Here is a 125,997-nt window from a genome sequence, read left to right as displayed (position 1 = left end):
GGCAGCAATTCGAGCCCACCTGGGAATAGATGGGTTGCTCATTCCAGGAGGCAGGGGTCGGACTGTCAAGTTGGCTCAGTATACAGACAGTCCTGTTTGCGTGTTCCGCATGCTCACTCGCCCAAGTGCTGCACCTGACTCAGATGTTCGGTAGGGCCTCGGGTTCAGTGCTCAAGCTCTGGAAGACAGAAGTAAAGTATTTTAGATTCTGGGGAGCGCGGTCCCCTCAGAGTGCTGGGTGTGGGTTTTCTTTCAGAACGAGCGACCCGGGTCAACTGGGAGGAGCGTCTTGCGATAGCCAGGTGGAAGATGGGGCTGTGGAAGGCGAGGTTCCTTTCCTTCCTGCATAAGGTATTGATTTTGAAAGTCGACGTCCTCCTTTACCTTACTCTATTTGGCTCATGTCAACCCCATGCCTCGTAACTTAAGGAAAGGGTTTTTAAAGACGTGTTTGGTTAGGTATGGGGTGGGAGGCATGAATTTGTGAGGAGGGAGGTGATGTACACAGGAAAGGGCAGGGGTGGGAGGGGGGTTCCTGATGGTGAGATGGCATTGACTTTTGATGATATCATGAAGGGACTGTCTCCCAAGGTACACAAAGCAACCTCTGGTAGGAAATGGTTGATTGTGTACATTCCACAATTCTTTGTCGAACTCACAATCTTGTCCGAAAGGGGTTGAAAATGGGAGCCTATGGTGTCTTTTTGAAAATCCGAGCTGAACTGAAGTTCAGGATAAAGCGGGATGTGATTGCCCGGGGCTACTGTGAGGCAAAGGACAGATGGAAAGGCCTCGCGGAAAAATGTGTCTGAAGCTCTGAGGATGGATATCTACTTTATGGAACTGCATTCTTTTAAAACATATTGTACTTTCTTGTATCCTACCCCTTGTATTTTTATTTCCTTTTATAATTATTTAATTTGTGTGAATTTTATCTGTAATCTTCAGATTTTAGTAGTTTTGTTTTGTTAGGTTTGTGCACTTTTAACTAACTCTTTAATTCATGTGGTTTTTATCTGTATAGCATTTTATTCACAGCTTTTAATGGCCTTGTTTTATGAGGTTATTTTGTGCACTTCTAACTTTTTATATTGATTAATTTATTATGTGTATGTCTGCTTTGTCTGATTTTAGGTTTTAGGCGGTATGGTAAAGTTTTTTTTGTATTGTAATTATGAAGTATTTTATGTGTTTTGGAAGATGCATGTATGTGATACGATGACTCAGGTTAATCTATTGGGTATGTTGGTGTGGGGAAGATGTGGGTCAGTTTTATATTTTGAAGCCAGGGAGGGGGTTGTTATGGGAAAGATATTACTGTCTTGACAAGTCATTTAATGTAATGACTTTTTAGTAAGCTTTGTTGACCAAGGGTAGGAAATGTGGTTTTGAATTTGTTTGATATATTTGTTGATGTTTGTGTATTGTATGTGGTGATCAGTTGTTTCTGTTGTTACTTATAGGGCAGAAGTGTACGGTAGGGACAAGGATACCTAGGCAGGAAGGATTTGGATTTTGCCGGGGAATACTAAAAAAGTATATGGTTGTGAAAACCCAAGGTGAACATTTAAGAGGCTAGACGCCAGTTAGCAAAATCATTGTGTTTGAGTAAACAACATTGTATTAACTTCATTTAATAAAATTTAAGGGGAAGAAAGTCTCTCAGACATAACAGTACCGCAAAGCGCAATTACACGGAAGTCCTGCAAAAAAAAAAAAAACCCCGCTCGGAGGGGGAGAAACTTTGGTAACCCTGAACGAGAAGGTGATTGGCGCCCAGTTTAAGAGTCATTTAAATTTGATTGGAGGGGGGCACTAGGCGGCAACGATTTTTTTCCATTGCATGTCTCAATCAGGTCCTCTTTCTTCCCATAACTTGTGGTTGTTGGGTGCTCTTGTATTGCTTGTTTCGGTTACTGTGTAAGTGAGTTGCTTGTCTAACAATGTCTGGTCGCGGTAAAGGTGGGAAAGGTCTCGGCAAGGGAGGTGCTAAGCGCCACAGGAAGGTTCTTCGCGATAACATCCAGGGAATCACAAAGCCCGCTATTCGCCGCTTGGCTCGCCGTGGTGGTGTAAAGCGTATCTCTGGCCTGATCTACGAGGAGACTCGCGGTGTCCTGAAGGTGTTCCTGGAGAACGTTATTCGTGATGCCGTTACCTATACCGAACACGCTAAGAGGAAGACGGTCACCGCCATGGATGTCGTTTATGCACTGAAGCGTCAGGGTCGCACTCTGTACGGCTTCGGAGGCTAAAGTTTGCGCTGACCTGTAAAACCAAGAACCAAAGGCTCTTCTAAGAGCCACCCACTTTCTTGGAAAAAGAGCAATTTCTTCTATGTAGCATTCTAATTCAGGTGTTTTGAAACAGCTGCAGTACAACTTGCTCCTTCACTTCTACGAACGTACTTAACGCGTTGTAAGAACTTACATTATCACGTTCTTCTCTACCTTCATTTAATCTCTGAATTTATACTGTCCCAGTATCCGTTGAACCTTTTACAAAGGAAAAATATTCCTTTAAAGTACTAAGACATAACTACTCCGCTGGTCTCTCAGCAGTTATATGGTACCTTAGAGAAAACATGGGATGTTTGCTAGAGACTGGGACTAGTGCAGTTAACCTTTTAAATCCTGGGGAGAGAAAGGACTATTAAGATACTTTAATTGCATTTTTCTTTTGGTCTATTTCGTATAAGCTCACATGATGTGTTTATTGAGAGATAGCTGCTCTGGGTGTTTTACGAAGCCTGATAGTGGACAAATTGCACGCCTGTAAGCTTATAACAGAACTTCAATTTCGTGGTTCCCCACACACAACACGGAAGAGTTATCAATGTCGGCTTCCACAAAAAGGTAACATAAGCGCTTGCTTATTAAATATATATTGTACTTAAACTAAAAATATGTAAAGTCTAAACACGTGGGCGCACAAGAAAACATTTCTTTGTTAGTCAACTTTGAAAACAATACTGTTTATCCTGAGATTTGAGAAATATCAAGATGCTGATGGGGTGACCTGTGAAAGGGGTCATTTGATGTGTGTTTGGGAGGGGCTTTTGAACTATATTGAATAAAACTTTATTAAATGCTCAGGAAACTGCTTGCAACAGCAGAATATACACAAATAGATGCAAATAAAGACAGGACAAATTATAAAGATGAATGACAGACGCACGTGTGTTAACATGCCAAGCAGCTCAGTGCCCATCAGGCAAGAAGGTCCTTAACCACCATAGCATCGCGACCACCCATCGTAAGGACTCGTGTCGGGATGTAGTGCAGCTGGACATGTGGTAGTTCGGCATGGTTCACAAAGCGTTACAAATGCGTTGGAAACGTCCAGTAAATTGGGTTTGTTTGATTGTGGATTTTAATGTATTCTTTTGGTTGTGTATTACTGATAACTTTATTAAATAGTCTATAATAAAAAAAATGTAATTCAGAAGTTTATTCACAGATTTTAGTAGTTTTGTGTTGGGTTTGTGCACTTTTAACTAACATTCTTTTAACTTGTGTGGGTTTTATTTGTATAGTGTTTTATCTACAGATTTTAATGGTCTTGTTTTGGTCTTGTGCACAGGTAATTCTGTGCACTTTGAGCTTTTATATTGATGACTACCCATGTGGATGTTTGTTTTGTATTTGTTTTTAGGGGTATGATCAAGTTTTATACTATAATTTAGAAATATTTTGTGTTTTGAAGGAAGCATGTATATGATATTATGACTTCGGTTGACTTGCTATTGGGGGACAGTCCTTTTGTGGGTATGTTGGTGTGGGGAAGGCATGGGTCAGTTATATTTTTTGACGCCAGAAAGGGGGATTGTTATGGGAAAGACTTTGTCTTGACAATGTATTTTATGTAATGGTTGTTTAGTAATTTTGTTGACCAACTGTAGGAAAATGGTTTTGGGTTTGTTTGATTGTGGATTTTGATGTTTGCTTTGGTTGTGTATTACTGATAACTTTATTAATAAAGATTGTTAAACAAAAAAAAAAATGTAATTCAGAAGAGGCGTAGGAGGGAGGCTGGGCTGATCTCTGATACTACACTGGGGGGGTGCCGGTCTTGACTGCGACCCCTCAAAAGGGTCGAGAAGATGCTCCCTCCTCCATAGCGGTACACGATCATTCGGGCTTATTAGTTATTGATCTGTCTCGGATGGGGTCTTCCCCTAGATTCAGTTCATCAGGGCCAGGGGAAGAGTCCCACCTGACAGCTTCGGGGAAGGAGATTTTTGTTTAGAAAAACTGTTTCAATAATTGATTTTAATTTGTAGATTTTATGGTATTTTAGATTTTTAAAAATGTGCTTGTATGAATGTTTAATGTTTTTAATGATGGAGCTAAAACAGAATGTGGCATTTTCTGGCATGGGTTCCTGGGTACTTTTCTTGTTGGTCGGTACAGATGTTTTAAACTTTATATTTAAACCACTTTTTGATAAAGGGTTTTAAAGTCCCAGGTTCTTTTTCTCATAATAGATTTTTATATTTGCTTTAAATTCTGATCTTTATTTTTTTTATTAGTGATCCAAGATGTTTGGAGAAGTGAGCACACTCTGTCATGTTTATGTTGAGAGAGGGTTTTATAATGAAATGTGAGGATGTGTTATGTTTGTGATTTTTGATGTGGACTGTTGGAAGTTTCATTTTGTTCTTATGGTATTGAATGAAGTATGGAAAAAAATGTAATTCACTGTGTTTGAATGGAATAAAACTTTGTTCCGTGTAAACAATGTGTGAGCATGTGTTTGATACTTAGATAAAAACTCAATATCAAACGTTAACAGATGCTTTACAAAACCTTTTTCTTTTACACGAAGAAACTTTGCCATTGCTTTAATTGGAATGGGATTATTATTAGATGGTGTCTCGTTCGATTTGTAAACGATATGATGAAACTAAGCATTTACAGCGTTGTATGACCTCCGAGGGCACCTTTTTGCGGCATATCAAAGGCAAACAGCAGGAAGTACGGATGGCAGCAAGAACATGAATGAAACGTGAAGCCTGTCACCTAATTTCACGTGTTTTGTGGTCTGTAGCAAATATCATTACAGAATTTTGGAAGAATCTCGAGGAGAAGAAAACACAAGTGGAGAACTCGCTCGGAGCTCGAGAGGAACGGCGACGGGCTGCTTGAGTCTACAAGGTTCTCATTCAATGTTTAAGGACCGCCTCCGGGCGTGTGCTCAGCTCTCAGAACAACTCCGCTCTCGGTGTGAAGAGAAAGAAGACGCAAATGGCAGAAGTCGCTCCAGCTCCGGCAGCCGCCGCTGCCGCCGCTCCGGCCAAAGCTTCCAAGAAGAAGGCTGCTTCCAAGCCTAAGAAGGCGGGTCCCAGCGTCGGTGACCTGATCGTGAAAGCCGTCTCGGCCTCCAAGGAGCGAAACGGCGTGTCTCTGGCCGCCCTGAAAAAGGCTCTGGCGGCAGCAGGCTACGATGTGGAGAAGAACAACTCCCGCGTCAAGCTGGCAATCAAAAGCCTGGTGACCAAAGGCATTCTGGTCCAGACCAAAGGGACCGGCGCCTCTGGCTCGTTCAAGCTGAACAAGAAGCAGGCGGAGGCCACCAAGAAGAAGCCGGCCAAGAAGGAGGCTCCGAAAGCCAAGAAGCCAGCCGCAAAGAAGCCTGCCGCGGCCAAGAAGCCCAAGAAGGTGGCTGCGAAGAAAGCCGCCTCCTCCGCCAAGAAGTCCCCGAAGAAGGCGAAGAAGCCCGCTGCGGCAGCTAAAAAGGCGACCCCTAAGAAAGCTAAGAAGCCGGCAGCGGCCAAGAAGGCGACCAAGAGCCCCAAGAAGGCAAAGGCGGCAGCCAAGCCCAAAGTGGCAAAGCCCAAGAGCAGCAAGGCTAAGAAAGCGGCTCCTAAAAAGAAGTGAACACGCTCTTTTCGCAGTATTCATAAAAGGCTCTTTTAAGAGCCACCACGTGGTTAATATGGAGAGAAATTTTCCTGCATATTACTTTCGGTATCATAAAAATATGTTGCTACAATATATATGTTGTTACACGCTGACGCATGCATACACGTTTTCGCTCACTTAATTCACTATAAAATGCTACACATCACCCTCTTTGAAAGCATGCTTGTCGCTATAAGGGGAGGGGGGGAAACTGTCAATAAGAAAATAGTCAATCGGTTGAATAATATTTTGGCCAGTTTTAAGAGATTAATTTATTCCCTCAATATTTGGTATAACGTTTTATCATCGACTATTAAAATTCAAAGTAACACCAACTATATTTTAAAAAAAAAACCATCTTCACAAATGGCTTATTTCCGCAAACTATGAAGTACTCAGCAACTGCTCATTTCTGTTCGTAAAGCGCAAAGGATGGGAGGGGTTTGAGCGCCAAAATTGTTCTTCATGCTGATTGGATGCCGTAGTTTCATACTTCTGTCCAATGAGAAAAAGGGTCGTCCATATAAATATGGGCTTAGGCGCGCTCACTTACTACTTTGTTCGACTTTCCATGTGAAGAGGAGGAACAACATACTGTACGACAATGAGCGGACGTGGCAAAACCGGTGGCAAAGCTAGAGCTAAGGCTAAGACTCGCTCATCCAGAGCTGGACTGCAGTTTCCAGTCGGCCGTGTTCACAGGTTGCTGCGCAAAGGCAACTATGCTGAGCGTGTTGGTGCTGGAGCCCCAGTTTACTTGGCTGCTGTGCTCGAGTACCTGACTGCTGAAATCCTCGAGTTGGCTGGCAATGCTGCCCGGGACAACAAGAAAACGCGCATCATTCCCCGCCACTTGCAGCTTGCTGTCCGCAACGACGAGGAGCTGAACAAGTTGCTGGGAGGCGTCACGATCGCCCAGGGTGGCGTACTTCCTAATATTCAGGCCGTTCTTCTGCCCAAGAAAACGGAGAAGACCGTCAAGACCAAGTAGATCTTCTTTAAAAGCTGTCCGAGCGCAAAGGCTCTTTTAAGAGCCACCTACATTGCTATCAAAAGAGCAGATGTCTGTATAAACAAATGTATGTATAGCGATGACCATAAGTACATGTGAGTCTTAATCTTTCTGAGCAACTCCTATCGTCACAGGTTGCTTGGATATTATTAAGTGGATATAATGCTCAAGCTTCAAGAAGTTTCTAAGAGCCGAGATGACTACAAAACACGCACTAGTCCTAGTAACGCAAGCTATTCTGCGTTTCATAGAGTATCCTGGGGATTTCTTTTCCACTGTACAAGTAGTGAGGCGAACTAATGAATCTAACACAAAATTCTTCGCTGCTGAACACCTATGTAGCAATACGGATGGGCGCTACCCACCAAATTCTCTTGTTTCAAACGGGTTTTGGTGTAAACGTGCTAAATGAAATGTGAATACGAAATCATGTAGAATTACGGTAATAACAAAAATGGTACGTTTAAAACAAAGAATATTTCTCATGTAGCTGTGCAGTGCAGCTGTGTTCCATTACTGATTTTATCTTGTATATAGTGATTAAAGCATCGAATATCGGATTTTGTTTTATTTAAATTTTTTTTTTTATTTTGCGCGGCAAAAGTTCACCAATGAGAACCGTGTTTTGTTCAGCATGCGACCAATAGCAAAGTAGGATGAATCTATCCAATCAGAGTAGGTCTGGTGTGCTTATAAGAGTACGCTCCAGAGAGCCTTGAGTTTAAGGAAAGCTCACTTGCCTAGTTGTCGTGATGGCTCGTACCAAGCAAACCGCTCGTAAATCTACCGGCGGCAAAGCTCCCAGGAAGCAGCTTGCCACCAAGGCTGCACGCAAAAGTGCCCCGGCTACGGGCGGCGTGAAGAAACCTCACCGTTACAGGCCCGGCACGGTGGCTCTGAGAGAGATCCGCCGCTACCAGAAATCCACGGAGCTGCTGATCCGCAAGCTGCCGTTCCAGCGCCTGGTGCGAGAAATCGCCCAGGACTTCAAGACTGATCTGCGTTTCCAGAGCTCCGCTGTCATGGCTCTGCAGGAGGCTAGCGAGGCTTACCTGGTTGGCCTGTTTGAAGACACCAACTTGTGCGCTATTCACGCCAAGAGGGTGACCATCATGCCCAAAGACATCCAGCTAGCCCGTCGTATCCGGGGAGAGCGCGCTTGAAGTTCTCCTTGTAGACACTTGTCACAAAACCCAAAGGCTCTTTTAAGAGCCACTTCAATTCTGCCTCAAAAGAGCATTTTATATGGATAGTAATGTGGGTTTTTTTTTTCTCTCCTCTCGTCTTGTGTGGCTGTCAAACTGCTGCTTTTCAACAGCTTACACAGGGCTCTTGCTGTTGTTTGAGTTAAAATATAGTGCTAAGCGACTTTGATTATATAAGGGGAAGTTAGACAGCCTCCTATTGGGAAGAGGGTAACTTACTCATTACTTAAATGAGGGAAACAATGGCGTAAAACTATTAGGAGCATGTATATTCTTAACAGGTGGTGGGAGTGAAATTGTGCAAATGGGCTTGAAGTTTTTAAACTGGATGCAAACACAACTAGAGAACTATTCTTTGTGCCTTTAAGAAGTGAAGGTCGTGCTCCTGTTTCTATCAAAACATAAGGATAGCTACTGATGCTTGATAAAGTTTATAAATCTGATGTTCCACACAACCATTTCAGGGGTATGATTACCTGTTTCAGCTTTAATGCATTCTGTAGTCTGTTCTTTGGAGCTAAAATGAAAGGTCACATTTTAAGTATTTACAAAACTTTATAAAAGATTTGATTGGCTATTATGCATGATGTATACCTCTCACCCCTTGAACATCCATTCCCAGAGAATAACCAATTTGTCTATTTGTTGAAGGGCATTTGGGTTAAAGGCCATGTTACCAAAATAATGGTCTTGTTAACTCACTTTCCACTGATAAAATTCAATTCAGGAATAAGCTTTACTGTAATTTTACAGAACAGCATTTTGACAATGACTTCCAAATTTATCAGGCCCATTGCAGCAATTTATTTTTAATTAAATATGTACTTAATGCATTTGCTATATTCTCTGCTGGCATTTATAAAGTACAATCTTCTAATATCTGGGTTCAGAAAACCAGAAAAAAATGAAAGAAGACAAACAGAAAGGGGACATTTAACTGATCAAATCTCGAAAATTGAAGAAAAACTGTCTCTATTCCCTGATGTTGTGACCTTATGTTCATTGTTTAACGCACGTGCACAGGCAGTTTGTTCCTCATGGTTTCAATCAGGTCGTCTTAGTTCAGATATTTAACTGTTGGTTTGCTTGCTGCCGTATTGTGTTTGGTGTTCAAGTACACACTCAAGCTGCGCGATGTCTGGGCGTGGAAAGGGAGGAAAAGGTCTTGGTAAAGGAGGTGCTAAGCGCCATAGGAAGGTTCTTCGTGACAACATCCAAGGTATTACGAAGCCTGCTATTCGCCGCTTGGCTCGCCGTGGGGGTGTAAAGCGTATTTCTGGCCTCATCTACGAGGAGACGCGCGGTGTCCTGAAGGTGTTCCTGGAGAACGTTATTCGTGATGCCGTTACCTATACCGAACACGCCAAGAGGAAGACGGTCACCGCCATGGATGTCGTGTATGCACTGAAGCGTCAGGGTCGCACTCTGTACGGCTTTGGTGGCTGAAGTTCTCGCCGATTTGAAAAACACAAAAACCAAAAGGCTCTTTTAAGAGCCACTCACAAAACTGAAAAGGGCTCTTAAATTTACCATTTTATGTGCTATCTAGATATTCCCCGTATAATACAGTATATAATTATGCTTCAGAAAACTTCATTAGCTAGAGGGGCTGAGGTGCATAAGGTCAGGGGGGGGCGGATCGATACTTTAGTTTAAGTTTCAGTTCTCTATGTTCAGTATATTACTCCCGTTTTATCAAAAAGTAGACTTATCTGTGTGTGCATACGCTGCTCCTGTTCCGCTGTGTTTTGTTGTCTTGCTATCACATGACTCTGCGGTGCCAAGCGCAAGCAGAGTTTTGGCTGCAATGAGTGAGAGATAGCATGGTAGAAAGAAAGAGGAGCGCTGTGTAGAGTTAATTTACGGCTCTAAATGAAAACATTGCAAACTGCTACGTGTGTAGGAAGGCTATTCGCTACTGTGGCAGCACCACCAACTTACACAAACACATTAAAAAAACACGAAAAAGAGAAAAGAGCTCCAAAAGAAACGAAAAGAGAGGGGAGGAGGAGGAGAGAAATCCTTCAGACAGACCTCCAGTAGTGCCGTCACTGAGACAGAAGTCACTGGCAGAGTCCTTCTGAGCTGAAGGGTAGACAGGAGCACACCAATGATTCTCTTAACTGTGTTGCCTGTCCTTTGTAGCCTATTTCTGTCTGATTTGGTATCTCAAACTGGATAGTTATAGCAGTGCACAGAACAGACTCAATGAGAGTTGAGTAGAACTGGATCAGTAATTCCTGTGGGAATTGGGAAGCCTGGTAAAGAGGGTCAACAACTCAATTCTTCCATTCTTGAATGTCCTATTCATAAATTAGTTGTATTAGTAGAGAGCAACTAAAATGTGAGTTCAGTAGAAATGACCTCTGAAGCCTAAAGTCAAGGATTTCAGTATTTGACTTAATAGATTGCAGATAGAGTAAACAGACAGTTATTTAGTTCTGAAATTTAGTTTAAGAAATTACTAGATTTATTCAACAGTAATTTGGGAGTGTAACTGTCTCAAAGACAGATTTCATATTAAAAGTTTTGTTTTGTGGAGCCTCGGAACTCGAACTCTTTGGACTCGGCCAAGCCTGCTGCGGCACCACACCCCCGTGCAATAAATAGATTTCTGTTTTATAAAAAATGTCACATTTTTTCCAAGAACTTAAACGTCTATACATTGCAGCCTATTTATAATATACAGTACAGTATATGACAACTATAATGGAGCCTCGGAACTCGAATGCTTCGAAACTCGAACTCTTCGAACCCGGTCAAGCCCACTGAGGCACCATGCCCCCGTGTTGTAAATACGGTGAAAGAAATATGTTGAATTTACTCAATTTTATTATGTCAAAGGGATGCACAAAATAAACGTGTCTAAATCCAGACATTTTTAAGTTGACTGTACTTAATGTTTTTAAGTAAGCTCTGCTCTATTTTATTTGTATTTTTAGCTTAACCATTTTAAGTACGGTTTACTCTAATTCAAAGCAATTGTTAGATTTTTACATACTGAAATTATATTTAATCTAATTAAACATTTCTAGCCATTATTAGCTTAACTTTCAATAAACTAAATATTCAGACAAATAAAGGAAAGAAGATATTTTAACAGCTGTGGCATTTGAATTAAGCAATTCAGAAACATCTGTCAGAGTGAAGTCTAATAAACCAAGACTGCAGAAAACATACAGTATAATTTCTTCAACAAGTATAACTTGCATTAACTGAAACCCTTAGCTGACTTACATAAAAGCTTCTACAGAAAATAAAAGAATCTTTTACAGTGGAGAAAAATGAAATATGATGCTCAGATTCTACTAAGCAACGGAAACATAAAAATAAATTACTCCCTGACAAATCCAAAAGCTTTAGTCAGTCATGATCTGTGACCAGACATAACACAAGTTTTGTTCTCAGAAACAAGAGTGCCTGTAATGCAAGTCACTTTCTCAAACCTTGATTGGCTTAAGATCTTAAAACAAAATGGACCAGTATCATTAACAAAAAGTAACAGCACCATTCCTGACCACTACCAAGAGAAACAACACAAATTTTCATTTCTAATGAAGAGTCCTCAAAATCCCTTGGACATCTTTAAATATTTTCTTCCAATTTGTTCTTCAGTTTACAAGATCTTCTGAAACTGCATTTCACATCATTGTACATGTTCTCTCTCACCCCCCGGGAAAAAAAAAAAAAAACATAAATACCACTGCAGCTTTACAGGGTGCGGCTGACAAAATCTACACTCCAGCACTGATTTTGTTCTTTAAACCAAGGATTTTGGGGGACCGCCTTTCACTACCCATCCGAAAGAGCACTTTTTGAATAAATTCATAGTAGTACTTCAGATGTTTGGGGTAAGCCATGTTCAGTGCATAGATGACTCCAAGCATCGTTGCAGAAGCTCAGGGTACAGATCCAGTGTTCTCCAGAATGACAGCTCTTTCAACATAAATGCCAATATCATCATAATGTCCAGTTTCTGCACCCTTCTTGTTGATGACATATATGCCCATTGTAGATTTTTGCAGGTCTCTTAGGATGTCATCTCCATTAATGTCCTGTAGATTTCAATATAACAGGAGAAAAAAGAAAGCATGTATTCATGCAATTATTTTAATGTTAATAACATACACTTTCTCAAATACCTATCAATCCCTAAAGATAAGTCTGGTGATATTGTGTATATCTCTTCCTATCAAGTCTTTTTGCAGAGCCAAACTGATAAAGAATGTCTCCTACTAACAAGTATTATGTATGTACCAAAGCCTTATATATACACTCAGTTGTCAGTTTCTTTGGTACATTTAGCTAAAAGCAATGCAGTTTAATACAATGGTTATGAAATACTATTTTCATTATGGTTATAATGTTTAATTTTTATTCAAACTTTCAAAGAGGTGGTAATTCAGCTGTATCATAATTTTGGAGGCTGCAGTTCATGGTGCTGTTAAATTATACTGGATTTACTTACATGCGTTTCTATTATTTTGACCACCCCACTTATATCAATGAAGCTAGGCTAAATAACAGAAGCACCTCTCTTTATGACACTGTGAAAGCTATTTTTTCTACCTATTCAAGAGTTTTGAACCAAAGTTATTGGTGCTGACACAACAGCTTGTAATGATTAGTGGGCAAGTGACATTAAATCATAAAACATTTTCTTAATAGAAAACATGTACATGTGACACTGACTTACCACATACTCCTGAACAAGATGCCCATCATCCTCACCTGAATAGATGCAAAGTGCTTTGAGGACTGCTGTCCTTTTACGGTTAATGTAATGTAAGCTGTGCTTACAACTTTTATGCGACTTGAATGTGCTGTACACGTTGGATTTGTGTTGACAGCCTTTAAACATACAAGTGACTACCTCATTGTTTTTCAGATGATGACTTAGGTGCACAAAATAGTCACGTTCTGTTCCAAATTCACTACGGCCACATACATGACAGGAGAATGTTGTAACTATATCAGAGTGCGTTAAGGTATTGGTGTGATTCCTCAACAAGCGTGTCAAGAGTGAATTCCAAGTCTTATAAATACATGAACAATCAGGATATACACATTTAATACGATGGCCTTTTCCAAAACGACCACATTTTAGTCTGTAATGTTTAAGAAGTTCTGATCGCCTAGGCCCTAGACACTTCAGTGCCACAGTCTTTAACTGCCACATAAACTAGACAAACAACAAAGAGAGAAAAGGGACAAAAAATGAAACATTAGTGATGATCTCTGGGGCACGGAGATCCGCATCACCTTTGATTACATAAAGCTGTACACAGTGAAATAAATACAATCTGTTCAGTGTAACATATACTTTTGATCATGATGGAATCTCATATGATGCTGAGTAAACAGAACTAAAATCCCAACAGTTCACTCAAAACATGAAGAGTTAGGCTGTCTATGCATGACCTGTGGCAGGTTGACTCTGTGCTGCAATTAGTCATTATTATACTATAGGAAAACCAAAGACACAGAACCACATCTAGCAAGAAGCTGAAAGATGAAGAAAGTGAAAGAAATGTGTACCAGTACTTTTTTCAGGATGAATGTAACAGCTCTTCATTGTGAATTATAAGATGACAACCTACCGGTGTTAAGCTCCTCCTTCTTCCCTATATATTTTCCCTTGAGCTTAGCTTTTTTGCATGGTCATTTACCGTACCATAATCATGGTACCAGTAAAGAAAGGAAAAATGGATACCACATAATTAGCTGTTGCAGATCTGTGCAGTTGTGGTTTAAATCATTGTTTAAATTGAATGACTGTTGAAATACTGCTGCCATCAGTATAGCTTTTAAGCATTTGTTAAAGGCACTTACCAAAACAATATGGGGTCCAAAAAGTTCTGTTCCACACCACACCAAGATCAGACATGAGAAGAACCTGCAGTTAAAATAAATTAAAAATGAACAGGAATTAGCTAAATGGCAAGCCTGTTGGCAAAGAAATTGTAGTTGTCCAATAATGACCAAAACTTGTATCTACACAGAACACGTGCCTGTGGCTCAGATCAGATCACTACAAACTTATTTGTGAAGATGTTAAGTGCAAATTTTCATTATTTTACATATTAAATATGCAACAAATGCCAGTTTAGGAGAGAACAGACTTAATTTTCAGTAATAATTTAACAACTTATTTCTTAATTCACTGGTGGAATATTTTCTAGAGAGTGTGATATTTCTCTGATGAGTGATTATGAAATCACGTTGCAGCATTCAGAAATTATGCTTTCAAAGCTGAGCTAATCACAAAGACAAAATACTCGTAGTACTCCGGTTTCATAGTACATTAGAATTTCTGATGAAAGCAGAGCACAAAACAGAACTAAAAAATGTTAGCCTACTAACTGATTTAGGATTAACTTATCCCTGTTTTATTCTGCCTTGACTGGTGTTTCCACTTGACTCAGTGTCTGTGCTTCTCAATCCATTCAGAGCTGCCTCTCCTCAACGTGGCAGAACTAGTTACTATGAACTGAGAAATTTTTCTCACTCATTTCAACAGACTTAGTTTCTCTGAGCCTTTTGGCCTCGCCTTCACGTTTTGAGCTTTGCTATTCATCATGACATGTTGCAACAAGTGCATCGCAGCGCTTACATTAAGTTAACCCGGCCTTGGTACCAGAGAGAGCATCCTAAGCAACACGTCATGATGATGATGATATACTGTTAACGGCGCTGAGCTGAGGGGAGTCAGTTGTACCAGCGTCCGTCTTGTAAACAGTTGATATTAGTTAGTGTTCATGTGTGTACATAGTTGCGTGTGTTTTGTATTGTCTGGAGCGTCTTTGTTAAGACTGCTAGCGAAAGACACAATCACGTACGCGTCGAATATTAGAAGAGCACGTTCCTTTTACCCCGCAGTGCCTGCCTCCCGCACCAGTTTGATTCTAGTAGTAGCTCCATGGAGGGGGGACGCTACAAAATATACCAAGATCATTCATTTCGCATCATGTTAGCTATTTTTTGTGATAATGCTGCATGCCTAACTGACATCATCTGAACCACTTGTCCCATACGGGGTCGCGGGTAGCCGGAGCCTAACCCGGCAACACAGGGCGTAAGGCTGGATGTGGCATTCATAGTGTGGTGAGGAGTGGGGAGGCTTTCAGTGCATCAGGTATTGTATGTATATAGGTTTAAATAGGCAATCATTTCGGGGTCTGGAACGGATTAATCCAGTCTACATTATTTCTTATGGGAAAAATTGATTCAGAACTCGAACTCTCTTGTGGAACGATTTAAGTTCGAATTCCAAGCTTCCACTGTAATTGTTTTTGAACACGTAGACTTGTGTTCACAGTGGCTTCCTATACTTTTTCAATATGTATATTTTACAGTTTTATTAGAGTTGTCAGTTATTACTCAAGTATTTTCCTATGCATATCTTCCAGTTGGTTACTTCCCTATTAAATATTTGAATGATTCGGTAAATACAGAAGCTAAGTGTGGGAGTGTTCTTGTGCTTTGATGTTTTGCCACGTGATTTTTGATTGACGGTGACAACGGGCCAATTAGAGTGGAAAATGGGAAGCCGCGGGAAAGTTTTCAGTTTGAAACACACTCTGCGAATGTATCACTGTTCTTCAGGTACGTCTTATGTTAAAAAAAAATTTATAGAGGAATTAACAAGAACAATAGTTAGTGGTCTCTTAAGAAATTAGGTTTGTTAATACGTTAGTGTATTATTTTTTCCCAGGTCTGCATCATCATGGGTAAGAAGACAAGTAAGATTGTGAGGGCCACTATTGGGATATATAAAAAAAAAAAACACAAATTATTGAGAAGTATGAGAGACAGAGAGGTTGTCGCACAGCTGGTCTTGTCCTTGAATATAGAATGCCAAAATCGACCATCTATACAATTTTGGTCAGGAAAGGATTAAAGCGGCAGATGTTGCAACAGGCATAAAATCTATTAGTCGAGCCGAAGACCTGAGGTGACTGAGAAAGTAGAAAAAACTCCTTTTAACGTGGTTTAACTAGAAACAGTTAGAGGGCGTATTTGTAACACAGGCAACAATTTGTGAGAAGGTACGAGCTTTTTATGAGGAAGTCGTTAAAGACGCCCCTGGAACGAGTGATCCTATTTAGTGAGCCTTTCAAGGCCAGTAGGGGATGGTTTGAGACATTTAAATGCCAAAGTGGCATTCATAGTGTGGTGAGCCGTGGGAGGCTTCCACTGTATGTATGTATGTATGTATGTGTTTAAATAGGCAATCATTGGGGGTCTGGATCGGATTAATCCCCATTATTTCTTCTTATGGGAAAAATTTATTCAGAACTCAAACACCTTTTCTGGAATTAATTAAGTTTGAGTTTTGAGCTTTCCGTAATTGTTTTTCAGCACGTGTAGAATTGTGTATTACAGTCACAGTGACTTCCTATACTTTTTCAATATGTATGTCTTAGTTTTTTTTAGAGTTAATTATTGCTAATGTTTTTATCTTATTATTAAGCCTGTCTAATAGACTAATGTATCAAGAGATTTCAGATTAAGGTAGTAAACACACCTGCCCCTCAGAGCTCTGCATTTCCTGTCTTCTACTAGGTCCCTTCTCCAACAGCAACAGAATGAATGAAGAGGTTGGTGTTTTCTGCATTCTCCTAATAAATCTCTTTATTATAAAGGGAATTTGTCCATTTAAATTTACCCATTTGATTGCAGAGTGACTCAGTGATATTGACTGACTGATTAGTTTTGTTTTAGTGTTTCTGATGATTAACTGATTTACATTTATTCAGCAGATGCTTTTCTCCAAAGTGACTTCCAGTGAACTCTATGTAGTGTTATGAGCCCACCCCCCCCCCTTATTTGCAAAGGTGACTTACACTGCTAGATACACTACTTACAATGGGTCACTCATCCATACATCAGTGGAACACGAACACACACTCTGTTACTCACACACTATGGGGGAACTTGAACCACATGTCTTTGGACTGTGGGAGGTAACCCACGCAGATACAGGGAGAACATGTAATCTCTACGCAGACTGAGTTGGGCTCAAACCCATGTCCTCTCGCACCACTCAGGTGCTGTGACACATTAGCGCTATTCGCTGTGTCACTGTGCTGCTATAGCTGGTGTTAATTTTTCATGAGAGGAAGTTTATCAGGAGGTATCTTTCTTGATTAAAACTGTGTAAATCATGTTTTTATATTCTCGGAATTCATCGTGCCTCCCTGTGTTCTCTGTGAAGATGACTCTCGCCAGCAACACTGAGAGCAGCGCGAGCAGCGCCGAGCAGCCTGCACAGGTGAGTTTCGATCGGCTCCATGTCTTGTTGGAATGGTACACCAGAAGCAGTGACATCTGTCACAGTAGAGCCATGTTCACATCCTCTGTCACTCTTGTGTGAAAGAAACTGCGGAAAATTGATGTGGACCCTGGTAAAAGGAAGCAGGCAATCAGCATGGTTGGGACACGCCAGCGTCCAGCAGCTGTGTCTGAATGGGGTGCAAGTGAGTCCAATTATTTTCTTTCCTAATTGTTGCCTATTGAATGATACTTGACAGTTGTTGTGTGGATCAGTCTGGAATTTGATGATTGCGTTTTCCCTTTTTTCTTAAGATCAGTTATTCAAGTACTACAATTCTTGTTTTCTATCTGTTAATTAAACCCTTTCAGGCGACTGGAGCAGCAGCTGTAGCCGCTGGATGTTCAAGAGCGAGTTGCTTTGGACACATTTGTTAATCAGACTTTAAAATTGCCTTCTGATGAAGTGTTCCATCCAAGGTGTACTCTACTTCATGCCCTGTGGTTCTAGGATGGATTCTGAACTGCTGTGGTCCTGCATTGTAGGTGTAGCTATTGAGAATGGATGTATGGAATTTTGAGTAACTTGGTCTTCCATTTGATTTATTCTTTTCTTTTTGAATTGTATTGGCTGCAAAGCATCCAATTGCCTCTGTCCCAGGTAACTTGTGATGTGGAACCTTCTGGTTCTAAATGTATAAGGCATTGTGAGACTATTATTAACCATTATTTTGCTGACTTTCAGTGTATGTTAGTGTAACATTACCTGGAAGTAATTAACCTGCAAGGGGGGCATGGTGGCGCAGTGGGTAGGACCGGGTCCTGCTCTCCGGTGGGTCTGGGGTTCAAGTCCTGCTTGGGGTGCCTTGTGATGGACTGGCATCCCGTTCTGGGTGTGTTCCCTCCCCGCGGCTCTGGCTCCCCGCGACCCCCGTATGGGACCAGCGGTTCAGACTGTGTGTGTGTGTGTGTGTGTGTGTGTGTGTGTGTGTGTGTGTGTGTGTGAGATTAACCCGCTTCAACCAAGTGTCAGTCTTGTGTAATAGAAGAATGTATAAATTGAAGAAGTAAAGGAACTAGACATTGAAAAAGGTTGTTTATGCTCCAGATTCTTCTGGAGTAGTTTAAATGTGTCTGGCACTTGATTGCAAATGCTGTCTTCAGCACCCGCAGCAGGAAAAACGGGCTCACGACGGCCAACTTAGGATCTAAAGGGCAGAGTGAGCGACATGAAGAACAAGGTCCAAGCCTATCAGAACTGCCTGAAAACAACCACTCAGGAGAACCAGAACCTGAAAGACTCGTTGGCCAGAGCTCAGGAGCGGGAGCAGAAGTTAGATGTAGAGGTCTACACGTTGAAACAACTGAGGTGTGAAGATGGTTATTTATTTCTTGGCTCCTGTTTCCATCTAATAACTTTCTATATGATTTGAAAGGCTCACATTAAAGTTACACATTTTAAAGTCCATATTTACAATTTCAGAGCATGCTTGCTTTATGTTGCAGCCAATATGTGGCTGATCTGTCCAGAGTAAGAGAACAACTAGAAGAGATCGCCAGTGAGAAGAACTCGCTCACAAGGAAATTCAACACTTTGCGTGAGGAGCATGACACGTTGCTTAGCCTGAAGCAGAGCTTGGAATCTGAACTCCAAAATGTACAGGTAATGGTCACGCTTGGATGCTGTTAAGAATTTGGCAAGGGAACAAACTGGAGTAGTAGCTTGTTGTCAGAACAAAATCACTTGTCTTTGGATACATTTTGAGTCATGTAGGCTGCATGAAGCAAAGCTCTGCAGTGCTTCATCATCTTCATTATACACTTGTTCTGATTTTTATTTTTTTCCTCCCCTCTCTGTGTCAGACTGAGCTCTCTGTCCAGGGCTCCATACTGTCTTGCTATCAGGCCAGTCTAAATGAGGCAAAGGTGTCCCACCAGTCAGAACAACTGTACAGGGGTGAGATGGCGCGCAGGAGCTCAACGTGAGTTATAGCCTTGCCAGTGTCTACAAGTAAGCTAAATGGGTATTGGTTGTGATTTGAAGAAGAAACTAATTCCTCCTGTCTTTGTAGGGTAACATTCGAGTTTTCTGTAGAGTACGTCCCCTACTGACTCCTGATCAGTCAACCATGGCACACATTGAGCTCCCTGCTCATGATTAGAGCCTTAAACTGGCTAAAACTGAAGTAATTATTTCTTTTTACATTGTGCATGTTTTTGCTTTAAAGCTCAAATCACTTAAGTTTTTGTAAATATTGTACATTGTGTTTTAATTATGTTAATGCACAGTCTCGCACAGGTCAGAAGAATGACACCCAGAAGAGCTATAACTTCAGTTTTGACAAGGTGTTTGGGCCACATGCCACTCAGAAGGAAGTCTTCAAGGAGATCTCCTTGCTCATCCAGTCTGCTCTGGATGTCTACAATGTCTGCTGCTTTGCCTATTGCCAAGCGGGAAGTAGGAAGACATACACAATGGAGGGTGGAGAGTTGGAGACATGGGGAGTTATCCATAGAGCAGTCCAGCGATTTTTTTATTTATTTTTTTTTTCCCAGAACAGCCAGTGTTCTCAAAGAACAGGGCTGGCAGGTACTCTATTCATCAGGCGCTCTTAAAATATGATTTAAAATCTGCACAGGCATTTTGATACCAATTTTATAACAATACACCTGAAGATTAATATGTACGGATGCAGAGTGCTTTAAAGTGCAATTCTTTTCAATTCCAGATTGATTGAATGCGCCCCCCCCCCCCCCCCCCCTTTTTCTCCTTATCATTACACATTTGTTGCAAGCTTTGTGGAGATCTACAATGAGATGCTCAGGGATCTTCTGTACATGGGCAAGCCTAACAAGAGGCCAGAGCATGAGATCAAGAAAATCTCTGCAACCGAAATCACTGTCACCAATCTGACCTACCAGAAAGTGACAACTGAGGATGAGGTTTACTTTGTATACTTTGCTAAGAATTTGTTGAAACACTGTTTAATTTGTGTATCAGTGAATTTTTTCACTAATATGTGTACACTTTGTTCCATGCGTCACCTCTCCTAGGTGCGCACCCTCATCGAGCTGGCCAACAGGAACCGTTCCACTGCTCGTACCAACATGAACGATTACTCCTCCCGCTCTCATTGTGTTTCAGTTGGACATCGAGGGCGAAAATGCTGACAGAGGTCTAAAGAGCAAATGTGAGGCTTGTTCTTCTGGACTTTGTAATACCAAATACGTACCTTTGATTACATATCTGTCTGTGGAAAGGTTTTATGTATAAAGTTTTCAGTTCTTTAAATATGCTGGCTCTTCCACTTACAAACACAAAGTTTATTCTGATGCCAGTCTGTTGCAGAGTATTGTTTTTATGTTTTATTTTCAAGCTACATTTAAATTATTGAAGATTATTTCTGCCCAGAGTATTCAGTTCTAATTGTTCGCCAATTCATCCCATAAACGTACAGCATGTGGAAAATTATTTTAATATTTGTAAATGGAATTCATGTTCAACTGGTTGTCTTCAGCCTCCCTGTGCCTGATTGACCTGGCTGGCAGTGAGAGGGTCCAGAAATCTCAGTCCCAAGGAGAGAGGTTTAAGGAGATGATTGCCATTAATAACTCCCTCACCAGTCTTGGGATGGTGATCACTGCACTTGCTAACAAAGTGGGTGTCTGTTCAGTTTTACTGTATTGGCTGTGTTTGACAACAGGCTGTTTGTGACCATCATTACTCACTGTGTCTGATGGTAGAATTCCATTAACATCCTTACTACTATTTGATTATAGGACAGCTTCATACCTTATAGAAACTCAAAGCTTACATACTTGCTGCAGCATTACTTGGGAGGAAATGGCAAGATGTAAGTTGTCTTCCAGTTGTCTGAACTTAAGTTTTGAAAGTATTGTTTGAAAAGAGCAAAGTCTGTCACACCAGTAAATGTTGTCTAAACTAAATGAGTACACCTTGCAGCCCATCTGTTTCACGGGTAGTTTGAGCAGGAAAAATAACATCATGGAACTTCTGACTACATGTCAGTACTCGGATTACCTCTTGCAAATTAATGCACAAAAATGCATTTTGGACATTACTAGTAACACCACTAATAACTTTTGATGTTCATTCTTCATTCAATTGTTGACCTTTTATTATTTTAGTTTTTTTTATTTTTTATTTTTTTTTTTATACATTTGGGTTTAATAGTATTTATAAAGTACATTCTTTTTCTTTTAGGCTCATGTTCGTCAACATTTCCCCTGAGGAAGACAGCTTTGGGGAGTCTTTAAACTCCTTTCGATTTGCCAGCAAGGTCAGTATTTTACTGTGTTAAACTGCAGTTTCATTCACTGCACTTTCAATACTGGTGTGTCATGTTAATCAGTATGAGTTGGAATTGGAGGATAACTATTTTTAAATTAAATGAGAACTTCACATGCATATCTATGTGGTACTTACTTTAAATATATAAATGATAGTTGTTTTTAAGAGAAAATGTGGTTTATATTACTTTCTTGCAGGTGAATGAATGTGTCATCGGTACAGCATCTGTCAACAGAAAATTAGCACTGGCATTTACAGAGGAGAAAAGTATGCTGAAATGCAACGCTCCTTAAAATATTTGCCTACTTAGCACATTGATGGCTTTTTATAGTTAATGAATAACAGGCAAATAGGTTAATCATTTGTCTTTTTTGATTATTGGAATGCTTAAATTTTTCTTGTAGCTCCTTGTGCCCTTTTATGTACTGCAGACTCATTTTTAAATAAAATAGAAATCTTAACCTGTTCTCAATTATTTGGTAGATAGTTATCTAGACTGAATTAAAACAGGTGCTTTGTACCTACTAGATGGGGTAAAGGTGCACTTAAATATACATAATGTCCACAAGATTCACGATTTGGTAATGCACACAAAGATTTTAAAATATTTCCAGTTCATCAGGTTGTGCCACACAGGCTCTAGAGACTAACTAAACAATTCCACCTGCTGCAGGTTATTTCCACAGAAAAGCCACATGGGTTTAAACTGACAATAAGTTAACAAAAAATACAACAATAAAGCAGAAAATGCTGAGTGGGGGGGGGGCTACGACACCGGGGATTCGGACCCCAGACAGTCACATCCGTACTACAAGTAAGTTAATTTATTTGTGCGTGTTAATCACTTAGTAATTAACAGAAATGTAATTGAAAACAGGCTGTGACAAATATCCAGATGCGCACTTGGACTCCTGTGGTGTGGGACAGGAGTCCAAGTCCCCTCCCCCTCCAGCCTTACACCCTGTGTTTCTGGGTTGGGCTCTGGCTCCCCGGGACCCCGTATGGGACGAGTCCTAAGCCATCCTGTCCCCGTGCCTTTTCCAGCCCTGATGTCTGTGTCGGTGGAGCAAGGCTGCAGTAGCAGCAGTGTCTCTAGTGCCCCTGCCTGCTCGGTGGTGCAGGTGTCTTTTCCCAGCGTACACACGACTGTGCTGGAAAGTCTGAACTGGCAGCGTGAGGAGGGACAGATGTGTGACCTGTCCATCCAGGTGCAGGGCCAAGTTTTCTGGGCACACAGATGTGTGCTGGCTGCTTCGTCACCCTACTGTCGTGACCAGGTCTGTAAAAGATTGTTTCAGGGTTTTTACTTCTCTTATGTTAACACCTTACACAGATTGCACTCTGGTTTTTCTGTATTAAATGGCCAAAATTTCACTTTAATAGACATTTAGTGCTGCACACTCTTATGTACATTTTTCAAAGAAAAAAAAAAAAAACTTTTTCCAGGTGCTGCTGAAAAACATGTCTACTGTATCCATCCCAGCCGTTGTGGACCCCCGGGCCTTTGAGAGTGTTCTAAGCTGTGCCTACACTGATCAGCTGCGCATGCTACGAGAGGACATCGTCAACTACCTCACCATGGGGAGTGTGCTGCAGATGTGGCACATCGTGGACAAGTGCACCGAGCTCCCTAAGGAAGGTTGGGGGGGACTACTGGAACACAGGGTGGAGGTGCTCAGTGCAATCCCGGGTGCAGCAGCAGCAGTGGGCGAGAGCCTGGGGCAGGAGCACAATCCGGTGAAGCCCACTCTGAAGTCCTGCCCCCAGCCGCCCCGTTCTGAATGAGAGCCAGTCCCCCAGCAGCACCAACTATTTCAGCCCCAGAGAGGACTATGACCAAGGTGAATTCCTGAGGAAGGTAGAAAGGACGACATTTGATGATCAGAAGTTCCAGGTTGTCTGTGCAGGAGCAAGTGTAGCAATGCTTGTATTGTCGCACCAGCTGCTGTTCACCATTAAATACACTCCCCCTCTCCTTGACTTCCCCGACTCCAGTGTTCTGTCCATGTAGTAAACCGTGAACTCGTCTGGTACCGCTGGGGTCAGCCATGTCTCCATGAAGCAGAGGAGGTTGCAGTCTGGAATATCTCTCTGGAACTTAACCCGGGCTCTGAGGTCGTCAAGCTTGTTGTCCAGAGGCTGGACGTTGGCTAGCAGGATACTAGGCAGGGGAGTGCGGTGTGCGCGAGCCCTCAGCCTGTTTCTGACACCGGCTCGTTTTTCCTGGGGGGTCTCCGCCGCAGGTCACGTCCTTTGTTCGTTCTCTGAATCTCAGCTGGCCAGCTGGGATCTGGTGTTACAAAAGTCATATGGTGAGTGGCGTGGGTACCAATAGAAATAAGAGTATTTCTATCGTAGCTGATAGTGCCCATGATAATGTGAAAAGGTGGTTAAAGTAAGATAAAGTACTAAAATAAGTAAAAACAAAGAAAGTATAGTCGGCGCAGCCATGGTTCAGTTATTAGTGTGGCCTTGCAGCCTCAACACTGGGTGTATTACATATTCTTGCAAGCAATTACTACACACAATCCCTTATTCATAGTTAAAGGTGAATAAAGAGCCTTACAAAAAAGTCAAATGAACAATTGATGAAATTTTCTCACATTAGCTGCATAGTAGTGTCCATCTTAGCCATGATGGCATCTGGCTAAATGGCAAATAACAGACCTGGACAAAAAATAAAATGCTAACGTACTAACAAACCCAATTTCTTAAGAGGACACTAAATATCGTTTAGGCTTGAGCAAACCGATTTGTCTCTCCCCGGCCTACTGCTAGCAAATCTCCAATCCCTCAAACAAACTGGACTAACTCAGAACCAGGATCACATCACAACGTGAAAGGCTCACTACAATCACCACTCGTTCCAGGGGTGTCTAACAACGTCATCATATAGAACTCCTGCCTTTTTGCAGATTGTTGCCTGTGACATATTTTCTCCAGCTAATCGTTTTTCATTTAGCCATACTAAAAGCAGTTTTTCAACCTAACTGGGGTCTTTTCTTTTTACATGTGTTTTGTGGACTTGGAAAAGGCCTATGACCGTGTTCCCCGGGAAATTCTGTGGGAGGTGCTTCAGGAGTATGGGGTACCGGGGCCACTACTGCGGGCCATTCGGTCCTTGTACATACGGAGCGAAAGCTGTGTCCGCATACTTGGCATTAAGTCAGGCCTGTTCAGTGTGGGTGTTGGACTCCGCCAAGGTTGTCCCTTGTCTCTACTCCTGTTTGTGGTTTTCATGGAAAGGATATCAAGGCGTAGTCGAGGTCAGGAGGGCATTCTGTGTGGGAGTCGGAAGGTGACGTCTCTGCTTTTTGCAGATGACATTGTCCTTTTGGCACCGTCACATGGCTGCCTCCAGCACGCACTGGAACAATTTGCAGCTGAGTGTGAAGCGGTGGGGATGAGGATCAGCACCTCAAAGTCTGAGTCCATGGTTCTCTCATGGAAAAGGATGGTATGCCCCCTCCAGGTAAGGGGAGAGTTTTTACCCCAGGTGGAGGAGTTCAAGTATCTTGGGGTCTTGTTCACAAGTGAAGGAAGAAGGGAGCGTGAGATCGGCCACAGACTGGGAGCAGCAGCAGCAGTAATGTGGTCGCTGTACCAGACTGTAGTGGTGAAGGGGGAGCTGAGCCATAAGGCGAAGCTCTCCATTTACCGGTTGATCTGCGTCCCTACCCTCACCTATGGTCATCAACTCTGGGTAATGACCGAAAGAATAAGATCGTGGATACAAGTGGCTGAAATTTTTTTTCTCTGGAGGGTGCTGGGACTCACTCTCCGTGACAGGGTGAGGAGTTCGGACATCCGGGAGGAACTCGGAGTAGAGCTGCTACTCCTCCACATTGAGAGGAGCCAGTTGAGGTGGTTTGGGCATCTGATAAGGATGCCCCCTGGGCACCTCCCTTTGGAGGTATACGGAGCACGGCCAACTGGGACCAGGCCCCGAGGTCGGCCTAGGACCCGCTGGAGGGATTATATCTCACAGTTGGCCTGGGAACGGCTGGGGATCCCCCAGGTTGAGCTGGAGGAAGTTGCAGGGGACAGGGGTGGCTGGGTCTCTCTGCTCTCCCTGCTGCCACCACGACCCTTTTAGGACAAGTGGGACAGAAGATGGATGCATGGATGGATGGATGAGTACAGTATATGACAACTATAGCTGCACAGGTTCAACAAAAGGATAGCCACGCTTCATACTGATATCTAAATGTGTGATAACATTTATCGCACTCTCTCGACAGCCACCGTGAAAACTACAAAAAACAAAGACATAAAAATATTCAAGCATACATCTTTCACACAATTTAAATTCTCTCATATTAGCCTCTGTTAACACACCAGCATGACCACGTTGTTACAACAGAAATATAATTAACATGATAAATATGCACAAAACAATCACATTTTTCCACATAAAGCAAATCAAGTCATAATAACACAATATAAACTAAAGTGACAATTACCATGTGGGCCCTTTGAACCTTCTGCAGAAAATGTTTCAGAAGTTATATTTTGCTGCTGCATGTCCTTCCTCTGCATCCATAACACCTTACCCAGAATTCAACATTCCCTCTTGCAATTAAACTCAGATCACGTGACCCATTAAACTAAAATGACCCATTTTCAAAGAGTTACATTCTTAACGTCACACAATATTTATTACCTTTTAATAATTTGAAAAACTAACCAAACTCTAATGAAAGAAAGTTATAACAAAAAAATGGAAGTACATCCAGTGTTGGGCCTTTTTCATCATGGAGTCAATAGAGGTGTCCTACATCATGTCCTGGGAAATTGTAGGACCCAGGAACCTCAAGGATTCCAGGGCTGATGTGGTGCTGTTGAGAATGGCGGGGAGAGTTCCTCCTGAAGTCCACAATCATTTCCACTGTTTTGAGCGTGTTCAGCTCCAGGTTGTTTCGACTGCACCAGCCAGCTCAACTTCCCTCCTGTATGCAGGTTCATCATTGTCCTGGATGAAGCCGATAACTGTTGTGTTACCTGCAAACTTCAGTAGGTCGTTGGAGGTGCAGTCATACATGTTCTTTCAAAATATAACTACCTTGAGCGTACTCAAATAAAGGTTATATCACAGCAGAGGAGAAGATTCTTAATGACAGTTACTCTACTAACATTTGCACCGGTCTACATAAAATCCTACTTAATATGGCTTAACGTGTGCCTGGACCAGCTCCCTTCAATATTTCAGGAGAGCTCAGGTGTGCTTATAAGCTAAGAATCCTGTAATACATTTTATAGCTCAGGTACAGTCTTGTTTTTTGGTTTTCAGTGACCGAAATACTGTGGTTTAGTATGACCATCTGTGCTTCATGGACAAAAATAAAAGTTTTAACAAATCAGTTCTGGAAGCAATAGCAAGTATCTCGTGAAGTGTAGTAAGAAAAAACAAAAATGCTGATGTAATGCACTCATTGTTTTTTTCTCCGAGATGTACGTCGCTTTGGAGAAAAGAGCCTGCTAAATAAATTAATGCAAAGGTAAAATTCAGCAACGACAAGGGCCAGGCACTGCAGGAAGATTTGTTCCTTCCTGAAAGGCTTTTTATGCGCCTCAAAGGTTTAACCAATAGAATGTCAATGTTGTCGGGCAGACTTTACTTCTGCCAATGATAAAGCTGCTTAACCGGGGAGCTTATTTGCATAGAACTAGGATAAATAGAGCTGTGTTAGCGCGTTTGGCTTTATTGTTCTTTCTACCAGTTGTGGAGCTATGCCTGAACCTGCTAAGTCAGCACCCAAGAAGGGGTCGAAGAAAGCCGTGACGAAGACGGCAGGCAAAGGAGGGAAGAAGCGCAGAAAGTCCAGGAAGGAGAGCTACGCTATCTACGTGTACAAGGTGCTGAAGCAGGTCCATCCCGACACCGGCATCTCTTCTAAGGCTATGGGCATCATGAACTCGTTTGTGAACGACATTTTTGAGCGCATCGCTGGTGAGGCTTCACGTTTGGCTCACTACAACAAGCGTTCGACTATCACTTCCCGAGAGATTCAGACTGCCGTGCGCCTTCTGTTGCCTGGTGAGCTGGCCAAGCACGCGGTGTCTGAGGGCACCAAGGCTGTCACTAAATACACGAGCTCGAAGTAAAGTCACTCAGATAAACCAAAGGCTCTTTTAAGAGCCACCTATCTATTCATTTAAAAAGCAAAATTTCTTTCATTCAGCTGTTTCATATGGCTAGTAAATATGCGTTATTACTTGAATGTGTCTCGTGTTCTTATACAGTTAACTTATTCTTTCAGCGAAAGCTTAGATTCAAAGCGACATACCACTCAAAAGTTTAACGGCTTTACGCGTCTCCGCGCGGGATCAGGTGTCTTATTGTGAAGATTTGCAAAGGGGAAACCGCGCAGTCGTACTCCTCAGGATTACATGAGTAAAAGCGGGAGGGGAGCTTTCCGTAGGAGGCTGACATGGAGAGGTCGTGCATACCGTTGGATAGAGGAACACCACGTCACACGACAATATGAACAGTCGCTGCTGGTTGAGCCTGAGTAAGCGGGAAACGTTGCGAGAATGTCCCACGTTTGGCTCGTTATGGGTATGTTGTAAGGAAGGTGTAGATGAGTTATATTTTGAAGCCAAGAAGGGGGATTGTTATGGGAAAGAGACTTTGTCTTGACAATGCGTTTTATGTAATAGCTTTGTTGACCAGCTGTAGGAAATGTGGTTTCGGATTTGTTTGGTTGTAAATTTGTCGATTGTTTTTGTGTATTGTATTAACTTTATTAAAGTTTAAAAAAAAAAAAAAAAAGCTTATGGAGTTGCCACGTGTTGTGCTACATGTCACCACGTTTGAACCACATGTCAAGCAGTCCACCTTTGCCCCTGTCCTGAAGAAACCGCAGCCTGCCTACCTCAGTGACTATTGCCTAGTAGCCCTGACTTCAGTTGTGATAAAGTGCTTTGAGAGACTGGTCAGAGACTTCATCACCTCTGCATTATCTGACACACTAGACCCACTTCAGTTTGCAAACTGTTCCACAGAGGATGCCATCATGTACCCCCTTCACACAGCACTGAGTCATCTGGACACCAGGAAGGGAAATTATGTTGAAATGCTGTTTGACTACAGTTCAGCATTTAACACCATAATTTCCTCCAAGCTGGAGGACCTGGGACTGATCTCATCTCTGTGCCAGTGGATGTCCAACTTTCTCATGGACAGACCACAAGCAGTTTGGATGAGCAGGCATGTCTCACCCACCCTCCCGCTCAGCACTGGAGCCCCACAGGGTTGTGTTCTGAGCCCCCTGCTGTACTTGCTGTACACATGACTACGTGGCTACTTCGAACTCCACCGCCATAATCAAATTTGCTGACACTGTTGTGGTGGGCCTGACCTCTGACAACAATGAGAAGGCCTACATGGAGGAGATAACATGTCTGGAGCACTGGTGCTAGGAAAACAACCTCCTCATGAACGTCAGAAAGACTAAGGAGTTGATTGTGGACTTCAGCACAAAGCAAGAGAGAAGCTACCAACCTCTCATGATCAATGGAACTCCAGTGGAGAGAGTGGACAGTTTCCAGTACCTGGGTGTTCACGTCACACAGGACTTGTCATGGTCCTGTCATGTTAACACCTTGGTGAAGAAGGCCCGGCAGCGTCTCTACCACCTTAGACGCCTGAGAAACTTCAGACTGCCTTCTAAGGTGCTAAGGAACTTTTACACCTGCACCATTGAGAGTATCCTGACAGGAAGCATCACAGCTTGGTTTGGGAACAGCACCCAGCAGGACAGAAGGGCTCTACAGAGGGTGGTGCGCTCAGCTGAAAATACCATCCGAATGGAGCTCCCTGACCTGCAGACTATCTACTGCAAGCGATGCTGGAACAAGGTCAGGAAAATAGTGAAAGACCTCAGCCATCTGAACAACAGACTCTTCTCTCTGTTGCGGTCAGGGAAGCGTTTTCATTCCCTAAAGGCCAACACAAAGAGGATGAAGAGGAGCTTCTTCCTTCAGGCTGTTCGGGCCCTCAACCAATACAACACCAAGGACCACTCCATCTCTGCTATTTGAAGTTCTTAGATGTTTAGCAGGTGTTTTTGAGAGTAAGCGGCAAGTTGTTAATTCTCTGCCTGTTGGCAGGTTAGCTAGAGCAACTGGTTTTGTGTGGGCAGGAGAGAGTAGTGTTATGCAAGGGCAGATGTGCCCCGGTAAGTGGGGTAACACACAGGACTAGAAGCTATTGACTGATGTGGGCAAGCAGCTCCAGGTTCCGCAGGTCATTGCTGTTACTACACTGAAGCTGGACATGGTGTTATATTCAGAGGATGAGCGTACTGTGTACTTTGTACAGTGCTGTTCCAGGATGCTATTGGGGAGGCATATGAACAGAAACTGTTAAAGTATGCTGATCTGGTGGCATCATAACAGGTGTTAGAGCTACTGGACGATAGTTGTTGAGGAAGGCAGGCTGGGGTTTCTTCAGGACAGGAACGATAATGGACTGTTTGAAGCATGTGGGGATGACCGACAGGGAAAGGGAGAGATTGAATATCCCCGTGAACACTGGTGCTAGCTGCTCAGCACAGGCTCTAAGGACTGGACCTGAGGTGCTGTCTGGTCCTGCAGCCTTTCTGGTGCTTATGCTTCTGAAGGCTTTCCTCATGTCATGCTCCTAGATGGTGAATACCTTAGCCACTGACTTGCTATACTTCACCAATACTTATGTCACATTTCACTGTAATAAAAATTCTCCCCCATAAGAAATATTGTGACTAGAACCTGATGAATTATGGATAAACCTTTATGCCACTAGTGGTGTGGGAAATATAGTTATTTACCCAAACTTCGTACGAAGGGAGAATCAAAATCAATTATTTTAAACTTTAGCACAGCAAGGTAAAAAAAAAAAAAATCTAATGCCGAAATTGAAACGGAGCAACTTCGCTTTTTCAGAGATAAAAATGAGGTGGCTCTTAAAAGAGCCTTTGGATTTTGTGACGAGTGTCTACAAGGAGAACTTCAAGCGCGCTCTCCGCGAATACGACGGGCCAGCTGGATGTCTTTGGGCATAATGGTCACCCTCTTGGCGTGAATAGCGCACAAGTTGGTGTCTTCAAACAGGCCAACCAGGTAAGCCTCGCTAGCCTCCTGCAGAGCCATGACAGCGGAGCTCTGGAAACGCAGATCAGTCTTGAAGTCCTGGGCGATTTCTCGCACCAGGCGCTGGAACGGCAGCTTGCGGATCAGCAGCTCCGTGGATTTCTGGTAGCGGCGGATCTCTCTCAGAGCCACCGTGCCGGGCCTGTAACGGTGAGGTTTCTTCACGCCGCCTGTAGCCGGGGCACTTTTGCGTGCAGCCTTGGTGGCAAGCTGCTTCCTGGGAGCTTTGCCACCAGTAGATTTACGAGCGGTTTGCTTGGTACGAGCCATCGCGACAACTAGGCAAGTGAGCTTTCCTTAAACTCAAGGCTCTCTGGAGCGTACTCTTATAAGCACACCAGACCTACTCTGATTGGATAGATTCATCCTACTTTGCTATTGGTCGCATGCTGAACAAAACACGGTTCTCATTGGTGAACTTTTGCCGCGCAAAATAAAAAAAAAATTTAAATAAAACAAAATCCGATATTCGATGCTTTAATCACTATATACAAGATAAAATCAGTAATGGAACACAGCTGCACTGCACAGCTACATGAGAAATATGCTTTGTTTTAAACGTACCATTTTTGTTATTACCGTAATTCTACATGATTTCGTATTCACATTTCATTTAGCACGTTTACACCAAAACCCGTTTGAAACAAGAGAATTTGGTGGGTAGCGCCCATCCGTATTGCTACATAGGTGTTCAGCAGCGAAGAATTTTGTGTTAGATTCATTAGTTCGCCTCACTACTTGTACAGTGGAAAAGAAATCCCCAGGGTACTCTATGAAACGCAGAATAGCTTGCGTTACTAGGACTAGTGCGTGTTTTGTAGTCATCTCGGCTCTTAGAAACTTCTTGAAGCTTGAGCATTATATCCACTTAATATCCAAGCAACCTGTGACGATAGGAGTTGCTCAGAAAGATTAAGACTCACATGTACTTATGGTCATCGCTATACATACATTTGTTTATACAGACACCTGCTCTTTTGATAGCAATGTAGGTGGCTCTTAAAAGAGCCTTTGCGCTCGGACAGCTTTTAAAGAAGATCTACTTGGTCTTGACGGTCTTCTCCGTTTTCTTGGGCAGAAGAACGGCCTGAATGTTAGGAAGCACGCCACCCTGGGCGATCGTGACGCCTCCCAGCAACTTGTTCAGCTCCTCGTCGTTGCGGACAGCGAGCTGCAAGTGGCGGGGAATGATGCGCGTTTTCTTATTGTCCCGGGCAGCATTGCCAGCCAACTCGAGGATTTCAGCAGTCAGGTACTCGAGCACAGCAGCCAAGTAAACTGGGGCTCCAGCACCAACACGCTCAGCATAGTTGCCTTTGCGCAGCAACCTGTGAACACGGCCGACTGGAAACTGCAGTCCAGCTCTAGATGAGCGAGTCTTGGCCTTAGCTCTAGCTTTGCCACCGGTTTTTCCACGTCCGCTCATTGTCGTACAGTATGTTGTTCTTCCTCTTCACATGGAAAGTCGAACGAAGTAGTAAGTGAGCGCGCCTAAGCCCATATTTATATAGACGACCCTTTTTCTCATTGGACAGAAGTATGAAACTACGGCATCCAATCAGCATGAAGAACAATTTTGGCGCTCAAACCCCTCCCATCCTTTGCGCTTTACGAACAGAAATGAGCAGTTGCTGAGTACTTTATAGTTTGCGGAAATAAGCCATTTGTGAAGATGGTTTTTTTTTTTTAAATATAGTTGGTGTTACTTTGAATTTTAATAGTCGATGATAAAACGTTATACCAAATATTGAGGGAATAAATTAATCTCTTAAAACTGGCCAAAATATTATTCAACCGATTGACTATTTTCTTATTGACAGTTTCCCCCCCTCCCCTTATAGCGACAAGTATGCTTTCAAAGAGGGTGATGTGTAGCATTTTATAGTGAATTAAGTGAGCGAAAACGTGTATGCATGCGTCAGCGTGTAACAACATATATATTGTAGCAACATATTTTTATGATACCGAAAGTTTTATGCAGGAAAATTTCTCTCCTTATTAACCACGTGGTGGCTCTTAAAAGAGCCTTTTATGAATACTGCGAAAAGAGCGTGTTCACTTCTTTTTAGGAGCCGCTTTCTTAGCCTTGCTGCTCTTGGGCTTTGCCACTTTGGGCTTGGCTGCCGCCTTTGCCTTCTTGGGGCTCTTGGTCGCCTTCTTGGCCGCTGCCGGCTTCTTAGCTTTCTTAGGGGTCGCCTTTTTAGCTGCCGCAGCGGGCTTCTTCGCCTTCTTCGGGGACTTCTTGGCGGAGGAGGCGGCTTTCTTCGCAGCCACCTTCTTGGGCTTCTTGGCCGCGGCAGGCTTCTTTGCGGCTGGCTTCTTGGCTTTCGGAGCCTCCTTCTTGGCCGGCTTCTTCTTGGTGGCCTCCGCCTGCTTCTTGTTCAGCTTGAACGAGCCAGAGGCGCCGGTCCCTTTGGTCTGGACCAGAATGCCTTTGGTCACCAGGCTTTTGATTGCCAGCTTGACGCGGGAGTTGTTCTTCTCCACATCGTAGCCTGCTGCCGCCAGAGCCTTTTTCAGGGCGGCCAGAGACACGCCGTTTCGCTCCTTGGAGGCCGAGACGGCTTTCACGATCAGGTCCCCGACGCTGGGACCCGCCTTCTTAGGCTTGGACGCAGCCTTCTTCTTGGAAGTCTTGGCGGCGGCGGCTGAAGCTGGAGCGACTTCTGCCATCGTTCAGCTTTTCCCTCTGCAATGAGTCGAGTAACATCGGTCCGCACCTTCAGCTCGAGCTCTTAAATGTCACATGAGAACCGTGTAGACTCAACTCAACCGGCACATTTCGTTTCAAGTAGCATGTAGTCGCTACTTCTGTCTTTTCTTGTCTAAATCGAGTAAATAATAGATTGTCTGCACCAAAGCCAAAAAGACGGAGGAAGTGATTTGGTGGATAACTTCAACTTTTCTCTTCGGGTATTCCGTTATTTTGTTCTGACAAGTCATAAATAACAACGCTTGCACCATTTTCTCAAATTGTTTCCAAATTAGACAGAGGAAAATTACAGTATTGCCCCGTCTATTATCCCAACCTCTTAAGCGTTTAATCAAATAAGATTTTTTCAGCCGCTTAGTCTAAAATGAGACCTTTCCAAAATAACAATCCTTAACTTTTTCCCCAAATTTCCATGATATAGCTTGAAAGTAAAACCAGTGGATCGCGTGCTCTTCAATAACACTGACGGAGAAATTACTATTAGTAATTTAATTAACCTCAATTTTAAATGTTTTCGCATGAAAATATAAAAGTGAATTTCCTTTTAAACATTCAAAGTGGGCAGAGCCTTATGGAAAACATTCACAAACCTTGAATGCGTGGTTAAATTAAAAGCTAGTCTTTTAGCTGAATTTATGGTTTTACAAGTGTGAGTTTAACAGCGAACATACATGTGCAGAGATTTATGAGCCAAAGTTCACTGTGCTTATAGTACCGGCCAGAGCTGGTTAGTCGTTTCGACAGTCAAAAGGAGGAAACGAACTTCTACTTGATGGTTTGGGGGGGGGGGGGGATTCGGAAGCTTTAAGGTATAATCACTGCTATCCCTTCTAAATAAAGAATGACGCTTGGTTGTCAAGCTACCTTATATAGACTGTAATTTGCAAAGAGAACCCCTGAGGTAAGAAATGTTTTGATTGGAGGAAAGTAGCCCGCCCCTGACATTCGAATGCTATTGGTCGCCTTAATTTTACGTCTCAAACACTCGGAAAAAAGAAACGCATTACGATGTGTGAACTGCTGCGCAATGAACCGCTACAATATCATCAAAAGACCATTACATTTACATCGACCACAGATTTCCTAAATATCCTTTTGGGACCTTTTAAAAGAGCTTCTTTACCTTGTGCTATTGGCGCCTGCGGCTAGGGTCGTGACACCACGAGACTGTCGTGGATTTCTATTTAACACAACACTATTGAGCAGTTTACCGAACAGCAGTTAAGCACTTAAATCAACCCTGGGGAGACGAGGCTCTTCAGACAAAAGCAATACACTTAAATACATTTGGAGTGGATGTAAACTACTAACAACTTCTTACTGCTCATATTCCCCATATTTTTACAAAAGATAACTTAGTTACTAAATAGACTTGGCAGTTTCAGATCACATGTGTATTAGGAGAGAAGAAAGACAAAACACGGTATATGATAAGAATAAGGGACATAAGGAACCGAACATGGGGGGCTGCGGTGGCACAGTGGGCTTGGCCGGGTCCTGCTCTCTGGCGGGTCTGGGGTTCGACTCCTGCTTGGGGTGCCTTGCGACGGACTGGCACCCTGTCCTGGGTGTGTCTCCTCCCCTTCCGGCCCTGTGCTGCTAGGTTAGGCTCCGGTTCGCAGCAACCCCGCTCGGGACAAGTGGCTTCAGCCACTGTGTGTGTGTGCCCAACGAGATGGGCCAAGGGTGCCTCGGAGCTGGAGGCTCAAGGTAGCCGTGTGTGTGTGTGACCTCCAGAGTCCAAAACTACAAAAAACATGCTGTACAACCTATTCTCTCACACCTCAGCCTAACTGAGCAACTGTGAAATGACTTAAAAAGAGCTGGTCACAAACTGTCCCAGTCTAAGCTGATGGAGCTTGAAAAATTTTGCCAAGATTAGGCAAAGATTCCAGGGCCAGGATGTGCAATGCTAATAGAGACTAAATCTGAGGCTTACGGCTACAATTGCTGCTAAAGGTGGTCCTACAACTCTGGTGGGTGTATTCAATTTTTTTCTATTTTAATGTTCAATTGATTTATTAAATTGTTTGAATTTCATCTATCTATGCAAGTTTTTCACTTTGATGTTATAGATTACTTCATGAGTGGCAAAAATGGTCAGCTAAATACATCATGGTTTCATGCAGTAACACAACGGAATGTGAAGAAGTCCAATGTGGGGTGAATACTTGCACAAACGTGTGTATGTTTGCATGTGTGTACATGATTTAAGAGTAGATGGAAATATTTAACAAATTAAACTTTTATTTACTTATTTTGAATGAAAAATAGAAGAATCAAGAATAGTCCAACCAGTTCCAGAGCTGAACTGGAGTATCTCAGTGTCTTTGGATTAAATCAATTTTACAACAGCATGCACTGAAACATTGAGGACCAAAATACTACATTAAACACAGCTCAGTACACAACATTCACAGGTGCTGCTTTTTATATAGACACAAAAATAAAGTGCAAAGGTGATCGCATTGCAATTTCCACTGTACTGAAATAAGTACTTCCCTTCATAATACACTTATGCTGGGGCCTATTAGTAAATGCATACTGGCTAAAACTATAATCATTCTTTATTAAAATGCAACTGTGTTATCACAAAAATCATTATGTGGACTAGAAAGCATCTTAAAGTGATTTACCTTTGTATACTGACAGTGTCAGTCATAGAAAATCAATAAAATATTATACTGCAAATTACACTTACTGCTTGTGGAAAGCACAGTTCTTTGGATATCAGACACCTTGTTATACTTCAAATTTAAGTTTAGAATGTAATAGAGATACCATTAGAGAGACTCAAACAATTACACTTATCCTTATATTGCCTTAATTGTCAAAAATTGAGAATTATTATCTCCTGTAATATTAGACAGGCCCCATAAAAATACTGAAAAAGGAATAGAATAGAATATACACACTCTATAATGTTTAATGCAATACTTTGTCTGTGGGGAGAGGAAACATGTGGTTCAGTGGTCAGCACCACCATCTTGAACTCAGAGCACACCTGTGTTCGAATCCTTCTAAAGCGCACTTGATCTGGGTACCAAAATCACATGGTTCCAGTAAATATTGCGTAACTGTTCTAATGAGTTTATATATGCAAGCACCATAGTACTGGATCCTAACAGTGTAAGTTGCCTTGGAAAGAAATGTCTGATAAAATAATGAAAAGCAGCTTCCTCTCAAACAACCTTCTCTCAGATATACATTGATTTGGAGAAAAGCATCTGATAAATGTGTCTGTCTATGTGTATTCATGCTCTATAAAATGTGCTGTGGTCTATTTCTAAAAGAGCTACACTTGGCATTAAGAGAGAGAAAATTTGTAAAGTACAAATGGTGGGTTGACACTGCAGAAAGGGAATGTGTATAATAAAGCATGACATTTGCTTACAAATGAAAATACTGTTCTTTAACAAGATTGACTTTCTAATAATGATACATGCAGTTTTACAATTTCTACATTCGTGTTGATCCCGGTGGGGTGAATGTGTCCACTTTTAATACACCAAGCTATATTTTCAGGACTATTCCCAGGGAGTAGTCGTCTGGCTTTATGTACTCTGTCTGGATATTCAGAGGTTAGGGGGATAAGCAAAGTTGAGACACTATTTAATGTTTTGAGTGCACTGCAAATACTTCCAGTTTGTTGATGGATATCAATAATGTCATTTTACAGTTACATTTATTCATATGGGAGATGCTTTTCTCCAAAGCGACATACAAATCCAAGAACAATTTTATGGGTTGTCCTGCCTTCTTGTGCACATCTTGAGGCAGCAGCCTTCAGCTATGTTGCAAAGTAGCACACAAGGCAAATACAAGATAAATTATTCATTTCATCTAGCAAAAAGGTACAGTGATTGAGTGTAGGTGGGGAAGAGAGAAGGTCAACCACCCCAGAGCTGGTTCATGAAAGTACATGGTGTCTCTATGATGAAGGCACAGACACTTCCAGAAGTCGATTGTTCTTGCGCTTACATGCAGCACTGTTGCCATTTTTGGAACTCCCCTGTATGAACTTCACACACACCTTGTCCTGCTTGAAATGTACTACAAACCTGTTGGGAAATGAGACTTAGGCCAGTAGTGAAAACACAAAAAACATTCCAGTCGATCCAATTCTCTTATTTGTGGTGTCACAAGTCAAAACAGTTCACTTTTATAATGTATTAATAAGCAATGAGCCTAAATAACTTCAAACTGTACTTGTCAGTGATTATTGTACATCCTATGGTTGTGGTAAATATAAAGGAGAAAGCAAAGACTGTATAATTAAATGATAGATAAATTTACTTACTCATCTGAGATGTCAACGTTTATTTCACTCCTCTCGGCAGTATGTGTTCCTGCTCGGAGCAGTTTGGTGATAATCTCAATGAGCCGTTCACTGCTCAGTAAGAAGTCACCTTTGGCTGCTGAAGCAGAGCCCTGTGAGACAATAAGTACAACCTTATTTACCGTGCCTTTTACGGACAAGATCCCAATGCTGACAAGTAGCTACAAGAAATATAACGGCTGGGCAAGTTTTTTTGTGTGTGTAGAGAGCCGAACTCCGCAGTTGCAATAAACAGTTTTAACACCGTGCACACGCAGAGAAGGAGCAAAAGGGTTAAGAAGAAAGGTGGGGACTTTGTTCTACATGTTTGTGGAATATCTGTATGTCTCTGTATTGGCTGCTGTATGCAACAGAATTTCTACCTGGGAATCAATAAAGTATCTATCTATCTATATATACTCCTTCATATGCCAGGGCACGATGTACTCATTATTTAGAATTGGAAGCAAAGTATATATAAATAAAGTGCAAGACTAATGTGACGTAAGTAGGGTAAATTACTCAGTCAATTCTTCATTTCTGATGACTGGAGATCTATTTGTAAACTTGGAATTCTTTGTAAATACGTGTTATTTGCAAGCAACGTGAATATACAACAGTGCAGTATTAATTTATTCAGACATCTGAACAATCTGTGTAAAACCACACATTATGTTTGCAAGTTTCTCACTTTTCATTTGAAAGGAAAAAAATGTAATAATTTCTTTTCAGTGGTAATTGTGCCCTTTTTCCAAGCGCTTCAGACACACCATATTGGGTTAATAACAATGGTGCCAACAATGCATGTCGCAACATAGTTAGGGAATGCTTTTTGGACTTGAACTCTAACTCTAAAATCAACATTGTTCACCTCCTTGATTTTGAGAGCGAAGAAGCCGTCACTTTGGCTGCTGACTGCCACACTGGCAAGGTCGGGTAGTGGCACAGTGGCCTTGATCTGGACACTCTTCAGATCCGCCAGAACAAAGTGCTTCTTAGTCAGGAGAAAGAGCCGTGCTGTTCCCTAGAAAAAGCACAATAATAATCTGGTCACAATTCATAAGAATTTTCTCGACAAAATGAAACCAGTTTTTTTTCTTCTGAAGGTACAAAAATTGCATACTTATACGTTGGTATAACAGTTCATTGTCATGAATTGAAATAAAATAAATTACTGCTGGGTTTCGCTTTGAAGGCTTAGGGTATGAAACGTAAACAAATGCAGGGTGGCTTCAGACCCAAAAAACACCAGACCACAGATAGTAAGAGCAGTAAGAGAATGATGCAGGTTCTAATTACAAAGGCAAAACAATGAAGACAGATAGGGAAGCAGCAATTACTGGACTAGTCCATGCATTATGAACTTCTCCTACTTCTACTTCATACAGTTCTTATATCTTTATAAGGGATAAATAAACCATATGCTCTGTAAGACAGCATGGTGTGTTCATGTGTGCAGAAATGATTCACTTGTTGTGAAAAAATCTAACTGCTTCACTTCACATGTTGGTCCATTAAGCTTTTGCACATTTGACAAACACACTCCAATTACAAAGGGAACAGTTAAGACCTGCCTTGCCATTGGCCCTGTTGATTTTGTGAACCACGTCAGCAAGGATGACCTTTTCCTCCAACAATCCTTTCAGTTTACTGTATTTGGGGTTTTGGTTGATTTCAAGATAGTCCCCTTTGAATGGCTGGCTGACACTGGAACAAATCCGCAAATGAGTTAATAATACAATTTAACAGTGATATGGAAATGAAGTTTATATGTAATAAGACGTTGAACATTTCTGTAAAGTTTTCACATGTAAAACATTGCTGGATATGTCGTGACCTTTTCCATTTACCTGCCAGGGTACAGAGCCTTCTTGTCCTTGAAGATCGTACTGGCATCCAGTTTCTCCTCATAGATGGCCTTCTTTTGTTCTGTAAACTGGTCTCTGTATTTCTTACACTGGTAGTGTGAGAAAAACGTGTATAAAACAGACAAATTACATACTATTAAAATGCTTGACATTGTGAAAACAAGTACGTTCACAAATATAAACCAGCTCATAAAATTTTGGGATATTATTGGTTCAGTGTCATGTTTTCCTCCTGGAACACAGATGCCAGACTCAAGTGCGGCGCTCAGGGTGAATTAAGGGAGATCCAAACTCGTCATAGAAAAAACCATGCAAAGGGTCACCGAGGTGCGAACGTAGGCAAAAGGAGAATCTGAGAGGCGTAATCCAAAAAGACAGGCTGGAGGTCGAAGAGATACTGGGAGGACTTATAGACACGGGACAAGGGTTCGGGAACAAGGAAAAGGAAAGGGAGACCAGGGTAGGTGGGAGACTAGATTTTGGTACATGAGCAAGGAGCAAGGCTGAACGGAGGTTCCGCATCTTGCTGTGCTCTGAGCTCCCCTTTTATGCGGGCGTCCTGTAATCCGCCGCAGGTGTTCCCTGTTGCGTGACAGTGGAGGGCGTGACAGTCAGTAGATTTTGATCAGAATGAACCAGTAAGAATGCTCTGTGGGAACACAAACTGGTTGCGGTGAACTAACAGTTTTGTCCCTGCCACAGATCTATTATCGACTAGGTTACTGAAGAAAAAAAAAAACAGAAAAACAGAGATACTATATTTTGACTGATGTAAAATTTTTGATATCTTTATATATTATATGGTATATGTTAATAACAGGTAATGCAGGGGCTACAGCTGTCATAATTTCAGGGTAACCAGTTGTCATGTTGTTGTCTGGGAATGTGCATACCCTAAACTGCTTCAGTATGAAAACCCTGCTATATAAATTGGACAATAGGTATAAATTACTTCCAGTAAAGGGTTTCAACTAAACAACAAGTAATAACAACAGTAATATATAATAGAAAATTTGGAATGGTAGGAGGCAGGAATATACTACACAGCTTTGTTTAAAATCCCCTGCTGGCCTCCTCCACCATGAAACTTTGTGAACTGACCCTCCAGAGATGGAAGATTCTACCAAGTTCTTTATGAGTTCCCTCCAGGAACTGGTAAGGTTGGGGTGGCCACGTCTTGTCAATAGGTGACATGGAGGGTATTTTCTTCTTCAAGTCCAGGAAATATTTTTGGATCTGAAAAACATAATTTGTTGTGATGGAATACGGAAAGTTTGGAATACTTTTTTTTTGTCTTAAATTAACCGTAATTTAGTGCTCATTTTATGAGCACATTTTCAGATACAAATTGCACTTGATATGTCAGGGAAACATGCTCTGTATCTACAAATTATAAAAACATATAGATTAGTCATCAGCTCTGCCGTGCGTGTCATTCTCGTGTGTGTAAGCCTTGGAATTAAATCCGTGGGCTACAAGACAAAATGCAAGAAAATCCCCCCACTCTCCAGTTCCAGCCTGGCTATTAAGAAATAATTATTATACTGTTATTACTAACACGATTTATGGGAACAATTTACAGACTGTATAAAGTCACATTTTTTTAATGACTGTAATTAAAATAGCCACTAAACTTGGAAACATTTTTAGGTACATGCATTATAAATAAATAAGTCTTTCTGCGAGAAATAGCAGACTAGCTTCCAATATTCTCCTTACAGTTCTCTTCACAGTGAAGTCATAGATCTTCTTTCCAGCACTGGCTCTGAAGTATTTGCGGTACTCACGGCGGACCTTCAAAATACACACACACACACACACACACACATAATATATAACATATTCATGTGCTTTACACTCTGTGTTGCCAGGTTAGGCTCCAGTCCCCCGCGACCCCATATGGGACAAGCAGTTTCAGATGATGTGTGTGACATTTGTGTGCTCATAACCCACCTGTTTCTAGAACTGATTTCTGTAATTAGATGTTTACCTGTAACTCCCCAGTAGCGTTAAATTACTTAAATATATTTAATTACTTTTAAATAATTAAAATACTTTAGACAAATAACACTGACTATTTAAAAAAAATACTAAAAAATACACTGAATGAAATTGTGCTCTACAGCTGTGCGACACTACGTTCAAAGTTATGTCGGGAGCTGTGAGGCACTGGCAGTATCCACTACACCACTGTGCCACTATTCCATGTTTTAGAAATGGAAAAGCAGGGCATTAAGAACATCTGTCAAAAGTTGCAAGTTGTTCAACATTACAAAGCGGCAAATGAGGAGGACGTCTGCTCCTCAATCCAAGAAAGTTCAGCCTTGCTGCTGGGGAGGCAAAGTATGGTGACAGGCTTCCAAAATGCTCTCGTTCCAACAGAGTCAAACGACATGTCTGTTCTGTAGTTCCTACTTTACACGGTGCATTTCTCTCCTTGTCTGTTGGAGATAGAAGCTGGGCAGACAGAATGTGGTGACCATGCAAAGATGAATATTCAAAGCAGGAAGAGAGAGGAATGAAGTGCTGGGTTCTTCAATCTACCAGCAAGCCAAAGGGAGTAGTAGTAGCTAGCAGCTTTCCAGCAGCCCAGAATCCTACAGAAAGTCTACATAAAAAAATCTAGCACAATAAATCGACATGTCCACATCCAGAAAGGAACAAATATTTTATGCTCAGCACTATACTATACTTATAGCAGTTAACTGGAAACAGGCATTACATTTATGTTTCACTCAGTCCCCTGCATTTCAGTCAAAGAGTTTGTTTTTTTTTTTTTGCCACAGAGAACAAATCAAATTAATTCCTATTCACCAATCAATGAATGAACAAGACTGAGCTGCTGACCTTTTGATCCTAAGAGCCTAGTTAGGATAGAGATCAATTTTTCAGTGCTCCTTGCTGACACTTAATACACTAAGCATAGTGGAGAAAAAATACCTTACTCTAAGTGTATCAAAAAATATTAAACAATTTCACTGATTGTGCTCTCCACATTCGAGCCATATTAGGAGAACAAAAGCAACCATGGTAACACATGGAAGACAGCCAGATTTGAGGTAATTCATAAAAACTGACAGCATCGAACTTACCTTTGTTCCATGCCAGTATGCTGAAATGGTGGTCGCTGCTTCAATGCATTGCTTTTGGTGTTTCAGCTCACGGAGAATCTTACGAGACTGCAAAAAGAAATGGGATGTTGTGAGTTCATTATGTTGCTCATCTTGTTTATGAGAACCTTTATGATGAAGTTTTCTTCATAAAATTACAATTTCACCGAGACACAGATATAGACACACAATCCCTCTTTTTTTAGTTTTACTTCAGTTAATTTTGAGATGAGTGATTGAGTCATTTTCTTTCAGAAGAAATAGTGCTTTTACTAAAGTACTGTTGCTGAGTACTCTACTCACCTCTCAGTCAGCCCTGCTGAACAGTGCCCCTACTGGAAAGATTCTGAATACACACACACACACACACACACACACACACACACACACTTTCAAAACCGCTTGTCCCATACAGGGTCGCGGGGAACCAGAGCCTAACCCAGCAACACAGGGCGTAACGGGAGGGGACACACCCAGGACGGGATGCCAGTCCGTCACAAGGCACCCCAAGTGGGACTCGAACCCCAGACCCACCGGAGAGCAGGACTGTGGTTCAACCCACTGCACCACCGCCCCCCCGATTCTGAATATATCTACCTTATCTTTTAGGGAACCTACCTTCCACCGCCTGATCAAAGACTGTACTATGATGGCACAGATCCTGATCTTCTGGAATTTCTTTTGTTGCTGGAATAAGAGAGTTTTCTTTAAGAAACAATGGAAAACTGGAAAATTCTGAATCTGCCATTTAAAGGGATTTTTTTCCCTGTATATTTCACCCTCGTATGATTTCTGGAAATCCAGCTAATCTCTGTTTGATTAATGGAACAAATTAAAAAGTTCTTCAGCTATTAGATGGTTATGATTGTATAACCAACACTGCATTTTGACAAAAAAAAAATTAATCAGAACATCACTGACTCCTACCACCTACAGTAGTTATTTTGTATGCATGATAGAAATTCTAATAATTAACATGACTCACGCTGTATCTACGGTACCAGGCTGCCACCACAACCTGGCTCTTTTTCATCAGCAAGAAGTGCTTTCGCTGCTTCCATCCACGGTAGATCTTCTGGATGACGGCTGCCAGTACCTCCAGGCATTCGCGCCGCTTCTTCTCGAGGGCAAAGAGCTGTAAACATAATGTGTGTAATTGTGAAACTGTAACAGGGATAAAAACTGATTACAGAGTTGTGACCTCACTTTGTCCCACTGTGAGTTCCATTTTACATAAAAGAAAGTGTTACAGAAAATGTTCAGAATATGTTTTCTGTTCATCCAATGACAAAAACTGAAGTAGCATCTAGAAACACTTTCTACTTGGAATTGTAATTCCTCAGTTTCTTTCTCTGTCAAATTCATATTGCTTGTAGAAATGCAATAACTTAACTGGCTATTTAGAATGCTACAAAAGGACATAATGAATATGATAAATTCTCAGCACATCACAAACAAAACCTTTAATCATTCTGCGACAAGGCAGAAGAAATCAAGGCACAAAAAGTTAAGGCTTATGATACTTGTGCTTTGTTTTTTCAGATGATTTTACAGGCCCATCAGATTAGTGGTTATGCTTTCTCCTGCAATCATGGAAATCTATCTTTCAACAGAGTTTGTGAAGATATTACCGTTTTGGGGTTCCTAATAAAAATTTTGGAACACCCATAGCAAAATTCCTCCTTTGGAACCTGCAAGCTATTGAGCAGCATCTCCACTCCTTCCCTGTAGAAAGATAAATCCGTCACTGAAAATCTCATCAAACCCTGGGATTAGGGATTATTAAAGATTATAAAGTGTACTTTGACCGTGATATCTTTCACGGTGAGACTGGTGCATGAATTGAAGAGGATAAACAGACAAGACTTAATGTAATGATATAATGTTCAGTCAGATGCCCCATTATCCCAATCTAATGCTTTTCTAAAAACCTGTCAGTAAGGCAAATGTTCCAGTAACACAGAATCTAGCCCCATTAGTTTCCATTGGAAAAACTGAATCTATTCTCAGACTAGCACAAATTCACTTGAATATAACCCAAAACATGTATAATCATTATTAACATTGCTTTCAGCTTCATGAAGGAAATTATAATATAATGATAAAATGACTCCCATATGGAAATCTCCCACCTAACAGAACAGTTTCATAGCAAAGATTGGCTCACAATTCAGAGGAAACCTACATGAAAGTGCCCAACAAAGAAAAGATTATAGACAGTGTGAAAGAGGTTTTTGGCTCTGCAAGCCATTATACCTAGCAGGACCCCTCCAGTGTGGCCAGGTCTGCTGACAGAGCATCTTGTAGCGCTCCAGGCATGGTTTGTATAGCTGGCGGAATGCATAGCCGGCACGCCGAACACGTACATTTTCCATTAGTCCTAGGTAGCGCACCTGGTGGCGCACCAACGTCTCCGTAAAGATGCGAGCTGCCTTCTTGTCATTGGGTTTGATACATCTAAGCAAAAAAAAAAATGATGATGGAAAATATTTTTACAAATTGGCAATCACTCTTTGGCTCTGCTAAAAAAAGAGATGATAAATAAAACTTCTCCTTCTTACTACTACTACTACTACTACTACTACTATTATTATTATTATTATTATTATTAATAGGGGATGTGGTAGCATGGCAGCGTGGCGGGTTTGACCACTGCCTGCTGTGTGGCGGGTCTGGAGTTTGAGCCCTGGTTGGGGTGCCTTGTGACAGGCTGGTGTCCTGTCCTGGATATGTTCCCTCCCCCTTCGGCCCTGTGTTGCCGAGTAGGCCCCAACTCACCGCGACCCCGCTCAGGACAAGCGACATTGGTTGGTTGGTATTATTATTATTATTATTATTATTATTATTATTACATAATTTAGATTCCCTGAGTTGCCTGAAAGCCGTATCTTTGGATTATAGGAGGAAACCAGAGCACCCAGAGGAAACCCAAGTGAACATGGAGAAACATTGAAACTCCACTGACAGAATTGGATACAAACTCACAATAAAGCATTATTCACTGTGCCACCATTCTGCCTTAAACATTAAGTGCAATTTAAACATTGCATACTCCATTTTCCAGCCACAGGGAAATAGCCTCACCTGATATAGTTGGGGTTTTTGGTTTGTAAATTCTTCATAAGTGTTCCTACAGATGCCCGGAACTGGAAGCCAGCAGTGGGAGGCCTCTTAAGGTTCATTTTGCTGGGGTCACCCTCAGGGAATAGAAGCTTTATCAGAGGGTGTCTGGCCTTGTACATGGCCTGGGACAGGTCGCGGTACAACAGGTCATTGTTCTTGTCAACAAAGCCCTCTACACAATAAAGCACCTACAAAGAGAATGAAGGCCACCATTTGTGACATGACATGACATCTTGGTCAAATGCAACTTGGATTATGCACAATTAGTGAAAGATGAATTGAGTTTGGGGGCACTTTACTTATTTAGTTACATACATAAATACATACATTCTCACGCACATACATGGATGGACAGAGAAATTACATTTTAAATACAATACTTATGGGTCTCCATGTCATACTCTTTCCAGACCATTCTCTGAGCCTGCCTCTGGCTCAATTTACTAGTGGGTCTTGAAGGTAGAAGTACCTTGCCAGCATAATGCTGAATGCGGAAGCAGTTGTGAGGCAGAGTATGGTCAGTGAGGAACTGGGAGTTTGTGCAGTGCCGGCTCTCAAAGTGATGGTGCCCTGCACAGACAGTGTTGAGCTTGTCCAGGAAGGTCTCATCGGTGACAGTGCCAGGTCTCAGGCATTCGTCATCCAGCATGGCCAAAATGCCCTTGTTGTTCTGCATGAACAGAATTGTGCATAACAGGTGAGATCTATTATCTCCTGACTAATTTGAGATGTCAAGGCAATTTCTCAAAACAATACATATGTACTGATTGAAGATGACACTGAAATTAAAGAACAGTTTCAAAAAGTGTACAACTCCATCTTTAACACCAACAGGTATCCTTCAAAACATAACATTGTTTGTAGTTCTACACACACACTGGCTGAAGCCGCCTGTCCCAAGCAGGGTCACGGCAAGCCGGAGCCTAAGCCGGCAACACAGGGCGTAGGGCTGGAGGGGGAGGGGACACACCCAGGACAGGACGCCAATCCCAAGTGGGACTCGAACTCCAGCCCCACCAGAGAGCAGGGCCCAGCCAAGTCCACTGCGCCACCATGCACCCCTGTAGTTTTACATAATACATGTAATAACCCTCAGGTACTCATTTATTAGTGACACTAATTGTATAGATGGTTCATATCAAAGGTGAATTACCAGTTTTTATAAACATTGCAATGCCTTTTGGAGCATCATGCTTTGAAGAATTAAAGGCACCGTTTTCAGAAAGTCATTGAGCTAAATTAATCTGTAACCACATATAGAGGATAAAAAATTTTTCCATCTCACATTTTCAATGAGGTCACAGATGACAGCATTGTTGAAGTACTCAATATTCTTCCATTCAATACCCTGTATCAAAGAAACATGGGAAACTTTTCAGCAGTTTGCAATTACCTGTTTTATTCTCAGTACATTTCCAACACCTGTCAGACTGATAAACAGTGATTTAATAAGTGAACTTTATGTTTTGGTCAGATGCTGAGAAGTATAAATGGTCATACCAGTTCTGAAGAGAATATTATTGTCAGAGTACATCCATAACTGTACGAGCTGCAATCTTGTATCCTGGGCAGTTTTGGCCAATAATCCCACCCAGTGTCCCTAATCCTAACCTGATGTCTCTTAATGCCTAGGAAGATTGATAATGTCATTCCTTAGTGATTTCTGCCTTCATCTGAAGATCACTGTATTTCTAAATAAAAAAAAGTGTCTCATTGTCAATTATATGCTAAAATTCTCTAAAAAACTGCTTGTTTCATTTGTATAGCTATCAGAAAGGGAAAAATGACAAGCAGATTCAACAGTAATTTCCTGGTTGACTGTGTTACTACCAGAATGGGAAAAGAAATAAAACTAAACAATTCTCATTTGAGAGAGGTCACTGGGATTAGACTGGGATTACAGTGGGATTATAGTAAGGCAAGCACAGGCCCTGTCACTCCAAAGTGAAGAATTTCTGTCTGTCCCATAGACAGACAGATAGTAAGAATTAACAGACTCCAAAAATGGTGTCGTAGCACCATGTGACTTGTTCTCACTTCTCGAATATACTCCTCCTGCTCTTCATGGAGTGTAAGATCAATGAAGATCTGCTGTAACTTCTCATTGCAGTAGTTGATGATGAACTGCTCAAAGCTGTTGTTCTGCAGTAGAGAAGAGACGTTCAGCATTATGTGTTTGTTTTTTTCTTTTTTAATAACACTACTGCTGATTGACTGCAAACATCAAGGTTCTTCAGGTCACTCAGCAGCTTCTCAAGAAAAAAAAACTTCTTCCTTTCTATTTTTCTGGCAACTAAACTGATCATTTTCAAAACATCTTATTGAAATAGAGGCAGCACAGACTTTAAAGAAGAAATAAGACACACACACACACATTTTCAGAACCGCTTGTCCCATACGGGGTCGCGGGGAACCGGAGCCTAACCCGGCAACACAGGGCGTAAGGCCAGAGGGGGAGGGGACACACCCAGGACAGGACGCCAGTCCATCGCAAGGCACCCCAAGCGAGACTCGAACCCCAGACCCACCGGAGAGCAGGACTGTGGTCCAACCCACTGCGCCACCGCACCGAGATAAGACATACCACACAAATTTCAAAAATGAAACGTTGTGGTCAGTCTAAGCAGCAAACCTAGTAATTATGAGTAAATGCAATTTGTACCCTTAAATCTGTATAATTAGCTGTTACTCGCACTTATGAAAAGTGCAGCAAGAGAACAGAAATTTCAATTTAAAATCAAGTCTTGGTGACTTTGAGCAACAAATAAGAATAGCAGCCTCCTCCTTCATGAATGACATGTGTATCTGCTGTTTTACAGCCTGTCTTAGAGTGTGCGCCTGCTCAGAAGCATTTCTCAACAATCGTATGACTTTTTATCACAATGTGAAACCATCAGCTGTCATTATAATGGACACTAAAGCAAAGCTTAAAGTTAAGGTGAACTGCATTGATTTATATTGATTTCTTATTCTTTTGTTTAGAATGACACTTTATGAATAGTTGAGCAGCAGGGATAGTTATTGGCCTTATATCTGATTATCTGTGATTAGAATTGTAGTAAATATACTCATACAGCATTGTTAGCTTACTGGGTCTGTGATTCAATACAAGTACATTCTTTAGTAATTAGTAAAGGGAAATGCCCTCGTAATGTTGTGCTATGACAACTGTTGAACTGTGCTGAAGTCATGAGGATTGACCTTACAAACGGTCCAATTTTCATTACATCCATCCGAGAAAAGCTGGAATATCCCCATAGGTATGTAAACACATATGCATAGTATATGGAAATATCTAAGTATGACACATACCTCAAAAATTTCAAAGCCATAGATATCAAGCACCCCCATCACTTTTTTGGACTGTTTGGTTTGAGCCTGAAGACAGAGAACACTGAGTGAGTGTTGACAGCAGTGTTGAACTATACACTTCACTTCAGAAATATGATAGATAGATAGATAAAAAAAAAAGTCTTCACAAACACCTGTTCAGTGCAGCTGTTACCTGATTCATCCCATAAATATGTACAACACTGATCATATTGTCATTGATCCACTACATTCACAGACACCACACAGAAATTGTAAAGATTATGTAGGGAAGAAGAATTAAGGTGGTCCAATAGAGATTTTATGTGGTGTATGTTGCTAACATTTACCAGATGTTGGGTAAACACAAGTCAAAACAAACATACATTTTAGAAAGTAGATTAGTGAAAAGAATTCAGTTAAAACAAACTTGAAAAATATTTGTGTCTTTTAAAATTTAACTCGATAATCCATAATACAAACAGCCAGTGTACCTTGATGCTTTCATTTATCCGAGTCACGAGCCAACTGAAGAGCCGACTATACAGATTTTTGGCCAGGGCGTCACGGGCATAGTAAGCCTATACGTCAGGGAAAAAACAGCTTTTAATAAATTTCAGTGAAAAAGTGCCACAGACAATCTAAGCAATATTGCTGTATGTATGTGAGTGTGTGTGTGTGTTTTTACTTGGTCTTTACTTCTTCTTGGTGACAGAATACATTAAATACATTTGGACTCTAGTGTAGCTTCCCCCTTCAAGGAATCTGAACTGATGGTCTCAGAGTGCATGCAAGCCTTTGGATGTCTGACCTGAGCTACGTTGAGGGTGGTGGACACCTTCTCCTGCTTGGCCTCCAGTGTACGAGAGCTGAAAGCCCTCTCCAGAACTATCTGTTCAATCCCCAACAGCTCACAAATCTCCTTCAGGTCTGTCCAATAAAAGGAACCCACAAGAACAATAATCTCATCTATGGATCTGTCCATCCGTCAATCTGTCTGTATTGTCATGGATGTCTCCACTGTATCTCCATCTCACACAAACTGAACCAAAAGGTGGCAGCAGAGGCTGGTTGTGAAAGACTACAGTAAGATTGTGAAATCAACAGGGCAAAGTTTATACAGCAGGCACACGCATACATATATGTATGAATAACATGATAATAATATACCAGGTCCAGTGACTTAAGAAAGCCTTCTAAATACTGTTTTATACCTTTCAAATAAATAAGGGTTGGAGCCAAAAAAAAAAAAAAAAAGAAAAATATTAACAATTTGAAGATGGTCGACTTTTGACAATGTTAAAATTATGATTGTAGGGTGCTTTAAAACACTGCTAGTACGTGTGTGAAAACACTTCCAAAACTCTACAACCAAATTATCTCTTTTGTGGCTTGAATGACCGTGAAATGATGTGTGTACAAACCATTGTTGTCCTCCACCCGGCTCTCGTCAAAGCCATTGACACGTGACTCGGACTTGAACTCGATGTTGCCCAGCTTCATCACAGCGGCCACCAGTTCCAACACTGACTGAACCTCATTATCCATGAAGCACACAGTTTTCATGGCATCCTGGAAGACATAGAGGAGGTATGATTATACATAAAAGCTGCCAAAGCATTGAATACAGTTTGAGTGTTTTGTGTGTGTTGGGATGTAAAAGACATGAACAAAGAATATGTGAAAATGAAGTAAGTACATGTACACAATGAAGTAAGTAGACTACACAACTAAAAGGACTAATTTGGAGCCCTTTGACAGGCTCCTTTGTCAAGTCTTCATAATTTCAACTTGTTTTCCTTCCATCCATCCATCCAATTTCAATAACCATTTGTTCAGAGCAGGGTCACAGTGAACCGGAGCCTATCCCAAAGGCATTGGGAGCCAGGCTGAGGGGAAAGCAGCCAGAATGGAACACTTGTCCATCGCAAAGTAGGCACACACATACACAGTCACTCTCTAACCCATTTATACACTAAGGGCAATTTAGAGTCACCAACTGGCCTGAATTGCATGTCTTTGCACTGTGGGATGAAACCAGAGCAACCAGAGGAAACCATGCAGACACGGGGAGAATATGGAAACTCCACACAGCACAACACTACTTGCTGTGCCACCATTCCACCCCAAATAAAAATATTATTATTATTATTATAAGCTGCTTTCTCCCCACTCTTCCTGTCTCAGTGTATTGTAGGAAGACCAGTGCCACTTTGAAGAGTTCTTTCTGTCATGCAGCAATAGGTCATGGGTGTATTGCAGAGAGGAAGAGGAAGCAACGGTAGAAACAGCCACAATTCCAGGTTTCTGGCCCTTACGGGAAGACAGGATCTGGGCCACAGGTGGCTCATTGTTTCTGAGCAAGGGACTCCCATTGTCCCGGCTACTGCATCACAAGCTGTGTTTGTTTGCCTGAGTCACCAGCAGCGCTGGGACTGCTTAAAGAGGAAAGCTTGCAGAACTTCGTCAATATTGTTGCCTTTCTTGTGTTGCAGCCATACGTCACATCCGAGTAATGACAGAGAAACAGTGTGTGATATATATTGTATTCCTCAATGAAGAATGCAGACACGTTGCTAGTGGTAGTGAAGCTGGAAGTGAGGGGGTCAACGAAACTCGACTCTGGAAGGAAACAGCAGCTGCTATTTATTGTTCCGTCGTCCCACATAAAGAGAATTGTTCCAGAATACTGTCCAGTATAGTTGTATTTTTTATAACATATGACCAGCTGCAAGATGCAAATGATAGACTTAGAAATAATCCCTTTAAATACATACACAGACTGCAGCTGATTCTTGCAGATGTAGTTGAGTCTTGCAAATTGAAAGCACATTCAACTAATTTTGTATCCCAAATGCTAGAGTTAGTTGTCCTTGTTTTGATCTTGATTTGGAAATATTTACTTTGAAAATGTAAGTACCCAACACACATTTTTCAAATTTTTCTACTGCCAGTCTTGGCTTTGGAACTGTCAGGCCTATGCAGAATCTACAGTCCTGGCCTGTGAGAAGAGTAGTGTAATAAAATCAAAGAATCAAAATGCTACAGTCACCAATGATTCTGGATGGGATATACCTGATGATGATGATGATGACGACGATAATAATTTAATTATAATAAGAATTTAATAAATATGGATAGGATATGTATGATAATAATTGCATGTAAACAATATGTTATTTAGCCACTGGAGTTTTTTTGCATGGAAAGCTTTTGACCAATTGACACATACCATGATGATCCGAAAATTGGCTCCATCATCCAGATCGCTGACCACTGCAGAGTCGAGGCTTAAGTAGTTGTATTTGCTAACATCTCTCTCCAGCTTTAGCCTTTCTAACAAGCAGAGACACAAACATACCCATGTAAGGATGCGATGACACCGTTTGAGCTGAAGATACTGTAGATGTACCTGCTAACGCATGATATGCCACTATCATTTGTATGACCATTTGTATTATATGTCACTATCATAACATTTTCTTAGTTTGAATCAACAGTGGCAACTGGAAACACAGGACGCATAAAATACAATGCAACAGCATTTGCATATTCCAGTATGTCACAAAAATTATTACCTCATAGCATACTAATTTAATACATACTAACTATAATCTCACACACACACACACACACACACTTTCAGAACTGCTCGTCCCATACGGGGTCACGGAGCCTACCCGGTAACACAGGGCGTAAGGCCGGAGGGGGAGGGGACACACCCAGGACGGGACGCCAGTCCGTCGCAAGGCACCCCAAGCGGGACTCGAACCCCAGACCCACTAGAGAGCAGGACTGTGGTCCAACCCACTGCGCCACCGCACCCCACTAACTATAATATAAAATCAAAATGTATTAATACTGCTTCATCAGTAACCAATTTCACTCTTAATTAGGAATTAAGAGTAATACTATGGACAACACATTCAATTCAAAAATGTCAAGTTTAAATCTGGATGCTGAAGTCTTTATAGAGAAGTAATAGAGATAGCAAAGGACAACAGACGAGAACAATTGAATTTTTCTAAAACTTTTGTTTAAAAACAATAAATAACTACATTTTAATATGTCTTTTGTCTACTTCATATTTTAAAGTAGATTATTACATTTCTGACTAATTTGGCCATAAACAAGCAATCTCTACAAAACACGGATGCCAGAATTTCACAAAGAGTGTATAAAAACTACGGATGTAACTCAAAGTGGGTAATGTGATTAGTAGGGACTCATGGGTGGCTACTCACTAAGCAGGTCATCTGAGGCTCCAGAGAGAAGCTGATAGAAAATGTGGAAGTTCCTCTCTCCTCTGGGTTGCTTGACCACCCGGGACTTCTCCAAGAGGTCTGAGAGACGATGTTTAAAGACATACAAACATCTCATTGATAGACTTGGACTGGATTTATTGCAGTCTCTATATCCTGGACCCCCCTCCACAAACACACACACACACACACACACAATTTTATTTATATATATATATTTTTTTTATTAATATTATTTTCTTCTTCTTTTTATTATTATTATGCTCTCAATTTCACCTCCAGAGATTGTGTGTGTGTGTGTGTGCATGTCTGTGTCAAGGTGAGTACATAGGGAGAAACTACAAAAATAAATTACCAAATGATCTAAGACCTGGAGCGGAACTTGTCCATAATGATGAAAGGTCAGCAGTTATAGATGACTTGTACAGGTCACAGTTACAGATGTGAAATGCCTAATAAAAAGTTGCTTCATCAACTGTTTATGACATTTATTCCATAACTCAGGCTTTATCAAGGTATATGAAACCCAGAGAATTCTTTGACACTGCAGCTGACAAAGTAACAAAGCTACCTTAAACTAGTGCAGTATGTGTGCTTTTATCTAAGGTAAAGGACTGATCCAAGAAATTACAATTACTGGTTTAAATCTGAGCTGCTGCTGTATTCAGTGTGTTCTATGCTGTTCTAAGAACTTAGAACTAGGGTAATCATTTTATGCAATACATACAGTATATGAGATAAACTATAAAGGCAATGTTGTGCAATGGCAAAGTTTAAGCAAATCTGGCACTTAACTTCATTCAGAGAATCTACAAAATGAACACAAATATACTTTTTAACTTTTCCCAGTAAGATGCCACCCAGTACTCCACCGCACCGCAAAAGAACAACTTTGAGAGGGTCAGAAGGCACAGCAGACCCCTTTAATGAGCCAGAGTGAGAAGGTAGTGTATCGCTACTCATTACTGTCCATCATCTTACATTCCAGCACTCGAAATTATGACCACAGACCTCTTTGTCTGGAACTCAACTACAGTTCAGTGCCTTTAGAAGAGTAGCCCTCAGTTTGTTGTTCAAGGCTAGAATATCAAAAAAATAAAAATAAACAGGTTACAGGCTAATTGTATGTATGCTTAACACCGCCAGAAACGTTTTATCAGTGCTTACCCTACTTTATGTGATGAGGTGGAAGGTTGCACTGCTAAAACACTGTGAAAAACATGGTTAGGGAGGGAACAAAAGTGGTTACCTTCATCTGTGCCTTTGAACATGTAAACTCTGCACACGATGAGCTATAATTCAACCTACTCCTGAACAGAGCTGTGAGGCACCTGTGTTACTCACTCTGCCATTTACATTGATTAATTTAGCTTATGGTTATTGTAAAGAACTTACGGTGACAAACTACTTACAATTATTTGCCCACTTATACAACCAGGTAATTTTCACTTAAGCAATTTAAGGTATGTGCCTTGCTCAGAGATATGACAGAGGGAGCGGGATTCAAACCTGCAACCTCTAAGTCGAAAAGCAGTGGCCCTATCCATGATGCCAATTGCTGCCCCCTCCTCCCCCCACCACTGTCATGCTTCCTCATGACAAAACCTGCTACAGAAGTGCAAAATGAGAACAATAGCTTCATAGGTGTGGGTACTGAGTGGAACAAAGTCCTCCCCAGAGTTGAAGAGAATCAGTATCCTGGACACGGTTTTAATAGTAACACTGGGAGTGTTTCTGCAATAGTTTCCAAAAATTGTACTAAAGGAAGACAGTGTAGTAGGATGATACTGTCTCTGCTGCACCACTGAAAGGAAATATGTCAATACTTTCTTAAATAACCACTTTCTAAAACAAGTGTAAACTATTGCATAGGTGTTGCATACTCACAGTTGCTAATGACTCCACCCAAAGGGTCTCCCTTGAAGTCAAACTCAATGTCCATGTACTTTCCCTGTGAAGAAAATGAAGCAAGAGTTAATTAAATATTTCTGGATCAACAGACATATAACATGGAGCAGTTCTGTAGGTGAGTGTGGCTTTTTTGTTTTTCTTGTACTTCTTTCTCCGATTTTACACCACATTTAAATAGAGAAGTGCTGAAGCCTAACTGAACATTCCATTACCATGAAACTCTACAAAATATGCTTTTTAAAATGGTATAAAAACTGTAAGACTTCAGAGGCAAGGATCACTGACAATATCATCAAAAAACAAATCACTATCCTGGAAAATTATATTCTTTTCCAGCTTCATGAATATTTTCCGGTGAAATATTAGACCACTGGGACAGTATTCAGTAGATACAGGAAGAAGTCTATAAGCTAACAGTAAAAAGCAAGCCAGGTTTCACAGGCCCTCAACAATAAAGTAACACCTGCCACATACTGAATACAGCAGGGGCTGGTAAGAAAGAGAAGGAAAATAAAATAACTTTCAGGAATGAACACTCACAAATCGAGATGAGTTATCGTTTCTCACTGTTTTTGCATTCCCAAAGGCTGCAGGAAAAGGAAATGAGTAAATTAGTACCAGTTATGGGAATCCATTTTTAAATTTTTTGCAGGAAGCAAAGACATTCACGTATTTAACCAATCGGTGCAACTGAAAATTAGTCCAAGTACTAAACAAATTTCAATTGCAACAGAAAAAATGACTGCGAGAGGCAACAAAAAAGAAACAAGACAAATTGCAGTTTTAATCATAAAGACTCTTTTGCTTTGCCAGTTGACTTAGCTGTGAAAAGTACGCAAACCAATTTTCTACATTTATTGTCTTTTTTTTTTTCTTTTATCCCTACTTATGTGTCACTGAATGGGCTGAATTGTTCAGTGTTCTGTGTCACTTTCCTGAGTAGAGTATTTTATAAGAATGAATGGAAGTGAATGGAAATAGCAACCATTATTAACATTAAAATCAGGGCAGCGTAAAGTCTTTCGTTCTCTTCATCACTTCATCACACAGCTTTGAGTAACAGCTGGTTAAGCTATTTATGAGGCACCCCATGCAGGACTGATCTCTGACCTGCTCTGCCATGAGTAACTGGGGACACTGAATGGGACAATTAAAGCCAGGTAGCAGCCAGGGGAGGGGGGGGGGGGAGCAGAGCAGGAAGAGCAATTTGTCTCCAGCCTCTGTTGAGAACAATTCTTATCATAAAAGACAGCAAAGTGCATTTCCCACTGTTTAGATCAAATTGTCAAATTGTAAGTAATGCGTCATAGAAAATGAAAAATTGTTATCAAGTTTGTCTGACTGAGTTGTATCAGCGAAAATCACAGTAAAGTGAACATTCCAGAAAAATCTGTTTGGTTCCCTATAAGGTAAGTAAACTTGGTCCTGCTAAGCCTAAAGACCATATATGAATAAGGCGGAGTAAGAACTCTAAATCCATAGTGCATCCATGCAAGTTGCCAAGTCAGAGCCGACCCATAGCAACCACTCGCATGGTGTCCAGAGCAAGTCAAGGGAGGAACAGAACTGGGTTGCCAGGTCCTTCCTCTGTATGGTGGAGGAGGCAAACACAGGGAGGAAGACAAGACCACTGCACACCCCAAGCAGGACTCAAACTCCAGACCCGCCACACAGCAAGGCACCAGCCAAACCTGCTGCACCACCGTGCCCTCAAGTCCATAGTACAAGGACCTTAATTTACAAAGTAATACCAATGACAGCAGGAAGGTCTGCAGACTTTATCTTGTATGTGTGCAAGAGTGATGCTACATACCCTCCAACACAGGATTGGACTGCAGCAGCTGCTCCTTCACCTTATTCACTTCCTGGCCTTTCCCACACACGGCGGCCACATACGACATTACCAGCTTGCTGGCCTCTGGAACACATTATGTAAAGAAACAAACACACTTGGATCTCAGCAATACTCCTCTAGACTGGGTGGGAGGTTACAGCCCCTCACATCCCTCCCATTACACATCCACATCCATATGGAGTAAACAACCTTGTCTCTTTATTCTACTAGCACCAACAAAGAGGTTGTGGTGACAATAGTACAGAAACTTGCACTCAGGTAAAGCCTTGCTTTGTGTACTTGTGTCTAAAGTAACCATGACAGACCCTGAGGACATGCTTTGACAAATGTTTCAACTGATTTTACAATAGGTTTCAGATTAGTAGTCAAGAAGAAAAGCCTGATACCACAGATATAGTTTGCAATATTGATTTGCGCAACTGAATTAATACTTAACAATTGTCTGTACATGTTCCAAGAAAAACTTCATAGGTCTGCAGACAGTTATATAGTGGTTAGTTTTGTAACAAACTAATACACACACACACACACACACACACACACACACACATTTTCAGAACCGCTTGTCCCTTACGGGGTCACGGGGAACCGGAGCCTAACCCGGCAACACAGGGCGTAAGGCCAGAGGGGGAAGGGGACACACCCAGGACGGGACGCCAGTCCGCCGCAAGGCACCCCAAGCGGGACTTGAACCCCAGACCCACCGGAGAGCAGGACTGCAGTCCAACCCACTGCGCTACTGCACCCCCAACAAACTAATAATGACTCCCAATGGCATTACTGAGGAGTCATGATACTGAAAGCCAAGCAAGGGAGGTGCAAGATTCTGAACAATATACAGCTTCACTTCATTAACGCTGAACATTGTAGCAATGTTTTATGATCACTAAACTCTGAACTAAAACCATAAAATACACTGGAGCTGATAATGTTCCCAGGATACTAAGTGGCCAGTACTGTGGTAGATAGAACAACTAGTCTACATCTTGTTCCTGAAGTGAACCACACAAAGTGAAAGCTAGTATGAAATACAGTATAATCAGGGCATTACTGCCACAGCTGTGACCTCATTAAAGGAAAAAGGGGATTCAGGTGAAGTAGTTTAAAGTCCAGCAGTACAGTATAAGCTAAAGTCTGTTGTTTCTGCCTGTGCCAGCTTGTTCACACTTACACATCAAGCATGCAGAACTGCTGCCTTCACTTTCAAACGCCAACAAAATCTAATTCAAAACTCTCTCTATAAAGTCAGAGCTGCTGTGAGCAGCATGAAATCCAAGCTTAAAACCCACGTCATATTAACATCTTTACTTTTTATATCTTTCCTTCTCATTTATCTTTACTAGTTTCACGTTATAAGATTTTATGCACCATCTAGGAATTGTCAAGGGTCATGCTGGCTTCATCTTACAATTTTGATAATATTCTATTCATTTTATAGTATTATTCTTCCACAAGGTTACTTTAAGACAAAATACTCCACAAGACTAGATTTCAGCACCTGTCTTTCCTGCTCCGCTCTCGCCAGTGATGAGGATGCATTGGTCTTTGTCTTGGTCCCTCAGTGACCGGTAGGCCTCATCCGCCAAGGCATAGCTGAAACACGGGACAAGAGCAAATTATTTCAGTCACATCCTTGGAGTGCCTAAACCCCCATAAACACAGGGAGAGCATGCAAACTCCACACAGTGAGAGACTTAAACTCACATCTGATACCACAGCTCATTTGCTATGAGGCAGTAGCACTGGCCATTGTCCCATCCAATGTAGGATCCAGACACAGCCCCGGATTTTTGCTCAGGGCCAAAAGAACTCACATGTGAGGGTTGAGCTCATAGAAGTTTCTGTTGCGATATTCCTCCACCTTGTCAGCTGTGTAGATTGGCAACGATTGGTAGGGGTTTATGGAGATCACCACAGTGCCAATGTAGGTCTGCAGAGAAAAGTGCAGATGCAATGTCAGCCAACTAAAGCTTGATGGCAAATGCCTGTTAGAGCACACCGAATCACTTCCCACCTACAAAGATGAAAGTTCATTCCTGCTACAAACACGGTAGTTAATAGTTAAAAAATGTGAGAACTAATTAAGTCCACAAAGAAAAACCACCACCAGTTACAAATACAGCTGCATAATGAGGAGTTTGGGAAAGTCTAGATGCAAGTTCAGAGGTATTGCATGATGTGGTGGGTCTCAAAAATCTAGAAACATATCTGGAATCTCAGAGGGTGGAAAATCACACCTATTAGTGATAGTAAGCAACAAACACATAATAAAGCCAACAACAAAATAAACAAACAGCAATAGCAATAACTACAATAATGTTTTATTCAAATAATAAAAGTAAAATATATGCCCTGAGAAAAGCAAGAATGGGGAGTATTACGGCCTGGAATCAAGCGACACAGGGACAACAAGGCCAAAAAGACAAAACAAAATTAAGCAGCCCCACCAAGGAGGCTCCTGTACTAACAAGTTTGCTATTTTCCATCTAACCCTCCACTGCCCAACCCTCACGGAAGCCTCTTTGCCATCTTGCCCATCAGCTACAGCAGTGCAAAATACAGGAAGGGTGGAGAAATGAGGAAGGAAGAAGCAGAAGGTGTCAAGACCCAGCAATAACATCATATCCTTGTTGTGTCTCCACTCATCTGTGTTTAAGGAAGAGCTGTGTAGTCTCCAACACACCTGCAATTACTACTCTCACTTCTTCCTGATGGTTAGAAGGAAAGGTGTCACAGAAAGACACATCTTGCATTTAAGGTCTCTGTGGGTGTCACAGACAGTTGAGGCAATGTAAACTGATTTACAACTGGAGATGTGTATATATGCATGGTCGTCATGTGTGAAACCAATGGCCTAGATGGTGTGGAAATGCAGCAGAGCTGTTATAGTTGGACTAGGGCAGAAAGTCAAACAACATGCTGAAAAGTAGGAAATTATCTGACATCTTTGTCCAAGGCATCTTGTGCAGTGTTTTATGAAAAGCTTTAAAAACTTTATAGTGTTTTACCCATTTATCCAGCATGATAAGAAGTTTGAGTACTACAGACACACAGACACACACACACACACACACACACACTCTGAACCGCTTGTCCCATACGGGGTCGTGGGGAACCGGAGCCTAACCCGGCAACTTGGGGCGTAAGGCCGGAGGGGGAGGGGACACACCTAGGACAGGACGCCAGTCCGTTGCAAGGCACCCCAAGTGGGACTCGAACCCCAGACCTACCGCAGAGCAGGACCCGGTCCAACCCACTGCACCCCCCCAGTACTACAGTTATTAAAATCTTATTCATATTTTTGTTTAAACTGTTTCAACTAAATTCTGTGAGGGAAGAAAGGTTTCTCACATATATTTCATCATGGTCAAAGCGGTTCTTCAGGTTCTGAATGAAGGAGTTTTCGCTTAGGGGCTCCAGTAGCACCATGTCCCCCACTCCTATCATGTTGTCCAGAAGAGATGTCTTCACTTCGCTTTTGGACATGTTACCTCTCTGAAAGATAGGCAAAGATAAAGATAAATACACAGACACAAAATGATCGTTTTAAATTTCTTCAAAGACTTGTAACTCAATCATTTGTAGCACAACAAGCATGTGGGAAAAAGTAGGGCTCCTTATTTCTCATATAGCCTTTGAATTCTGGACTCAGACAAAGTGAGAACCAGAGCCTTTCAAGACTATGATATAATGCTTCAGTGGTGGTGGAAAAAGGAAGCTATGATCTAAACATCCAAACATACATAGTGCTTTTAAAGGTTTTCTTCGTTAAACTATAATTTCTTACAATTCCTCTTATGACACTAACAGTCCCTGTTATTTTCATTTTATTGATACTATAAAAAATAACATTAACACCAAAACAATATTCCGGGCAAAATTCTAAGGTAACAGAGGAGACAAGATGAGAAAGAGGTCTTATTCTGATCTGGCTGCAGATGAAGGAAACAACGTCCCACCCTTTGTTGTACTATCCGTTTCGCAAAGGTTATGAGCCTGTGGACATTTACAGCAGGCTCAACAAGCACTCTGCTCTCCTTGACCGCTTAGGCCCTTCCCATCAATAAATATATAAATTACTATCTGATTCAAAAACCTAGATAAGAGCTTTTTATGAGCAGTCATTCTCCATTTGTTTGTCATAAAGTGTACCTATAATGTAAAAAGTCATCAGAGTTACACCGCGTATCTCTACACTGCTTGTCAGACTTTGTTCTGTTTCAGCCACCTTTTGCAACTGCCCTTGTGTGGGGTAAAAAAAGACTATTCCTGATTATCTTTCTGATAGGAGACAGCCAGAAAGCATGCAAGACAATATTAAAAGCCTGAAGAGTCCATTTCCAACATGCAGAAGTCAGTCAGATTGAGAAGTTTATTTAACATTTGCTGTTATTTTTACAGTGTCCACATGTACACACTGGGGGAAAAATAAAAAGTTTGGTTTGAATCCTGCTGAAACTTGCCTGTTCTAAGTATTATATGTTTAGCTGCATGCATTTCTGACCACTGTTTCCTTGATACTTACATTGGAGATGGTAGGGGTATAACTAGATCAGTCCATTTGGAATGATTATGGCTTCAAAAGATAACATTTTCTGCTCTGATGACAGCAGCACTGCCTGCATATATCTCAGAAAGTAACATAATTCAGTGATGCATGTATTATATGCCGCATATTAAGCAGGGTCATGGGTCTGCAGCCTACCCAGGAGACAGGGGACAGAGGACTAGCAGTAGAACACAGAGTGGATGCCAGTCCATCACAGGGTAACCACACACAGTTGCACACACTATGGGTAATTCAGAGTCACTTGAGCCTCACTATGTAGAAGTGCAAAATGTTGTCAGTGTTTCTGTTATAAATATTGTCACTTCTACTTTATTACTATGACTTAGATTAAGATCACATTTTAGGAGCCATTCATGCAGAAATCCAGATAATTCCAATGGATCACATTTTTTTTTTCTCTCACAGCTGGAGTGCTTCTTAAAAGTATGTGAACCCCTTTGTGTCCCTTAGTTTTACCACAAAATTGTTATTTAATCAGAGCCAGTCTTTCTCATGTGATATGATTGCATACGTTGGTTTAGAGGAAACTCTGTGTGGAGCAGGAAAACAGGGGTAGTGCAGGTGCAAAGCTAAGCAAACTCTAAGTTGGTGTACATTTCAGAGAAAAATGTGATTTCCACACCTGATTGCACTTATCTACTTAGTTTATCCTCCACTGCCGTCTCGCTACAAAACCACAGAGAGCTCCGACCCAATCCAGCATTCAGTTATCTCACATTTTAGCCACTGCACTGGGACTGTAAACTGAGACAAACTGCACCTTCTGTCTTTGTCAGTTTACACACCCACAAACTCGCATTATTATATAAGCCTCAAAAACAATAAGTACTGTTGCTTACACAAGAGTTGTGACAAACGGATGAAATAATCTGCCATATTTCATGTCTCCATTTCTCACTTTAATCATGAAATTCCAGGATCACACATCCTGCAGGTCGTTCTTGATTGCAACCCATTTAAAACCACAGGGACCATTATGTCACCCACTTTTACAGTGTGACAGTAAATGGTCGAAGGGCTTATTTTCCTGCTGGTGTGTACTTTACTCACCAGTAGTAGCTCTCTGGCCAGATGATCAACAGAACAATAAAAATTCTGTTTTAAAAATTATGTCTCCACATCCGTGTGTGTCTGCCAATGTGGAAAACTGTGGGTACGAGAAATTATTAAAAAGGTATGAGAAGCTGTATTATTAATCGTAGTGATAAGTACAATGCTCCTCAATCAATACACTTTCAAGTTTCATCAAAGCAGCATCCAAGTTTACCCATTTTCACCCACTGTACCATATTACTGTTTGAACCTGAAAGTGCCTGCATTCCAAATGCACTTTAAGATGCAAGTTTCAGTGAAGAATTAAGTGAAGAAAAGAAGGAATACAGGCGCTTCTGACCACACTCGACATACGCACTTTTTCTTACTGTGACAATGTGTGACAAAAGATGGGCTTCAAAGAGAATCTCACACACACTACGGGATAGTTTAAACTTAAAGGAGTTACTTGGAATGTACTGAATTTCTGAAGCCGACTGAACTGGACAGTTAAGGTGAAATCAAGTGTGTGAAAGATGAGCGGATACAAAACACACTGCAGGGAGTTTACATTTACAGTAAAATTCACAGTTACATTTAGAGTAACATTTATTTAGAGTTAGATTTTACATTTATATTTATTCATTTAACGGACGCCTTTTCTCAAGCCACGCACATCTCACAGAAAACACAATGCTTCCATCACGAACGAACACACACTTACCTGCTCCACACACACCTGTGTGTGTGATCTGGTGATGAGATTGAGAAGAAAAGAGAGAGAGAGAGAAGATGAGAGAAGCGTCTCCGCCACCAGTTCCTGGAGCTCCGCGGTGTCCGACGTGTCGGCTGCGTGTCGGAAGCCCGCGTATGACTGATAGGGAGGGGCCTGCAGTGACCGGGACCGGGACCTGGACCGGCACCGTGAGCGGCGATGCAGCGGCACGTAGCGAAGGAAATGCGCCCTCGCGCGGCTCCCCTCACGTAGCGAAGGAAAGGCGCCCTCGCGCGGCCCTTCTCACGTAGCGAAGGAAATGCGCCCTCGCGCGGCTCCCCTCACGTAGCGAAGGAAATGCGCCCTCGCGCGGCTCCCCTCACGTAGCGAAGGAAGGGCGCCCTCGCGCGGCTCCTCTCTCATTGAGTCAGTGTGTGAAGGCGCACAGTTCGGAGTAGACGTTCACAGCGCGCCGCTCTGTCACTTCCAACGAAATAAGAGCAAATTCCTTCACTTCGTAATGTGACACACGGCTTCGGAGAAAATATCTACAAATTCGCTTTCCGTTCTTTTATTTGTTCCCGCCAAAGAAATACTTTAATGTGCCCGATCAGAGGCTGAGTAACGGGACATTACTCCGAAATTTCAATAATAAAATGTTAAAATGTATCTGCCAGAGTGGGTTGGACCGGGTCCTGCTCTCCAATGGGTCTGGGGTTCGAGTCCCGCTTGGGGTGCCTTGCGACGGACTGGCGTCCCGTCCTGGGTGTGTCCCCTCCCCCTCCAGCCTTACGCCCTCTGTTACCGGGTAGGCTCCGGTTCCCCGTGACCCTGTATGGGACAAGCGGTTCCGAAAATGTGTGTGTGTATCTGACAGATTTATGATTGTAAAATACTGTAGCACGGAGGTTAGGAAAACCTTTTGTTATTTATTTTGCTTGCCTGCTTGCTTGTTTGTTACTTTATGGCTACGGCTCCGTTGTGGTGGAATGAGCTCCCCCTCTCAGAACTGCTGAAACTCTGTCTACATTTAAGAAGGGTCTGAAAACTCACCTTTTTCGGACTCACTTTACCCAAGAGCTCTCAAGCTCATGTATGGTGTAAATGTTCATGCAGCGTGACTTTATGATCATGCTCAGATAAACCTTTACACAGTTGCTACTCCTGTATTGTATGTAAATGTTTGTGCAGCTTTAAAAAAAAAAAAAAATGTGAGAAGGTGATCAGGATTAGTCTGTCCTGAGTTTTGTGCACCTGCTCGAGCGATGAACATCGGTGCATAAACTAGTGGAAAGAAACAAACTAGGTTTACCTAAGAATCACACGTGTGCAACTATGTCTCTCTCTTTCTCCTAATAATGTAATGTACAAATTGTATTTTCTCTGAGATGTACGTCACTTTGGAGAAAAGCGTCTGCTAAATGAATAAATGTAAATTTAAATGTACTTAGGTGACGTGGGTTATTCTTCTTGATTTGAAAGGTGGATGGACAGCTGCCTCTGAAGGGCACCTCAGTAAGTATTTTAAAAACTATAATATTTTACACTTCTTCTGTCTATTGATGTATCTGCATCTTAATTCATTGGCTTGATCATGTAATTCTATGATGAATTGTGTCTGTCCATCCATCCATTCATAACTGATCAAACGGACTTTCTGTTAAATTACATCTGTTTGCATAATGCCACCATTAGATCTCCTAAGATTGTATTCCATACGCACACTATCCTGACAAGCATATATGTGAATCAGGTATTTCAAAACTGTAAGCAATGTGTTGATTGCATAACTGTTGATTACTTAAGTGGCCTGCACACACGTACTGTATCTCCAATCTGCATCTCTCACTGTTGGCTTTCTTGTAGCTGCCCGCACCAAAGTTCAACATTGGTGACTCTGTTTAAGGCCATCAGCAGATCTGCTGCTTGACGCCTACAGACCCTGATCACTCCCTAGACTGCTATGTTCCTCCTACTCTGAACACTTGGTGCTCCCATATATGAGACTCAAAATTAAAAGCCTGAAGGTTTTCTGTTCTGTCCACATCGTACAAAGATCCTGGACCAGGCCATGGTGATATTGATCCCTGACTTCTGGAACTCTGTCTTACCTGGCCTTTCAACATGTGCCATAAAGCCTGTTCAGCTTATCTAGACTGCTGCGGTATGAGTTATGTTTGTCTTGTGAATGGGTTTTCATGTATCTCCCTTCCCTCATTTTTCTGTGGCAGCCAAAGATCAAGACTCTGATTATCTCTAACAAAACCATCAAACAACCCACCCAGATACCAACAAGACATGATGATTCCCTTTCTTTGAGAGCATTTCATTCCACCACCTCTGGCTGTCTGGTGGTCCAACTCATGAAAGGTCCAAAATCAAAAGTTTGCAGGGTTTTGGTTTTGATTCTGAGCAGGAATGAGTTTCCGCCTTCCCTCAGAGCTGCTGAATCCCTCTTAGTGCTCAGAAAGAGTCTCAAAACACATCTCTTTCAGAGCCATTCTATTTCTTGTTTCCTACAGACTCATCTCTGTAGGCAACACCTTATATGTATTTTCAAAAATTATGGCATCAAACAAACTAACTGTCTGTTGACAATTGCGTGTCTGCATCTAAAGCCTGCTTGCCTGTGTATTGAACCTTTGTTTACTCACCACTGTGTGTTGCTTTGGTATCTGTAAAATGAATAGATTTAAGTGTAATAGAAAATGTAGACGATACAGCCAAATTCACTTTTATCTATCCGGTGATATAGTCCTTAGTTCGCCTTGTTAGGGTTTTTTTCTGGATTTGAAAATGTAAATTGTCAGAAACAGGTGCTTATACAGAAAAGAAAAATAAAATGGGAAGTAAGGATAGCACTGCGAAAGAGGTTTCTGTTAGTATTACTTCTCTGTTTTCAGTGAAGAAAAGTAGAAAAGCAGATGACTTGCTGCTGATGGAAAGCAGTTGTCATGACCCACAGAGAAAAAAACCTCTAGTGACCAGAGGAGGCGCTACTCAGTTCCATTGGTCCAGACCGGATCATCTGTTCACAATTTGTTAATCAGTCAGTATAAAAGGAGCAAACAATCCTTCAGTGTAGTTAATGGGCCATCTAGTGGGATTTAGTGAACTTTAGTTACTGGTTTCCTAGGTCTTGTTCCACAGCTGTTTCTGTTCCAGTGCCGAGTACTTGTCCTGTCTACTCCTGTCCCTCGTGCTCCAGTCCAGGTCCGGAGTGCCACACCCCTGTATTCCAGTTCCACCTGAAAGAGACGAAATATTTACTGTATGTAGGAGGAGGTAAATGTACTATAAGACTGAAAGAATTAAATGGCATGCAAGTGTCACGTGGTTGGGTGTAGCGCTCATGTCACAACATTATGGCAGAAACCTTCAATGAAAGAAAAATGGAGAAACTTCCTTTTCACCAGCAGTGGAAAAGACACCTATATTAAGAAATTCTTGGTTTATTTCTGGAATTTGTCCTGTGTATTTATTTACTGTCTTGTGATATGTTCAGTGTTGTACCATGGTCTCCGAAGAAACGACATTTCGTTCCACTGTATGCAAGCTGTAGAGGAATGACAATAAAAACAAGATTCTAGGTTTTAACTAAATCCACCTGGTCAGCAAAAGTGTTGTATCAAAACTCAGTTTGCAACAAATATGTTCTTTTTGATGAATATACAACTGGTTTGTTTTTTTAATCCCTTCCCAGGTTTCTGAATAATGAATACATTTGTTTTAAGAATTCAGCTATTGATTCTTTAGCTCATATTATTCCAGTGCAATTTCACTTGAAAATGAATCAGGTTCAAGACCAGGGCCATATCTAGAGGGGTGGTACTGTCCTCCCCTGAAATGATTGCCCCCCCCCCCCCCGCAAGACCATTGGGCCAAAGTACTGTCAATCTGGCAATGGTCAACATCACTGGATCAGAGCGCTGTCCGTCACTGCCTGATTTGCAATGCGAAATCACAGTACCGCATTTTTCAAAAAGGAAAAGAGACACGAGTCGATTATAGACCACATCTCTGTTAATGGTATGAACACACTCAATTATATATCTTGAAAGATGTGGTGGGGGGGTGTGGTGATGTGGTGGTGCAGCAGGTTTAGCCTGGGCCTGCTCTCTGGTGGGTCTGGGGTTTGAGTCCTGCTTGGGGTGCCTTGTGATGGACTGGCATCTCATTCTGGGTGTGTGTGTCCCCCACCCTCCAGCCTTATGCCCTGTGTTGCCGGGTTAGGCTCTGGTTTGCTGTGACCCCGCTCGGGACAAGCAGTTTTAGCAGTGTGTTTGTGTAAAATATATGGACTGGGGTGTTGTTCTCTGCAGCAATACTATGCATATGTGAACTTCAGATCACAGTGACAGTACTGGAACTCGATTGTCTTAGTAAAGACGACTTGGGTATAACCGCTGCAAGCTCCCAGAGTCCCATTCTTAGCTAACGTCCCGTCCTTCCGTCCATCCGTCCGTCTATCCACGGGTCTCCCAGACTGGTTCTTATTACCCCCCGTGCCACCTCATTTTAAAAATGCTGGAATAGCCCCTGCTCAGGAGTACAACTATTTACGGCTTGTAGCACTTGAAAACGTTGCCTGTTTCTGTTGTCATCTTATTTTCAATTCAATAAGTTTTTTCAGTGCAGAGATATGGTGGTCTGGAGCATTTCTGAGAGTGTTGGGGCACAAAGTAAGGTAAACCCATGGCAGGACACCCGTTCACGCACCCATGTTACAGGCCATTTGTCACTGATTCACCTGAAATATGTATTTGGGCTGTGGGAGGAAACCCACTTAGTTCAACCGTATGTTTCTTGGAGCCGTGAAAATATAGTTCCATTTAGTCCATGAATAAATAGAAAATATAAAAAAATACTGCAGTGTAAAAGGACAAAGATTAGCAGAATGGGAAAAAGGTTTTTATTTTTTCTCGCGCATTTTCCCACAACCAAAAAATTGACATTGGTAATAAATACAGAATGTGTATAATCTCACCGTCTGCTATATGCACAAATGTAAAGTGTGTCAGTGTAAATTCATCTGTTTGGAGAGATTTGTTGCGCAACTTCAATTTGCTGAAAACAAATTATATGACACACATCCCATGACATTATCTCATTCATATTTCACAGCTCACAATCCCAGCTGGCACGTCATGGAAAATATCTTTTTCTGCATGTTCCTGTAAAGACTGGTTTGACACACCTGCGGTCTGGATTGAAAAAACGAAATGTTTGTTAAGATGCTGCGCGTTCACTCATCGATATTTCAATCATGCTGATAAATGCGTACAACAGTAACAAAAACGTAGTAACCATTTTTTCCCAAAAAGTCCACTGCTCCGTTGAATAATACGGACCTATATACTTATGATGAAAATTTTGTATGAAAGGAAAATCCAAAAATATTTAGAAGTCAGTCTAAAATGCGTTGCAATTGCAGCTGAAACCAATACTAATGCGAGACAGCAGCGCTACTCGCTATGCCGCCCAGTTTATTCACTGCTTGATCTAGTCAGGGTCCGAATGGTCCGGAGCCCATTCCGGAATCACTGGGCGTAAGGTTCTTTATTTTCGAGCGTCTTTTCTCTTTGTATTTAACAAAATCCACCTTTTTCCCTAGTTTGCTAGTCTTGATTCAAAGAAGATGTTAAATGCAGCAACACCACATAATGATAATAATAGTAATGACGGGACAGCTGGTAGCGCAGTGGTTAGAGCTGCTGCCTTTGGACCCAGAGGTTCGATTCCCCCCTCCGGCTGTAGTACCCTTGAGGTAAATATCTACATTTTCCCAGTAAAAAAAGACCCAATTGTATAAATGGGTAAATAATTTAAAACACCTTGATATTGTCAGTCACAAATGATAGAAATAGTAGCTGTTATGAATTATACTGATTTATAGTGAGGTGGCATAAGGCTGTGAATCACCCAAAGTCATCTTCTCAGAAATTCCGAATGTATGTGTGCTCTTTCATCATGGCTCCTGGGGAAACTGGTGTGACCGCATTGCGGCATTGCCTTCCAATGCGTAGGCATGTGCAAGTGTGTAGGTAGGTACGATTATCTATCAGTTCGGCACGAACTCTCTGAAAACATTGGACTTTGTTCATGTGGAACCTACACGTGAATGTCTAACTCTTCCTACGTTTCGATTTTGCAGTCCGCCCAAGTAAATGCATTTGTGCATAATTTATTGATAATTCATAACAGGGGATGTATATTATAGGGCGTATATAATAATAGCATGAATAAATGATAAATGAGCAGTTTACCGCAACAGAAACACTCTGTTTCCTGTTCCAACATTATTGCACCATCACAAGTTAAACAGTTGACTCACTCATATACCGCTTGTCCAGTTCAGGGTCATGATGGTGTGGAGCCTATGAGACAATCACTGTGCGCTAGTAGGAGGTAGAAGAGGTGCACGGAGGGTGGGACACCAGTCGATCCCAGCGTAGCCTCTCAGACACATGTTCATTTCCTAAGGGCTGTGGGAGGCAACCGGAGCAGCCAGAGGAAACCAAGCGGAACAGTGGAGATCACGCAAATGTTACAGGTCTCATGTGCTAGTCGCCGTGCTTGAGAGGAGGTGGAGACACTGTTTTACCAGCCACCTCAGCTTCTCTAACAATCATTAACAGCACTATTTATATTTCAGAACAATCTTTCACCACCATTAGGACCCAGCATTGAAAGTTGCCTGTAATAATGGTCTTCCCTCAAATTACAAACAATAAGAAAACAAAAGTATCCACATTACGGTTTACAACATCTGAAAAAGTGACAGAGAAGCTGATAAACCGATCAGTATTGATGTGAAAAACAAGTAAAACATTTTCCCAAACTGAGAGGAAACATCCGCATGACAGATTTTAATTTTTTTTCCCACTTTATTAGATACCATAAGAATAAAAATAAAATCTTTCAGTATTTCACATCACAAAACACAATCACAAAATAACATCCAAACACACACATTTTCTGAACCGCTTGTCCCATACATTTCATCATAAAAACATTTCTCAACAAAAACATGACAGATCGTGGACCAGTTAATATTTCCCTTTGGGTCTCTATAGATACATTTAATTCATGATGTTTATCATGATCCTTATTTCACCATGTGATGGTGGGACTTACAGTATGTTTTGTCGGGCACAAGCCGCTGTTTGACTGGGGAAAAGAGAAGAGACACTGATTTAATGGCCACCTCCGCTCCTCCTTAATGATGAGAACAGTGTCATAGTGGATATTATGGGCTTTTTCCCCAGCGTGCGGCCCTACTGGACCTCGTCTGGCCAGGTAACATCCAAATTGTTCCGAGAATGAATGTATTAATTCATAATAAAGTAAAGATAAAAGACAGGGAAAAGATAATTATAGCAAATAACTTTTTTCTTGACCACATTTCTTGGGTGTCACACAAGCTCCACACACACACTATCAGATTTCACGATAAACTACGCCGGTAAAGCGCGGATTTTGTGTTCTTGTGGATTTACTTCACTGTCCGTTATGAGTTATTTCAAACGCTAGACCCACTGCACATCCTTTAGGTGGATGATGTTTTTTTTTTTTGTTTTTTCCCCAAATAATACATGAACCATAAGGTGCCCTTTGTCATCATCTACACTTAATTATTAAAATAAATTTACATTTAGCATTTGCATTTATTTAGGAGACGCTTTTCTGCAAAGCGACTTGAACTCTGTGTAGTGTTTTCAGCAAACACACCTTATATTCACCAAAGTGATTTACACTGCTAGATACACTACCTACACTGGGTCACTCATCCATACATCACACACACACACACATTTTCAGAACCGCTTGTCCCATACGGGGTCACGGGGAACCGGAGCCTACCCGGGAACACAGGGGCGTAAGGCCGGAGGGGGAGGGGACACACCCAGGACGGGACGCCAGTCCATCACAAGGCACCCCAAGCGGGACTTGAACCCCAGACCCACCTGACAGCAGGATTGTGGTCCAACCCACTGCGCCACCGCACCCCCTATATGTCCATACATCAAATTACCATAAATTAATTACTCTTGTGGAGGTTAATACTAGTGCTATATGACATCACTGGTAATGTTCTTTAATAACATTATCCCTCTTAAAACACTGTAACGACCCCCGGTACCGAAAGCGATCCGTTAGAGCGGGAACGCGTGTTTATTGTAAATAGTCGCAAATGAAGGGAACTGTGGGAAATGTAAAATAGCTGTAAAGGACTATAGGAGCGAGTGTCTGTAGGGGTGTATACGACTGTCTTGGGGTTGAGGTGCTTGAAGGAAAAGGGTCCACGGTCAACTCAACGTCTTCAAAATCCACCAACGCAACGGTCGTAATTACTGTGTTCTTGTGTCCTTCCTTTCGGACCCAACCACGGCACCCAGAGCGGCGCGCGCTGCCCCACTAAGAGTCAGTAATCTAATACAGAGGCTGAAGGTGCTGCGGCTCGTCCCACGCAGGCAGGGTCACGGCAAGCCGGAACCTAACACGGCAACGCAGGGCGCAAGGCTAGAGAGGGGAGGAGACACACCCAGGGCGGGACGCTAGTCCGTCACAGGGCACCGCAAGTAGGACTCGAACTCCAGACCCACCAGAGACCCGGGCCCGGCCAAACTCGCTGTGCCACCGCGACCCCCGTAATCTCCTCGTTGGCCCTTATTTATCTATGCAGTTCTCCGGAAGTTTCGAATTAGTGCACGCGCAACGACGTTGATGTTTATTGCAGTCTCGTGTGAGAAAGTGGTGCCGTGATACACTTGCGGGAAGGAGCGACACGCCCACAGCTTTCGCGTCGCCGCCTTCGCGTAACTCGAATAAACCGGCGGTAAGAACGGAACGGTGCGGGACAAACTCGAGTCACTTGGAGGCAGGCAGCGAAGTCTGAGAACCTACATCTATATTAAATATTGTTTTCTTTTCTCTTTCTTGTGTGGTTTTTTGGAGGGGGAGAGGGCTGTTGTACGGAGCTCCGGCGCACTAGCGCTTAAAGTAAGTCGCGTCGGGGGTCGAATGGTTTCCTTTTTTCGAGGACAAATCCAAAGAGTAACGAACACAACTTTCTGTACCGATCCTGTGTCTCAACTTCTACAGGTGTACAGAACTACGTGTCGTTCTGGCTCTTACTAATAATTATTACAATTATTATAACCCGCCTATAATGTTCTCTGTCATTCACCGCCGATACATTTCTCCTTCAATGGACTGTGGAGAAAATATAATATTATATATGAACAAGTTCATCTTTCCGGAAAAAGGACGGTTGTATTTCGTACCCCAACAGTTCAGTTCACAATCAGGAAGAGAAGCGGGGAAAATGTTTTCATGTTAAAAGTTGACCGGACATCTTTCTCAAATATCAAATTACCTGTTTCTCACATCTAATGAGGTCACATTGTTCAAAAGAAAAAAAAAAAAAAATCCTAAAGAATTAAGCCCTTGCTATTCCATTATTGAGACATATTTCTTAATTATTTTACACATTAGTGTACGTGGTCAGACTTGAGTTTTTTTTTTTTTGTTGTTTTTTCTTTCTTTTTTTCTGTCTCACTTTTGTCTTTATTCTCTACAGATGGCATCATTTCTACATCAGCTGCGACTTCTGCTGTGGAAAAACGCGCTGAGTGCCTATAGACAGCCAGTAAGTAAGGAATAAGAGCTGAAGTTTGTGCTCAAACACACTCCATAAATAATTATTAATAAATCCCCTAAGCGACACACTGCATTTAAATGATGCTTTATGGTTAATAAATTACTTTCCTTTGCTGGGATTTACATCAGATTTTTTTTTTGTATTGTTTTCAAACTGGCTACGGCGCACTGGTGCCAAAACTATTTTAAAATGTTGCAGGAAAACATGTTATAACTTTACTTTTTTGCTTTCAGGTATGGTCACTGGCCCTTGTAATATGGCCCTTAGTAATATTTATCATTCTGGCTGTAACCAGATCACAGTTCCCTCCTCAGCTCAAAGGCTCATGTAAGTATTATTGGAAAGTACTTTCTTTATCTGAGAAATTACTCATATTTGTGCATTTTTCCACAGTCCTCAGGTTAAGCAACAGAGTGTTTCATGTTGGCGGCACTCCAACTTTTGTGTGTGGAATCAGTCCTTTTATATTTTGCAAAGGTAAAATTTTTCAGTGAAGGAAAAACAGATTGAAAAAGTGTATATTACAATAAGACTATGCAGTTGGGTAGGTCTTCCATTCATCCAGTCATTCTTTTTTTCTTTGTTTTTATACAATAGCCCAGATTAATTATATAAATTCATGACTTGAGAGATTTTTCTTTCTCCATGAGACAATACTGGGGGGGGGGGGGTGATGTTGCAGTGGGTTGGACTGGGTCCTGCTCTCCGGTGGGTCTGGGGTTCAAGTCCCCCTTGGGGTGCCCTGCGACAGACTGGTGTCCCATCCTGGGTGTGTCCCCTCCCCTTCCAGCCTTACGCCCTGTGTTGCTGGGTTAGGCTCCGGCTCCCTGTGTCCCTGTATGGGACAAGTGGTTCAGATGGTGTGTGTGTGTGTGTGCATTAGACAATACAACCTTAAAATTAACAATTCATCTTACGATCAATATTTTTTTTTTGGTCTTTTTTGGTTATGTAAATTTTCCTTTAATATTCATAGTTGAATGGGTGGCGCAGTGGGTTGGACCACAGTCCTGCTCTTCAGTGGGTCTGGGGTTCGAGTCCTGCGCGGGGTGCCTTGTGACGGACTGGCGTCCCGTCCTGGGTATGTCCCCTCCCCCTCCAGCCTTACGCCCTGAGTTGCCGGGTTAGGCTCCGGTTCCCCGTGACCCCCGTATGGGACAAGCGGTTCTGAAAATGTGTGTGTGTGTGTGTGTGTATTCACAGTTGAACCAAAGAGGTAGGCAACCTGGCTGTTTGAAGGGTCATTGGCCTTGCAGTATACCCAGCTCTTAGGAAGCAATATTACTCACTTTTTAAAGGGTTGCTGTCATGCAGGATTGGTTAGAAAATGGGAAAATTGCCTAGTTATGCAAGAGACAGTTGCCATTTGAAATAAATGGACCTCTTTTGTCTTGAACTGTATAAATGACGTGCTGTATAGACTGTACAAACATACCTAAACGCACAGAGAGGAAACTTGGATTGAGTGAAGAGAGGGAAACAGAGCAGGTCCTTCGTATTGTTCCGAACTTGTTCAGCAGCAGACATATCACAAAGCCTGAACACACTCCCAAAGTAACTAAATACAGTAAAAGGAGATAGGGTGTGTGTGTGTGTGTGTGTGTGTGTGTGCGCAAAGCTGTGAATATTTCTACCTTTTTTTGATTACTTACTAAGACATCTGCTATGTTTCACTTAGAAGGGGCTACGTTGTTTCAAGGTTTGTAATAATAATAATAATAATAATAATGTTTTCCATTGTTGTTTTTACATTTGCATGTTTTCCTTTCCTTTTTAAATCTCCCTCTGCCTCTACAGGCTATGTGGCCCCCAGAAACCTTCCCAGTGCAGGACTTTTCCCCTTCCTGCAGACCCTCATGTGCAGCACTGACAGCTCTTGTAGCAACCATTCATACACGGTGGCGTCACGGTTAGCGAATCCCCCGCACTTATCCTGGGGTCAGGCTGATGCTGAGAGGTATAATAGTCTTTGAACTCATCGTTGATCTTGAATGTCATCACTGCCTGAATCCTCACGCGCCACTTAACATATCACATATGACTTGTGAATCAACTGCTGTCCTGTATGATGGCTACACAGCTAAACATTTCATTACTAAGAGATGTGAGTTCTTTTCAAGACACTGTAGTGTAGAAATGCAGACAAAATTACTTGTTTACTACATACTTAGAGTTTTTTGTCAAAGATTTTTTTTTTTTACATTCTGAAACTGATATGAAGGGGGGCACGGTGGCACAGCGGGTTTGGCCTGTGCCTGCTGGGTCTGGGGTTCGAGTCCTGCTTGGGGTGCCTTGCAACGGACTGGCGTCCCATCCTGGATGTGTCCCTTGTGCCCTGTGTTGCCGGGTTAGGCTCTGATTCGCCACAACCCCGCTTGGGACAAGTGGTGTCGGGCTGTGTGTGTGTGTGTAAAACTGATATGTCCTATTTTTTTAATGGGGTAATAAGGTGTAGCTTTGTATCTGTCTATTGCAAAGAGTTAATTTAGTGTACTTTTCTATTTTATTATTGGCAACGTGGTATTAGACACGTTAGACAGGTTTGATATCTTTACTAATGTTGTACTGACCTTTAGTTACCTCTCATCTCACTCATTCTGTTTAGGTGTGACTGTCGCTTCTTACACATCGATTTAATAAGACTGAAAGAAAGTCCTTTCTCTGAAGCTATTATTATAATTAATTTGTCAAACGGACACCAGTAATTGTAGTCTTGTGTTGTGCAAGTGCTGTTCGTAACTATCGCTAATTAATTATAATTCATTTTCGTTAAGTGACTACACTTCTGCATATGGATCCTTAGACATAAGTTGAGGATTGTCAAGGCAAACATTCTAAAGACATTTTTCTATTAAACTTGATGCCACAGAATTTGAAACAATGCACTTGGTGTAGGTGTGTGTATCAATGACTAAAACTTGTACTCCTTCTTATCATCATTGCAGCATCTGGCTTATCCTCTTTTCATTGCTTGTTTTGTCACTATCACGTTTTCTCAGAAAATCCATCTGTATAGGCTTTTAGAAAGTCTTTAAACCTGTTTGTTCATTACAAACTGAGTGACTCCTGTGGAATGTTTTCAGAACCTCTTACCAAGTACGTTGTGATTTTGTCATTCGCATGCCAAAACTCGTCTTGTGAAAACATTGAAATTGCAAAGGCAAAACATATTTGTCAATACAAGCTAACACTATCCATTAATGGATTTACTTATACACACTTATTTTTCTCATCATTGTTTTGCTATTCGTTTTCATACATATTATGTTTATTATAATGTGATGTAATCTGAAAATGTCAAAATACAAATGCATTACTTTGCATTTAACAAATATTTTAAAAATAAATATCTTTAATGCTGATGTTTCATGATCTTGAGTAACAAAACACATGGATTTCAAGTTTTACCCTCTTACTCATATTAACTGCTTGTCCAAGTTTGGTTCATGGTGGTCCAAAATTTTTTCCCCAGAGACTGAGGGTACACTCTAGATGGTCCAGTCCTTCTCATTCAGTAATTCAGATTTTATTGGATGGTAAAATATGTCACTTTTTCTTAAAGGGTGTGCTTTCTGAAAGTGTTCTCCATTGTTTGGTATAATTTTGCTTTTGTTCAAAGTTAATTTTTCTATTTCTCCATCACATTTTAAAGTTTCTTGAAAAGAGATGATGTATATTTCTCTACCTGTCCTCACATATCAATGTTTGCACATCTTAGGTTGTCGCTGCTGCCCCTGGGGACTTTAGCCCCCAGAAACCTTCAGAAAAGCTATCTGGCAGACTTGGCGCTTGAAGTGAATGCCACTGAACAACCCCAACTCCTGGAGCTCTGGGACAGGATGCTGAGTATGCCCCCTTTTCATTACTTCTTTCTTTAAGAAAGGATTTCTGGAAGGAAAGTTGTAACAAAATATGGAAGTACATCCCAGCTAATACCTCTAGAGATAACTCTCACATCTCTCATGTGTCTTTTTTTTTTTTTTGTATTTGTAAGTTAACCAAAAACACTTACGCTTTGTGAATGTTTGTCTTTTAAACATTACGCTCAGCAAAAAAAACACAGGCCTTATTAAATTGTAGAATAATAAATAATTTGCAGTCTTGGTGTATAGCAACTTTGCCAACTTTTTATATTTTAATGCTACATTTGCTTAATGAAATAATTTTTGTTCCACGTTAAGATTCCAGCAGTCAAGGCACATTCAACTTGTCCTCCTCTGCAATGAACACAATGAACACCACAAATTTTTCAGATCAGGTAGGTGAAGTATAGGGCTTTCACTTTTCACCCGCCACCTTTTTGTCTACAGTGAAACATGTTCATTAAGGTTGTGCCACTTGTTTGGGTAGCTTTTTCAGTGAAGTATATAGTCAAGTTTAATCCTTAGATATTTAATCTTCTCAGCTTTTTGCTTACAAACCTCTCTTTTTTAACCATGTGAATGCAAACTATGATTAATAGATTTAATTTCCTTAACAGCATATGTAAACTCTAACTGGAATGAATCATCTCTCAAAATATTTGTCTTTGTTGATACTAGAAATTATTAATAGGTTGCCACTTCTGAAGTACATTGTAAAATTATGAGAAATAACATCAGTTATGTATATTATATAATTTACAAATTCTATTTACTTTATAGAATTCTGTTTACTCACTGGAATTTATGTAAAATTATACAAAGTATTCCCTTGTTTTGTAATATTTAACTTATATTCATAACCCCTAAACGAGAATTAGAATAAATTCAGTGCTCTCTCTGCAGAAGGTTTTAAATGCAATGATGGACCCTGTGAGCATACTGAAGAAGTCTTTGTGTGAGGTGTCCTTCTCTCTCATCAACGTCTCGGCCCAGACTTCCGTGGATCCCCTTACCTTTGGCCTAAATGCCTTCTGCAAATCCAATGACACACTGCTGGAGGTCTCCTTACTCACCCTGAACCAGGTAGAACAATTCCGCATAGCTGAACTCCAATGACATGTCTGTGTTTCCTAATAATCTATTCTGACATACAGGTTCATGTGTTCCTCAAAACTGATCGAATACCAAAAATCCAGATAAATAAATTACTTACCTTTATGGCGGAAAAATGCCAATTTGTCTATCCCAAGTGTGCCACAAAATTGCCCTAAAGGATGCCTAATAGGAAAATTTTATGAAGTTATGGTTTTTTTGATATCTTAGAAAATAATTTCTATTTTTTTCCATCACGTCCACAAAGTGTTTTTGAATCACACATGTCCTCAAATTTTTTTAAATGACTTGAATGTCTGTGGCGCTTTCCTGAAGCTCACATGCAACTGTACAAAAAAACTCCTTCACCATTTTATATTTGTATTTTTTTTAAGTTGAAATAGAGGTAAGAGCTATAAATTTTTCTTTTATCTTATTATATTAACTCATTTTCCCCCAAGTTTATATTATAAATAATAGATTTAAGTTTTTTTTTTTCTTTACTCAGTGAGTGTTGCTAATGATGATGGCGTTAGGATCCACCACAGAGCATATATTCTGGCTCTAACATTTGTGGAAATTTCATTTAGGAAAAGCCTAGTGTATATAAAATAAAAACAATGATAAACACGCACACACACACATTGACTGAAGTCGCTTGTCCCGAGCAGGGTCGCAGCTAGCCGGAGCCTAACCCAGCAACGCAGGGCGCCTCCCTCCAGTGATAAACTGTGATTTCCAAAAGTATAGTTATTGTGATAGTGTACATGGACTGGCTTGAGAAAGACAACGGCTAAATTACCTATTTAAATATTGTAAATTAATATTAAACACAGGTGTGGAGGGTACGGTGGCACAGCAGGGTATGGCCGGGTCCTGCTCTCTGGGGGTCTGCAGTTCGAGTCCTGCTTGGGGTGCCTTGTGACGGACTGTCGTCCCATCCTGAGTGTGTCCCCTTCCCCTCCAGCCTTGAGCCCTGTGTTGCTGGGTTAGGCTCCAGTTTGCCACAACCCCTCTTGGAACAAGTGGCTTCAGACTGTGTGTGTGTATTAAACACAGTCTCTCTTACAGCTGCTTGGTACAATTTTCAGACCAAATGTCGCAGGTACAGATGGATACAGCAGAACGTATAAATTACAATCGGGACTCATTAGTAGTATCAATAACTTCATACAAGATACATGAAAAACCGGATATTGGGAGACCAAAATAACAGTGAATGAGTGTATTCTGTTCTATACAACTCATAACTACAATGCTTCCTAACGCTGTGACAAAGAACACACATTTTCCTCAACATCGTGATGCTGAAATGTGAATATGCTGCTGGACTGCAGGTGATCATGGAGCGGCTCTTAAAAAATCCAATGGAGATGCTGAAGACTATTGGGGAGGCTGTGTTAGTGTTCGACCAGCTCCAGCTGAAGCAGCCATTGTGGGACACCCTTCTGGGTTTGCCGAACCTCTTCCTGGCCTCCAGTACAGAAGAAATGCTACTGGAATTGGATGTACTGCTCAAGAACATCAAGAGGTGAGAGAAGGAAAAATTCCAGGTCCAATCTTTTACAATGCCAAAAAACGCAAATAAATAGAACAAAAGAGTGAAGGTGTTAAGTTTCACTCCTTGATTCAGTTATTTTAGTGTCCACAGTCTTCTCACAAGACATGAAAAAATATTTCTAATAGTAATGAACAAACTTTCTGTTTGCACTTTTATCTGTAGCAATTTTATTGGCTATGTAGTACATAAAGACCTGTTGTAACTGATATTTTTATAGAAACTATGTATTCTTAACCTTAGTCCTACTAAAGAATTTTTTTTTGTCTAAAAGTGAGTTCCTTGATCTAGTTTTACATTAGTAGCAGAAAGGTTTTCCATATCAGATTATTCCCTTTCTTATCTCTGTTGTGGGGGATGGATCTATGTCTAAGTTTATGAACAATAGATTGAACAGTTTCATCCTTTATTCACTTCACTTTAGTAGTTTCATCATGTTGTTTGCCCACACAATAATGAGTATGGTATCAATAAGTGTTAATACACTTTTTATAATAACTTTTTGCTTTGTATTTTTAAAAATCTTAGTTTGTTATTACTAATTTTTTTTGCTTGACAGTGTTTGGAAGGCAGTTACAAATGTTGTATGTAGGTAATACATATTTCTTGTCCTACAAAAGAAGTTCCCTTGCGGAAAAGTAAATACTTTAACGTAATTTTATTTGAACAGCTAGTTTTCATATCAGTGGCAAAGAGTGTACACGTCCTTTTTTTGTGAAAAGAATGCAGATAAACAATACTTTTGGTGAACAATATGTTGAACACCATCATAAGTTTATAAGACAAAACTGATGAATGGTCAAAAAAGATTGCTTTATGGGGTTTGAAAGCATTGTTCCATGTTTAAATGGTAAATGGTAGGTGTGGTACTAGTATGGCTTCTTCTCTTTCATTCCCCGCTGTAGTGTATTTCTGACCTTTGTGAATGTTGAAAGACTGGTTTGTTGAAGGTGTGGATTCAGTTTCTTTCATCATGTTTTTTTTTTTTTTTTATTTTTTCTCCTGTATTACTGTTTGGTGTGTGTTTATTCTGTCTGTATGTTATGTGTTCTTTATGTAGCCCCATTTCTTATATAATAGGTAACATGAAATCACCCCATTAGGCAAATTAATTTTTTGATGAGGGAGAAAAACCATTATATAACTAAGGAATCACTGGTTCCAGGGCAAAAAAGATCCCCTAAACTTAAATGTTGTAAGTGAATTTCACATTTATTGAAAGAGTACAACAACCACTAATTGAACCCTACTTCTACCTGAGTCATTGCTCCAATGCGATGTGGAAGGTAAAACACCAGATTTCACCAGATTATATTCAGGCTGACGTTACTGAGGGACAAAACACTAGTGGGTCTGAAGCAATTGTATGTGTATCATTGTCCAAACATGTCTCACACAGCTGTCTGATGTAAGACATTGTACAGAATAGAACAGCAATTGTACAAGTAAAATGACTGCACATTACACCAAAAAAGACTAACATTGTTGTATGAAAAAACGTTTATTTTCATACGCCATTGTACAGGCCCTTACTGTTTCAGACAGTGCTGTGTCATCTGACATCTTCTTGGACCACTTATTGTCAAGCTAACGAAGGATGCTGTTGCCCCCCCCCCCCCTTAGGATTGGTGTTGATATACAGAGCAGCTTCCCCGAGGCCCAAATTCCAGTTTCTGTGATGAACCCTGCTGTGGATATGGTTCTCAGCTTCCTGCAGTACATTCGGAACTGGCCTGTCAATGGTACAGTATAAATACATACACACAGTGTGAATTTACACAGATTGATTTGCATTTTGTGGCATCAGTTTAGTTCATCTGTCATGTAGAGAGTAAAGTTTTTAATAATTTTGGCTTCCTAAGAGATTAGGGACAGATCTGAGAGAACTACGTAGGGACAGCAGAACCTAAGTAAAATTGGATAACCCCGATTTAAAGCCAAAAATATCTTAAAACAGTCATACTCCAGAACTGTGAGGAAAGAAGCAAGATTGCTTTAAAACCGTCTCCATAAATAGCCCTATTTTTAAATCTCCATTGTTCAGTTACAGTGTTTTGACATTTTCTCTCGGCTGTTGAGTTAATAGGTTCTGTAGGAGATGTGCTCTGTGCTTGTAAAAGCTGTAAAGCAGACCAGCAATGGAAAAAAAAAAATCTTTCCTTTTTTTTTTTTTGTCGTTTTATCATTATCTCACTGTAAGTTTCACCCCACCCCATTTCCCTACAGAGTCCATTGTGGTAACAATGTCTACAATAGTCTATTGCCAGAATGTCTCAGAAATACTGTAAAAACATTTTCCAGAAACTGAAGGTGAATCTATTAACCAGAAATACTGAAGTATTTTAAAACAACTGAATGAGGCAAAATGATTGGTGAAGGTATGGAAATAGCATGTGGAGTACGAGCATCACTGCTTGTGGTGCATGAGAGGACGTCCCAAAACCACTAACACCGTGGGCTGCTCTCGTGGCACATGACACTCCGGTTCACCTGCTGACTTGGCTTCCACACAATGGGAAACTGATATTTATAAAGCAAGTTAAAGACAGAAGCAATGACTACAATTCATGACCCAATAAGGTTATAAAGTGACAGAGAAGATAGATATGAAATACAAAGCTGTGGGTGGAGAGATGTGGGAAATCCTTTTGGTCTGACTTTACATAAAGTGTAGCTGAGTTTATATTTATAGAGTTCTCTTCCCACCAGGCTGACCTAGAGCAAAGTTTGAGGAGTGGTGCAGTAGGCAAGGGAAGAATACAATACAAAGTTTCTTTTCTTAGGTGACAGAAAGATAACTATTTGAATAAGCCAGCTGGCAAAAGTGGAAAAAAAAAAAAATAGTTTAAAAGAAGGGAAGAAAAATAAACCTCTGGGGAACCAAGCTCCCGGGCTTTTATTGTGGTGACAGGGGAGTTGTGTGACAATGTCAACAAATATGTGGCTATAAAATAAATATGTCTGTAAAGGTAGAGCTGTAGTCCAAGCATGCTGAAGTCATTGTCCAGGTCCATGATTGCTGATCTATTAGTTGCAGGAAGGTAATCGTGGGCTCCCAGCTACAGAACATAGTGGTTCTTATAGGCAGTCATGAGATTCAGGCAGCAGTGCATTCCTGGGGAAGGGTGTTCCAAAGAGAGGGCACAACTTTTGAGTATATTGCTTAGGATCACTTACTGAAATACTTGGTGTAAGAAGTGAGTTCTAAGTGTAGTTTAAAAGCAGCAACAAAAGAGGTGTGTCTCGCTATAGTAGGCAGAATGTTCCAACATTGTCCAAACATATGTGAAATTAATAATTAAAAAAAAAAGTGTGTTTACTGTTTAGTCTCTGTTTCCATTTGAAAGAGTTGCTTTACAAATATTGCCATTTGTGAAGTTATGTAAATAGAACATTTCTTAAATAAAAATATGAAAATAAAATCTATTCTCAGGTTAAAGCAATTGAATAAAGGCTAATAGATGGTAACAAAGATTTAAAATGTTTTTTTTTTTTTTTTTTTTTGCTAATCTGCTGGTACAAAACATTTAAGGGAGACGAATAAAAGAAGGATAAAGATAATACATTTTATATCTTTCCTCCACAATGCTCAGTGCCTCCATCCTCCCATTCTTTATTCCGATTCCATTAATTTGTCTACTGTGTGGGCTTTGTGGCCATTTGCAGGTGTCAACATGAGTCTGAATGATTTCTTCAGAGTGGCAGAGAACTCAACTGTGAACAGTACAGCAGTGGTCCAACAAGTAAACATGGTACGCTGTATCTCTCTTTCACTATAACACATTTCAAGCAGAATGCAGAATAAAATTCTTTATTTGGCCACTTTCATTTTCCTCTAGCATGAAAGAAACATAACAGATGTACCTTGATTTATTTGGTAGTTAGGTTATGTAAAAGTCTGGGACATACAATAGCTATAAATAAAAAAAAAAAAATTTTATAGAACATTTTTATAACTACAACCTACATTAAAACAAAACCAGTTTAAAATGTCTGAAAATAAAAATTCATAGTCTCCACAAAGTCTTATTCAATTTCAATTGTTGCCCATTAATGTACAGCATGTCTTGTTGTTATTGATCAATAACTGTCAGGAACACCAGGCATGAGCCCGAAACGGTATTGAACTACTTCCTTGATAATGAGGTTGTGGCTGGCATATTATAAAAGCCAGTTTATTTAATCCAGTCTCATGCTTATTCTGTTTAGATACATTTTGCTGTCAATTCACATAGATGACGTTTGCTCCACAGAAAGAAATTTGAAATAGATAAGTGAAGAAAATATGATAAAGAAATACAACTTGTTGGTATTTTCAAAGATTCTTAACTCAAATGTTCATAACGCAAGGGCCCAGGGTATAAAACTGTGACCTTATAATACTGCTATCACTTTCATTTCTGTGTGATAACCTGTGCAGATTCTCCAGACATGGGGTATAAATGTGGCTCCCTCAGATGTGGCCTACATAACCTCGCTGCTGAATGACCTGCTGAATGCCTACTTCACCAACAACCTGAAAGCATCTATGGGCCAGAACAGGCAGTTTCCAGTGAGCCAGGAGGAGCGAGCGTACGGACCTTCAAGCTTACACTTAACACTGGTGACCTGTTACGAACATAGGCACAGTCAGTTCTGAATGCCTGCTGAAGGGGACAAGCGTGCAGCCAGAAACATAAGACCAAAGCATTCTTGCCGGGGTGTAAGGACAGGTCAGGCGCGGTAGTTATCAAGGCAATAATGTTTTTGTTGTCTTTTAATCTGTAAGTAGAGGTTTAAACTTGATGCAGTCAAGCAAATAAAACCAAATAAGAGAGATGAAGAGGAGACACCAATTAAAACACTTTGTAGGTTTAACACTTTTTGTGCCACAATGTTCCAAAAAGGAAGGGGATGCGGTGGCGCAGTGGGTTGGACTTGGTCCTGCTCTCCAGTGGGCCTGGGGTTCAAGTCCCACTTGGGGTGCCTTGTGACAGACTGGCGTCCTGTCTTGGGTGTGTCTCCCTTACGCCCTGTGTTGCCAGGTTGGCTCCGGTTCCCTGTGACCCTGTATGGGACAAGCGGTTCAGAAAGTGTGTGTGTGTTCCAAAAAGTTGAGGAGACCTGATAGCACCAGACAGGAGGGCATTGCTGTAGTTCAACAGAGTCAAAAAACTGGCCAGTCTCAGTGAGAGATGGGAGAGAGCTCTTTGTTTCTTAGCTTCCTTGGTGCTCTGCTTCTTGGAGTACACAGCACTGACTGTGGTCTGAGCACCTACAATATTTTTGATAAACAGTTCATTCTCCCAGCATGTTAATGTGCATGCAGATGGATGGATGGATGGATAGAATGGGGGAAAACCTTTTATTTATTTGAAATTGCACAAGGCTAAAACAGCATACATACAACAATGTAGCAAAGTACATTAGTATACCACCACAGTAAATAAATGTCATATTTAGAAAAGCATATACAATAAGTGCAAGTAAAAAACAAACAAATACATACATAAAAATCATAAAAACAGCTTAGGCCCATATGGATAACAATTTAATATATTACAGATTTAAACTATTGTTTCATTAAAATTAAAATCGGGGGTAACTGAACTAAATTAAAAGCAGGAGTCATAAGGCGTGTTTTTCCTTTTTTTCCAGTGTTTTGAGCATGATGTCAGTGGCCCTGGACCTGCTGGAGGGTCTGACTAGTCCATCCTATGTCAATGCCTTCCTCAGTTGTGCCAAGATTTCAATGGATCTGGCTACACAAATACTTGACACAACCAGAGGTAAGTCTGAACAGTGAAGACAACTGACACCTCTGGCCCTCCTCTTTAACAATAAGTATTGTAATGTTTTATTGTATTAAGTGTCAGAAACCAGGAAGTTCCAGCTATAAAGGTTCATTAAGATGTCACAAATAATACAATAGTTGCATGAAAACGTTGTCGATAGGGCATTTACAGCATATCCTTATTTTATGGCAGTCAAGTCTGGTCTTGTTCTATTCTGTTATTTAACAGCAATGAGTTTAGTTATTTTTAATCCAAATCTTAGGTTTTTTAAAGGCAATTTTGCAATACAGAATTGGAAAGGTGAATTGCAAGTTAATTTCATGAGCAGAAGGAGGTAATCCTGATAACATAACCCTAAACTTAAAGATGTTCAGAGTATTTCTGATATTCTGGATTTACTTTTCCTGCGGTTAAATGATGAAGAAGGGATTTTCCATGTTTTGTGCATGATATGTACCACTGTGGACTGCGACAGGCAGAAAGAGTAAAAGTTAAACTTAATACAAAGCAAGATAATTTATTTACTAATTTATAAAGTAAAATGCCTTTGCTCAGGGAGTTTGATGATCAAAGGATGATGCTAACTAGTGCAATAAGAAGAACAATCCACTTTGACCATAGGGAGCAGCACTGGAAAACAAAGACATAAGGTCACTGGAAATGAAACAATTAAATAAATAACCTTGTTCATCTCAATATGCAGAGCAAATTGCTTTCCTGCTGAGGGATGGCACACATGTTCAGCAGGTTTTCTTGTCCCTGATGCTGAATGACAGCCTGGCAAATTCCTGGTCCCAAAATGTTCTGAATTCATCAGTACAGACTATAGTGAAGGTGGGTATGAAAGCATTATCATGGTTATTAATGACTATATATAGTGAGTAAATACTGTTTAAGTCTTAAACTGAAATTGGCTTGGCAAAAAAGATAAACTATACCTTTTTTTTCAGGATACTTCGAAATGCTCAGATCTTCTTGTTCCCTGGTCCTGGCTGTCCAGCCTCAGTTCTTTGGACCCTAACTTGTGGGAAGTGGTTCTTTGCAACAACTCTATGCTGCCAGATGCACTTGTAGCTCAGTGGGTGGGAGTGGTCCAAAAGGTAAATATGTTTTCCTTGAGAACCTGATATGTAACTAATATTTGTTGAACTAAGCGCTGTTCTGATTCCTGGCCCACTAATGTGTCATTAGTTATTGGAACCTCAGCAAAGTCTATATCATTCATCATCATTCAGCACAGTTAATGTAACTCACTACACCAGTAGGGTGAAATGTTGCTAGCTGTTAATAGCACCTTTTGCAAACTTAGCTGTGTAAGTTGAGCTTATTTTTTTTTTTTTACATTGCAACAGGTGAATGAACTTGTGGGAGTTTTTCAAGGTACTGTGAATTCCAATATCTCTGCTTCTGTACTCCTGTCTGAGTGGAAGAAGCTCAACAGCAGCTATGTACAGTTTGCCAGTTTCTGGCAACAGCTCTATAGCTCTCCGGATGCACCGTATTGGGAAGCCTGGATCCCAGGCAGCATCAGTGTTAACTGGCTGGACATAATCCGCAAAAGGTCTGTTGCATGTAATTTTAATACAAAAATTAAGCTTGTTATTTGTTTCTTTGTGTGGTTTTTTGTTTTTTTTTTTTTTTTTTTTTGCAGTAGGCTGTGATAAGCAGCTCTTTTGTGTCGCTTCTTCTTAAGCACTTAAAATTTAAGCTATGAATTTTGTTAAATTCTGTAATCTAGTCCATGTTGAGAAATTCTAAAGATTTTTCCAGTGTTTCATTTATTTTGAAGTATTTTCTTTTCTATTAGGACCCCTGTATATTTTTTCTAGTCAAATTTTCTGCAACAGTTATCCCTTTCCATGAAGTATGGATGTTTGATTGGTGCCTGTTCACCTAGTTCAACCATTTGATGACTTGATTGAGTTTTCATAGTTTTAAAAAGTGAATGAAATGTACACATTTGGAACAGAGGACGACCATGTTCTTTCTGACACATCTGACTTCTTAACAGGTCTTTCAAAGAACTAACATGAAATACAAGTAACAGCTGTAGTGTAGTCACTAATTATTCAAAACATCCTTTATATATTATACTTTCTATATTACTATAAATTGCTGCAGTTACAACAAAAACCAGCTATGGTTATTCTTTTTAGTAGGAGCACTTGTGTTGAAAAGTTTATTTAAAATAATGGGTGAAAGGCAAATTATGGTAGACACTGGATTAAAAAAAATATATTCTTTGAAGTTACTGTGCTGGAAGATGGTTTTTCATACAGAGAATTGATTAATTATAGACAGCATTTGGTCACATCTTCTTCTTTTGTTATGTTAAGGCTAGCCTATTTATGCTCTACAGGGCCTGGGATAGTTTTGAAGCATTTGGGTTAGAGTTGCAGAAAAATCCAGCATGGCTGTCTTTGGAGCCCTACTTTCACATCGCTTACTGGATTATGACATATCAGCCAAATGTTACCAAAACACCAAACTGTGAGTCTGGCACACATAAATTATATTATGCTCTTTTATCTATTTTAGATCATATTTTGTTGATGAAAAATAAAACAGGTGATATGTGGTCAGTTAGAACTAATACTGAATGAATTTCCATGAGGATTAGCACTGATTTATGGTTAAGACAATTCCCAGTTTATATATTAGTCATACTGACCATTGAGCTGAAGAGTTTGAACTTACAAAATATATATTTACCTTGCCAGTGGAAAAAACTACACTATTAAGACTGTTATAACAAATACACACACACACACACACACACACACACATTTTCGGAACCGCTTGTCCCATAAGGGGTCGCGGGGAACCAGAGCCTACCCGGCAACACAGGGCGTAAGGCCCGAGGGGGAGGGGACACACCCAGGACGGGACGCCAGTGCGTCGCAAGGCACCCCAAGCGGGACTCAAACCCCAGACCCACCGGAGAGCAGGACCTGGGCCAACCCACTGCGCCACCACACCCCCCTATAACAAATATCTATTTTAAAAACACTATATTTCCACGAGAAGACACAGCGCTACTGTATCTCAACTGAATACCTCAATCAGTGCCATTAGGTGCTCTTCTATACACGGTAGATGCTGACACACAGTATAGTACTACCATTACCTATTTTCACCTATCACAAAGCAAATCAAAACAATATATCATATTATCATATATTTCTCCCTCAGTTTTCATTTGTATCTAATGTTAGTGGTAATTAATCCATAGTTATTTTTCATATGATAGAATCTGCATAGATTCTCTGTGCACTAAATTATTAGTGCACATTATTAGAGTATGGACAGATGGAAGGATAGTGGTTAGAGCTTCCTTTGGATCCAAATGTTGCAGGCTTGATTCCCATTTCAGGCTTTAATACCCTTGAGCAAGGTACTTATCCTATAGCTGCCCAGCTGTCTAAATGGGTAAATAATGTAATTGGCTTCTCAATGTAACTCACTTTGGAGAAAGGTGTCAGCTAAAATGAATAACTGTAGAGTAATGAAAATAGGTAATGTATAATTAGCATCAAGGCGGGTGCAAATTAAATTTGGGTGTCATGCCAACAGGTAATTGTGAAGGTATTCCCATTAAACCAGTTGGGCTTTACATATGCGTTTCAGTGAGTCAGAGGTTTTTGAGTCGTACCTGTCGTATTGACTGATATCACCTTTGTATTTCTACAGGCACCATTGACAATAGCACAATGTTCCCTTACTGTTACACTAATTTCACTTGGGAGAAGATTCCTTCATTATCAGAATCTGTGATTCAGGAGCTTTCTATTAATCCTGCAACAATACTGAGGTAAATGGAGGGAAGGAGATACTGTAAAATATTGTAAAAGCTTAAGGTTAGCATCACTTTTGGAGAGGAGCGTTGAGTAAATTATTTCAAATAAGTTTTTACCATTTTAATTTGTATAAAGCCATACACTGTAACCTTAAATGTTTGTGAATGGATATATTTGGAGAACTTCAAGTATCACTGTATGACTGATTTCTCAGGAATATTGATGTTTTTACTGAGTGTTTGATATTTTCTGATTCCTATTACCAGATATGTTCAAGGATCTGTGGCTTTTCTAGATGGAGTCTATGGAGATTTTTTTATGCGGACACTTAACATCCTGGGGCAATTTCCTGGTAATGGCTCCACCGAGAGCCTTCTGGGAACCCTTATCCAGTCAGTTGAAGAGGACATACAGATCCTATCGAATGTCCTTTCCATGGAACAACTTGACAGGCAACTCTTCATGTCGATCCTGGAGAAGTACCTCGATGCCTTGGGTTTGAGACCCATGGAGGTCATTTGGACCCAAGGCTCTGTTAATGCTTCTATGGCTGTTAGCACAATTGTGGAGGCAGTTATGGACAACTTGCACATATTCTCTACCCTGAGTCTGCCTCTGAACCAAACTAGCACATCTCTGCAGGAACTAGAAACACTTGTGATAAAGTGGTTAAGTATGCAAGGCAATCTCACCCTCCCGCTGTCATTCAGCCTTAGCAGTACCCTTCTCAACTATTCCCTCTCACTCAGCGCTATAGACTTAACCTACCTAAAGCAGGTCCTCAAGCCCCTAAACAATGGAAATGCAACAGCTGTTACTGATTGGATTCTAAAAGCTATGGAAGTGTTGACGCTGTCAAATGAGGCTTCAAATGATTCCTCGCCACTGATACTGGGATACTTGCGGCAACTGCAGGACTTCCTTGCCTCTTCATCACAATTGTACAACCCTGTCCAACTTCTTAAAACTAATGTACTTGAAAACATCACAGATGTACTGTATCTCCATCCAACTGCTCTGGAGACCCTTCAGCTGCTCTCCAACACATCCCTTCAAGACATTTACCAAGTACTCAACCTCACCACTAGGGATCCTGTTGTGTGGCAGCCGGGTGTCTTCTTACCATTGGAACTCTGCTATATCTATAAGGAACTAATAAATAACACATATAGCTTGATCAGAGGTCTAACATCTTGCTCAGCTACTAGTCAAGACTGTGGAGCTGAAGTATCCCAAGTCTTTTTCTTCCTCCACCAGGCAGCAAAATTACTGCAGAAGCCTTCAAGTGGGAACCTCAGCAATGAACCCGTATTATTTAACATCACTCAGTTCACTGTCCAGGCAAATTTAACTTACTCTGTAGTTAAGGAACTTCTCTCTCTTATACTTCCTTGGGCAAATGGCACAAACATGTCTTTGACTCCAGAGTCTATCCAAAAGACAATGCACTTCTTGCACAACATCTCAGTCACACCGAATATTAGTACGTCCATTCTGGAGTATGCCCTTCTGGCTTCTAATTTCAGCCTTGAAGAACTAGATGCTGTCGCAAAACTAGTTGAACCTTCTTCCATTTCTGTGCTGTTAGCAGACCTGATGGGTTTTATCAGTGAGCAGGAGTGCTTCAGTCTTATTCTCATGAATGCAGCACAACAGAATGGGCTTCTTAACGTTAGTAATGGCAGCTGCATGCAAGACATTGCAATCAAAATAACAGACTTTCTGCAAGATTTGCCTTTCCCGGAAAGTACCCAGAAGACTTTCGTATACCTTCGTGACCTTATAAAATTCTTTGCTAATCAGACGGTGCTAAGCGAAAATGTGACATCCCACCCAGTTGCTGATTTACCTATGCTATTTTTGGATAACCTGACAAATATTCTGGACAATATCCAGATGTCTTTGCAATATCTTGGTTTTGAGTCGTGGCAGGAAATCAACTATGAAATTCAAGTCCTAAAAAGCATGATCCAGCTCCTTGTGAATGGCACATATCCTTACAGTACAATTAATTCATCCTTTCTTTACCAGCCTGAATATTCCCAGAGAGTTTATTTGGATATATTGCAGTGGTACCTCAGGAAACTTGAGAACATTGCCTATAGCAGAAATTTTTCAGATCTCTTTAATCCTTTGCTCATAATTACTGAAATGCAGATGGCTGCCTCAATTTCAGAGTCTCAGTTCATGACATCTGTGGTCAGTAAATCTGAAAACCTAGTCCAGTGTTTTAATTCTTATGTAAATAGTACAGACTTGAGCAAAATTGGTCAATATGTTATAGGTATTTTAGAGGATTTACTCAAGCTGTTAAAATATGTGACTCAGCTTCACATGGATTCCTATGAAGCTTTGGGCCATCACACACCAGACTTAGAAATACTTGAGGAACAGGTGATGAAGTATATTAATCTCACAAAGGAGTTTCTGAAGGACAATCAGTTAACATCTGCTTTAAGTGAAGTTCTCCAGTGGAACACAAGTTCTCTGACCCATACCAATCTCGATATTGAGCTCATTTATATGATGGCACCTTTCATCTCTGAATACCAGCATAACTATCTTGTTTTAGTTAGCCAGTTATCCCAGGGGCTCAAGCACATCATTACTCTATCCACTGAAGAAAACAGCTTTCATGGTGAAAACTTCACTGCTGCCATCACCGAAATTGTTGGCATCATCTTTAGGAACCTGAGTGTAGGACAGTCCCTGCCAAACTCAGTAATTCAGGAAGGCATAGATTTCCTGCAGGAATCTCTACAGTTTGTTTTTCATCCAAACTTCAGTGATGTACAGGCAAACAATCTCACCCAGGAAGTCCTCTTGAAAGGGAAAAGACTGATCGACACACTAGTCCCTGCAGAGAACTTCTCTGTTTTGCTGCCAATGACACAAGTCATCACAGCCTTCTTAAAGACAATCTCTCAACCTGCTGGCAAAAAAAACTGGAAGCAGGTGTAAGTTCTTGTTTTTGTATTGGATGTTTTTATCAGTCTAGTTGTTATAGCTGATGGTTTTTTGCAAGACACCTTGCAAAATTTTAAAAATTGCCATAAATAGTTGTATAATAAACATATGTAATTTACAGTAAATACTATTACAGCATTGGGGCTCAAGGTTGAACCAGTAGACTTTTGTTTAGATGTCCTTAACAACTACCCTACCTATTTATATTTGTACTGTGCTGATGATATTTGCGTTACACTTTTTCACATATATATCAGAATTCAAGTGAATGGTTTTGATTTTTTCATATCATTCTGAGGGACTGTTCATGGATGAACTCATTTTAATTTTGTGGGGTTTTTTGCCCAATATTCTCCTTTTCTTATTTGGATAGTCATTTTCTTACTTGACCTCAGATATTACCATTACTAATGACATGTGTATGTTCTTGCCTCTCAGCATCTCCAGCGAACCTTATTTCAGTACAGCTGCAAAGATCATAAGACTAATCACAGACCTCAGTCTAGGTGAGTTTATTCTTTAAAGTAAATCAGAGGACATAGTTCAATACAATATTTCCAAATTAATTAATGGTCTTATGTAAACTTCGTAGTCTGACTTCCAGCTTATCTGATTTTTACATTAAATTATCACTTTCTCAGTAATCCATTAGGGTTTTTTTACAGAGACATGATGCTAATGAGTAGGACAATTTCTTTGTGTTCATCAGGAAGCAACAGCTCCTTAGTGGATATTTTACAAGACATTAACATGAATAACTTTACTGATTTCATTGACAAGGTAAGAGGTTATGAATAATATTGTCCTTTCCAATTTTGACAAAATATACTGCACACAGCATTCTGTTTTAGGATTATATTTCCAGATTTGAAGATTGAAGATTTAATTTCTGTACTTTAAAAGAACATCCTTAAGCAATATGCTGTGCATCTATGTTATAGTGATGACTTGTATATTGGATCCCGATAACAAATGTGATGAACATGACTTAGTATTTTATTACCAAGGAAGGCACATATGTTGTTTTCTTCTCAGGCTGTAGTGGAACATAATAATTGTGTAGCTTCTTTTCGTTGCTTACGTGACTGAAATATTTCTGTCCCTTTGCACGTGTCATCATCTCACAAACCTTGTTACACAAAAGCTTCAGGAATTTGTGAACTTGGCTTACCCCGTCCTTGGTGGTTTTGATGGGAGCTCGATGGTGCAATCCATAGAGGCGATGGCTGATTCTATCCCCATCCTGCTGAGGGTCATCACTGGACAGGCAGACAACCAAACATGGGAATGGTAAGAGTTGGATTAAACATTTGAGTTCAACATTTGGATACAGATTGAGCAGTATGTATTAACATATGCTAATTTTATGTGTGTGCCAGGGCTGAGAAGTCTCTGGAACTGCTCTTCTCAGCTAGCAATGGGAATGAAGTTGGGGTGACAGTGGCATCAGCTGTGCCCATTTTCAAGGATCTCACCAGCGCTATTGTTCGCAACATTAGGGCTCAGACAGGTCAGCAGAATGGCCCTACCCACAGGTCACATGAGACATTTTCACTGTGTTGTTTCCACATTACTGTATGTAGCATTTTTATGTTTATTACACTCCATTTTTAGTCATAATTCATGTTATATTTTTCTTAACTTGTCTTGCTGTCCAGAACTCATCTACAGTCTCCAAGAGCCATTTGTTTTGCTGATGTCTGTTCTTGGAAAGATGAACTCTAGTGACATACAGGCTATACTGAATACCATTCAAGTTGTCCAACAGGTAAAACTGGAGTTCCATTCAGTTGCTGTTGGTGTATTGTCTTCTATCAAATGAGGTCCTGCTGGGGATGCACAATTACTCTGACAAATGCTAGTTGCCCAGAAAGTAAATCAATGTATACCAAGTATTTCCTTTGACCTACACACACACACACACACACACACACACACACACACACACACACACACACACACACACACACACACACACACACACACAAACTATTTCCTATTGGCTGTACCAGGTATATAAAATTGATTAGTACTTTAATTGTTACACACTTGTCTGCAGCATAGATGACAGTGTGTGAAATGTTGGAATAGTTTGTGGTTGACATTTGTATAGTGGGCTAGGTTTGGTATCTGTAAATGGGAAACTGTCTGCATTACAGATAAAGATCTGTGTTTTTTGCCACTGTTATATAACCAGAATAAAGTAGACAATGGAACACAATACTAAAAACAACATTGTTTCATTCTTCATCTGAGCTTTACAGTACTGGAAGCAGTGATTGCTTTTATGTCTTTTGTTATTTGACATAGGCAGTGGAATCTGGTCATCCTTTTGATTGCACAGGTCTTCTGAAGTCTTGGGAACCAGTCATACAGCAAACGGGCATAAACCCGGCCTGGCTGAACACATGGTGTAACATCAGCCTGGATCAACTTCTAAACACTTATATATCAAATACCTCTCCAATTATGCATTTGAATGTCACAGTGAGTATTTTGTTACAATTAGCTTGTTTTTGTTTTCTTTTATACACAAACAAACTAACTTTTCTGGGAAATAAATATCCATTTGATAACTAATGCATTTAGAAAATGTCACATGTAGATGGACAGACACCTTCTTGTTCACAGTCAGTCACTCATGCTTGGGCTTTTTCATTATTGTACTGGAAGTCTGAGAGGTCTTGGAGGTGCTTGTTCCAACCAGGCACCAAACCATTAACTGATTATCTCCATCAGACAAAACTGAGCCCATAGCTGAGATACTGCTGTAAGGGTATGGAATACTTTCTAGACTTTAACCTCTAGGACTGAAATTGAGTAGTCTTTCCCTACTACACGACACATTACTTTTAGTAACCTTTTAATTTTTTATTTCTGTAGGGGGCCACAATGGAAATGGATTCAGGCAACATTACAGCTAAAGAAATCGTGACAGAGTTACAGTCTCTCTTCTCAGCTGTTGTGAACCATTCTCAGGTTGTTGACAAACTTTTCGCAGAGCTCAGTCAGCTATTGAAGTTTTCCTTGCCAGCACCGCCTTCAGATACCAGTAGATGGAATAACTGGACAGCCCAGCTCCTCTATAGCCAGTTGTGTCAAAGGTAATTGCAGCATTGCCGTCATTTCTTCACTGTTTTGGTTGACATGCATGACTACAAATCTGCATTCCTTGGGAAACAATACAAGTCATCTAAAAATATCAAACATCTGCTTCACAACCCATACAAAGGAATGGACAGAGTTTGAAACATTCATTATTATGCACTCATTATATAACCAAAGTGGGGGTGCGGTGGCGCAGTGGGTTGGATCACAGTCCTGCTGTCCGGTGGGTCTGGGGTTCAAGTCCCACTTGGGGTGCCTTGCGACGGACTGGCGTCCCGTCCTGGGTGTGTCCCCTCCCCCTCCGGCCTTACGCCCTGTGTTACCGGGTAGGCTCCGGTTCCCCGTGACCCCGTATGGGACAAGCGGTTCTGAAAATGTGTGTGTGTGTGTGTGTGTATATAACCAAATTTGCAGAGTATTTTTCCAACGCACTGTGTAAGAAATAAATTATTTTGCTGTGCATTCCACTATGTAGATAACCAGAATTATTTGTTAAGACGCATCCTTTACATTTTATCCTGTAATAGTGTAATGGTGTTTAACTTTGAACAAACTCTATATACTTTCTGTACTTTTTGTTATGCCTGGCTTTGCAGTCCCTTTATAATTGTTTTGGGCAAAGATATCAGTTAAAGAATAAACCTAAATGTACATTTTTCATTTATGGCAAAATTAGGTCTTATTCTAGAACAATTAACACGGTTGAAAAAGAAGCTTTCTGAAATACATCTTAAATTTGCATTACTTATTGACCCTGCCATTGCCTACATTTAACAAAGCCATCTGTGTCATCTATTATAACAGTAGGGTTGTACACATGGCACTTAACTAAGTATGCTCAAGAAATGAATTGCAACCGGTTTTTCCTTTTTTATCTTCTAAGTTACACCTACCTCAGTTACATTTGTTCATTTAGCTAATGCTTTCTTCAAAGCGACTTACAATGTTGTTACTTGTTTGTACAGCTTGGTAATTTTACTGGAGCAATTTTAGAGTAAGTACCTTGCTCAAGGGTAGTACAGCTAGAGGCAGGACTTAAATCTGTAACTTCTGGGTCCAAAGGCAGCAACTCTAACCACTACACTACCAGCTGTACAGTTAGATTTGAGCTTACTGTAATCTTCCTTCAGCCTTCCGTTACAAAATGTGATTAGGACTAGTTGATTAGACTACACTGATCTAGGAGAAGCTAAAGAATGTTTGAATAAGCAGTTTTGAAATAATTCTGCATAAATTTTTATTCTAGCCAGGGATTTGGCTTAATCGGAGTTTGATTACCTGTCCTGTAATGACTTTTAAAATTTCTGTTCTGTTTTTATTTCAGTTGTGTTGGCTTTAAAATTTTTTTTTTATTATTTTCAAATTCAGCAACAGCTTTCTAGTATACACCTGAATTTATTGTCTGTTTTGATACTAATCCCTGATGTAAAGGCAGTTGAGACATATTTGACATATGCCAGTACAGAAATACAAATCTTCTATTATTTTAAGTCTTGTTATTTGAAACAACTTACTTCTCCCAAATACACACGTCAAAAGACATTGAATGAAATCAATAAAAAATTTGTCTGTTCTTTTCCCCAGTACCTTGGTAATTCCTACTTCCATCAAGTCCATTTTGGACCAGGTTGTAACAGAAGCACCTCAGATACAACCCTATGTGTCAGCTCTGGAACAGACCGTGAACTACACCCTCCAGAACTTATTCTTGTCTGAGAATAGACCAGCAAACCTTGAACTTCTCAAACAAGCTCTGCAAATCTTCTTGACTGGAATGAACTGCACCAGTGACACTATAAGCACCATCCTGAATGGAGACATCTTCTCAAACACAAACAGCGCCCTCATTGACAGAGTTCTAAAAGTTGGGGAAATTCTTTGGCTAGAGATAATGCGAGACTGGCCACTAGTTTACAGAACTATGGAACAGTTCCTAACTACAAAGGACATTTCGATGATTTTTGAGAAGACATTTGGGTTTGTGGTCTGGTGGAACTCAGCTGAATCCTCTGGCATGGAATTTATTTCAGACGAACTTTTTAAAATATATGAAGTTGTCAAGCCCTCGATTTCTTCTGTAATGCAGGTGAATTTTCCTCTGCCTTTCTACGCTGATATCTTTACTGACGTGGCTGGAAATATACTTCCCATGTTAAGACAGATAACCCACACATCCGAAATCTTCACCTCCTTTGATGCTTACTTCTCCAACCAACAAGAACAGATTTTTAATGGTATGACCTTGAATGACCTCTTTTCCCACACTCACATCTCCAAAAGAAGGCTGAAAAGTGATTTGATGAGGGAACCTATTGAAGATTTCCTAGACTTGGCTCAGGTAGACTATAATGCTTTGCTAGAGGTTTTCTCAGTCCTGCCCAGCACTGCTGACATCATGGAAACCATCCACATTTTTTTTGCCAATCCAGACCTTGCCATCATTTTGAAGGGTATATTCAGAGAGTTTACTGGAGATTACAACCAGGACCAGACCATCAATACAGCCCTGGGCGTTCTCTCTTACGTCACTGCTTCTGGCCAGTGGGAAAAGTATGCAGAGATGTTTATGCATATTTCCCAACAGGGAGGCAATCTAAATGAACTGGACAGCATTGGGACGCTTGTGGAGACCATTGGGAGTTCAGCTGATATGGTTATGCTTTCAGCCCAGCAGTCATTCTTAGACATTACCCAGAATGTGGACAGCATAATGAAGGAACTTAACTATCTAGTGTCAGATATTGTTCAACAACAGATGGGGGGCCATACAAGTACAGTTATGCAATTTCTCACAGGGTTGAACAACATACTGAAAAAGAATATTCAAAAACAGAAAGTCTCTGCAGTATCAAACTTTGTCAAAAACCACCTTGCTTCTGGAACCTCAGAGACCCCACAGACAAATCTGACTCCTTACATTACTGTATTGGATCAATCTGTTGATGCATTTGCCTCCTTCATGTCTCCAGAGCAAGCAATTTACTTTAACTTCACAGCACAGATGATAAAGGGCTTTTCAATGCTCATGGATCAAACCACAAATCCTGTTGAAGCTCTTTTGTCCACTAAAATGATTTCTGACTCTCTAGATTATCTTCTGGCTACTACTGGTCAACCTACACTTCCAAATGGACAGTCCATTCAAGACATCTCTTACCCTTTGATTCTCAATAGCATGCTTGTCACTCAAGCTCTGTGGAATCTGTCCAGTTACAACCAAACTCTCAGTAACACAACTGAGAGAGAAAACATGGTAATGCAAGCACTTCATGCACTAGAGTCCAGCCTTCCAGAGGATCAGAAAAAATATGTTATGTCTCTCAGTCCAGCAGACCTACCTGTCTTTGCTGGAGGCTGGAACACTGCTGAGATACCGCAGATCTTTTTCAACATTTCCAGTCAGGTTTCTTCTTCACTCCTCACCATGCTGAATGTCACCGATTTCCCTGTGCTTGAACAAACTTTGTTAACCGTCTCAAACCTGGTGTCCAGTTGTCTGTGGAACAGCCTCACAAGTGTTCCTTCCACCATTCAACTAACTCACATTTTTAATCCTCTAAATCAAATGATAACCTCATTGACACCTGTCCTACCACCTGAAGGAGGTCATTACATTAATGCTTCATTAAGTATTCTAGAAACAATTGCCATTTCTTTAAATGGTACAGGAAAGACTATGGACACAGAGGGTGCTTCCGCTGCCATCATGTCCTCTGTTCAGTCTCTTCTGGCTGTTGTGCCACATCCGGCCACCCAGACTGCTGAAAACATCTTCAAAGTGCTCAAGCACACTGTCCAGACAGTGTTGCAGGTCATTTATTCTGACCAAAGTTCTCTACTGCAGACAAGAAAAATCAGCCAGCTGCTTTTGCATGATGTCTACAACATGCTTGTTTTAGCAAATAAGAGCTTGGAGGTGCAGCTGAAACGGCTGATGGTGGATACTGCTGATGTGAATCTTAACAGTCTGCTTACAATGAATGGAACTACTTGGACAGAAAAGTAAGGTTCTTTTCAATTTAGGGCACTTTATCATATTTTAATTGTTTAAATGGAAAAGATATTTTATTGATGTCACGTGGGCATTCACACTTCTAGGTTTTGGCCTGTGATGTGGCCCCCAATTTAAATGTTTTGCATCAGTTCAGCTCTAACAATGTATAGGTGTAAAGATGTAAATGCATTAATCTTAGCAAATAAAGTGATACAGCTAAAAGAACGTGTATATAAATTTGTATAAATGTAGGTTCATGTGAGAGAATTCAGTATTCATGTTCTTTCTTTTAGACTTTCACTAGTGTTAAACAATATTGGGAACCAACTTTCAAATGATCTTCCCTATGCTCTTCTCATCAAAAACCTTATCACAAGCTTTACCACTGAATCTCAAGGTATGTATCTGAATAATTTATGCTGTTCTAATTTTTACTTGTCTGAATACTCCTCCATGTAAGAGAACATAAACCCTTTCTAAATCTATGCATATTTCATTGTTTCATGATAATGCTGTTAATTTGCAGTTGAAGACATACTTGGACAAAGCTGTGCTTTACCAGCTTGTTACTACTATTGCAATAGTATGGACGTTTAATAAACGCAGAGCTGCACACAAAATACCTTTTGTAGAAATGGATCTATGAATAATACATTTCTCATATATAATACATGTGTATTTCATATAATACACCGTGGGGAGGGGGACACACCCAGGACCAGATGCCAGTCCGTCACAAGGCACCCCAAGTTGGACTCGAACCCCAAACCTACCAGAAAGCAGGACCCAGCCAAGCCCACTGCACCACCGTGCCCCCTCAAAATGTTTCACATTTTAGCATTTAGTATTTCACAAATGCTAAAGTATTTACTTTCTTTTCATATATAATGTGTTTTTCACACTACTTTGGTTGACCAAAAGGTAGAATGATTGCAGTTTGCTGGTGCCAGCACCAGTACACACAAGGACAAAGTAGTTGGCACATGTTCACACCAGGCTTTCTTATCATTCACACAAGAATACGTAAAGCAAACCTCATGACCACTTTTTATTTTCTTTTTGTCTTTCGTACAGCTGAGCTCAGTATCTTGCTTCAGATACAGCAGACAGCATCTGAACTGTTTGCCACCAGCTGGATGACTAATAACTTCACTCTCCTCACCAACCAGCTGTTGACTGAGGTAAGCATTGTTGCTTTCTTTACAGTTCAGAAAGTATATGTTTCCTCTTCTCTTTTACAGTCTGTCTATTAGGCTGAACATAGAAGAATATTCAGAATACTTGCTGAAAAATATCAAAACAGTACAACTTTTTAAAGGATCACTGTGGTAGTAGGGTGGCCCAGCAAGTAGGGTTGCTTTCTGACAGTACCTGGGTGGTGTGAGAGGATGGGGGTTCGATCCCCATTTAGTCTGTGTGGAGTTTGCGTGTTCTCCCCATGTCTGCATGGGTCTCCTCTGGGGGCTCTTGTTTCCTCCCACAGTCCAAAGACATGCTGTTCTGGTTCACCCATAGTGTGTGAATGACAGAGAGAGTGTGTTCCACTAATGAATGGATGATTGTAAGTAGTGTATCTAGCAGTATATTCACCTTGGTGAATAAGGTGTGTGGGCTGATAAAACTACGTAGAGCTCATTGGAAGTCATTTTGGAGGAAAGCATCTGCTAAATGAATAAATGTAGAAGAACTTTAGACATCAGTGTAACTGAATTGCAAATTCAGGAGGGTTTTGATCAATTATGTAGACATTCAAAATGAATTCAGTAAAAAAGGAAGCAAAAGTGAGAGTCAGTCAGAAAATGTCACTACAACAAAAAATATATATAGCGTGTTTTGAACTTTGTTAGCATAATTATGTTCCTTTCTTAGTCTGGTTAATTTTACTGTGCGTTTTTTGTGAGGTAACTGCTTAACCAAACCTTTGTTGTATCTGAGTTGCAGGTGTGCAAACTGGAGAGTATGGGTTCAGTCCAGCAGCTCTACCAGGTGTTCTCCATCACAAATGGGTTTCTGTGTGAAACATTTGTCCCCATATTTAAGGCGCTGCAGTTGATAACACAGCACCTGGTGAACAGCAACAGTGCCTTTTCCGAGATGCTGTTTGATGAATTTGTTGGGGATCCCAAGACCTTTCAAATCAGCAATAACTGGCAAGGAATAATAAGCCCATATCCACTTTTTTTCTGAGTCAATATTTCACATAACGGTAACATTCTGTAAAGTGAATGTTACACATGTTGTATGATAATTGGTTTGATTGTTTGTTTCAGGAGCTCTGTACTTTTTAGCAGCTTTGGCTTCAACATGAGCACTCTGACATTTCTCAATATGACAATCAGCCCTCAAGGTACTGCAGTTTCTTTTATTGTCATGTAATGCACACAAATACAAAACTAATAAGCCTACACATCAAGAACAAGCCTAATACTTGAGCGTACATAAATATGGTATTAAGTACATTAATTGCTTATACTGCTCAGTGGATGAGCGCTGTCTAGTATCAACTGACTTTTCTTTTTATATGACTCTTATTTCAAGGATTTACTCATCATTCACCAAGGTATTCCCAATGAAGAAATCGTTGTCTTTTTTCATAGAGGCATAGCACACATCTGTCTTTGCATGCTTCTTCAATGCATCAGCTTAAACTGAATCAGTGTCATCCAGTCATGTTTCTTGTATTTCTTGTGTTCCAAGACCCAGTGCTCATGTCTGATTTACTGAGAAACAAGACAGCATTTTTAAGGGATCTCCAGAAAGTCACCAATATTTCTCCAGAAATCATTAGCCTTTTGATGAACATGGAGCTGCCCAGTAGCAGCCTGGAGGTATGGTATCTGCTGAGTACCACAGTACACACTTAAATAAAAACATAGCTGCAAGAAATGGTTCTAGGGGCATATGACAAAACAGACGATTAGTTTTATATTGTCTTTATATGACATCGTAGAATGAACAACATGCAGTTATGCTTACTATAGTGGTTAGAGATATTCAGTTCTCCCAGTCATTACCCAAAATTTAAACTCTTCTGATTACTTTATACAAAACTGTTCTGAAGTTCAGTTATGAAGCCAAGCTACAGTTGTATCCAGTTACAGTAACCTAAAAAATGGTACCTAACCCAAAAGGTGCTGTCAAGTCCGTGAAACGAACGCGTGTTATTGTAGTGTCTGTATGTAGATGCAAAGGGTGGGGATCTCATGTGCAGAATTGTGTTAAAGTGCACAGTGCAGATTAAGAAATGAAGTGTAAGGGTGACATGATGAACGCTGAACAAGGATGCACAGGGTGTTCTTACAAGGACAGAAGGTGGGAGATGGGCGTCGGACCAGGGCTGGTACACAAAGACATAATATATTCAGGACTTGGAGAGGAGCACAGAACTGGTGCAGACAGAAAAGTAAATTGGCAGTGGAACAAATTTATAATTCTTAATAGAAAAAATAAAAATACACAGTCTTTAAATGTTATGTATTCATGGGGCAGTTGTGTAGCAGTTAAGATTGTTGCCTTTTAATTTAAAGGCTTTCAGTTTGAATCCTTCTCCTGCAATAGTAACCCAGAGCAAAACACTGAATCAGAACTGAATTGCCAGATTAAGAGTACCATGGAGTCTAAGTTTTTTATTTATTGTACAAACTAATTCTCTAAGTCCCCTTAGACAAAGGCACCAAGTACACAAAAATATAGATGGTTCTGCTTCTCTGATTGTGTTGAATATATATGGTTCAGCTTTTATGATCTGGCTTGTGTGCTGCATTTAGTTGTACTGGTTACTAACATTAACAGTAATAATATTGCAACAGTGCCAAGGGGGACTTAACTGTATGTATAGTAGTGTAAATAGTTGGTGTTAGCGTCTGGGCCTATGCATAGTCCTGTGAGCTCTTTCGTGTGCTCAATTTTGAATGGCTGTTTCCCTGCTTATCCTTGGTTTGACCTTGAGGGATTCTGGGAATCATGATGACGGGTCCCAAACCATTGTGGGGAAGTTCAGAGTGGTCTGGGGGATGCAGGAGTGTTTGAGTAGACTACCTTGTATGATCTATTGTGCCTTTATAAAGGTTGATAGTAAAGCAAATGAAGAAATAATCAGCGGCTTATTTTTTCTGATTTTGTCTGCAGATTCTCTCCTGGCTTACCAGCATGCACTACTGCAGTAATCCATCAGTGTTGATGCTAAAGCCAAATGAGGAAGTGATCTTCAAGACCTTTTGCTCATTACCTGCAGAAGAGTGGTACAACTTTATGGTTGTGCTGGCTCAGTACATCAGTGTGGAGAATGTAATCTACAGGGTACTAATCATGTTTTACCTGAGAAGCACCACTCTTGGTGTACTGAAGTCCTTACCATTAACGCAGTACTTGAATAAAAGCTGTCTGAAAAATAGTATGTTAGATTTAAGTAAAACGTGATGCAGCAATGTGAATAAAATATTTTAGTCATGAAACAGTATTTTAACTTGGGTTTATTCAATAATGCTTTTTTGAACTCTCCATCACAATGCTAAGCTGCCTATATAACCTGTTATCTCCGTGTCCTTTCAACAGCTGTTGCTGACCAGTGAAATACAAAACCTTGTCAACCTCATGCTTCAAATGATAAGAATCCTTTATGAGCTGATGAATAAGTTAATGCCCTCTGTCAATGTTCTACTTGAGTATGTGGAATCCATTCGTAACCTCAACCTTGCGTCCAGCTCTGAGGCCCGCAGTGTAAGTTTACTCACTTTGCAGCCACAGTACTATAGTGAGCCGAAGGAATCTGAACATTTAAGACTTTGCAATTCACACACAGACGCACACAATGTCTAAAACCGCTTGTCCTGTGCAGGGTCGCGGCAAACCGGAGCCCAACCCGGCAACACAGGGAACAAAGCTGAAGGGGGAGGGGACATTTTGCAACTTTCCTTTTCCAGTTATGGGCATTGCTAAATCACCATAAAATGTGTAGTTGCAAGAACCTGTATTGAAGGAACTATAGAGAAACCTAAAAATACTACTTATATACGACATATTGTCTACATGTACAGCTATTATGAAAATCGTACAGTATTCTCTGCTCTTGTCCACTAACACAGCTGTCCTCTATATACCCTCAGCTGGTCAGGGAGAAGCGTTCTACTATTTCTAGCAAGGGCAACTTTGACACCATCTCCAAAGCTATGTGCACCAAAGGCATGCTGTCACTCTTTGGGATTTCCAATATGCCGGTGACCTCCAACTCAGACCCTGCCACCCAAGGAGATGCCAAGATCGAGGAGCTCATTGACAAGTTCAATATCCCACGCAATGCCAGTATGACACAAAAGAGTTGTACACACATCTATACCATTGCAATAGTAAAAATAATCTGTGCCATGCAGAAGTGACAACTGCTTCTGAATTATTCTGCATGTTGCTGAATGAAGCTAACAGTGCCTCCATTCTTTCAGCTCCTTACTGTATGAACTTCTACCTGGAAATGGTGAACACCACAGCAGGTGCAGTGGCCTGGGCCTTTGTCAAGCCCATGCTATTAGGAAGAATCCTCTATACACCTGACACACCTCTGACCAGAGAGATCATCCAGAAGGTATCTGCTCTTATGCACCACAACATTTAGCCTGTCACATCCATTTTTCTAATGAGAATATTATGAACTGAGAAAACATGTTGATGGTTACATTATGCCCGGGAAGGTTATATCAATAGGTTTCAAAGTTACAGAGAGCTATTCATCTCATACCTAAACCATTGTTGTGCACTTAACAATTCTTTATTGTGTATTTTTCAAAACTGTACATTATCTTTTACTCAAGTGTTTTTAATATGAGATGTACATGTACATTCCAGTCAAATACTACATTGCAACAATTTGCTGACTTGAGGCTGTTTTCACAAGAGTGGATAAAGTCTTCCTCTTATATCATGGATTCTGCACGTCTTCTACAGCAAACATTACCGTTACTCAAGGTAAAACAGAACACTGAATCCAGTCAATATCTTGCCCTAAGCTGTAGTTCTTAATGGACCGTTGACTTTTGTAATCCTTTATAATATCAATGGAATAACAAACAGCACTACAGCACAGTAACATTTATTGTATTTCCTGCAGACTTTCAGTAGTATTTACTCAGTAATTGCTGTACTTCCTGCAGAACTCCCTCAATAACGCCTTCATTCAGAACTTCATCCAGCTACAGACAAACATTGATGTCATCCAAATGAAAGAAACTCTCAACACCTTTTGTAAGACAGTTTTATCAATATAAATAAACTTTTAAATGAATGATAGCTGTAGAAACTACTTGAGGTGAATAAAACTGCTTTTTGGGATTGCCTAGGATAAGTGCTGTCATAAATTTTATATGACTTTTCTATTTGGCAAAATGACTATGCTGTTTTATGATTAAATCTGTGCATGTAAAGAAAACATACTACAGTATTAGATGTTATTCAATATATTCAACATTAGAAAGTTAGCAGAATTTCCGTCATTTTCCTCATCCCCATTTTTAAACACTCCTTGATGTATTTTAGTATTTAATTTTTAGTATGCTAACCTCTTCTCCCTCTAATACAGTAAACTGGTCATAAAACAAGCCACAGGAATTCCCCAAAGGTGTTCACATGCATTCAGTATTTCCCTGGTGATTTTGCCTCCACAGCCAACATTACCAGCATGCTGATAGAGAACCAGGATATTGTCCAGCAAATCACCACCTTGTCCTCCCTGATGATGAACCTCTCTTCCTGTGTCAACTTTGACCGCTTCCAAGCATTCAACTCCACTGATGAGCTCAGTGCACAGGCAGAAGCCCTTGCAAAAACACGTGACCTCTATGCCAGTAAGACTTTTCGCAGAAATGTTCCTCCCAGTGACATTTCAGTGAGAACAAAGACAGGGGTCTTTGACTAATGAGATGTAACTGTAATTACAGTTTATGCATTACTAATGTTGCACTAGCTTTCTCCATGGTTATCTAAACATTGTGGAATAAAATCTCCACCCTGGACTCCCAGACCCATCATAAGAATAAGAAATGGCTGCATTAACAAGTAATTCCAAACCAGACACTAGTGATTTCTTTACTTTTTTTTCTTTTGATTTCTTTACACTTCTTGATTTCTTTAACCATATGGAACAGAATGATTAAAGCCTCTGTAATGTACAACTACCCTGTATCACTAATCAGATTGAGTTGTACAACATAAACAGCAATCGATATTTTCCCAGGTGTCATATTCAAGCTGCCTCAGGACAACTCTTCTTCCTCCTGGCAAAAACTGGACGTCTCTGGTAACCTGCCCCCCAGAGTGGAGTACACAATCCGGATGAACATCGAGAACGTGATGCGCACCGACCGCACTCGTAACCTATTCTGGGTTCAAGGCCCCTACATCTCATCCATCAAGACACAGCGCTACAATCGCGGGTTCGTGTATCTGCAGGAGAGCATTGATCGGGCCATTATTGAAATGCAGACAGGCAGCCCAGTGGAGGAGCCTGCTGTGCAGCTGCAGGCTTTCCCTTACCCATGTTACCTCAAAGATGAGTAAGTTCTTCAATTAAATTCATACAAAATGGACAGTTTCCCAATATTTGTCACATATGCACTATATGAATCTACTGTTTTAGAATGGTGACTTTTGTTATACAATTGAAAGAAAACAATTCACTTTTTTTCAATTTCCAGATATCTGAACAGCGTGTCCTATGCATTCCCACTTGTCCTCATGATTGCCTGGGTGCTCTTTGTTGCACAATTTGTCAAGAAGCTAGTACTTGAAAGAGAACTCCGTCTACATGAGGTACGAGATCCATTAGAATCAGGTCAAAATATAATACTTATATTTACTACAAAACTGTTTATACAGGTAACCCTCGACTCCCGACATATGCAGCTTACGATGACCCATACTTACGAGCGCCATCCCATCAACATTATTATTTCATTTTTTACTCCGGCATTTGGTCATAACATCTAACAGCTGCTTTCTTTGCTCTACAATAACACTAGCTGAACACACTGCTGCAAGGAATCCACATTTGTTATTTGATACACTCAGTATGTGTATCAGTGATTTGTGTTTTAGTTAAAAAAAGTTTTACAATATTTACTGAATGTTTCATTGTAATTCAAGTTATATATGACAAATTTGATGTATGACAAGGTTGTTGAAGTGGAACCACATCACAAAGGTAGGATTACCTGTATACTAATAAAATTTTTAAAATGCCACATAATCCAAGCAGAGTGTGCTTTGGAATTTATTTTTTTGAAAAGTTCTGATTTAGTTTTGGCTTGAAACAATGATCACATTTTTACATGCAGTGTGACACTTGGGGGTTAATCTTTAGAGCTATATAAACCTCTGATTGCTAATCTAGAACAACAATCATAGCAATGATACCCTTTCCACAGTACATGAAGATGATGGGAGTCAACCCTGTGAGCCACTTCTTTGCCTGGTTCCTGGAGAGCGCTGCTTTCCTTCTGCTGACCATTATTATCCTCACCATAATTCTGAAGGCTGGCCAGGTGCTACCCAACAGCGATGGTTTCTTGCTTTTCCTTTACCTCTGTGACTATGGACTCGCCATCCTGGCCATCAGCTTTCTCATCAGCTCCTTCTTCGACAAGACCAATATTGCTGGGCTCAGTGGCAGTCTCATCTACGTCATCTGCTTTTTCCCCTTTATTGTAGTCATGTCTCTAGAGACCACACTCTCAGTTTCTGCCAAAAGTGCTCTGGTAAGCATTCTTGACACAACATCGTATATCACTCTGTCTGCTTTCTTTAGATTATTTGGATTTGCATTTACAATTATTCATTTACCAGACAGATGCTCCAGTTTAGTGTTAACAAAGGACCTCAGTGCCTGGAGTTGTAAACTAAATCCTTGTTCTTTACATATGACAGAGTCTGTTTGCACCCACCTGCTTCAGCTATGCTAGCCAGTACATTGCCCGCTACGAGATCCAAGGAGAAGGTAAAATGCTCTTGCAAAGAGATGATACAGATTAGTGTCGTTTTTTTTGTACATACAAAGTGTGATGTGCTGTGTTGCTTTCAACAGGAATCCAATGGAGTAACTCATATATTTCCCCCATCCTGGATGACAGCTCATCTTTTGGCTGGCTCTGTTGGCTGCTTCTCATTGATTCTGTGATCTACTTCCTACTTGGCATGTACATTCGCAGTGTCTTCCCAGGTACGAGTAAACCAGACAGCCAAATACATAGATGGGGTTATGAGTATTGGCTTCCCTAAAGGAAACTGAAAATCAATACAATTACATTCCACTGAGCCTCTCACAAAGTGAGGTAGCAATGTTATATGCTACCATTTGTCTTTCTTCTGCTAGGCAAATACGGCATTGCAGCACCATGGTACTTCCCACTGTTGCCATCCTTCTGGACAGACCTGTTTGGATGCAGCAAAGATAACAAGAAGCAGGGATTGCTTTTCTCTAACATCATGCAAAGAAACCATATGGTTTTCCCCAATGACAAGAACAAACGTAAGGGACAAAATTTGCATTTACATTTACATGTATTCATTTAGCAGACGCTTTTTTCCAAAGCGACATATATCTCAGCAAAAGTACAATATATGCATTACATTGAGAGAAGGAGACATAGCTGCAGACATGAAAGTCTCAAGCAAATCTAGTTTGTTCCCTACCACTTGCTGCACTGAGGTTCATCGTTCAAGTAGGTGCATAAGACACAGACAAATCCCGATACCCACACCAATTTTTTTTTTTTATTAAATATTATAAGATGCACAAATGAGCAGTACAATACCAGAGTAATAGCTGAATAAAGGTTGTATCTGGGTATGCTTCTGGAGTTACGATGCATGAGCAGTTACACCATAGATGATCTGAAGAGATCTTGGCCGAAGTGGATCTGGAAAAGGTGGGTTTTCAGACCCTTCTTGAAAACAGACAGAGTTTCCACAGTTCTGAGTGACAGGGGATGGTCATTCCACCACAACGGACCCAGAACCGAGAACCTCCAAGCTTTGCCTTTCGTGCGCGGGACCACCAAGCGAGCAGAAGTAGATAAGCGAAGGGGCCTGGCTGGGGTGTACCGGTTGATCAAGTCCTGTAAATAGCCGGGAGCAGTTCTATTGATGCATTTGTACACAGTAACCAGGGTTTTGAATTTGATACGGGCAGCAATAATGGTTCCACTTTGCTGCACCAATGGACTACTTATTTTGACATTGAATTTCTCTGTTGCAGTAACATTTCTAACTCTTTAATATTTTAACCCTGTTGTCCTTAAAGCTGAGGGCAGCGTCTCCTTCCAGGAGGAGAATGAGTTCCAGGGCCTCCGTGTTGGGGTCTCGCTTCATGGCCTGACAAAGTTGTACGGGAGCGAAGCTGCCATAAAGAACCTCAACATTTCCTTCTACGAGGGCCACGTTACAGCTTTGCTGGGCCACAACGGAGCTGGAAAGACCACCACCATGTAAGGCTGGTTTTCCTGTGCTAAACAGTGCTCCTGTTGCAAAGCTCTAGAAAAGGGAAATGTTGCAGCTTATGAAGCATCAGAGTGTTTCTTTTAATGTATGTCACAACTTTCTGAAGAAGTTTTATTTTACAGCATTCCTAGTGTAGATGACTGTGCTTCTGCGTGAATTGTCTGTTAACAATGTGCTGAGTGAATGATGTCTCTGTAATATAGGTGAATACTGTATCTCTGAATTAATTACAGACTTATGAAACACAGACACATATATATGTGAATGACATTCTAATAGGTCCCTGCTCACTGGGCTCTTTGGCCCCACCTCTGGCTCGATTGAAGTATATGGCAAGGACATGCAGACCTACAGTGATGATGTCCGCAAGGATCTGGGTGTGTGCATGCAGTACGATGTCCACTTCGATCACCTGACCACCAAGGAGCATCTGCTTCTCTATGGACAGATCAAGGCTCCCCACTGGACCCACCAAGAACTGCAAGAGCAAGTGCGCAAGTAAGTGCGCAGCACATCTTGTGTACATGGGAACATGATGTTATGTTCAGGCAACTTTCAACTGGAAGCTTAGGTGCAACAAGCAAGCAAATATGCACATCTTTTGTGATTCTTAAATGTTTGCAACTGAACTATTCAACCCCATGTGTACCAGTCTAACCCTCCTGGGCTACCCATCTTTCTTCTTATAAAAAACAAACGGATTAATAAAGCTTGGAAAATGGTACTGAATGGTAACAGAATTACTTCAAAATAACCTTGTGCTCTGCAGTTAAATTAACAAAGGTTGAAATAGTCAACAAACAACAAGTCTTAACACTGGTCAAACTCCAGTTTACTAAACATTATTTTCTTATTTGTAGAATCTTGCAGGACACTGGTTTGTATACCCATCGACACAAACGTGTTGGCACCCTTTCGGGTGGCATGAAGCGAAAGCTGTCCATCTCTATTGCCTTCATTGGTGGGTCACATCTAGTGGTCTTGGATGAGCCCACCACAGGAGTAGACCCTTGCAGCCGACGTGCCATTTGGGATATCATCATCCAGCATAAGAAAGGTGTCCATCCCAGTCTGCTCTTTGGCTTTTAAGTTTTTCTCCACATGGCTTTCAGCAGATTATTAGCACCATAGTATCAAACTGAATTCTGAACTAAAGGTTCATGTCTAACACTTGCATCCCAGAACGCACCATAATCTTGTCCACCCACCACTTGGATGAGGCCGAGGTTCTCAGCGACCGCATTGCCTTCCTAGAGCGTGGAGGACTGAAGTGCTGTGGTTCACCCTTCTATCTCAAAGATAAACTGGCTCAGGGATACAACCTCACCCTCACAAAGAAGGTACAGTAAACCCTCATTACATATAGATCGTGTATCTGTCGACTGTTAAGTGGAAACCCACGAAAACAGAGGGTGAACATGGATATCCCATACAGACTGAGTGGAGATCAAATTTGCATTCTCTCACACCATTCAGCTGTGAAACAGCTGCATCACCTGTGTGCCCCAGAGCCTGCTTGTTTATTTTTTATTATGTTATTTTATTATGTTAACATGATTACAGAATGTTTTTATAGCTGGGAATGGTTTTTATATGTGATTAAAAACAAAAATTTTTCCACTGGCACAAATCAACAGTATTCAACACATTTATGGCCTCACAGTACAATATTTCCAACATACGGTGGTGGCTCTGGAACAAATTAATGTTATGGATCACTATACTCCAGTCTCAGATGTTTTACATATATATTTCCATTTATTTTTAGATTTGTATTATTTTGATTTTGCTTTCCATTTTATTTGCACCAATGAACCATATTTTCAGGCTGGTTACATCCACCTACCTCCCACCACACACAAACACACACAATTTTCATATTTTTTCCTCTCCATTCAGGTTCAGACTCCTGAGTCAAATGTGCAGTTTGACAGTGAGGAAGTGAAGACTTTTATCCAGTCATACATCCCAGAGGCTCAGTTGAAAGAAGGTGGAGTGAGTGACATTGTCTACAAACTGCCACCCTTCAGCTCACAGAATGCAATGGCGTACCACTCCTTGCTCACCAACCTGGACAAGAACTTGGATTCCCTGCAACTTGGCTGCTATGGCATTTCTGACACCACACTGGAAGAGGTAAAGCCAAATCACATATTCTTATATGGTATACACTCCCTTAACATAGGTCATGAGACAGATACAGAAACATTCAAGCATCTCAGTGTAAATTTACTAAAAAAGTAAGGCAAAAATATATGCACGCTCACATATACCTGTTTTGAAAAATACCACAAACAGATTTAGCCGCTTTTCAGTGATGAGCATTGAGTTGTTTAGATGGCTTTGGTATGGAAAACAGATGAAGTAAATTTATGGAAGTTTAGTAACAGTAACCACTTATAATCACACCTCTTTATACAAGTTTGCTGCTAGACAAGGAGTATAGATTGTTTTCGACAGACCACAAACTGATCTTGTTTAGCCACATAGTTAATTTAGCCACTAGTTCTTTTTACATCTGTTTTTTTACACTGTTCACATTTTGAAACAGTTTACCTTGCATACAGTAAATTTTTACTAAAATAAAAATATAGCTATGCTGCTAAATATGGCCCGTATAATGCACAAAAAAACCTGTATTCTCAAGCCAAAGACTCATTATGTGAGCCAGTATTGAATTTTTGTTTTGATCCTGTTATGAGAGAAATGAAGGTGTGGTTGTTTAAAGCTTTTTTCCAGGAATTTACTATTCTTTTTTTTTTTATTATTATTTTTTGCCCCGTCCTGGGTGTGTCCCCTCCCCCTCCGGCCTTATGCCCTGTGTTGCCGGGTAGGCTCCGGTTCACCGCGACCCCGTATGGGACGAGCGGTTCAGAAAATGTGTGTGTGTGTGTATTATTTTTTGCTGCATACAGTAAAATGATTGTAGATTTTAATTTGGTTCCATTACTTAACCAAAACAATCCAAACTTTCACATCTTCAGCTGCCACAGGTAGCAATTGACAGACACATTGTCAACCCCGGAACTACATGATTTAGTCCAAATCCTCCACTCTGTAGGTTTTTCTTCAGCTGACCAAAGATGAGAGAGAGTGTGACACAGGAACGTCAATCTCCATCACACACTCGGCGATGGATGTGTCCGCTGCCAGAGACGGCGTGCTGGACGAGCTGTCGGACACCAACAGTGAGTCTTAACTAGTTGCCTGGAATGTGAAATACTGGCATTGTGAGACAGCCTTAGCATGTGATACTACTTGTTTTGGACCTGGACCACTGCAATAAAATAACTGCATTTGTAAACAAAAATCTTTAAAATATCTATATATTGCAATAATGTTCAGAAAAAGCCCAGCAGAGTATTCTGAAGTGCAGTGCTTTACTCAAGCAATATCCATTGTGTCACTACATCAAAATATACTGTGGGAATAAGCTCCTTAAACACTTTTATTTAAACGCTCATGCTGAGCACTCCATATGTCTCCAATACTGAATGCACTTGACCCCCGTAATAATTACCTACAACCCTCACAACGTGCCTGTGGTACAACGGTAGCTTCTGTAAAAATGTTCAAAGTAGTTTTTATTAACTTTGTGTTAGATTGAAATTAAAACTGAGAGCTAAAACTTAAAAACTGCTTCAATATGACTGAAAACTAAAATACGTTCTCCTCACATATTTAACATGAATTATTATTGATCGAGTCAGGGGGGCGCGGTGGCGCAGTGGCGCAGTGGGTTGGACCAGGTCCTGCTCTCTGGTGGGTCTGGGGTTCAAGTTCCGCTTGGAGTGCCTTGCGACAGACTGGCGTCCTGTCCTGGGTGTGTCCCCTCCAGCCTTATGCCCTGTGTTGTCAGGTTAGGCTCTGGCTCCCCGCAACCCCAAATGGGACAAGCGGTTCAGAAAATGTGTGTGTATTACTGATCGATTTATCGCATAAATGTGCTACGTTCATAATCTTGTTATTGATCACCAGCACTCAAAAACACTGGACACAAGCTGTAAACACAACCTAGTCTGTGTCCTGCTTTGTAGTGGTATATTTTACTTCTAACCAATGGCTGGACATGAAAATGCAGGTGACATTCACTGCACAGCAAATTTTCAAAAACAGACCATACACAAAAAAAAAATGCATTTAAAAAGAAATTAATAATTGGGAGAATGTTGGTTTGAGATAAATTTCTTACAGAACAGAGCTAAAGGTATACCCTGTACTTCCAGCGCTGACCGGATCCCCCCCCGTGCGAGGCTTGGCCCTGTTCGGTCAGCGAGTGGCAGCAATGTTTCTAAAGAGGGCGCATCACTCACGGCGGGACTGGAAAGGCCTGTTTGCACAGGTCCTACTTCCTACCCTGTTTGTCATCGCTGCCATGGGTCTGGGCTCCATCCAAAGCAACCTGCTGGACTTCCCTGAAATGGAGCTCTCGCCAGCTCTTTACCGCTCTGCACAGTCGTACAGCTTCTTCAGGTTAGCTTTTGCTCACATCTTTGCATCTCACTAGGGTAAAGTTCTTCCACTAATTCTCCTGGGCTGCAGGTTCAGACATGCGTTTGAATCCAGCTCAGTGCTGTTGAGTTTGCATGTTTCCTCCCACAGTCTGATGACACAAGTGAATTGGTGACTCTAAATTGCAGTTTGTGTGTGTGTGTGTGTGTGTGTGTGTGGGGAGAGGGGGGCGGCCGCTATCCAGCGATCTGTCTAGGGTGTACCCTTCCCCAACCTTGCCCCCAACACTTCAGGAAAAGGCTCTGCCTCATCGCAACCCCGCTCAGAACAAGCGGTTATTGAAATTGGACACATTTTATTTACCATGCACATTTTTACAATCAGATTATTGAAAAATGTTTTTCTGAGGGAACTCATACCCTAATTTTCAGAGTAGTCAAAATGGAAATTATCATTTATAATACATTTCATGTTTTTATTTAACTAATACTTTTCTCCAAAGCAACTTACAACCAGCTACCCATTTATAGAGCCAAGTAAATTTACTGGAGTAATTAAGGATAAGTACTTTGTCCATGGATACTGCGGGAGTCGGTGAGATTTAAACTAACAACCTTTGGATGCAGAGGCAGCAGCTCTAACCACTGTGCTACCAGCTGTTAAAATTATTGATATTAATACTATAAATAATATTGATAGTGTTTGATAATATAGGGGGGCGCGGTGGCGCAGTGGGTTGGACCACGGTCCTGCTTTCTGGTGGGTCTGGGGTTCGAGTCCCGCTTGGGGTGCCTTGCGATGGACTGGCGTCCCGTCCTGGGTGTGTCCCCTCCCCCTCCGGCCTTACACCCTATGTCGCCGGGTAGGCTCCGGTTCCCCGCAACCCCGTATGGGACAAGCGGTTCTGAAAATGTGTGTGTGTGTGTGTGTGTGTGTTTGATAATATTAATATTGATTAAAATGATTGTTCTCATTAAAGAACGATAACTAAGACTCAGTAGTGTATCATCATGCAGAAAATCATACTGTTCAATCTCCTGTGCTGTAAAACCACTCTTACCACAAGTGAAATCATGCTGTTTTGATCCAGATGTCAAATTGACAAGAGAGATGTAAACATTACCAGCATGTCATGTCTGTTGTTGCTACGGTTAGTGCATCGTGGTTTCTTATACCTTCCTTACTGTGTATACTGAATCTAGACGTTTCCTTGCTTACAGCAACCAGAATGCCAACTCCACAAACCTGGTGGACACCATGCTGTCCTTCCCAGGAATAGATAACGTGTGCCTGAACAATCCTGATGACACGTATGTATTCTTCTTCCATCCAGTGAAAATGTGTCAGTCAGGGCCTGTAGAGGTACCTGCCTCTGTCACTCCCACTCTTAACCTCTTCACTCCTACGTTCACTGATTTTACTGTAACTTTGAATGATTTTTTTATTGTTCTCAGAGTCTTATAATTATGGGAGTATAAGACCACATAGTGGAAATATTAATTTGCATCATGTCATGATTCCATTTCTTGTAATTATTAGTATGTCTCATTATGGGATTGACCCTTCAGGTTATGTCTGAAAAGTGACACTTATGAAGCTGATGCTTGGATGTCAAGTGGGAATGCTTCAAGTCCGTTTGTGTCATGCCAGTGCACAGTGACAAAACAGGTTAGTGACAGATTGAGGCTACTACAAACTCAATGATAATAATAATAATAATAATAATAATAATAATAATAATAATAATAATAAGCTTGTTTATTATGGCACTGTTTTCAGGTCTGTTCCCGTGACAACTACCAGCCCCCCCACAAGAAAATTCCATCTTCCCAGACTGTTTACAACCTGACTGACATCAATGTTGAGAACTACCTATTAGCAACAGCCAACAACTTTATCCGAGATAGGTGAATATGATTTTTGTAAATATGTATTTATTCCAATATTTAATTAATTTTATTTTAACATTTACTTTTGGCCTTCTTACATTTTGGGAAGAAATCACAGATCTTTTGGTTATAATAATAATGATAATAATCATCAGTATCTGTCTTGTGCTGTACTTGTAAAAAACCATAAAACAAACTTTTTTCACTACAGTAGCGAATATGATTTTATAAGAGAGAGAGCTCAACTGCTACATGCATTTAACATCAAGGTTATGCACCAGTGTAACACCAGACTGCAGCAAAAGCGATTTTGAGTAAAAACAAATTCTAGTGAAAAACTATCTGTATTAATAAGCCCTTGAAAACAATTAATGAACCAAACTCCTGAAACGCCACACAATGTTCAAATGGGCAGTTCTGTGAGCCTGTTTCAGTGGTTTGGTGACAATACTACGTTGATGGACAGATACAGCTCAGTGTCTTACTCTGTACAGGTATGGCGGCTGGGAATTTGGTGCCTCCCTCCCTGCAGACCTCAAAATGGGCATCACAGCTGTGCCTCCCAACAGAACCCTCACTAAGGTTTGTGAGATAATCATTTTAAGATGGTTTTGATAAAAGTATCAGTTGCGTGAGTGCAACTGTGAAAATATCCTCCACTTGCTCACTGGGAAGTCACACATGTCAGACGTTGAGGATTACCTGTACTGTCAAAGATGAAAGAAACCATTTTCCTCTGAAAGCATTTTGCCAGAGATACTAGTAATATCTTCATGTCAGCAGTAAAGAACAGCAGTTGCAATTTGTCTACTCCAAAAGTGTTTGCCTCTTCTCTCTGGCCTTCCTCTAGGTGTGGTACAACCCAGAGGGTTACCACTCCATGCCGGCCTACCTCAATAGCCTCAATAACTTCATCCTGAGGTCCAACCTCCCAGCAGAAAAGGACCCAAGGCAGTATGGTAAGCCAAGGCATCTCCTCATCCTCTAGAGCCTCCTACGTAACAGTAAGAACAGCTAATCTTATGTCAACACTTTGGGTATTGCACTAGTGAATGGCAAGAAGATGCAGCAATTAAAGGTGACAAATACATTTGATTTGTGCTGGTGTCACACTAAGCGTTATAACACTCAGACTCGGAGGACTGGCTTGTATCACAATTCATAGTATTACAATGTAGTGCTTGGGGTAGCATTTCATATTGTAGTTAGGGTTGCTTCCTCTGGGCTCAGAGGTCATTGATTTGAATCCCACTTCCTGCTGTAGAACCCATGATCAAAGGTATTTGCCCAGAGCTGATACAGTGAAAATTGCCCATATAAATGTATATCCCTTGTGGCCCTGGCTCTTCAGAAACACGAGCCATAGTAGGGGCTGCTAGAAAAACACATGCCTGGGGGCTGAAATTGGATTTAACTTCTACATGAGCTTGACAGTGATGGAGCTGTTTGCTGTGGTTTGTCATTACTACAATTAATACACACACACACACACATTGGCTGAAGCCGTACAATCATCTGAAAACAGGATGGCTATGAAGGTGTTTTCTGAATCCACTCTAGTGTCTGCTTTTGCCCAAAGGAAAGATATGTTTGGATTATTAGCTTCTCATGTAGTAAGTACAGAGTGGGTTTTGTAAGATCTTTTCCCCCCACAGGAGATACAAGAAGTTACGCAAGCGTCTTTAATGTGGTTTCAATCCCTCTTTTGTTCCCTGCAGCAATCTCTGTGTCCAGCTATCCGTACCCTGGCCAGATGCAAGATGATGATATCATGTAAGAGCAAAACATCATGTCCTTCCTGTATTGTAGAATTAGCTACAAAACATCTAAAATTAGATAATCTTCATTTGGTCACTACATTAAAGCCTCTGTTTTCACTGCATTTCCTTTTCCTGCTAAGACCAGTCTAATATGTGCCCACTGTGTTACTTCAAAAAAAACGACTAAAGATTGCATGATGACAGCTGTGAAGCCATAATACAATGTACAGTAGTTACATATTGTGACTTTTAACCTTTTTTGTGGCAGAGTGAAGAGTCTGGTTTACATCATGGTGGCCCTGTGCATTCTCACGGGATACTCCATCATGACAGCAAGCTTTGTCATCTGTGAGGTACAGGAACACCACAGTGGATCCAAGAGGCTGCAGCACATCTCAGGCATTGGGGAGCCCTTCTATTGGGTCATCAACTTCTGTTACGACATGGTATGTACACAGTACCTTGCCTTCCAATTTGCAATATCAGTAAATAAGTAAATTACTATATTAAAACAGTACAAACTTTCTAGTAACTTCTATTCATAAAAGCAATATATAAAGTATAGGACCATTTCTAGCTTGCAAGGGATCAGAATAGGAAGAATACTGTACTTTTATTCATTGGTTTTTCAAGGATAAGAATATGTATGACCTCCTCTCAGGGAAATACAGAACACAGTGGCTTTCTGCTGAACTAAATCAGTTCTATCTGGTTCACTTGGCTCAGCTTCAAAGGGCAAATCCTTATTGTTGAACCTGAAGCACAGCAAACTTCACCAACTCCATGCTCAACGTGTACAGTATAACGACTGCTCATCACTACGTTTCCTCCTCCTACAAAAGGACGCATTGTGTTTAGGAGTCTGTAACGGTTCCTCTCTACAGGCTCTCTACATGGTTCCTGTGGCTCTCTCCGTCGCCATGATAGCTGCCTTCCAGCTCCCAGCATTCACTGCTAAGCAGAACCTGGCTGCTGTCACACTGCTCCTGGTGTTGTTTGGGTAAAGGCTGCTCTTCCGCTCAATCTCCTTCCTCTTCTGACTCGGTGACACATTCTCCGTTTCAACGTCTTAAACATAAGGTTTCACTCACATGGGGTCACCATATCATGCAGTAATAATGTAGACAATATAACCATTCAAGTAGTGACAATTCGATTTTATGAGCACCTTAATTTTCATTTTCACCGATGAGACCAAAGACACCATGTGGTTTTCTTCACAGTTATAGTTTGGCTTCTGCTGCTGTAAGATTTCACCTCTGTCAGCCCTTGTCTGCTACTCGGAACATGTTAAAATAGTTATCATAGCCCAAACTTGACATTAAATTTCATAATTTGTCCATGTTACCAGTTTAATGTCTATGTATGTGACACACATGCCCCACCCATGGATTTATTAAACAATTTGATTCGGAAAAAAACAGAAATGGTTTTGGGTGAGTTAGAAAGGCTTCCTTTCCGATAATAAATGGATACGAAGTTATTACGTTAAAGATACCTTTTGTGGGACAACAGAGCAATTCAGTGTTTACTCTAATACCAGACCTTTTTTAATTCCCTTTCTGCAGTTTCGCCTCTTTCCCTTGGATGTACCTACTGTCAGGAACTTTCAAAGATGCAGAGATGGCCTTCATCAGCTATGTCTGCATAAACCTCTTCATTAGCATCAACACTATCATTTCCACTTCCGTGCTCTACTTCGTGTGGCAGCTCAACAACAATGATGAGGTAGGGAATTTAAAGAAGAGTTACACCTTTGTAACAACTGAATTTATACTGAAAGATATTCTGTAAAGGGGGGCGTGGTGGCACAGTGGTGCGGTGGGTTGGACCGAGTCCTGCTCTCTGGTGGGTCTGGGTTCGAGTCCCACTGGGGGTGTCTTGTGACGGACTGGTGTCCTGTCCAGGGTGTGTTCCCTCCCCCTCCAGCCTTATGCCCTGTGTTGTTGGGTTAGGCTTCAGTTCCCTGTGACCCCCATATGGGACAAGCGGTTCAGACTGTGTGTGTGTGTGTGTGTGTGTGTGTGTGTGTGTGAGAGAGTGATATTCTGTAAAGGGGGTGTGGGGTGGGCCTGGGGCTTGAGCCCTGCTTGGGGTGCCCTGCAATGGACCCCTATGCCCTGCATTGCCGGGCAAGGCTCTGGCTCTCTGCAACCCTGCTCGGAATAAGGGGCTATAGACTTTAGTTGGATATCTAGTGACCATAACAATAATAATAAAATACACACGCACACACAGTCTGAACCGCTTGTCCCATACGGGGTCACAGGAGCCTAACCCCACAACACAGCGCGTAAGGCTGGAGGAGACATACCCAGGACGGGATGCCAGTCCATCACAAGGCACCCCAAGTGGGACTCAAACCCCAGACCCACCGGAGAGCAGGACCCGGTCCAACCCACTGCACCACCATGCCCCCCTCATAATAACAAAATATCATTTCAAAAATGACTGTTATTTCTCCATTCTTGAGCCAATGATATGAAATTTCAGACATGGATATTATTGCATATGAAAATGTAAACTGAGTCTCGCTCTCTTGTCTTTGCCCTCTTTTTTCCGCAGAGGGCCCACGAGGTGTACCAGACCCTCAGCTATGTGTTCCTCATCTTCCCCCAGTTCAGTTTTGGGAATGGCCTAATGGAGCTGGCTCGTGTTGACATGCAGGCACAGATTCTTAGTGCCTATGGTGTGGATTCCTACACAAACCCCTTCAGCATGGATGTCCTAGGCTGGATGCTTGTGGCCCTCTTCCTGCAAGGCTCTGTTGTCTTCTCCTTGCGCTTGTTACTCAACAAGTTCCTCCTGCGTAAGATAAGGTCAGCTACTTGAGAAAGAGACACAGACAAAGATGTTCTGCCTCCTCCAGACACTAATTCAACCCGCACTCAGGTCCACAGTATAATGCTGATAAATAATGGTTTGTAAGCTTTAAAAAGATGATTTATAATAGATTTATAGGATGAAGGGTCAAATTTGATACCATCATGTGAAATTCCCTTTCCTTCCATTGTCTCCCAGGAACCTCATTTGTTCTAAGAAAGTGGTCCCAGAGACTGACTCTTGGGATGAGGATGAGGACGTGATGATGGAGCACCACCGTGTGGCTAATGGTGGTGCCAGTGGTGACCTACTGCAGGTCAACCAACTGCGTAAGGTCTACCAGCACATGCGAAAGAAGATCCAGGCAGTGCGAAGGCTCTCTGTGGGCATCCCAGCTGGGGAGGTGAGCCTACAGCCTCATGTGAGGACTGCACAGTCTATTCATACTCATCACTTCAGGTTTCTGCTGCAACCTGGAAAACTAGCTCCTTCGAGTGCTAGGAAAGGATGTTTTGTGACCATGTGTCACATACGGTGAAATTTTGCTATTTTCTTCTACAAAAATGTGAAGGTTAAACATGGCAAATTTATAACCTGAACAGTGCACTTATTTGCCTTTGGCAAATGCATAATACTTGAAGTGTTGTTCCTGTAAGGTGGCATCAGTGCAGTCCTGTGGGTGTTTCATTTCAGTGCTTTGGACTATTGGGGGTGAATGGCGCAGGGAAGACTACCACCTTTAAGATGCTCACTGGTGACATCAGCCCCACGGACGGCACAGCGCAGATCCGCAGCAGCGATGGGTCAGTCCCGTCAGCAGCTGCTTTGCTGCCATAACACCTTCCTTTACAGCGGTGTGCCCGCATGACTCAGTAGTCATATACTGTAGTTTTCTCATACAACACTATCTACTAGTTTGTAAATAGCAGGAGAAATAAGGAAGGTGAAGTTCTCAACATCTCACTCTACCCGCGGGACCTCTAGGACAATGGTGGACATCATTGACTGCCGTAGCATGGGCATCAACATCGGGTACTGCCCTCAGGTGGATGCACTGGATGAGCTGCTCACGGCTGAGGAGCACCTGTACTTCTATGCTCGCATTCAGGGTATCTCCAGAAGGGACATAGACCAAGTGAGTGCCTATGCTTTCAGCTTCAGCCTAGACAGTAACTGATGTGACACAATACTCTGCTCAAAATATCCAGTTGCTGTGCTTATGCTTTCAGATTACATTTAAGAGAAAGCATTTGGAGAAATATTAAAAAAAGTTTGAATAAACTTGTGTTTTATAATTCATAATAATTGAAATAAAATAATGATATAAACATATTTAAAGAATTGTAGTTGACCAAATTTTAACAAAAAAAGTATTATACTGTTTACTTTATATAATGTTAAGGGGATATTCCATGATCCCATGCTTCCTCACAACTGAGTCAGTAACTGATTTTTCTGTCCACCCTGTCAAGGAGGTGAATTACCTCCTGAGGAAGCTGGAGCTGGACTTCCACCGGAAAAAGATCTGCGAAGGCTACAGCTGTGGTACAAGAAGAAAACTATCTGCTGCAATGGCCCTGATTGGTCGTCCTCAGATCCTGCTCATGGTACAAACCCTACCATTGTATACATCCATTAAACCTTCCCAGAATTCTCTGCAAGATATCAAACACCTTACAGTCGACATAATGTTAAAATATGGTGTGCATGCTACAAGCGCATGTCTTGAATCCTAATGGCAGCTCCCTCAGAGGACTGAGCTCCCAGCATTCATCTCATCTCATCCTGCCATTTTTCCCCACCATAGGATGAGCCCAGCTCGGGCATGGACCCACGCTCCAAGCGTCACTTATGGAGCATCATCTCAGAGGAGGTGAAGGAGAAATGTGCTGTGGTACTGACTTCCCACAGGTATGCTGTTCCCTCCCCTCTTGCCTGTCTCAGTCAGAGTACATTGACATATATGACATATACAAGGATGTATTTGTTCACCAATATATGAATCTTATTTAGCAGTACAGGTGGTCTCCAATTTAGGATTTTTTTCGATTTTACAATGGTGAGTTGGAAATAGACATTCAGTATAATCCGTACTTCAACTTTTGAATTTTGATTTTTTCCTGGGTAAGTGATATGTGGTGCGAGACTCTCTCGCGATGCTGGGCAGTTTCAGTGATCCGCATCTCCCAGTCTGTCACACAGAGATGTGTATTAAATGCACTTTTGACTTGTGATATTTTTGACTTATGATGGGTTTCACGGAACATAACCCCATCGTAAGTCGGGGACCACCTGTGATTTCATTTTCATTCCTTATTTTTCAACACATATTTGTGTTTGCAGTAATGAGAACCATAAATGTTTGTGCCTGCAGTAGTGATAATACATGTATTTAAATACAAACACTTACCCTGTGTTAAGTTGTTCTGATTACTTAAAAATCATTATTTCATACAGTAAATTTACAGTAATAGTGTACGTGGACTGGCTTGAAGGAGACAACAGTTCTATGTTACATTTCAAAAAATTAATAACGAAAGCATAGCACATCTCCCCGTCTCTCTCACATAGCACTCGGCACAGTTTTCACATGTGGTCTCCGTTTATCATGCAACAGACCATATGAATGACAGTCTGAACCAACTAACGAGAAGTGGTATCAGTCTCAGACTGTATATGTGAAAAGCCTGATATTAGAAGACAGTAGCAGGGAATGAGGGTATGGTAATGTAATATAGTAATACACTTCCGCACTGATTGCATCTGCATGTTATTAGAATGCACAGTGTGCAGAGTCAGTTACATACTGCAGCCATTGGTGTGTGTTGCTCTGTATCTCAGTATGGAGGAGTGTGAGGCTCTGTGCACACGCTTGGCCATCATGGTGAAGGGCCAGTTCAGATGCCTGGGCACCTTACAGCACATAAAGAACAGGTAAGAGCAAACCTTGTCTACTTGCACTACTAATGCGAAGGCACCTGTGGAATCTAGTAAACATTTTATTTGAACAGTTAGGTCAATTATTCACAGTAATAGTCATGATGATCGTAACGGTAGTAGACAGACTAAAGTGCATGTGTTTCTTGTGACATAACAGATTTGGCAGTGGATTTACAGTCAAGATGTACCTGGCTGTCACCTCTGGTGATGTGGATTCCATCACCAACTTTATGCAGTTCCATTTCCCCGGCACGCACCTGAAGGTAAGAGTAAGAGTAGTCAATATATAACACATGGTGACATGTAGAGTAAATGTTACTGTGTTCAGTTTTAGCTACCAGGGTAAGGGTTGGTAGACATACAGACATACTCTCCTTAATTGCAAAGTGCTCGTCTGTTGGCACAAGTGTTTAACTGATCTCTTCTTCTCATTTAAGGAGCAACATTTATCAATGGTGGAGTATCATGTGCCCATGGCCCCGGGTGGTGTGGCGGGCATCTTCCAACAACTGGAGTCTCACAAGGCTGCCCTACACATCAAACACTTCTCTGTCACCCAGACCACACTGGATGAGGTGAGTGCTTAAGAGCACATGGAAATCCATTCTGGTGTTTAAATTCCTCATCACATAAAAGTACTATGAAAATAATGTCATGGAACATTTGTTCTTTAATAGAAAAAGTTGAGTATTGATTGAACAATTGATTTTTTTTTTTTTTTTGTCTGCATTGCTCTGAAATTCTGCTTGAACTTCAGTTAGTTTAAAATATTATTGTTCATATTACAAGGCTGAATGTTGACATTGCCCATTTTCTGCATCCACATTGTATGCCTATTGCAGGGACATCTGTAGATGATTTGTATGTATCTTTTGAAATCCAGAAAATGGTACTAACTTTCATGGGGTTTCAATACATTTGCAAAGCACTGTATATACGCTATATATACTTTGCATGTCTTGGAAACACATGGAATTAACATTGGTTAAGGAATCTGAGTGGAAAAGAAAATTTCTGTCCTTTACATGTAATAATAGCAGCTGCTGTTGCTTCCTACAGGTGTTCATCAATTTCGCCATGGGGAAGGTGGGCATCGAAACAATTCCCATTGATAGTGAGGGTTCAGACTTGGACAGTCTGGAATCGACAGAGGACCTGCGCTCATAGACATGCGCACCACCTTTCTAGCAATGTTTAATGTTTTATTAGTGCTAATGGTTATTTTACTCAATAACTGTTTTGAAGGCACTTTTATTTATAAACGCTTTTCACATATTAGATATGGCTTATGCTTTTTTAATAGAAATTTATACTACAGACCTGTACAAATAATGGAAAAATGTGTGAAAATAATTTTTTTCTTTTTATTATTTCTGAGTGTATTTATCCATTGCATTACAATGAAACAATAGGAGGTTGTACGTTTCTCTGAGATGTACGTCAGAGAAACGTGTCTTCTAAATGAATAAATGTAATGTAAATGAGGTTAATTAGTTCAGTTCTGAGTGTTTCTCATGGTAATTGGGAAAGTATAAATACTGTGATATAAATACAGATTGTTTTCAATTTTTTTCCTATAAAACATTCAAATACAATGAGTGCCACTAATTTAAAATTGACCTCAAACAGCATTAAATGTGATTTCTTTCATTTTTTCTTATTTGAACATTTTTATTACTAATGCTACTTTTCCAATGTCTATAATAGAATTTTTATAGAACATTGGCAACTCTTCACGTATTATCTGGTATTTTTAATTTAATTAAGTAATATTGTATGATTTTCTGATTTTAAAGTTCTCAGATTCCCATATTTGTAGATTTTGTCACATCCTCTTGTTGTCATAGTTAATCAGTTAAATTATTTTTCTGTGTTACTTAGTCTTATGAAGATGTATTGTACTTGTGTTTACATTTATGCAATATTTTTCCACAAAATTTTTGTCATGTCAAAGTTGTAATTAAGAAAACTCTTAAATGAACATATTTTGTATCCTGTCAAAGGTTGTCATTAGTGCTTGTATTTCAAAAGATCCATGAAAAATATTAAATAACTTTGAAGCAAAAATAGACAATCTCCTTTGAAAAAAGCACAATTACCTGACACAAAAACACAAAAATAAATTAGTGCTATTTTATTTTATACCAAATTGTATTATGTATGTTCTGCATTATAAGAGATTGTGGACAAAGCTAAAAAAAAAAAATTAGT

General features: G+C 40.9%; 9 protein-coding genes and 1 pseudogene across 11 annotated transcripts; 6 read left to right on the top strand and 4 right to left on the bottom strand.

Annotated features, from left to right (window-relative positions):
• Positions 1–1,104: 1,104 nt before the first annotated feature.
• On the top strand, positions 1,105–9,566 carry LOC108922273 (uncharacterized). The gene is given in 3 exon segments (XM_029250628.1): positions 1,105–2,236; positions 7,592–7,996; positions 9,248–9,566. Coding segments are annotated over 3 exon segments (1,017 nt in total). The 5' UTR covers positions 1,105–1,943.
• LOC114910261 (histone H1-like) lies at positions 5,240–5,879 on the top strand. Its single transcript, XM_029250659.1, has one exon. The coding sequence runs from the start codon at positions 5,247–5,249 to the stop codon at positions 5,877–5,879; it is 633 nt and encodes a 210-aa protein (XP_029106492.1). The 5' UTR covers positions 5,240–5,246.
• Positions 6,431–7,164, top strand: LOC114910265 (histone H2A-like). The gene has a single exon (XM_029250684.1). It carries the CDS (start codon positions 6,508–6,510, stop codon positions 6,892–6,894), a length of 387 nt encoding a protein of 128 aa, XP_029106517.1. The 5' UTR covers positions 6,431–6,507; the 3' UTR covers positions 6,895–7,164.
• Positions 9,567–17,337: 7,771 nt separating the features above from the next.
• On the top strand, positions 17,338–23,490 carry LOC108922272 (carboxy-terminal kinesin 2-like; annotated as a pseudogene).
• Positions 23,491–27,433: 3,943 nt separating this feature from the next.
• LOC108922289 (histone H2B-like) lies at positions 27,434–27,882 on the top strand. Its single transcript, XM_018732336.2, has one exon. It carries the CDS (start codon positions 27,436–27,438, stop codon positions 27,808–27,810), a length of 375 nt encoding a protein of 124 aa, XP_018587852.1. The 5' UTR covers positions 27,434–27,435; the 3' UTR covers positions 27,811–27,882.
• A 2,814-nt stretch (positions 27,883–30,696) lies between these two features.
• On the bottom strand, positions 30,697–31,113 carry LOC108922271 (histone H3). The gene has a single exon (XM_029250714.1). The coding sequence runs from the start codon at positions 31,105–31,107 to the stop codon at positions 30,697–30,699; it is 411 nt and encodes a 136-aa protein (XP_029106547.1). The 5' UTR covers positions 31,108–31,113.
• Positions 31,114–31,876: 763 nt separating this feature from the next.
• On the bottom strand, positions 31,877–32,263 carry LOC114910266 (histone H2A-like). The gene has a single exon (XM_029250685.1). It carries the CDS (start codon positions 32,261–32,263, stop codon positions 31,877–31,879), a length of 387 nt encoding a protein of 128 aa, XP_029106518.1.
• Positions 32,264–32,892: 629 nt separating this feature from the next.
• LOC108933339 (histone H1-like) lies at positions 32,893–33,510 on the bottom strand. Its single transcript, XM_018750733.2, has one exon. It carries the CDS (start codon positions 33,508–33,510, stop codon positions 32,893–32,895), a length of 618 nt encoding a protein of 205 aa, XP_018606249.2.
• Positions 33,511–35,844: 2,334 nt separating this feature from the next.
• LOC108922323 (unconventional myosin-Ib-like) lies at positions 35,845–64,114 on the bottom strand. Of its 3 annotated transcripts, none has more exons than XM_029255100.1 (29): positions 63,633–64,112; positions 60,658–60,801; positions 59,121–59,236; positions 58,805–58,899; positions 57,265–57,369; positions 55,992–56,038; positions 55,428–55,491; positions 53,523–53,621; positions 52,511–52,614; positions 50,703–50,850; positions 50,090–50,208; positions 49,773–49,859; positions 49,282–49,347; positions 48,007–48,111; positions 47,255–47,317; positions 46,439–46,639; positions 45,931–46,157; positions 45,103–45,303; positions 44,478–44,571; positions 43,832–43,981; positions 43,465–43,533; positions 42,829–42,915; positions 41,456–41,530; positions 40,838–40,972; positions 39,719–39,825; positions 39,443–39,575; positions 38,740–38,892; positions 37,851–37,981; positions 35,845–37,611 (listed from the first exon to the last, which is right to left on the bottom strand). In XM_029255100.1, exons 2-29 carry the CDS (start codon positions 60,790–60,792, stop codon positions 37,482–37,484), a joined length of 3,246 nt encoding a protein of 1,081 aa, XP_029110933.1. In that variant the 5' UTR covers positions 60,793–60,801; positions 63,633–64,112; the 3' UTR covers positions 35,845–37,481. The 3 variants fall into 3 exon arrangements, with proteins under 3 accessions (XP_029110933.1, XP_018587911.1, XP_029110936.1); XM_018732395.2 differs by lacking the exon at positions 63,633–64,112 and adding an exon at positions 62,927–63,020; XM_029255103.1 differs by lacking the exons at positions 35,845–37,611; positions 37,851–37,981; positions 38,740–38,892; positions 39,443–39,575 and having other exon boundaries at positions 39,753–40,385; positions 63,633–64,114.
• Positions 64,115–72,487: 8,373 nt separating this feature from the next.
• Positions 72,488–125,128, top strand: abca12 (ATP-binding cassette, sub-family A (ABC1), member 12). The gene is made up of 70 exons (XM_018732341.2): positions 72,488–72,626; positions 73,207–73,275; positions 73,521–73,614; positions 75,085–75,244; positions 77,006–77,133; positions 77,469–77,545; positions 78,054–78,233; positions 79,580–79,773; positions 81,424–81,542; positions 83,467–83,552; positions 84,221–84,372; positions 85,438–85,568; positions 86,278–86,408; positions 86,525–86,674; positions 86,927–87,135; positions 87,934–88,064; positions 89,265–89,385; positions 89,638–92,328; positions 92,777–92,844; positions 93,048–93,118; positions 93,483–93,628; positions 93,718–93,848; positions 93,997–94,106; positions 94,649–94,825; positions 95,222–95,442; positions 97,031–99,448; positions 99,734–99,837; positions 100,515–100,621; positions 101,382–101,590; positions 101,711–101,787; positions 102,138–102,268; positions 103,569–103,739; positions 103,995–104,159; positions 104,546–104,741; positions 104,879–105,018; positions 105,279–105,398; positions 105,584–105,674; positions 106,094–106,273; positions 106,663–106,981; positions 107,123–107,237; positions 107,852–108,181; positions 108,351–108,420; positions 108,508–108,642; positions 108,796–108,951; positions 109,726–109,909; positions 110,202–110,420; positions 110,783–110,979; positions 111,105–111,262; positions 111,822–112,058; positions 112,984–113,110; positions 114,149–114,395; positions 115,595–115,684; positions 115,943–116,042; positions 116,154–116,281; positions 116,758–116,845; positions 117,114–117,222; positions 117,982–118,036; positions 118,292–118,469; positions 118,908–119,023; positions 119,592–119,751; positions 120,589–120,842; positions 121,045–121,249; positions 121,540–121,649; positions 121,831–121,981; positions 122,319–122,453; positions 122,654–122,757; positions 123,688–123,780; positions 123,944–124,049; positions 124,224–124,361; positions 124,846–125,128. Exons 2-70 carry the CDS (start codon positions 73,207–73,209, stop codon positions 124,951–124,953), a joined length of 14,778 nt encoding a protein of 4,925 aa, XP_018587857.2. The 5' UTR covers positions 72,488–72,626; the 3' UTR covers positions 124,954–125,128.
• The last annotated feature ends 869 nt before the right edge of the window (positions 125,129–125,997 follow it).

The sequence above is a fragment of the Scleropages formosus genome, chromosome 1 (assembly GCF_900964775.1).
Source record: "Scleropages formosus chromosome 1, fSclFor1.1, whole genome shotgun sequence".
Lineage (NCBI taxonomy): Eukaryota > Metazoa > Chordata > Actinopteri > Osteoglossiformes > Osteoglossidae > Scleropages > Scleropages formosus.
This window is presented reverse-complemented; position numbering and strand designations above follow the sequence as displayed.

Excerpts from the sequence above, each read along its gene's own strand:
- LOC108922289 (XM_018732336.2), top strand. The coding sequence starts at position 27,436 with ATGCCTGAACCTGCTAAGTCAGCACCCAAGAAGGGGTCGAAGAAAGCC.
- LOC114910266 (XM_029250685.1), bottom strand. The coding sequence starts at position 32,263 with ATGAGCGGACGTGGAAAAACCGGTGGCAAAGCTAGAGCTAAGGCCAAG.
- LOC114910265 (XM_029250684.1), top strand. The coding sequence starts at position 6,508 with ATGAGCGGACGTGGCAAAACCGGTGGCAAAGCTAGAGCTAAGGCTAAG.
- LOC108922323 (XM_029255100.1), bottom strand. The coding sequence starts at position 60,792 with ATGTCCAAAAGCGAAGTGAAGACATCTCTTCTGGACAACATGATAGGA. Across the intron at positions 46,640-47,254 it reads TCTGTGACCTCATTGAAAAT|AACAACAAGGGCATTTTGGC; the intron begins GTGAGATGGAAA and ends CTGTTCATGCAG. Across the intron at positions 37,982-38,739 it reads TCGCTCTCAAAATCAAGGAG|GGCTCTGCTTCAGCAGCCAA; the intron begins GTGAACAATGTT and ends ATTGTCTCACAG.
- LOC108933339 (XM_018750733.2), bottom strand. The coding sequence starts at position 33,510 with ATGGCAGAAGTCGCTCCAGCTTCAGCCGCCGCCGCCAAGACTTCCAAG.
- LOC108922271 (XM_029250714.1), bottom strand. The coding sequence starts at position 31,107 with ATGGCTCGTACCAAGCAAACCGCTCGTAAATCTACTGGTGGCAAAGCT.
- LOC114910261 (XM_029250659.1), top strand. The coding sequence starts at position 5,247 with ATGGCAGAAGTCGCTCCAGCTCCGGCAGCCGCCGCTGCCGCCGCTCCG.
- abca12 (XM_018732341.2), top strand. The coding sequence starts at position 73,207 with ATGGCATCATTTCTACATCAGCTGCGACTTCTGCTGTGGAAAAACGCG. Across the intron at positions 92,329-92,776 it reads AAAAAAAACTGGAAGCAGGT|CATCTCCAGCGAACCTTATT; the intron begins GTAAGTTCTTGT and ends CTTGCCTCTCAG. Across the intron at positions 104,742-104,878 it reads CAATATCCCACGCAATGCCA|CTCCTTACTGTATGAACTTC; the intron begins GTATGACACAAA and ends CCATTCTTTCAG.